At 38.9% G+C, this 127449-nt stretch overlaps 2 protein-coding genes across 5 annotated transcripts; one reads left to right on the top strand and one right to left on the bottom strand.

Annotated features, from left to right (window-relative positions):
* The first annotated feature begins 8031 nt into the window (after window positions 1-8031).
* On the top strand, window positions 8032-101338 carry SNX24 (sorting nexin 24). 4 transcript variants are annotated; one of them, XM_057433276.1, is made up of 8 exons: window positions 8032-8181; window positions 27128-27266; window positions 55603-55686; window positions 63066-63170; window positions 93860-93954; window positions 95052-95084; window positions 95874-95938; window positions 100805-101338. In XM_057433276.1, exons 3-8 carry the CDS (start codon window positions 55624-55626, stop codon window positions 100873-100875), a joined length of 432 nt encoding a protein of 143 aa, XP_057289259.1. In that variant the 5' UTR covers window positions 8032-8181; window positions 27128-27266; window positions 55603-55623; the 3' UTR covers window positions 100876-101338. The 4 variants fall into 4 exon arrangements, with proteins under 4 accessions (XP_057289259.1, XP_057289258.1, XP_057289263.1 ...); XM_057433275.1 differs by lacking the exon at window positions 27128-27266; XM_057433279.1 differs by lacking the exons at window positions 8032-8181; window positions 27128-27266 and adding an exon at window positions 55213-55334.
* A 3112-nt stretch (window positions 101339-104450) lies between these two features.
* On the bottom strand, window positions 104451-111632 carry PPIC (peptidylprolyl isomerase C). Its single transcript, XM_057433304.1, has 5 exons — window positions 111484-111632; window positions 108185-108298; window positions 107624-107717; window positions 105821-106005; window positions 104451-104626 (listed from the first exon to the last, which is right to left on the bottom strand). The coding sequence occupies exons 1-5, from the start codon at window positions 111589-111591 to the stop codon at window positions 104498-104500; spliced, it is 630 nt and encodes a 209-aa protein (XP_057289287.1). The 5' UTR covers window positions 111592-111632; the 3' UTR covers window positions 104451-104497.
* Between the last annotated feature and the right edge of the window lie 15817 nt (window positions 111633-127449).

Here is a 127449-nt window from a genome sequence, read left to right as displayed (position 1 = left end):
GTTTCAAACCCCCTGCCATGGGCAGGGACACCGTCCACTAGAGCAGGTCTCACTCCAAGCCCCTGTGTCCAACCTGGCCTTGAACCCTGCCAGGGATGGAGCATTCACAACTACCTTGGGCAACCCATTACAGTTCCTCACCACCCTCACAGTAACGAACTTCTTCCCTATACCCAATCTAAACTTCCACTGTTTAAGTTTGAACCCGTTACCCCTTGTCCTATCGCTACAGTCCCTAATAAGAGTCCCTTCCCAGCATCCTTGCAAGCCCACTTCAGGTACTGGAAGGCTGCTATGAGGTCTCCATGAAGCCTTCTCTTCTCCAGCCTGAACAGCCCCAACTTTCTCAGCCTATCTTCATATGGGAGGTGCTCCAGCCCCCTGATCATCCTCGTGGCCCTCCTCTGGACTTGTTCCAACAGTTCCATGTCCTTATGTTGAGGACACCAGAACTGTACACGATACTCTAAGTGAGGTCTCAAGAGAGCAGAGTAGAGGGGCAGGATCACCTTCATCGACCTGCTGGTCACACTCCTTTTGATGCAGCCCAGGATACAGCTGGCATTCTGGGCTAAGAGCACACACTGAAGCCGGCTCATGTTCATTTTCTCATCAGCCAACACCCCAAAGTCCTTCTCCACAGGGCTGCTCTGAATCTCTTCTCTGCCCAGCCTGTAGCTGTGCCTGGGATTGCCCCAGCCCAGGTGTAGGACCTTGCACTTGGCTTGGTTGAGCTTCATGAGGCTGGCATAGGCCCACTTCACAAGCATGTCAAGGTCCCTCTGGATGGCTTCCCTTCCCTCCAGCACATCAACTGAACCACACAGCTTGGTGTCATTGGCAAACTTGCTGAGGCTGCATCAATCCCACTGTCCCAACACTGACCCCTGAGGGACACCACTCATTACTGTTTTCCAACTGGACATTGAGCCATTGACCACAACTCTTTGTGTGTGGCCATCCAGCCAGTTCTTTATCCACCAAGTGGTCCATCTATCAAATTGATGTCTCTCCAATTTAGAGACAAGGATATCATGTGGGACAGTATTGAATGCTTTGCACAAGCCCAGGTAGATGATATCAACTGCTCTACCCCTGTCCATCAGTTCCATAGGCCCATCGTAGAAGGCCACCAAATTGGGTCAGGCAGGATTTCCCCTTAGTGAAGCCATGCTGGCTGTCACCAACCACCATGTTGTTTTTCATGTGCCTTAGCATGCCATCCAGGAGAATCTGCTCCAAGATTTTGCCAGGCACAGAGGTGAGACTGACAGGTCTGTAATTCCCTGGGTCATCCATTTTCCCCTTCTTGAAAATGGGGGTTATATTTCCCTTTTTCCAGTCATCAGGAACTTCCCCTGACTGCCATGATTTTTCAAGTATGATGGCCAGTGGCTGAGCAACTTCATTCGCCAGCTTCTTCAGGGCCCGCAGATGGATTTCATCAGGACCCATGGACTTGTGCACGTTCATGTTCTTAAGATGGTCTTGAACCCAGCTTTCCTCTTCCAGTTAAAAACCGTTCCCCCTTGTCTTCTTGTTGCAAGCCCTTGTAAAAAGTCCCTCTCCAGATTTCTTGTGGGTCCCCTTTAGACTGTTAAAAGGTCTCCCGTGAGCCTTCTCTCCAGGCTGAACAAGCCCAGCTGTCTCAGCCTGTCTTTATAGGAAAGGTGCTTGCTCCAGTCCTCTGATCATCTTTGTGGTCTCATCTGGACACGGTCAGCCAGGTCCACATCCCTCTTGTGTGGGGCCCGAGCTGAATATGGTGTTCAAGCTAGGGTCTCATGAGAGTGGAGTAGAGGGGCAGAATCACCTCCCTTGACCTGCTGGTCACATTCCTTTTGATGCAGCCCAGCACATGGGTGGTTTCTGGGCTGCAAATGCACACTGAAGCTGACTCATGTTCAGTTTCTCACCAGCCAAGACCCCAAGTCCTCCTAAGGACTGCTCCCAATCCAGTCTCTGCCCAGCCTGTGTTTATGCTTGGGATTGCTTCAACTCATATGCAGGACCTCAAACTTTGCTTTGTTGAACTTCATGAGGTTGGCATTGGCCCACATCTCAAGCATGTCAAGCTTCCTCTGGTTGGTATTCCTTTCCTCCAGCGTATCAACAGAATCACACAGATTTGTGTCATCGGCAAACTTGCTGAGGGTGCACTCAATCCCACTGTCCGTGTCACTGACAAAGATGTTGAACAGTGCTCGTCCCAGTTACTGACCTACAAGGAATACCACTTGTCACTGATCTCCACTTGGACATCGAGCTGTTGACCACAACTCTCCAAGTGCAATCATCCAGCCAATTCTTTATCAAGCAGGTGGTCCCTCCATCAAATCCATGCTTCTTCCATTTAGAGACAAGGATGCTGTGCAGGACAGTGTCAAATGCCCTGCACAAGTCCAGGTAGACAATGTCAGTCACTCTTTCCTTATCCACCAATGCTGCGGTGGCCATAGAAGGCCACCAAATTTGTCAAGCACAGTTTGTCCTTAGTGAAGCTACATTGGCTGTCACCAATCACTCCTTATTGCCCATGTGCCTTAACATAGTTTTCCAGGAGGATCTGCTCCATCACCTTGCCAGGCACTGAAGTGAGACTGATTGGTCTCTTGTTCCCCAGGTCTTCTTTTTTTAACTTTTTAAAAATGGGGGTTATATTCCCTTTTCCCAGTCACCAGGAACTTCACCAGACTGCCATGACTTCTCAAATATGATGGATAATGGCTTGGCAACTTCATCTGCCAGTTCCCTGAGGACCTGTGGACACTGGATGTTTGTGGTCAAGCACAAACACAAACACCCAATACTGTTTCTAAACAGAATGGAAACCTAAATTCAGCTGGAAGATCATACACTCCAATTTATGCAATGAAATTAGTGTAAACTTTCCAGATTAGAACCTTCTGTGGTGAAATGCTGAAACTTTAAGCTTGTAACACCTTGTGCGTCAGTGTTCAGCTTATAACTGCTTCTTGCAAAGATCAAGTATGCAACAGGTTTATGATTAAACAACTGATTAGGCCTAACACTCAACTAAGCACTATGATATTCTTGACTTTAGCTTGCTTGGTGCTAATGAAAACTGACCAACAACATTAAACTTCAGATTTGTGCCAGTGAGGCTGAGGGTGGGTACTTCCAGAATTAAAGCCTCAATTTGAACATTCAGTGCTCAAAATGGGTAAACATATACTTTCGTGACCTTTTCTTTAGGTGTTTTTATTGAGCTTTCTTAGCTTTTTTTTTTTTTTTCTTCTATCAGTACTAAAATTCAGTCGAATTATGGATCAGATTTCTTCTCTCTGTGATGAAAGACTGAGAAATAGCTTTCACATTAGTCTTTTAGCAGGGATTAACATGACTTTCTTTTTCTACACTAGTCAACTGAAAATGAGAGTTGAGTTGTGTAGGGTTTTTTTCTTTGTGAATTAAAAATATATGACATGATATGGCTCAAACTGAACACAGTTACCTCTTCCTTAAACTGATGTTCAGTCCACAGTAAGTCTCTGATTCTTTAGACACTGTCTCTTTTAAAATGGAATATTCTGCTTCATTATCAATTATTCCTTTTTTTACCTCTCCTAAGGTAATACTTTGAATCTCTGGCAAAACATGAATCCATTACAACAACAACAACAAAAGTTCAATATTAAAACATGTAAGGACCTGAAGTTTCACGTTGTTCAGAATGTTACTGGTTACCTGCTAAGGGGATTCTTCTTTATTTAAAAAAATTTTGTCCTCTATAGTTGAATGAGCTTGCTAACAAGTAAAATAATTTTTTACTTGATTGCTAAAACACTACATCTGTTTTCTGTCATTAAGAAAATATGTCCTTAAGAAAGAGAGTCTCAGAAGAGTATGGAAGGCAGCTTAGGCAGAATCCTTCTTGCAGGGTATTTGAAAACTAAAATAAAAGAAATATGCAATGAAAATGGGAGAGCAAGGATAGATGAAATAAACCAAGTGGTTTAGAGAAATCAAGATAAGGAAAGCACAAGGAAGAAAGCGCAAATCATGAGAGAGGAAATGCTTTATCTTGGCCTCACATCTGATGTGGAACTTCTCTGGGAGGTCTTAGCAACATAGAGGAGCACTGCTCCATATAAAAACCTGTGGTTACCTTATGTTGTACTAACACAATGGCTTCCCCCCCTTGCCCCAGCCACCTAAGTACTCACACGCTTGAGCTGTTCAGAAAACTACCTACTTACCGGGTCCAAATAGTGTGGCGGTTAGAAGTACTGAGTTCTGTATTTGATTCTGTGAACTCCTGTAGAAAACTGACTGGCCTGTCTGAAGTTATGATTCTGCCTGTCTTCTTTCCAGGTGGTCTAGTTTGTACTCACTAGCTGATTAAAGTGCTGTGTGATGTTTTAGAAAGAACTACACCTCTTTTAGAAAAAAAGCCATCTAAATCTTTAAGGGAATAAAGAGATTTAAATGGCTTTTTTTCTAAAAGAGAATAGAGAAAATGCTGTTTTACTCAAAGTTTTATCAAGTATGCTCAATCTTGCTAGAATTTACTTAGGAGACCAGTATCTGTAGGCATACAGTGAGATACAAGTTTACTTAAAACCAGTCTTTCTGGTAGCAACTGAAAAATTGGCAAACTGAGCTTGTGATCTAACAAACTTATTAAGGACTATCTCTTATTTTAATCTGGCCTCTTGTCATTACTTATCACTTTGATTAGAATTGTTATGTGCATTTCTTTGCCTACTCCTATTCTGGAAATTAGCCATTCAGAAAGTCCTTGAATCATGAGGATTAGTGGAAACTGATCTTTCAAAGTTGACTGTGTTCATTCCATTTTTTGCTCCCATGAATCATTACAGCATGATGGATGCTGAATTCATCCCCTATTCCCCCTGTCGGAGGAATTGCACAGTAACAATTTTGGAAAAAAGAAACACGTAAGTGGCCAACAAAGAGAGGAGGGTTTTTTGCTTTCTAAAATACATTTCATTTTTAGATAATCTGAAAGTTTGATTGTGAAAATGCCACATTCTTATTTAAATTCAATAAATTATTAAACATACAATTTTTCAGTGTGGCATACTTCACTGATTGGACCTTATTCTAAACAGTGACGATGTTTCTGTAATCATGGAAGGTTAAGATGGAGTCTAATGAGAGGCAATGGTTAAAACTGGAGTACAGTTTTAAAACCATGTTGGATGGGCCTTTGAGCAACCTGCTCTAGTGGAAGATGTCCCTGCCCACAGCAGCGGGGTTGGAACTTGATGACCTTTAAGGTCCCTTCCAACCCAAACCATTCTATGATTCTGTGATTCTATGATATTAATTTATTTTACATTCTGGATCAAGTTAACTTAAGAATATAACCCAAGATACTGATACGTGTAACAAAAACCAGCATTGAAGACCAACACCTGCAGTTTGTATCTTCTGGGTCCTGCTCAACAGCTGAATTTGAAGGCAGCCTATGTAATTGTTGCCAGTAGAGCTCAACCCTTTTACAGTTTTGCTTTTAATAAAGGAGTTTATACATTACACTGGTTCAAATCAAGCTACATTTAAAATATATACTCCTTGCTTTGTTGCTTGTAGGAATCATTGTATTATTTGTGCAATTAACTTTCAAAACCAAGAATCCTGGATGGTTTTCAGCACACACTGATAGCATTTTGTGAATGAATGTTTCTTAGATTCTTGATCCTTGATATATGAGACAGAAAGACAATCCTTGGCCAGTCAGCCATGTGGAGAAATCCTATCTTTTCTTCAGCTGTAACTTTAAAGATTAGCCTACTAATGATGATGTATTGTGTAAATTAAGTATTTAACATTCCAAAACATATTGACGTGTTTGAATTCAGCTCACCATGTAATCTTCCTTGTTCCTCTTGGCTGACGCACAGTCAAAAGTTCCATTATGTACTATTGGATTTGAAACCAGATTAATGTCTCAAACTTTTCTCTGTTAATAAGTTACATGGCATTAGGGAGAAAAGTAGTTTTTTCTGGAAATAATTGGTTATTAGATTGAAAACAACCATAAATAGTGCTCTGTGAAATTCTTCTACTGATTTCTCATCAGCATAAATGTGTTACAGGAGAAATGGTGTAATTAGAATTGTACATACACTTTGTATTAGGAGAAGAACAGAAACTAAGCTTGAAGACTGGAGTCTTAACCAGAAACTAACAATAATGATAGCATGGTAATTATTCTGTAGCGTGCCCACATTTACAAGACCGATTAGACTATTATTATATGGCTAGTCTATCTTTGGAATGATTGTAATGTACTTACCAGTCATGCTTTGGGGGAAAATGGGATTTCCTATTGACTCCCTTCAGTCATCATTGTGTTCCAAGGACGTGATTCCTACAGAGGAAGTACTGGTCACCAGCAGCTGAGGACACTGGCTCAGCAGCAGTGTTCTGCAGAAACAAATGCCTCAGGACCATCTTACTTTGAATTCAGGTAATTTTTTGTATGTATGGTTGTTACTTTGTATTAACAAAAGTTTAGCAAAGACAGCTAGTGTTAGTTTGCTTTAGTTATCTTGGTTTTAGTCAAAATCCTTCTATTTTGTATTGAATTCTTCAGGTCACAGCTCTTTGCTTAGAGCACAATATAATTAAATTTAACTGGTAGTCAAACAATGAGAAATTGAGAGCTTGTAACATTTTTCCTCCTGATGCTACTAGTCTAGCAGGAAGCAAATTAGTTTTCAGATGTTTCAAAAGCTGATCTTAGAAGCACTGAGATAGCATAACCACAGAGGTTAGATGAAAGTAATCATCTGGTTTCTGTCCATTTTTGAGGTATGTCTTTCTACTTCACTCTGCTTCTGCAAAATCAAACCCTGCATGCACATAAATTTGTAATGGTAGCTACTTCTTACAAGATCAGTGGGAAATGGTGATGTTGAACATCTTAACCATTTAGTCTCTGAGACTCTCCAGCATTCATAAAACTTTACAAGGTGAGTTCCAAGGTGCTGCATTTAGTACAGCTGTGGTTTGCTATCGAGTGCTTCCAAATGGTTTGGAACTTGGGGTTAGCAAACTTGCAAATGTGAGGTGGGAGTGCTACCCTGTACAACATCCCTGCCTACTAAATGAATCTAGTATTCTATCTCCTGCTTTTTCCTCCATTACTTCTTAAATCATCAACACAGCTGCTTATTTGGGGGAGGAAGTTTAATTTAATTTGCCCAATGACTAGAAACCATCTGTACTTCTTTAAAATGGTTTAGTTTCGTAGAATCATTGACTGATTTGGATTGGAAGGGACCTTAAAGCTCATCCAGTTCCAGCCCCCTGCCCTTGGCAAGGTCACCTTCTACAAGACCAGGTTTCTCAAAGCCCCATCCAACCTGGCCTTGAACATTGCCAGGGATGGGGCATTTACTCTGTTAAATAATGAAGTAAGAGGCTGCTTCTGAGGACTAGCCACAACACGGGAAACTCCTCAGCATTCATCTTCTCCCCTTTCCCATCACTTCATGCACCAGTTCACAACTGGCATTATGAAAGGCGCTGTGTTTGCACAGCTCCCGAGGGTCGGTTGCCCAAGAAGGCACAGGAAGTAGCTTGAGCCGTGGTGTGGATTTAGGACTGGATAAACGCATCCTTTTTCTATTTTCTCCTCGTTTTATTGTGCTTCAAAGCAACGCAGCTGCCCTGTCACGTTAAAGCCAGTGCTTTCAAACCTTGTGTTAAAGAGCACCGGTTTTAGAGGAACCTGCGGTCTTTTCACCTCACACCTCTCCCACCGGAGCTGGCTACCTCTGCCCTTCCCCCACGGTGCCATAGCGGTTCTGCTGCCCGGCGAACACCGCCGCAACGGAAAGCTCCCCCCTTCGCCCTGCGGTCATCGGTTCCTAGCACACCTTTACGGCGGGCCGGCAGCCTGCCCCTCCCGCCGTTTGGTAGCTGCCCCGTGCCTTCAACCCTGAGGAGTGAAGCAAAAGAAACGGCTGCAGCACCCGAGGACCAAAAGCCATGCCGCGCGCCCCGCCCCGTCCCGCGTCATATGCGCGGCGTCACGTGCTGTGTGTAGATGGCTGTGGCGGACCCGCTCGCCGGGAGCTGTCGGCCCTGACGGGGAGCCGGTGACCCTGGCCCGGCCCGGCCGCCATGGAGGTGTACATCCCCTCCTTCCGTTACGAGGAGAGTGAGCTGGAGCGGGGATACACGGTGAGCGGCGGGACTGCGATGCGGCCGGGGCCCCGCCGGGGGCCAGGCCGCCGCGCAGGTGCTGGCCTGAGGGGCCGCGGGGCAAGGCCGCCCTGACGTGCTCTGGCGTGTCGTGCCCTGACCCCTGATGCGCAGGACGGGGGGCTCGGCCTGTCCGGGCTTCTGCTGCCCCACGCGAGCGTCGCACTGTGGAGTGGCAGCAGTGGCTGATGCGGAGTAGCCAGCGGGCGGAGAAAGGTGGTGGCTCCTTGCCGCCCGGCCCCGCTAAGAGGCTCGTGTGGGTGCTGAGGCCAGGTCAGGCTTAGGGGCTTGCGAGTTGCGAGCCCAGTGCGGAGCCAAACGCGATGAGGGGGCTGGAGCACTTCTTGCGTGAGGAGAGGCTGAAACTGCTGGGACTGGTCAGCCTGGAGAAGTCTCGGGGGATCTCAGCGCTGTGTACAAATAATCTGGATGGAAGGAATAAAGGAGGAGGAGCCAGGCTCTTCTTGGTGCTCAGTGACAGACACCAATGGGCACGCATCACAATTCATGGAATACCATTTAAAGATAAGATGAAACCTTTTTGTTAGCGTGAGGGTAGTCAAGCACTGGCACATGTTGCCCAGAGGACTGTGAAGTCTTCAGCCTTGGATATTCTCAAAACCTGGCTGCACATGGGTGTGGGCAGGCTGATCTACCAGACCCTGCTTGACCAGAGGAGTTAGTTTGCACTATTTTCAGAGATCCTTTTGACCTCAGTGGTTTTCTCATCCCATGGAGCTGTTGGGCTTTAACACTTTTCCACCTGTTGCTGGGTGAACCAAAGCCCAAGGCGTTTGACTGAAGATGGATATTCAAAGCTAGCTTCTTCTACTAATCTACTCATTCAGTAGTTCCAACCTATTGAAAAATACTAGGGAAAAAAAGTCTAATTCTGTAGAATTGCCAGAAGATTGATCCATGTAGGCATAGTTGGGTGAAGCAAGTGCATCTACCTGATGCTAATGATGTTTATTCTTTGGCAAGTATTTGTAAGCCTTGTAAACCAGTTTAGATGTGTTAATATAGGAGTGTAACCGCATTAATATTTCTGTTTAGCTGAACTTAAATGTAGTTGGTTCCCTACAACATGTCTGCATGATTCTTGGGAATGAAACCAGCTTTAAAACATTCCAGCTGAGTCTGATTCCAGCATGTCCTGGTTGGGCAGGATAGTTGAAGTGACAGAATTATTTCTAAGATGTGCTTATCACACAAGTAGGATTTTTTGTATCAATATAAATTTTTAGTCTGTTTTAGTGGTTTGGGTTTTTTTTTTATTTCTTTAATAGTAATTCTGTCAGTGAATCCTGCTATCCAGAGAATTTGGTTTTTTTAAAATCCTATAAATGTTAAGCTGTGTAAGCTTCAAGCAAAACTTTTGAAACACATTTAAAAAAAAAAATTGTTTTTCTAGAAGTCTTTCAAGAAAATGAACTTGAAAGTGAACATGTTTGATTATTGCAGCACTGTTCATTATTATAGCACTGTTCCTCTCAGTTCACTGGTGCTGAGTCAGACTCATGGATCTGAAACTTCCTTTAGCTTAGTAGTTTGGTAGTTGTTCCTGCATGATTATTTTGCCTCTTCAGTCAGGTGAGGGAGTTCTATACCACATCCCATACAAAAATTATCGTGCTTTATGCTATCAAGTGCATTAGTTCAGGGATTTCCCTGGCCATGAATCTGTTCTAGAAGTCATATCTCTGGGTGAGGCGTGCTGGTGGGAGAGGATATGGAAGTTTGTTCTGAAAGTAACGTGATATATTTCCTTTATGTTTTGAAGAGCTTTTGGGTTATGCATGAGCAACGCTTATTGTAATGTAATTGTCAGTTTGTTACATTGCTAAATAGTTTATGTAGGTATTGTTCCAAGCATAAAAATTGACAACTGATGCAAATGGGTACGCTATAAATCTTCCCTCCAGCAAAACTGAAGTTACTGAGAGCTTACCCTTGTGCTATACTAGCTTGAAAGATACTGTGTAGGCAGAAATATTAACCTAAGAAAAAACAGTAATATAGGAATTATTTTGCATTGAGCAAAAGGGTGATTTCACTCAGATGGTTAGAGCCTGTGAATGTTTCTGTGTCCAGACCACATCAGCTGTCATTCTTACAGACATCATTATGTGGGTGTTAACAGTCAGAAGCTGTGTGTTTGGTAGGTATTGCTGTAGAATATGGGGATTGTAGGGTGTTGAAGTCTTCGTGATTAAGTAGATGTGTCACCCGTTCTGTGCTACCTGAATCTGATGAGTTACAAAAGTTGAGAAAAGTGGAGGAAGTGGAACTATAAAGTATTTAGTCTCTTTGAAATGTAACCTTCAAATTAAAGGGATTGGTGCAGTCCTGGACTAGTGCAGGAGTGTATATGTACATGAGTGAAATATGTTTTTTTCTATGAAATTATAGGTAATTTCTATGAAATTGTAATTCAATATAACTTCTTGTACACCATCAGTATATAGTATTAACATCTAAACCAGTATGCTGATGAAGGTCAAAGAAATTGTGTCCCCCTGATGAACACAACTGTCAAACTGGTAACTTACAAGGAGAGGGCTGAGGTGCTTAACTTTTTTGCCTTAGTCTTCACTGGCAGTCTCTCCTCCCACACCTCTCGAGTGGATGGACCTCAGGGCAGGGACTGGGGGAGCAAAGTCCCTCCCACTGTAAGAAAAGATCAGATTTGAGAGTAACTGAGGAACATGACCATATATACATCTATGGGACCTGATGAGATGTATCCCAAAGTCCTGGTCCTGAGAGAGCTGGCTGATGCAGTTCCCAAGCCACTTTCCATGGTATTTGAAAAGTCGTGACAGTCAGGTAAAGTCCCTAGGGGATGGAGAAAGGGAAACATTATACCTGTTTTTAAAACTGGTAGAAAGGAGGACCTTGGGAACTACCAGACTGTCACCATCAACTCTGTGCCTGGGAAGATCATGGAACAGATCCTCCTAGAAGATATGTTAAGGTACAGCAAGGGCAGGGAAGTGTTTCAAGACAGCCAGCACAGTTTTACCAAGGACAGGTCTTGCCGGACCAACCTAATGGCCTTCTAGGATGGACTGACTACCTCAGTGGAATTGCTACAGATGTTGTCTGTCTGGACTTCTGTAAGGCCTTTGACATGATCCCCCACAACATCCTTCTCTCTGAATTGTGGAGATATGGATTTGATGGGTGGACTGTTTGGTGAATGAGGAGTTGGCTGGATGGTCGGATCCAGAAGTTAGTTGTCAATGGCTCAGTGTCCAGATAGAGATCACTGATGAGTGGCATCCCTCAGGAGTCTATATTAGGACCAGTACTGTTTAGTATCATCATCAAGGGCATAGACAGTGGGATTGAGTTCACCCTCAGCAAATTTGCAGATGACACCCATCTGAGTAGTGCAGTTCATTCACTAGAGGGAAGGGATGCTGTTCAGAGGGACCTTAAGAGGCTTGAGGAGTGCGTTTGTGTGAGCATAGTAAAGTTCAACAAAGTCCAAGTACAAGGTCCTGTACCTAGGTCAGGGCCATCTCCTGTCAGTACAGAGTATGGGATAAAGGGGTTGAGACCAACAGTGTGGAGAAGGACTTGGACGTACTGGTGGATGAAAGGCTGGACGCAAGCTCATAATTAGAAAACCAACCATATCCTGGACTGCATCAGAAGAAACGTGGCCAGCAGGTCAAGGGAGGTGATTCCACCCCTCTACTTTGCTTTGGCAAGCCCCACCTGGAGGATGGCGTCTAACTCTGGTGTCCTCAGCACAGGAAAGACATGGACCTGTTGGAGCAGGATCAGAGGAAGGCCACAAAATGGCCAGAGGGATGGGACACCTCTATTAAGAGGAAAGGCTGAGAGAGTTAGCATTGTGCAGCCTGGGGAAGAGAAGGTTAGAGGGAGATTTTATTGCAGCCTTTCAATACTTAAAGGGGGCTTATAAGAAAAATTGAGACTTTTTACAAAGTCCTGTTGAGACAGGACAAGGGGGAACTTAAACTGAAAAGATGGGAGATTTAGTTAGGACAAAGGAAGAAATTTTCTATGGTGAAGGTGGTGAAACATTGGAATAGGTTGCCGAGAGAGATGGTAGATACCCCATCCCATGAAACATTAAAGGTCAGGTTGTATGGGGCTCTGAACAACTTCATATAGTTGAAGATGTCCCTGCCCATGTTAGGAGGTGTTGGATTAGATGATTTTTAAAGGTTCCCTCCTACCCAAACCATTCTATGATTCTGTGATCACAGGAGTACTACTTTGCACAGTTGATCTTTTACTGTTCCCTTTCCCACAACTGCTAACTTGCTTAGAATTAAAATGTATTTTTGGAGTAGCTGAAACAAGGAGCTATCAGATTACATGATTAATAGCAGGAAAGGCTGATGGAACTTGGGGCAGATAGATTATTGGTCATGTGCTGGCTCCCCACCAGTGCAGTAGCGTGCCAGGGGGTTGCAGAGGATGCCTTCTGCACTGTGACTGTCAGAAGCCACTGCAGAGAAATAGGGCTGAAAGATGGGGGTTTGAGAAGTGTGGCCATCAGGTCATCCTGGTTTCTTTGCTAGAAACAATAACGGTCGTGACCTCCTGCATTATTTAGAGACTGCAGGAAGACCCCTTCCTCTCTGTGGTGGCTCTGCATGGCTACCAAAACATGCTTTCCTGATATCTCTCTGTTTCTGCTTCCTTATCTATAGCAGAACAGAATCCAGTTCCTCTCGGATTCAGCTTGCCACTGTGTATTTTCACTTCCTGGAAAGTCACAAGAAAGAGTGTTAGTCCTTTCCTTTAAAGAAGCTTATTACCAATTTTAGTGGTTTGTTTTTCAGCTTGCTTTCCCTGAAACCTGTTTTCAGATGATTTTCTCCTTGGTATAGCTAGGCAACACTGGGAAAGTGGAATGAATAGAGACCCCTCAGCCACTGTCTAGCCTTAAAAGCAGAATGTAGAATGCAGTTCTGGAGAGAGCACAGAAGCGACTTGCCACAGAAACTGAAAACTTCTCTCTAGCTTCAAAGGGAAAACTACAGAGAAATTAAGAAGTAGAAAGGGTGGGGTCTGGACCAATGAAAGATTGGTTTGAGGAAAGAAAAGATTAGAAAGAAAATGAGGAAGACGTGTTTAATGCAACACTTGAGATAGGGATCTGTCAACAAAGTAATGGGAAATGCCCTCCTTTCAGTCTTTGTTTCAGGAGCTCAGCTTTACTAAAGCACACTTCCTATGGTATAGAACCTTTTAACCACCACCACCTTCCTCCCCCTGTGCAGATCGCACACATGCTCCCCTACCCCTCCCCCCCCCCCCAAAAAAAAAATAGAAACAACAACCCTCAAACAAAACAAAAACCCCCAGAGTAAATTTGCACTTGTTCCAGTTCTGTTTGGGGTATACATAACATGATGAAACATAAGAGGAAGGAAAATGCCCGTTTTCCATGTGGACAATTAGATTTCATTGTCAGTTTAAATTGATGACACTAGCTTCCAAACTATTGAGCCTGTGCTAATAAATGCAACAGTTGTTCATAATTTGGCAGTGAATGACCTTTAAATGTAGATGTTTACTAAGGATGTCCCTAGGGAACAATTCAACTTCAAAATGACACCCATGTGTTCTTGTTATCATTTAAATATGCTCCCTTTGTGAATATCAGAATAATAAATACTGGTCAGATTTCTAATGTTGATTCAGATGCTGGGAAACTTACTGAATAAATTAGTGTATGTTTGATTTATATTGACCAAAAAAAATTTACAGGCCAAGTGGTATATTACAGGCCAAGGTGACATACATTTAAATATGTTGTAGAGCAGAGGGCATATTTGACTGACACATGTGCTTACTACGTTTAATTAACACTCCCAATACTACTCCCCAAATTGCTTCTGCAGTTGCAAATGTTGTGGAAGTAAGATATGATATGTAAAATCCTGAAGTATTGTGGATTTTTTAAAGTCCACAGACTTTACATCCATCGAAGAAGCAGTTTAAATATTAGGCTATACTCTTGTTTCTGGAAGTATAAAAAACTACAAGGACTTAGAGTTTGGTATACCTTATATATACCCTTCACTGAGTCTCTGAACTCTGTGAGTTTGGTAGTTTTAAAAAATCTGAGCAGGCTCTGTGTGCCTTGGTTATGAAATCTGCCAGCATGGACATTTCTTGCTTACCAGTCTGGCTTGTGCAAACTCACCACTTACTACCTCATGTCACAGGTCCTGTTGAAATCACTGACAGACCAGTTACTCTAAGTTCAAGGAAGTTAAAAGAAATACTAGTTCTGTTAGATCAATTTGGCTTTTTTTTTCTTTTTTTATTGTCCTAGTGTCTTCGTAGAGAATTTTGTGGTTACTCCACAGGGGAGTCAGAGTAGGTCAGTATGGATACTTTCCTGCATGGGGCGATGAAGAGGATAAAGACAATTTGATGGATGGTAATGATTCTGTAGTGTCAGAAAAATGCTCTTTTTACCATTTTTTTTTTTTCAGTTCCAATGGAAGAGCAGGTGTTAGTGGGAGAAACAGACTTGTTAGCTTAGGTCAAACATTGCTGTTACTGAAAATACTTTTGTGTGTTCATGTTAACTTGTGCATTTGTCAGCAGTGATGATTAAATTTGTTTCATTCAGTCAGTTTTCCTGTTGACAGACTAAGTCAGTGACATGAAACTGACCACTTGGTGCACAGTGGGGAGCTTAAAGAGTATGAAGTAAGACACAGCGAATTTTGCACTGCAGATGAAAGCAGCTAAGGCAGAAACTGGAAAAAGGTAAAAGCAAAATGTAAAATTGACTGAATGTATACATAACAATCATTTAAAATTGTTTCCTTTTTGTGTGTGTTTAATCTGCTTTGGGGTGTAGACAGATTAGGCAGTCATACAGCTCCAGTGATCTCTACTTCTTGCGCAACTGCTCAACCACAACCCTTTTCCTTCCCCTGATTCACAGTCATGAATCCTGATGGAAATGGCCGTGCAAGATTTCGCTGCACAAGAAATCTTTTTTTCTGTGTTCCTGAAGGGGGGTCAGCAGTAGGATAAAAAAGCAGCAGCTTGATTGCCTGTATCAATTTACCATCTGATAGACCAAAAGTTGACACATTCTGTCAGTAAAACATAACTGCAAAACACAAGTTACCCAGTTCTCTCCCAAGACCTACTGATTTGTAGTTTTGACGAGGAAGTTACATTTTCAGGAAGATAGGAAGTCGCAGAACATTCAAACATGCATCACAATGAAGATATATTTGAATTCCATTGACTTTTTGAGAGGTAGTGGCAAATCTTTGTTAATAATATAATGCTACCAATGGAATTATTTAATCAGAGGATCCACACAAATCCACATCAGCTCTTGCTGATGGTTTATGTCCGTATAGCATCAATTTGCGATACTTGTAAAATCTTGTCAAAGGTAGCATTAAGCACATGCACATTTTTCACTTCCCGGGAGAAAGGACACACAAGGCTTTAAAACACAAAATGGGGGAAGATGTATAGTAGATGTCTCTTTCTTTTTTTTTTTTGTTACTGCAACACACATTTTAATTGGTTATTAAACTTTTTAATGCCTAGTGTAATTCATTCCAGGTTTAAATGATGAAGTCATTTTGGAATTTCAATATGGGATACAATTTTTATGTTAGGTGACTGGTGATTCCTGAAGAAGCTGAAGATGTGTTTTTCATCTACAGAACTACCTAGGCTATTAAATTAATTAAGTTAATATTGCAGTAGCAGTTTTAGAAAGCTATCTTTTTAATAATAGGTGTTTATTTTTAGAGTAACTGGAACCTTTACATGAAAATTCTTCAAACCATTGCAATTGAAAATTATTCATTGGAAAATACCATGAGATATCCACCCACTTATAGATTTTAATTTTTGCAGTCTTTGTGAAGAATGTTGTCTATGCTGCTAATTTACATGGATTCCTCTTGGACTTAGCTATCTCTCTTTTTAAGTTCCTTTGTGAAATTTTTATATGGAGGAATTTAAAGGACTGGTTGTATGGAGGTTGAATATGTGTAAATCTTAGTGGGTTTTGTAATGATTAACTTTGAATTCATAATGATTATCTATTATTATCTTTGAATTCCCAAGAAATAGGAAAGAGATCGGTGGGACTTTATATGGCAGCTTAATGACTTAACTCTGTTTCTTACTTAATAGGTTAGTGAGGACAAAGTTTAGTCAGTCTTGACCCAGCTGCTAAGATGAAGAAAGGTCTTCCTGGCACCCTGGCAATGAGGAGATTATTGAGAAGACAGGCTCTTGTCAGAGCGCTTGCTGATAGAACTTCAGTGCTATGTTTGGGTACAGTGGAAGTACTTATATTGGGTATGCACATGGAAATGTGCTAGTGAAGGCCTTCCAGCTACTACATTTTGAATACTCTTATTGTGAGCAACCATTATTTCTCCATTCTCCATTATACAAGAACTGTTTAAGGACTTGTATCAGCTTTTCCTTTTCTGTTTCCTATAAGCTTGTCTGTGGCTTGGGGAAGGCTGAAACAGCATTTTTGTAGAGCATTCTGGAAGGCAACATTGTTGACAAAGCAGAAGTGTCATCATTCCCTTTGAAAGTGGCATTGTATTTTTAATGAAAAATGAAAGAAGCACCCTGAAGATGTCCTGATGATAAAGATCCTGTAGATAGAACATGTATACTTTCTTCCCAGTAACTGTCTTTTTTTTTAATTATTATTTCAATCTATATATCATGTTCTAAACATTTCACATTTCTTAAACAAATAAATACTGTGTGGTTATGAGTGTTTTTGTTTGTTTAGTTTTGGGTTTGTTTTTTTTAATAAGGTATTTGGGCACAACACTAAATGCTTGCATACTTTTAGGCATTGCAGTAAGTCAGGGCACAAAGAGCATGAGAAAGGAGCAGCATCTTCATTCCATGTTCTAATTAAAATATGTTTCCTCTCATTCCTCTGCTGCTGGTGCAATGAGAGCTCCACCTCCTGTTCAAAACAACGTTCAGTTCTATGAGTGTATAAATAGGAAATCTGAGAAAATGCTTTTGGATATTGAAGCTGCCATCAGTGAGCTACAGTAAGTAATTTATAAGAAATGACTGCCAAGCCTCCACTACATCTTCCATTTACTATATTATTTATTTGTATGTCACAGTGTTTGTGGATCTCAGTTAAGACCGGGGATCTCAGTTAAGACCAGGGATCTCAGTTAAGACCAGGGGCTGTAGGTGACATTTGTTGAATTGTGTACCATGGTACAGAGAGTTTCAAAACTCACTCTTGAAGGAGTTGCTTGCATTCGATAATGGTGTTTTCCTGATGAGATGCTGTGAAAAGTTATGTCTATCCAAAACGTTACTGTTTTGACTACTGAAATCTTTAATGTAGTGAAAATGGTATAAGACTTCTGTGAGTCTTTTCTCCGACTAGTCTACCTTGAAAGCTGTGAGAAAATTTCTCCTATAATTGAGTCACTTTTTAAAAATTGATTCCTTTTTTATACTAGGGCAGAATTTGTTTATATACTAGCACATTCATGTGCTGCAAGTATCTCCAGATTGGAAAATAATGAAATCTAAAGCTTTCATATCATCTCTTACATAAGGACAAATAAAGAATCTTGATTACGTGGTGAAACAATCAGTTGTTCAGCAGCAAGTTTGTATTGATTACAGTGAACTGCTTTTATGAAAAGAGACCATATGTACTTCAGCTAACCACCTTTATTTCTGGTCTGGCATAGGGCACTTGTTTCTTTGCATACAGATTCCCTCCTGTACTCTTTACATAGTATGCAAGTGCTCTCCAGGAGTAGGACTTCCTACTTCTGCAGTTGAGATGGTAATTACTGTCTTAACTTCCTTGTTCTTTTGAGATGTAGACATAAGGAGTGTATGTTCAGTTTAATCATAGATTAATGGACTAACAGATTTATAGTAATGTCAAGGAATGTTATATTTACTTTGCTTGAAACGTGAAGAAATGGATATTGAGGGAAAAAATACAAGCGAAATTTGGAGTTGAATGCTATGCCGTTATAGATGAAGAAACTAGTGTTAGCTTACCGCTTTTCTGGTTTTATTACAAATTCTAAGAAAAAATATGTCCCATGATGACGTACTCTAAAGGAAACTCCAAACCACTCAACGCTTAAAAGCAAGTTAGAAACTGTTTAAAAGCTAGGTTTTAATTAAAGATCCATTCTCCCTCTGAAAGCCAAAGACCTAGCTTCCATTTTCACATTGCAGTGAGGGAGCATAAAAAGGCAGAAAATACTGACAACATCTGTTTTTGGTATTGAACAGAAAATGCCAGAGGCATTTTGCTGAGCACTGAGAATGTGGATGTGTGATTGGTAGCGGTACAATCTTTGCACTATTTCCTCTGCATGTTTTAAAAATTCCTGTTTGACACAGAGATTACAAAGCTCAAGCAGATTCTGAAGTATGGCTGAGTATGTTTTTTTTTTAGTTTCCTTTCCATATTTATCCTCTATATCAAAATCTGTTCATTTGGGCATTTTGGTTTACCTCCCTTTGATGAAAATGTTATGATGTCAGACTTCCAGATTTAGCCATAAATTCTTAGTGCCTGTTGGTAAGAGGGAAAGAATATTTTTAGATGTATTTTAAAACAATTTGGTAAGAACTTCTTAGGAATGTTACTGAGGTTAGTAATTGTATCCTCTCAAATTAGACAATCCTTAGGCTGGCCTGGATTAGAGACAAAGTTGAAGAACATACCCTAAACTCAGTACTTGTAGCTAAGTTGTTTAAGTTTCTCTTTACTTTTTGATGCCTACTTGCTGCTACATATTTATCAGAAACATAAGGAAAGTACATTAATGGAATTGGAAACAGTTTTAAGGTACTTGGTAGAATCAATTTTTTGTCTATGTGCATTTAGTCTTCATATTTGATTTTTTTTTTCCCTTACTGCTAAATGGTTTGGATCTAATTGTAGCTTTAGAAAAAATCTTAAGTACATTTTCAAGGCTGAAAAAACCTGGTACCGTCTGGTTTGTAATACAGACCTCTCAATTAGAAGCCTGATTTTTGCCTAGACCATGGAAGAAAGAAGGGGATTTCTCCTGGAAGACAAGTTTGTTCTGTAAGCTAAGAAGACATGACTAGAAGTTAGTTTCTTAAACTTAAAGCCACTGTTTTTGTTGTGGGTTTTTTTACACACACACACACACACACACACACGCACACACTTTTTTTTTTTTTTTTTGTGTGTGTGTGTGTGTGTGTGTGTGTGTGTGTGTGTGTGAATGTTATTGATATCATTACTCTCCCTAAATTCAGTGGACAGGATAATGCTACAACACAAAACTTTCCTACCTGCTTAGGTGTTTAAATCATACATTTTGTGAACTGGTACAGAAAATATAGTTACTTTCGTTTTGAAGGGTATTTGTTGTCTGGGAAAGAACTGGCAACATGCTGCACATTCAAAACTCTTTGTTGCTACTCACCAACTAAATTGTCAAAAATTGCTGATTTGGAAGGGGGTAAAAACCTGCTTAAAGGAATTGCAGATACAACTGTTATCTGTTATGGGCTAAGAACCTAATGCCTCATTTCTCAAATGACTTTTTACAATAACGAGATAGTGAAAAGTGAAAAGCTCATGAACTTGCCTGCATGGTTATTTCCAACCTCAACTCTTTTGACAAGCTCCCAAAGTTGCTGTTGCTTATAGAAGTGGAAAATAGGCCTGATAAAAATGTTTAGCCTGCAGGGCTGTGTTTTATTTATCATATCACAAAAGAACGATGTTTTGTTGCATCACGGTCAAAATAGAAGCGACCTTGCTTGCTCATGAGTGCTCAAAGCCTAGAGATAAGAGGCAAAATAATAGAGTACAATAGAAAGAGTGTAGTGTAATTACTTGTGGCTTGTCAAGTGAAGCCCTCTCAGGCCCCAAGTGATTCAAATCTGGGAACTCTGCACAATTCTGTACAGTAACTGTAGCCAGCATCAGAGAAATCTCACCCAGCTTCTCCGACAGTACTGAAATTGCATCAGTTTGTCATACACTGAGCATGCCAGCTTCACACAATATCATTTGCTTGCAAATGGGCCTGGCCTCAATGCCCTGAGATGCATTCTTTGGTATCTGACTCTTGGCCTGTGATTTGTCATGTCTCTAGTGCTATCGGCGTAAAGTAGTGTTAATAGATTCTGATGGTTTGCTTGTGGAAGGTAAAGAATGCACTACAGATTGTGTCAGGCAGCTTTCTGTGGCATGTAGCATGTTAGAGGCCCTCATGATGGTAATAGCCAAACAAAGGGTATGGAGAAATGAGAACCCTATTTTGAGTGGTATTTAATGCTCCCCTTCTCAGCACCCTGCTGTGGACATCGTTGCTAACTCAGCAGGTGCAAGATCTTAGCAGCCCAACAAAGCAGTGTTATTTGTGCTTAAGGTTTGTTTACAGATGGAACATGCAGCAAAAAATCAGTGGCTTTGTTTCTCCCTATTAAAAAATTATAGTGTGTAAAATGTGTAAAAATGTCAGTGAGTTTCCAGGGCCTAAACTGTGCATATATTTATCTCTATGTTTAACTCTGTATTGTTTGGAGTTTTAGTACTCTAAATAAAATCGCTGTATTTTTTTAACGAGTATGTTCTTTAATACTGTAAAATAAAACCAAAACAAAGCTTGTACAATTTATCCTGAAATATATATTGTATAAAATAACACCAGTATGATCTAAAGTGTAGATTCCTGAAGAATTTCTTCATAGATTTTAATTGCAATAGTTGTTTGACAATTAATTGGATTACTAAATCTTTGCTTGGAGTAGTTTTCTTGCATTATGAAGTAAATGTATGGAATTTTTTCACTCTTCCTTTGACACCACTGAGATTATTTTGCCATTGACAGCTCTGATCTTTGTATCATTTTTTTTTCAGCTGACTTCCTTAATTGATTACAACTTTGGTGCAGGAGCCTGCAGCATAGCTCTCCAGAGTTCTGTTGACATTAATCGATTGATGTGAAGGTGTTAGTTAGTAATTTCATCTAAGAAACATTCAAAACTGTGTCAGTAATCTGTTCTTAAATACTGCCAGACCATTGAATCTTGTTATTTTGAACGTGTTAGTTTGGGTTAATGAGGATTTTTCTGGAGGGAAAAAAAAAGAAAAAAGTGAATCCTATGGGAAGAGCAGATTTGTATTTTATTGTTTTACTTTAGCATACATGCACATGCTTTAATATTTAACAGATTGTTTTTAAGTATATTATTAATATTTATGGTATCTCTAAGAAACTTACAAAAATGCTTGAGCAAGACCTATTTCTTCTTAGCTTTACCTAGGGAATTTCTGACAACAGTGTAACTTTGAGCACCCTGCTAGCATGTCTGTGCAGGTCTGACACTTTCTTTCCTACTGTAGCTTCCACATTTGCTTAGCAGCTTTGCATAGCTCAGCAAAACTTTTAAATGAGCATGCATTTTTTTGTTCTAAATATATTCAGAAAAGTATTCTTGTGTCATACAGTACCTTGGAGAAATTCTGTGTTAGGATTGGAACTCTTCAGTATTACATATAAAAAGAAAGGAGAGTTTCTTTTTAAGCTTAACACAGACCAACTTTTGGAAGTATGTTTTGCTTTTATTTCTTGGTGGAGGTCTTTGGTAGGGCATTAGCTAGCGTATGTGAATGTTAGCTGTGTGTTAGTAAAACAGCTGTGCCCTATTTCCCAGTGAAAAAATGTGGTTGGTTGCAGAAAGCAGAAGTTAGTTAAATTCAGTAAGCATGCTTTTAGCACAAGGTTGGTTTGTACTAAAGACAATCTGAATCAGTTGCCACTAAGCAAACATTAAAAGCAGTAGAGTACTGTGTTCACTGCAGTCTCCTTAGATTCAGATAGGGGCAGAACATAGATGTGCATACACACGTGTTTGAATGTATGTGGGTGCAGGTCTACAAAAGCACAGGCATATGTCAAAAATGGAAGGTTGTATTGCAGAGCAGCCTGGTTGAGATCTTGGATGAGTCAATGTTTTAATGACCCAGATGATAGAGTGTCCTTATTTAAATTTGCTGTCAACACCAAGGTGGAAGTGACTGTAAGCATATTGGGGAACAAGAATAGAATTAAAAATAATTTTGGTGAATTGGGAAGATTTCTTAAGAAAGGAAGATGGGGAGCTAATTCAATAGGAACTGGGTACCAAGTGCTGTATTTATCAAAAATAATCAGCAGCACAGAGTAAGGTCCAACAGATTATTAGGTAACAGAAATTCCTAAAAGGATGTGGGTCTCATTGTACATTGCAAGACGGCCATGTCACTGACATCATGCTGTTTCAGAAAAAGCAATTGCATGTTAGAGTTTCAAAGGATACATATAAAAAAACCCATCGGTACTGAGAACTGTATACTAAGCGTGGACTACCGTATCCAATTTTAGATACTGAACTCTAAGAAATATGTGAGTCTATGGGAAAGAGTGTCCACAGGCAAAGGCACTGTAGGAGGAAATATGCTGTGTTACACTGCTTTCTGGATCTTTGATCACTGTGAAGAATGAAATATACCAGGGGTGGTTTAGGTCAAAAAGAAAACATTGAGCAGGAACTTCATAACAATCTCAGTAAGAGGAAAGGCTGTTGAAAAAAGAAAGGAGGCAATCAGTCTGTGGACTGGAGATCCTGTGCTCCTGTGCCGTGCAATTCCTGTTCTACCCACCAGAAATAAAAAAAAGTAATTACAAAGTGGTGCCGAATAATAAAGATTCTGCAGCACCAGAACACACTTCAGGAGTAGGGTATGGAAGCTTCATCTGTATGAGGCTTAGATGTTTCTGTCAAAAGTATAGTTAGTCCTGGCTGGAGGCAGCAGGGTGAGCTGATAACTCCCAGAAATACAGAGCCAAAATAGACATGAGGTCTTTCAGAACTGGGAGATAATATGCCGAAGACCCATGTAAGCAAATTGTGTGGACGTTCTGAAGCTCATGTAGGCATCTCCCGGCAAAGTCTTCCTCAAGCTTCTTTTTGTGAGCCTCCCTTGATACTTGGCAATTGTCCTTTGCATTATTTCAAAAATGGCTTTCTAAAACCCCGGAGAACTCACCCAAAGTAGCTTGCTGTTATTCTCTTTTCTGGGGAATGGTAGGAGTATCTCATAGTGGAACAGTAACTGAAACAATCATGAGCTTCTCTATGCAGAAGAAACATAGTTAGTTTGCTCAAGAGAGCCTTTGGCATGGTCTTCCTGGGAGGAGGTAATTCTTTTCTGCTCCCAGCTTTCAATTTTGAAGTAACAACTGTACACTTGTCAAACCAGATTTTTCTCCCCTTTCTTAAACATTGCAAATGCTATTCAGTAAAGCATTTATGTTCAGTATGCATCTTGTTTAGTACTTCAGAATTGGACCACTTACATTTGTTTCTGTCACTGTAAATGTACATAGCTCTGTAAGCTACTCAAGAAACTGCAAAAATTCAGTGTCACTCTTAACCTCAGTACACCTGTTCCTGTATTTAATGTCTGCCATAAAATGAAAGCATTCTAAATGTTTAAATTGCTGGATGGGTAGCTTATTAAGAGGTGGCTAGATTGGTGGCTTAGTTGTGAAGCAGAAAACAGCACAAGAGTAACAGGAGTCCTTATCAGAGCTCTGGGTCTCCAACATAAATCAATCCCTTTGTCCTCATCTGTCTGTTAAAACAGGAGACATTTTTATAGGAGGGGAAAGCCATGCAGGAGCCGTTCCCACAGTTAACACCTGAAGAGCACAGGCATCTTCTGCCTCAATCCTGTCCCATGTGAGGAGTCATGAAGATAAACTCTACAAGTTTGTAAAGCTAGAAGGATCTTCAGGTTTGCTAATGAGTGAGATAACAGAACAAAAACACAGCAGTCTGTGCCACTTACTCCCAAGTATTTTCCAGAGCTGATCAAAGAATTGTGTTTTTAAAAAGAGAATTTCAGGGACATTTGTAGGGCAACCTTTGTTATATACCTTTATTTGCAGAACTTACTGTAGGTGTCACCTGATCTTGAATTAATGAATTAGTCAAGCATGTATTTTTAACTTTGTGGGATGAGCTGCTGCTTGTCAGTGTGTGCTTTAGTGCTCAAAAATCAGCATCATCTCCTTTTCCCGATGTTTTCTTGCAGCTCACTGGTAATGCAAACCTTGTCTCTGATGCAAGAGGCATTATGTGGTGACTCTGTAAAGTTCTTATGTGCTTGTTCCCATGTGCCTTCACAGACCATGTACTTTGCCAGAAGTCACTGGCAGAGTAAGACAATACAGCAGTGCTCTGCCACCTGCCACTGTAGTCCTCTTGCTTCTCTTAGAGACATCCACAGATGGTTTAGCTTCACTTGATTCTTGATGTATGTAACTCATTTGTTGTTCACGTTTAGATGTAGCTTTTTGTCCTTAACACCAAGATAGTGATCAAAGAATCTTCTGCAGCTTATGCAAGGATAATACCTTAAAACAGAAGGCTTGGTGCAAAATACTGGATGTGCAGCAGTATGGTGATGTGCCTCTGTCCCAAACACTAAATATAAACCAGTTGTATTTCACTGTTGTCATTAACAGGATGTTTGAAGCTATACAATTTAAGAATCACTAGTATGCAAGAATCATGGTCACTAACAAGGAATATGATTACAGTAAAAAGTTCTTATCCTCATGGCTCAGGCATTTTTTTTTTTTAAGGTAGCAGTGTCAGGTTATGATGGGCATTGTGGTAAGTAGGCAACATGAGTCAACATTCATGCATTCCCCAGTTACCCATTTTTACCACCTGCATTACAGCAGTTTATAGATGGTGAAACAATATTCCATTTACAAATCATGAGTAGACTTGCAGAAGAGCATTGGGGACCAATTTACCATTCTCTGGAATTTACATTACCTGTGGAACACAAGTTAGTAGCCAGGTAACCCATGTGATGGCCAACATATATTGACTGCCAGCCTTTTGGAGGCCTCAATGCCAGATCACTCAAGCACTGGAGACAGAAGATATAACTTTGATTACTAACATCCCAATGGGTGGTTTTATCCTGAGTGTTCAGTGTGTGCATGGAGTGGCCAGTGGGGGGTGGGTTGGGGTGGGGCTTGGGTGGGAAAAGTCAAGGTACCCTGAGAGAATACTCTGAGAAGGAGCAGAGTGGAAATCCCCCAGTCAACCAGATGTGCTCTTACACCCATGCAGTCACAGTGTGGCTTTGCACTGCTGTATTTTATCTGCATTACAGAAAGTAATGCAGATAAAAAGCCGTGGTTTGATCAGAGCAGCCTACTGATGTAGTAGTGCATCTGTAGCTGTCTAGAACTGATGCTAGCTAGGCAACAGCTTTGGCACTGTGTTACTTCCTCCTACCACAGGTTGGGAATCAGGGTTTCTATTAGACTTAGGGCCCTTCTTTTGGTGTGGACAGCTTGGAAACGTAAAAAGTCCCCTTTCGTAGAATCATAGAATGGTTTGGGTTGGAAGGAGCCTTTAAAAATTGTGTAGTCCAACCTCTGACATGGGCAGGGACATCTTCCAATAGGCTGAGTTGCTGATCAGTTCCTTTGGCACTTCCAGTGATGGTGTATCTGTAACTTCTCTAGGTGACCTGTTTCAGTGTCTCACTCACCATGTTCAATGTAAAAAAAAAAAAAAAAATACAGAATTCTTCCTTATGTCCTAACTCTCCCATCTTTCACTTTAAAACTGTTGGCCCTTGTCCTGTCTCAACAGGACTTTGCAAAAAGTCTCTCTAAATTTTTCTTATAAGCCCCCTTTAAGTATTGAAAGGCTGCAATAAAATCTCCCTCTAACCTTCTCTTCCCCAGGCTGAACAGTGCCAACTCTCTCAGCCTTTCCTCATAACAAAGGTGTCCCATCCCTCTGACCATTTTTGTGGCCCTCCTCTGATCCTGCTCCAACAGGTCCATGTCTTTCCTGTGCTGAGAGCACTGAAGTTGGAAGCCATACTCCAGGTGGGGTCTTACCAGAGCAGAGTAGAGGGGTGGAATCACCTCCCTTGATTGCTGGCCACAGTTCTTCTGATGCAGTCCAGGGTATGATTGGTTTCTGGGCTGCAAGTGTGCATTGCCAGCTCATGTTGGGCTTTTCATCCACCAGTACTGCCAAATCCTCCACAGCACTGCTCTCAGTCCCTTTATCCCCCAGTATGTATTGATGGTGGGGATGGGCCTGACCCAGATAAAGGACGTTGCACTTGGACTTTGTAGGGATTTCTGATGCTGAAATTTATTACATAGGCCCAGTCCTCAATCCTGTTGAAGTCCCTCTGAATGGTGTCCTTTCCCTCTAGTGAATGAACTGCACTACTCAGCTTGGTGTCTGCTTCAGTACAGTGTTTAGATGGCTCTTAGTAGCCATAATGTGCAAGACCCACCACAATAATGGTTGAACACTTACTGGATAGTGCTAAGATCTTAAGAAATAAGTTTTTAATTATGTCTCGAGGCATTAAGACTGAAGAGGTTGATTAAGTTATACATGCATAGCATTATTTCTTGAATTTGTTGTCTTTGGGGTGCTTGACTTTTAACTTCAGTGTTCTTTTTTTGTATTTTTTTTTTAGACACAAAAATATCTAAATTTATACATCTACAGTGGATGTTGTAGTACTTGGTATTTCAGTGAAAACAATAGCAAAGTTCACTGCATAGTTTTGGAAGAAAAAAAGCTACAACAAAATAGACTTGCAGTCTTCTTAAATGTTTTATAGCATGTCACTGTTCTTTCTCTTTTTATATTTTTCTTATATTCTTCTTTGTCTAACATTGTAAATATTTAAATATGGCTCCCAAAAATAAAAACTCTAGAAAATGTTGAGCTCCTGTTGAAGTCTCTAGGGATTTTGTGTGGTAAGTTAGAACTGGTTCAGTGCATTTTAAGAATATCTTTTTACTGTAATTGTTTGTTCCAGCAACCATAACTAGTGGTCAGAAGTAAGAAGCAGAATGCAGGCCAGCCTGCTGGTGACCCCTTGGAAGCCCTGAGGTTCTGCCTCTGGGTTCCAGCTACTCCTGAGCAACTGCGATGAGGACGTCTTCTATAAGTTCCTGGTATGAGCACGTATTGAGCAACACTGGAGTGACTTGGTTTAGATGCAGTGGAAACTTGCAGTCCTCACAATATTCTGTTCCTTTTAATTTGCAGGGATTCTGAAGCAGAGAGAGTAGATTTCTATTACTTAAGCTTTCCAAGCAAAGGTTTCCTTCCAGAATGGGAAATAGCACTGCTTTCTTTTGCTAGATTCTTGGAATTAATCCTGGCTGAAATGGAGTCAGAGGCAAATGTTTATTTTGTTTCGTCAATCTCCCATGCATTTTATGTTGTAATCACATGTGTGTAATTTAAAAGCCCAGTGGTGAAAGAAATGCATTTGGAATTCACACTTAGCTAAGCTTCTTTGTTTTCTAGTTGTTGTTGATTCTAGTTGGATACTGATTTCAGACATAAATGTGTGTATATCTAATATATACATATATATTTATAAAAAATCATAGAACATTTAGCACTTCTGCTAAACACCATAATCTTATTAAACTGTGAGTGTATTCATCTTAGTGTTAAGATCTTGAACTGATCCTCCTACAACATGAATTTCTGAAATTAATAAGATAGTGCATTAGGTGATAAAGTATGTGTATTACACAGCACACTACTGGTTACCTAACTTATTATTTAGTTGTATATTAAAGCAGAAAGTATTTAGACAAATAACTGGATACTTTTGTGACCTTATTTTCTATGTATAAAACAGTAGCAAGCACAGTCTGATTCATGGGGGCTTATTTTCATAATTGCTATTCATGTTTAATTGGAAAAGTACAGGAAGTATACATTTCTGTCATGTAAAACCTTTAGTTGACTGAAGTTTGTTTCTCCTGTTTTTTTCTAAGAAAATTTTTGGAAAAAAATTGAAACTCTTCATGATGATGTGGCTTTTGGCTATAGATACTGGTATATGGTATACTTTACAAGCCATTTATTTGATTATTTTATTTTGAATAATAATAAGAGTGTGTGTTTAAAAGTCCTTAAGAAGCACTGGAATATTTTTGCCTCTATGGAGTTAATAGTACTAGTCATTCTGTAACTTGAATAAAGTATAGATGCTTTTTATGTGAGGATTGTCCTTGTAAGCTAGCTGAGGTACACTTCTTGGAGGGATTGATGGGTTTTGTCACTTGGTGTCTTTGAGAGGGTGTCTAGCAGACCAGTAGGGGTCACTGTATGCATTGAATTTAGGAAATACATAAGTCATTTTAATTACTTTATTGTGTATGCTAGCACACTTGGAAATAGCGAATCATAGACAATAATTTATTGTTTGTCATAGCATTTTATTGTCTTTGAGTTGGGAGTATCTATGCAAAACACATAATAGCATTTTATAAGGTAAGTGCAAAGCGTGGATATGACAAAGACTGGATGTCTAATGATAGGTTTCAGGAGGATCTGACTTTGAAAGGGTCTTCACAGCTTGCTGAAAATAGGTGTGTGCTGAGAAGAATGTGTTTCTGGCTGGAGCTGCTGTATTTTCTTATCCTAACACAATAAAAGAGACTGGAAAGTGTGATGAGGCAGGTTGATGTGCCACAAAAATGCTTTAGTAATGTTTGCTTGAATTTCATTCAAAAACTAAACTTTAAATCATTTTAACAAGTCTGGCAGAAAGATATACCAACCGTATTTTTCCTTCTAAAATGTGCATTTGAAATAGATGGCTGATAATACCCAGCTCTTCTAAGTGAGGCAGTTAATCATGCAACTAGTTCATAATCAACGTGGTCACTTCGAACCAATGTATAAGATCCATCTGTTTCTAGTTTTTCTGTAGTGGCGATGCTGTGAAATACTTCTTTCCTTTCTGCCCTCTCCTGAAATCTGTATCTTGGGATTTTAAATGTTTCTGTCTAAGGCTGAAGAAAGATGAAAGCACATAAGCATTTTAATCCTTTCTTAAATGGGACACTTATCCAGTTTTAACTTAAATGTGAAGAATGAGAATTCTTGTTTATAATACTTCCATTACTGAGATTTCTTAATGAGGGAAGCATTGCACATAATTAGATGGAGTTGGCTATGCTGTTTATTTTCATATCCTTCCCATGACCTCCTCTTCCACAGTTGTTATACTACTTTTTGTATGTGTGTTATTCTTGCCACAGCTGTGCCTTCAGGAACTCATATAGAGATCTTGAGCTTTATTTCAAAATGTTTTGAAGCCATTGAGAATCTTCAGTGTAAGTGGCCTGTGGAAAAAACTCTTTTTTCCAGGAAAAACCACCCAGGTTGGTGCCCTAGCTGAGATCCAAGACCTGAGAATTCAGTTTTTGATTCAGGCAAGTGGAAGTGGCCTGGTAGTTTGCTGCAGAAAAGCATGCCTGCTGAGATTTGCTTAATTTGATTGATGAGCTGTATTTGAAAGCTTGTGCTGATCGCTGTTGCACGCATTTCTCTCTGACAAGAGAGCCAAAGATTTGCTCAAGTGTGTGTCTTTCTTCCTTTTTGTTTTTTTTTCAGTGAATTGGTTGAAATTCTAGTTCTATTGGAAATTTTTGCATTATAATAAAGAATATCTTTGTTTCTTCCTTTAAATAATTGTCATCTCTTCATGAAGAGTTTTATAGCATGGGAGAGAGGGAACGGTGGAGAAATAAGTGACGGAAAAGAGTATTAATCTTTTCCTTATATTCTTATTTTATAAAATTGACATTTTGCTTGATTAAGTAGTCTAAAAAGTGATATCTTAAAAGCAGAGAAGTGCCTTCAAATGATGATACATTTTGATTGAAACAGAATAACAAATTTAGTAATCCAGTGAGAAAAAGCAAACGTTTTCAGCAAATGTTCCTTGAATTAACAAAATTACTTCAGCTTCACTACTTGTTTTTCATTTTTCTGCATTTTTATTTTTCTCTGCATCTCCAGTGCAGTCATTGTAGCTGAAATGAATCACAGCTTTTCTGGATTCTCTTTGCTCCCAGGTATACTAATTGTTCCAGTCATCTAAGCTTAATATATTCTAACACTTTTATATGTAGTGTTTGTTTCTTCAGAAGCTGATCTTTGAAACAAAAGCTTCCTCTCCTTTTAATTTCAAATACATTATGATTTTCTATTATATCAATACTTTAAAAGATTGAACGTGAATATTTCCACCTCTTCAGTTGATGAGTACGCGGCAAAATTCTGCAGTAGTTCAAGTTAATGTTATGTTGCTAACATGATAGCAACTGAGATTATTAGTTTTAGTTCAGTAATACAGATTAACTATAGCACTTACTACTTAGCATGACCTATGTATGATTTATTATAATGGTTACTGATAAATGAGTAGTAAAAATTGGGAGAGTATAGTATGTTGGCATTTTTTAAAGGGAATATTTGATTAGGGCAAATGATTGCTATATTACTCACTGACTAATTGTATTACCTTTTTTTGCAATTATTTTTTTCTTCAGAAAAGCTATCTATTCCAAGGTAGGCGGAAATAAAACTTTCCAGGAGGGTTCAGGGGGTTGATGTGGATTAGGAATATGACAAAATGTCAGCATACTGTACTATAACTTCAGACAGCAGCTTGGTAAATGAGACTGGGGGGAAGGGGAAGAAATCCTTTTGTTTCTTCATCTATGGGGAAAACATAGACTTGTCTTTCTTCAAAATACATCCAAAGATTAGTTTTAGAAGTATGTTGACAAGTTCACTAGATTTCTATGGAAACATATAGGAAACAGGTTCCTATATCTAGTCTGAACATACAGGAAACAGGATCTGAGAAGATAAAAATATTTTGTCACTTTATTGACTGAAACAGTGCTTCTGTGGTTTTAAATTAATGTGTGATTCTATCTTTATGTACTGAATTGCTGTAGATACATTTTAAATTTAGATTCTATTTGTAGGCTTTGTATTTCGTAAATCACAGATGTAGCTATTTACTTTTTTTTTAACTCTGTCTCATTTTCAGGTATACTTTTACTTAACATAAAACCTTTAAAAAGGTAAAAATATCAGTAAAGTATAATAATTATTTTTTAAAAAACTAGTTTACAAATAGTAACATAAGTGAGAGTTGATAACTGTCAAGCCACCTCATCAGGGTGAAAAGACTTACTACATTGTACAGTAGTGAATGTTGCACTGATTTTTGAAGTTACTGCTCGTACATGTATTTCATGCAGAACATAGATCGGTCATTTTGCCAAGGAGCAGAGTAAGAAGACTGAGGCTAAAAGAGGGAGCAAAAAATGACATGGAAGCGCACTGCAGAAATTGTCATAAGATCCTCAGTGTGGGACCCTTTGATAACATGCTTTTAGTGCAAAAGATGAACCTGTGCTCAAAGGAGCTCTCTTAAGTGATGTGTTTTCCAATGGAAAGATCTGATTATGTGATGCAGGTTGTAGTGTCTCATGCTTTGGGATTCAAGATAGCAGAACTATAATTTACTGCAAATTAGTAAACATGGTTTTTGTTTTTCTTAGTCTTTCAGGATTCCTTTTAAAAGTGTTAGTTTCTTGATTTATTGTAAATATTTTATAGAACAACAGCCTATGGCACTAAAATCTATACTTATCCACTAACAAAGAAAGATTAACTCTAATGCATAAGGAATACAAATACTAGTTTTTCTTTTGACTTTGACTTAAACTTCATTGAGTTTAACTAGGAAAAACAGAAAAGTCATTGCTTCAGCTTAGTGTGCCTATGTAGAAAAAAGTGGTGATACCCCTACAGGCATGCTTTGAGCAATGGCTTGGGCATTTACCCAGTTCATATATCCCTGTCATAAAGAGTCAGTTTCTGTTCTTTTGAAGTCAGATGCAGTGATGTAGCCTTTTTCTGAATTATTCACACGGAAGAAAAAGTCTTCTGTCTCTTCTAAAACAGAAATAGCTGTGATGTATTTTGTCATAATGAGATAAAGGAATATTAAAATAATGTCCTAAATATGAACAACTAGTTTAGATTATTGCATGCTGCAATTAGCATCTGCTTTACAAAAATAAAATCCAAATCTAAAAGTAATTAAGAAGTAACATCAGATGTGAAATTTGTTTTATGTTATGTAAAGATTGAAAGAGCAAAGTGTGTATGTTATAATTCACATTCAAGTTTTGCATGTCCTCTATGTATCCATATGTCAGCAGCCTGTCTTACAGTCTGTTTCCAGTCCTTCCAGCTACTGTTCTTTTAGAGTGGAAATGTATGGCTTCTTGCTTTTTTGTGAGAGAACTCATTCCAAGGTATGTCCAGAAAAATTTGGAAATGATTAATACTGTGTTGTGTATGTTTGATTTTCAGGGTCACTCAAAATTGATTAATTTCTTTGAATTAAGAGAGGTGTTTCTTGTGCTTTGGACTTAAAGCAAACAGTTCTAGATCCGGGGTTAATTTAAAAGTAGGGTCACTTGGGTATTTTTGTTTGGGTTGGTTTTTGGGGTTTTGTTTTTTTTTTCATAATTGGCTATGAACTCTTGCCATCATCAGTATCACTATCAAGGCTCTGAGCCCAGATATTCATGCATATCAGACAACTGAGATGAAGAGAATTGCATGTTTTCTATATAAGCACAAAGTACAAGAACCAGACTTGGGAAGGACAAAATGTAATTTGTCTGCAACTTCTTGTCTAAAGATATTCTGGATAATTTTGAGTTCCTATGAATAAAACCTTATGCAGTAAAGAGTTTTATGGCAGAATGTGGAGCACTTCTTTGTCCTTTCTTTTTATTTCTATTTTGTTAAAAAAAAAAAAAGGCCAGTGCTAAAATAAGTTTCTTAAATATACATAAAATAGCATCCTATCTATACTGTCTATTGTCTGGAGTACTTCCTCTTCTCTTCCCACTAACTGAGAAGATTACAGAGAGTTTGCTTTTCAGACATTTGACATCACATACGTTGAATATGTGACTGTTTCTTTCCCTTCCTTTTTCCCCTTAGTTCTGTACATGTTAAATATGCATGGCTTTGTCTATGTGCAAACAAATACAGACAGCTAACGATAGTGTCTGAGATGACACAGTTTTTATTAGATATACCCAGGCTGCTTGGTAAGATTAAGTCCTTCATTTTATTTTTCTGAATCATTTTTAAGTATTGGGGTCTGGACTGAAATCTTCCATCACAAGTAATCAGTACGCATTGAAAGTCTTCTTAAATTTCAGAAAAAAAAAACACAACAAAAAAAACAAAACCAAAAAAAACAGCCAACCACAAAAACAAAGGGAAAAGAAATGTTTTGCCAGGGCTAATAAAATAAATTCAGTCTTGTAACTGTTGTGCTGCTGCTATTTTTTTTTACCTCTTCCCGCCTCCCCCCCCCCCCCCCTTTTTTTTTTCTGTACAGTAGACATTGGAAGTTTTATTACAGTGAGATACTGTAAGACTGGGAAAAATAATTGCTGTATACCTGAAACTTGATCCAAACTTAGCCAGATAACCTAGGAAAATCTCTGTTTATCCCAAGGTTTTTTCCATCCTGAAAGCAAAATTCTTCTACACTTTTCTTTTCAGCAAGTATGTTACAAGAACACCAAGGAAAGAACAAGACACACTTCTAAGTTACTCTTTTTGTCTGAAAGAAGTTTCAGTGATACAACTGAACTGAAAATAGCAAGACTGCTGTCATCTTTTTCTGTTGTTGTTAATAAGTCACATATAGGATAGGCCATGTTGTTTCTACTGAGAAATAGCAGAGTACGTACTCTGTTTAAGACATGATTCACTTGCATTTCTCTGTTACTTTTAAAGCTTGGATTTCTCTAGTTGTGTAGGGCTTGGATTTAGCCAATTTATAGTCTCATGCTACTTGTTTAAGTTAAGTGATAGGAAATGCCTTCTTTGAGACCTTTTTATCTCCATCCCCTTGAAGCTGAAATAATTTTCTAAGTGTCTGAGGTGTCCAGTAATTTTGGTTTGAATTTGAAAACTCTTTTCAAGTTCAAGTAGTTAATCTGAATGCAAGGCTTAACTTAAGAAAGGCTGAGCAACACTCACCCATTGTGAAGAGTGACTTTTGGAGCTTCAGCATCTTTTTCCCCCTCTGTATTTTTTATTTTGAAATAAAAACCTACTGCTGTTATCTACTGTAAGATATGAAATGGAAATCAAGTTCTTCTGAGGTTTGTGCTGTAATCAGTGTACCTCTAGAAGTTTCATGATTGCAAGTTATTCCAGTAACATACTGGCTTTTTGAATCACTTGGGTTTACTTTATGTTAAAACTGCTTTAAATTTTCCAGTTACACTGCTAATGCAAACATAGATTCTGTAAAGAATGGTTGTATACTGTAATGATATCCTTATAAGTTACTCTGTGGAAAATATGTTTACATTGGATGTGGCTTTCTACTCAACAAAAAGAAGAAAGTAATAAAAATAATATTTTAGCTGCAGCACAGTTTGTATGGAGAGCTTCTGCCCAAGAACTCCACAGTGTTGAAATCAATACAGTTTGAAAGACATTCATGCAGCTGATATAATAACCTCTGAAATACTAATGAACAGTTATCACTTCCATTGGGAAACTGTATGAGTCCCAAGCATAAAAATGGTCATTTAAAATGTCTTTACTAAGCACCACACAATTCTGCAGAACTAAATCTCAAGTAGATCTTGCTCCCTAAATGGTAATTCTGTCTTTTTTTTAAAGGTCAGCTCAATTAGATTTTGGCAAGATTGAGTCTTCAGTGTCTCTTAGTGTATTCATCAGAACACATTGGCTGGTAGTTTGCAAGTCTTCATGAGCAATAGTAATACATTGGTACCAGTACAGATAGATTGTCCTCATCACCGCATAGACAAACTCTCATGAGAACTGTTTAATTCTTTAAGCACTAGTGGCATCATCTAATGAAGTTGTATTCCGTTAAGCACTTGTATACAAGGGAGCAAAATGTCATCACCTGAGTGTGGTTTCATTTCTGTGATACAACCTCATCTGTTCCATCAACTAGTTTTGCTCTGATCAATAAGCAGTTTTCTGTGGCCTTTCACTACTGTCAGATGTCATTGAATGATGTAAATACGTGTCAGAACTAGAAACTTGACAGCTCCCCTAGACTAAAAGAAGTGTAGGAGGGGATGTACTGCTCTGATAGGATAGACAGAAATGACAGCTGATCTCTGCTGTGTATAAATGATTTGATATTGCTACATACAAGATTTTTCATTTTCCATGAGCATGCAACAAAATGACTGCGGCTTGTACAAGTCAAATCATTCAAAAAGACTGAAGAGAAAAAGGAGGCTTTTTGTATTACAGGGCAGCACTGACCACAGTTTTTGAGTGGCCTGCTTAGAAGTTACCTCTTACTTTATTTTTGTCTTTTGATACTAAATCTTCAGTCCTACTTGCTGTTAAAATGAAGGAAGATTAAATAAATATAGAAAATGTTCTCCTAGGCAGCATACAATAGGTAATATGTTATTTATGCTAACATACTCTTTCAAAGCTCCAGATAGTTAATTTCTTCAATATTTCACCACAGAATTGAAAAATGGAGGGCTTTTGGTTGATTGGGGAAACTTAAAGAACCTCAGAATTGACAGCAGGGGAATGAAGAACAAAATAGTTGCATTGTGTAGTGGGGAATTGTAGCTGAAATGTGCAATATTTTTCTCATTTGAATTTTTTTTTGTCATAGTTCGTGATTCCAGTGAGGATCAACTGCCTTAGGAAATAGTACAAAGAGGAGAGAGATTAGTACTATACAGTATTTCATTTATAGCTGGCTGTATTACGGGTCTTACACTATGGAACAGACTCTAGCTCCAATTTTACCATAAGAAGTTTACAATGCAAGTTCCATAGCACAGTCTCCTGGGAGGAGAGGAACTTTCTATAATAGATGGTTGGAGCTAGATAAACATTTAAGCTGTTATGACAGGAGCATGGCATTTGGCTTTTTGTCTTGAGGGTTGGTTTAGTCCTTCCTATGCAGCATAGATATCTTATCTTTACCAGGTTTGCTACTGCACAAGAAGGAAAACATGGAAATTGTGAGTTTGAAGAGAAACTGAATATATGAATAAAATGAAATGTTTTTCTAAAAAAATAATGATTTTAGTATCTAAAGTGACACCTGCTAATGCTCTAATAAACTGCTCTGTAGCCTACCTACCTGTAATAGCAGTCTCACTGAGCTCACCCTCCACCCTGCTCTCCTGGCCACTGGCAAAACTGCTGAGAAGATAGGGGTGTGATCTTTATGTGATGTTGCGTACATGTTTATACAGGTGTGTAATTATGTAGCAGTTTACCATAGCCAGTTGAGTATTTGATACCTTAATTATGCTATCATACTTTAGTATTCTTATCCATTATACTGAAGTGTGATTTGTATGAAGAAAAGCTCGAGAGCCCTGAGATTTGGTACTGTGCTTCCACTGTGAGAGACTTGGGCATGTGCCATGTGGACAGTGCTTATTTACTGGGGATTTGGTTTTCACCGGTCACTCACCATGCTGCTCATGTGTACGAGAATGTCTCAGCTGAAACACCTGGTTTCAGAGCAGGAAGCGTGATTCCCATCGACTTCTGGAGTCCTCAGTTTGGCCTCTCAGGTTACCATCACCTGAGGGGGTTTCTGCAAGGCTTTCAAACAATAATTGTCCTCAGCTGGAAAACTTAGACCAGGTTTCTTGAGAGGGGCATGAATCTTAGTTAAACTAAACCAGTCAAAATTAACTGTATTCCCTGTTTTTTCAGACATCAGCTCTTCTGCCTTTCCTTTATATTGTTAATTATTTGATACGAATTACCTTTGTGTTGTATACAAAGAGTGGCTAGGTGCTCTTCTGATGTTACACATTTGTACCAGTGGAAAGTGATGCCAAGTTACTAATTGCTACTCTGCTAGCATACTTTAATTAATTTATTGCATATGATGAACTATTGTGGTGAAAGAGAGGCTGTTGGAAAGCTCTGTGTGGGTTGATGTTTATTTTAAATCAGAAAACTATTTTTAGTCAGTTTCTATTTTGTTATTTCTCTGTTTGGCTTATGAACTAAATCAGAGCCAGTATTTTTTGCCTTGCAAATGATAAATATTGTCATTCCTTCTGATACATAAAATGACCGAAATGATTTTACAGCAACCCGTAGTGTGTGTAGAATAATTGTCAGAAAACCAGAGTAGTATCAAGGTGTACCTGTTAAGTGGAACTTCTATTAACTGCCTTCATTGCGGATATTACCCACTTCTTTGTGGGAGAGAAAGGGAAATGAAATCATTACCCAGAAGGAAAATATTCCAGCTGCAGTCTTGTGTGTCTGGACTCAACCATCTTGAGAACAGCTATTGAAATTCTCTAAAAACTAACAACAGGGTTCTGCTACAACCTAGTGCCTTCCTGTGCTTTAGGACATTTCTTGGTTTAAAAGAATTACTGCATATTTTCTACCCATTACATTTTTTACATAATCACCCTTACTTTACTTTGAATACTTGGTTGCTAGAACTGACAAGTGAGATTAGGTATCTCATAGTCCAGTATAACCCCTCCAAATACAGTAACCTCCTGAATACATTGAAAATCCTCAAATGAAGAAGGAGAAATTACACTTTACCATTATTCACAATCCCACTTTTGATATTTTAAAATCTCTTTCTAGAGCTGTTTCTGCAGCAGTGCTGAAATATACTTTCAATTCCAATATACTGCACAGCAATATAAAGATTAAAACGCATTTGTAATAACAGGGAGTTGTGTGGTTGCCCCAAACATATACTGATCATAGCAATTTTATATATCATTCTGATTTTTCTCTTTGTATATTGTATATTAAAGTAAACACCTAGGCAGGTTTGGGGTTTTGGTTTAGTTTTGGGGTTTTGTTCCTTTTTATTTTTTTATTTACAGATTTTGCCATGTTTCTGTCACTTGAGCTCCTTGTTCCTTATTAAGACTTCAGAGATACAAACCAGTAGCTCAGTAATTGCTTTCTTGAATCTGCCTTTAATAATTACATTTAGTAAAGCTGTATCGAAAATTAGAAAGGCAGAGACTAATGGAAAACTAGATTTTTCACTGAATTAGAAAGCAAGACAATCCATATATTGACAACATTTCAAGTTGAAACAGATCAGGAAAACTGTTTTGGACTGTGTGCAAAGAGGCAAACATAGGCCTGATGTGCAGTTGCATCTGCATTTTATACAGGCAGAGAAACTATAAGAGATTTCATGTAAATAGGTGTCTTGAGAGGGGACAGTACAAATCTGATTTGGAAGCAAGTCACTTGAGGTTTTTTTCAGACAGAGAGAACCTCTTTTTTCTTTGCATTAACAAAAAGTCTAGAAAGTACAACTTTTCACTGATTAAAATACCTTGAAATGGGAGGTGAGGAGAAGAGGAAACATTTTAAATTCTTATTTTAAACTGGATCATAATCTGCAGAATAATGTTTGTTGGGGTTGGTATGAAGTCATTGTAAGCCAGCTTGTGTGAAGGGGGTAGAATAAAGAATGAATAGGTTCATTGTTTAGTCATTACTGGGACTTTTAACCAAAAACTTAAGACATTTGAGTTCCCATTTTAAGAATAAGCAAAACCATGAAAAATATTTTCAGACTTCTATTCCTGATATATTGAATATTTTAAATGCCTCTAACTATAAGCAGGCAATGTGTTTATTTATCAAGCACAGTGTGTTCATTAATAAATGGATGCTTTGTGGTAACTTAAAAGTAATACAAAAAAAACCACAAACAAAAATAACCGAACAAAACAAACCAAACAACTTTAAAAAGTATAAAGATCTTGCAGTGTAAACAGATGATCTCTCAGTTATGTATTGTTAGTTGGATCTAAAAGTTTATGCTTACAAAATTTGTATTTTAAACCAGGTTTATTTACTGTTCTGTTTCCACATGCTTTCCCTTTTCATGTAGGAACTGAGCTGTTTTGTTGATAAATGTAATTTGTGTATTTTTGAGGTTCTATAGTGTTTTGAGATTGGGATTTACTTCAGTTATCTGCTGAATAGGCGCTGTGCCTAACAAAGGTTATTTTACTATTGTCAGCATTTTTGGAGACCCTTATTTTTACCCAACAGTACAGTCACACTTACTTGCTACGCATTTAATAATAGTTCGCTTTGACTGCATAATGCTTTCTTCTGCTGCTTTTTAGGACATTAACAAAATTGGGCATATGTCTTGCCCCAAATCTTTGCAGTGTGCATCAGCAGAGTGTAGATCCTGTGATTTTATGGCACCCTGGAGCAATTAAAATAAACATGGAAAAAGAAAGTTTTGCTCATGTAAATGTATACAGTTTGTTTATTGGCTATTCATTTTACTGTAAATTGCTGCTGAATTTTCAATTTACAGTATGTTTGATTGAACATAGGTTGATGGTTTGAAGGCTTCTGAACATAGAAAGGCATTGATCTTCTCTTACTAGAAACTTCACCTTTAATCCTAATCACATAAGATGTAATGTAAATAATAACTTTTGTTGTGTTATATACACATCAATAAGTATGTAGTCTCAAGTGTATGATTAAGTGATCTGATAAGCTTTTTCATTAATCCATCAACTTTTATGATATACTGAGATCTCTAGCTGTTGCTAGTTACCATTTGAACCTTTGTTGAGGAAGTATGCTGTATTGTTCTGTAACAACAGCAAGTATTCACAGTTAGATCACCAGCAGTCTGAGAAATATCACTCTTCTTTGTAGAACCCATAAAAGCTAATATTAGCCTTATTTGGAATAGCAATAATGAATGTGTAAGAAAGCTCTGCTGAAGTCACAGAGGAAATGGAGAGAACCACAAAGGTGACGCCAGCTTGAGATTCCCTCCTGGCTCCTCTGTGATTGCTGTTTGAGCAAACAAGCATTATTTGTAGTTTAGGAAGGATTTTGTCTGTGGTGAATAAATTACTGTTTGAATGATGACTTGTCGACCTGACTTTTTTCCCCTGTATCTGGTGGGAAAGATGAAAGGCTCTTAAGAAGATAAATACTGTGAAGCTAATGGGAATATCTACTGTCTTCCATCCCACCCATCTTCTTCAAAATATTGCAACAGGATCTTCACAGAAACAACAAATTCAGGATATCATATAATATCCTAAATCAGAATAAATTTAATCCTTCAAGTTAGTTACTCCACAAAGCAGAAGGGCAAATTGTTGCCCAGTAACACAAATCTACAAATCTGTGACAGAGTAAAAGCTGGGAGTACATAACCGGGTCTTCAGACTGTCAGCCAAAAAACGAGCACAGAAAAGCAGATATTTTTGTCTTTTTACTTTTCCTCCTGAGTTAAAAGGAGTATTTCATAGGATCACAGAGTCATTTAGATTAGTAGGGGCCCATGGAGATGTAGGCACCCCTCACCTCACCCCTGCTCAAACAGGGCCAACATAGGTCAGATTGCACAGGGTCTTGACCTGTCATGTTTCGACTTTCTCCATCACCACTTCAGGCCCCAGCTGCAGTGTTTATCCAGTGAAAATTTTCTGATGAAACTATTAAATAGTCCAGATTTGGCGCTAGATCTGTCATGCTCTTACTTTCCTAAAAAAAAATGAGTTTTGCATGAAGTAATTTCCCATTGGTTCTTTTTAAAAAAAGAAAACTAAGGGGAAAAAAAAAAATGTTGTTTTCAGTACAAAGATCTGGGAATGGGATTATACATTTTACATTGTTTATTTCTGATGGGTAGCATTTTACAAGCTATTTATTTATTTCACAGTTGGATGTCATGACACATGCTGGGGGAAGACTTTTTTGAAACCCAGCATGTTAGGTAACATGTAGATAAAGCAACAACTGTCCAAAAGCATTCAAGTGCTAGGGTTTTTTTCTGAAATTATTTTAGTTGTATTATCTTGTCACAGTAAACTGCAGTAATAATTAATATCTTCCTGTAAGACCATTATAAATACTATCAGTCTTTACAGTCAGCAATCTTATGTTCAGTTTTAGTAGGGCATTACAATTTCATGTAGAAATGATGATCAAGATCTTAGAAAGCTAACGTGATACAGGAATAAGAAAATGTGAGTCTTCTAACCCTAACAGTTTTTTACCTACACATTTAAATGAACTGGTTTGCTCTTTTTTTCTGTGATCTTAGAGAAATTAGAGGAGTTTGTTCTACTTTAAAATCCTCCATTGGTTTCATTATTTGTTAGCAATTGCAGTGATTAAGAAGTTTGAGGAAAAATAACTTCTTTTCCTTTTATGTATTTCAAGAATACTAGAAGTATTTTTCAGTTATGTAGTGTCAACGTATGCCAAAAACGCTGTCTAGAGCAAAATTTTGCAGTGCTTCATGGTTTCGCAGGTTAATGTCTTTTTTGAGACTTCTCTTACAAGGTAGAGGAGCAAGGAGTTATTTTTCCCTGAGACTCTCTTTCCTCAGGTTGGAAAATCAATACTGTATTTTCTGGAATAGGTTTTCTGTTTCCTTCTCTAATTCTTTAGTATACCCTGGAAGGAGGAGTTGAGATATGTTGGATCTGTGTGTAGAGTGGTCCGTGCAAGGATACAGCTTCTCATGTTATAATAGCTAGATAGCAGTGCACGTAGGAGGTGACTTCAGGAGGCATTTGAGTTTGTGTGTGCGCTTGCCAGGTTTGATGGTGGGCTTTTGGTTTTCTGTTGTTCTTGTTCTTCCCCCTGCATTTTACATGCAATCCTTACTGAAAAGCCTTCTTGACAAAATCAGGAAGAAGCGAGTAAGTGCCAGAGTTAGTTTCTCATGTCCTGAAATCAACACCTGAAGAACAGTATGTGAGGTGAAATATGTTTGTTGTCTGCATAGGTGTAAACATATACATCTTTGCTCTGCATCCACTGGGTCTCTGAAGGCTTGGCATTTTAACCTAGGAAAAAGCATGAAATAAATTGTTCAGTGTTGCAGAAGTACTTGGACTATAGATCTAAAGTTTCCAAAGTGACTGTGATGTTACCGTTTGCCTTATTCTTGAGGCCATACTTTCCATACATACGGTTTTTCTGCCTTTTTAAGTGTTTTTTTTTAATTCTTACATTGAAAGAGCCCTAAGGACATCATCTCGGGGGCTCATTTTTTCCCATGACACTGTCAATCCTGCATACTGAGCTGAAAACGCTCTCACTAGGGAAAAGTAGCATGAAACTGACCACTGCAAGTAAGTACGTGGAGTGAGACTGGGTTGCATTGTGTGAATAGTTTAAATGACACTTTGAGTACTTAAGTTCACAACTAGTGTTTCTTAACAGTTTCTGCTTTTTCTACCCCATAGCAGGTGACTGGTAATAAAGGGAAGGGAGTACGTCATTTGGATATGTACTGCCCCAGACATTGCATGTGGAGCCTTTAGGTCCCTAGTACAGGCCTCTAGACTAAAAAGTGTTTGGTATTTTTTTATCTACCATCTACCAGCAGTGGAGGGAGGAAGAGGAATACTGTGTGTTACCAGTGGGTTCTCACAGTGAGCAGATCCAGTGACATACTTTTCTGATTCATACTTGACGAAATCATGCATTCCCTTCAAGGTTACAGGAGCTGGACTACTTCAGACTAAAAGGCCCTTCTGGTCTTCCTTGGCCTGCTTTTTTTATGGTAACACTGTATGGTCTTTTCTGGTGGTGGTCCCTGTGCCATAGTGTAGATTCCTGTCCAGCATCTCTTTCTCACAAAAACTAAAAAGCATTGTCCAATCTTTTTTCTGCTCCCTAATATCATAGTGGCTTCTGAACCATAGAAAAATACTCTGTAGGCCGGAAACTTAGCCGAGCTTTGTGGAGATGCCATAAACATGCAGTCAGTAGGGATGCACTGTAAAAATAACAGAGCACCAGGACTGCTGGTGGAAGACATGCATTGTGCACATACTTTGTGCGAAGTTTTTGTTAAGAGTTTGTTCCAGAAGTTTATGGGTTAGCCAGTTTTGCCTCCCAGCTGTCTTACTGGTTTTCTCATCCTAGTCCTGAAGGAATTTGTGTGAAATGGCATGGGCTTTCCTTTGAGTTGGGTTTGGAGGTTTTGATTTGTTCTTTTGGCATGTGTCAAGTAAAATATATTTTTCTTTGTGTTTGGACTGTCTCAGCTGTAACTTTCTAAAGATATTTTCTGTCTGAATCACATACCTGTTATGAAAAAATCTAAGCTCAAAAATTGAAGGTTGGCAAAACTATATGTAACTGAGAACAGTCTTATAACTGAAAATATTAGATTATTATAATTATTCCTAGTGCTGCCATTAACTTATATGTTTTATTAAATTAACTCCATCTCAGGTCCTCTTCAAATGTTATTAAGATGTTAATTAAAAATAGTAGTGTGTATAAGCTGAAGTATGAAAAAGGAAGGCTATAAGATAAATGTCCCTTAGTTACCCATTTATATTTCTTACCTGTGAAAATGTATGTGGGTGAAAGAAAAGTAGGGACAGAGGCTGTACAGAAGGAAGAGCAACTGCTGAGGCAGTTGAAGATAAGATGACACCTTACACAAATACAGGATAAGTCAAGTTGCATGTTTTCTGCACTGTAAATAGAGAAGTGGCACTTTCTATAAATACATAAAAGAATAAACTTTCACTGCAACTAAGAAATGAAAGTAAAGTGAAGTTTACATTCTTTCGGCAGGGAGGCACTGGAGACTCACAATAATAGAGCCTCTGTAACAAAAAAGCCCATTTGAATAAGTTATTTATGGCAATGTTTTTGTGAATAGAAAGGACAAAAGTTTTATATGCATTACAGAAGGTTAGAACCAAGAAAATGCTGAGATTTGGTGAGGCTTGCATAGGGAAGTGGGGTTTCCAGTAAGTTCATAATAAGGCAAAAAGAAAGTTTGAAGCCTCAGAATGAGGGAAGGGGTGATATCTGTGACAGTATTGCATTGTGTCTGTAGCAACTTACTATTATTATTTTTGATAGTACTTTTGAATTTGTCCAGTTGAATATAGAGGTTTTGTCGTGGTTTAAACCCAGTCAGGTAATTCGTTCGCTCACTTCCCCCCCTTTCTTGCCCTCCCCCTGCTCTCGGAGGGATGGAGAGGAGAATCAAAAGAATGCAACTCCCACGGGTTGAGATAAGAACAGGTATAACACAAATCACTACTGCTACCACCAATGATAATAATGATAAAGGAAATAACAAGGGAAGAGAATACAACACCTCAGCACCAGCTGACCGATAACTCGGCCCCCAAGCCCGACCAAGCTCCGACCGATACCTCCTCCAACCCTGCAGTCTCCCAGCCCTTCCGGCTAACTCCCAGTTACATCCTGGGCATGACGTGCTGTGGTATGGAATACCTCTTTGGTCAGTTTGGGTCAGGTGTCCTGTCTCTGCTTCCTCACGGCCTCCCCTCCTCCCTGGCAGAGCATGAGGCTCACAAAGTCCTTGGCCAAACCAAAACATCCTTGTTATCAGCTCTGTTCCCGAGCTGAAAGTCAAAACACTGCACTGCACCAGCTACCAAGAAGGAGAAAAAATGACTGCTACTGCTGAACCCAGGACAGGTTTAAATGGGGGAATTGTTTGTTATCTGCAGGTGATGAACATCCAGAGTTTTCTAGTAGAGTTAATAAAGATTTATTTTTCAACCAAGAACCAGGATATGAAATGTGACTCTCAAATTCCAGCTGAAAATTAGTATATGGATATTATTTCTTCATTGTGTTGTATTTAGGAATCTGTAAGCTTTTTTGGACAGTGGGATTGAGTGCGCCCTCAGCAAGTTTGCCAATGACACCAAGCCGTGTGGTTCGGTTGATACACTGGAGGGAAAAATGCCGTCCAGAGGGACCTCGACACGCTTGTGAGGTGGGCTGATGCCAACCCCATGAAGTTTAACAATGCCAAGTGCAAGAAGGTCCTACACCTGGGTTGGAGCAATCCCAGGCACAGCTACAGGTTGGGCAGAGAAGAGATTCAGAGCAGCCCTGTGGAGAAGGACTTGGGGGTGCTGGTCGATGAGAAAATGAACATGAGCTGGCTTCAGTGTGTGCTTGCAGTCCAGAAAGCCAACCATATCCTGGGATGCATCAAAAGGAGCGTGACCAGCAGGTTGAAAGAGGTGATCCTGCCCCTTTACTCTGCTCTTGTGAGACCTCACCTGGAGTATTGTGTGCAGTTCTGGTGTCCTCAACATAAAAAGGACATGGAACTGTTGGAAAAAGTCCAGAGAAGGGCCACGAGGATGATCAGGGGACTGGAGCACCTCCTGTATGAAGACAGGCTGAGAAAGTTGGGGCTGTTCAGCCTGGAGAAGAGAAGGCTTCATGGAGACCTCATAGCAGCCTTCCAGTATCTGAAGGGGGCCTGTAGTGATGCTGGGGAGGGACTCTTATTAGGGACTGCAGTGACAGGACAAGGGGTAACGTGTTAAAACTTAAACAGGGGAAGTTTAGATTGGATATAAGGAGGAAATTCTTTCCTGTTAGGGTGGTGAGGCACTGGAATAGGTTGCTTAAGGTAGTTGTGAATGCTCCATCCCTGGCAGTGTTCAAGGCCAGGTTGGACAAAGCCTTGGGTGAGATGGTTTAGTGTGAGGTGTCCCTGCCCCTGGCAAGGGGGTTGGAACTAGATACTCTTAAGGTCCTTTCCAACCCTAACTATTCTATGATTCTATGAGTTACTGAAGTATTCAAGCCAGGTTAGTTCTTCAGCAGCCTGTGCTTGGCTGTTTCTAAATTTTTCTCCTTTGAGGAAAAAACAGTCACAGATTTTTAGACTTGTCAATGCTAATTTTTTGACTCTGATGCTTCTAGTTAACATTTGAAGAGATTGGCACAATGGATTGTCTTCAGTTCAAGTGACAGGAATTAAACAGCACAATTTTCAATCATCTGTTGCTGTCACTTTGTTTGCAGTATGCATGCTTTCGTCTTCACGTTGCCATCATCAGACTCGATTCATAACTTATTTAAAATCTTTCTGAAATGTGTTGGATACGCAATACTTTATCTGCCTGAATACATCTGCAGGCATGTAATTACTTGATATTTGCCTCTCTGTCTTCCAAGTGATTGAGAGGCTAGTTGCAAATTAACGTAATTCTCATTTAATTAATTTTAATTGTCTTTGAAATGGTAAATATTTAATTGTACAACCAGTTCTGATAGGTTATTCAATCTCGTATCACAAAGTTGTTAACAGGATACTTTATATATTAGCCTGGATATTGGTTTATGTTAGTATTTCTACTGCCTTTGAACCTATGCATATGTTGATGTAGTCTCCGTAAGTGGTTTAGATGTTGCCTTTTCTCAGATACGTGTGTTTGAGTCAAATTCTGTGCTGCCTTAGCTCTTCCACTAAAGCCAATGCAGTTCTCCTTAAAACTCTGCAATTCAGCTACTTGTGTTTTATTAAGTAACTCTAAGAAAAGAAAATTATGAAATATCTTTTCTCTTCCCCCAGTATGTTGTGCTCAGGTCAAATCTGAACCCTGCATTCCTCTGAACTTCACACTCACTCTTGCTTCTTTTTGTGGGACACCTGTGCTTCACTGACTGCAGCTCATAGATACACCTGGTTAGAGCCAGGCTGGCTCCATTGTCACTGACCATTGTCTGGCCTTTGACACAAGTTTTGCATCTTATGCTAGCCACCCTGCTGCTACTGCTATACTGTCAGCAGTACCTGAAATAGTTTAAATCTGGTTTAGGAATATCTGCATTCACTGTGGCCACTAAGCCAACTAATCCCAATGCTTAAATGAATGATCTTTGCTAAGCTGCACAGATTTTTAGACAGGCAACATCTTTGACTACTTTGACTGCCACTCTTGAAAAATGGTTCAGATGAACTACTTACGTTGACAGGTAAAGTGGAGCAGAGACTTCTCAAGTGGGTTACTGCAGAGACCCTAATAAGAAAAGATGCAAGCTGGGTATGTGGTATTTCTTACCCCCAGTATTTACTCACTATGAAAAATACGGAGCTGATTTTAATAGCTTGTGTATAATGTAATGTGGCTAAATACTGTTGTGTTTCGTGTTCATACATGTTTAGTTAGTCACTAGCAGAGAAAAAAAGCTGAATTCACATACCACGGTAGACATACCATGGAATATAAGACATGCCAGCTCCTTTGGCATACAATGCCAGGTCCTTTGAAGTGTAGTGCTTATCACGCTGCTGTGTGTATACTATTTTAATGTGTTCTTTGACACATATTTGACATTTTTGTTTCTAAACAAAACATCTGTGCTTTGGAAGTCTGAGGTGACCCAGGTGTTCTCCAGACAGCAAACACAAGTGTAAGCAAAGTAATACAGTCTTAATCTTTCCAGAAATAAACTTGGTCTTGGGTCTAGTGTCTCAATAAAAGGAGTTTTTTTGGAGCTATTTTGCTGCAAGTGGGGGTACTTTCATTGTCATTGGGAATTGCACCCTGCCTTGGGAAGTGGGAGGACTCTATAGAATCCAAATAAATGGCAAAAGATTTTGTGACAAAATAGAAGAGTCCTTATGTTTCATCAGACTTAGACATTTCATGTAAATATACTTTCACTATCAGTTATTTTTTTTGCAATATTCAGGTGTTTTATCCCAATATACTATTTCTATTGGAAAGTTAATCTTTGCATGGTTATTCTATTAGTAGAACACTTCTGATAAGAAACATTGAGATGATCCAGGTGAACAAATAGAGCAAAGCAGGCTGATTTTTTTGTTTGTGTGACTGTAGGCATTATCATTTGTTAGGAACTTTCTCCTTATTCAGTAAAAGATAGACACATTTTTCCTCGAGTTTGATTCTAAGGATGTTACCCAAATAGGAGACCACAGTGCCAATGAAGTTTTAAAGGGGTGTCACCCATGTAACAGTTGTGCTCTTCAGGGCTAATAAAGAAAACTGTCAAAAGCAAGTCAGATCTTGTAGCTTCTTGGTTAGGTTACAAATTATAGTAAGTGTCTCTGGCAAGGGAGAGGCTTGGAAAGCCAAGTTATTTTTCAGGAAATGGCAGAGAAGTTCCTAGGGGATTTTATGAATCATGTGTTTGGAAAAGATTGGTTTAAAGAGAGTTGAAAAAATCAGAAAACTACTTAGTCTTATATGTCAGCTATTCTTTCATTCAACAGTGACAGCTCCGTAGAAGCCTCCCTCAAGCTTCCCATGTTGTAGGAATTACAAAACTGTCCCTCTGGGTTGCAGTATAATTTGTTTTACTACCTCTTCCTCTAAACCCTAAGAAATATGATATACACTTCTCAAAGGCCATCTTCAGAAAGAATACCCCCAAGTCCTATGCATGCCTTTTGCATGTAGTTCCTACCAACACTGTGCCATTTTATGAACGGAGGAGGCCCATGCTGCAAAAGTGCGTAGGAGAAGGAGTATCCTTGATTATTTTGTAGTATTGCTGGGAAAGATAAACTTCATGCTGAAAGGTTCTTAAAGAGACTGTAGTCTTGTTTAGATAGCTGCTTAGCTGCTGGTACAAGTAACACTGGTGTTAGTGAAGAGCCAGCTTTTTCAGTAAATAAATGGCTGAAGGTTACATAAAATTAGTAAAGAGGCATCTTAATAACGAATATCCAAGTTAGATTGCAGTAACATGAGATTTAACAGAAGTTAGTGAAACAGCATATTTGTCCTCTCAATGGGTTTATATCACAGTAGAAAATCTATTTATTATAATACAAAAATAGTAGGGCTGCTTCTAGGCGGGGTCAGGTACCTGCTTCACACATGCTACAGCTGTTGGGAATACCCTCTAGAAATCCTGTAGTGAACATTTCACTTCTCTGACATGGTCTCCTTCTCAGACCTGAGAAAGCAGATCATAATTGCATAGTGCTAAACCTAAACCTTGATTTCCATAGTTAATAATGGAATTCTTCTGTGTAACTTAATATTGTAGATCTGTAATTGGGACTAAGTGAAACAGTCTGATTTCGTATAACAGACATGACACAGCTTGGGCTGGGGGAGGGGGCCATTTGTGGGTCTTAACCAAATTTTGAGTTGGCTTCAGGTAAGGTAAGTACATCTTGCAATGGGTAATGTAATGGATATGAATTTCTTAGGGGCCCTTCTGTAAAAGTGAAAAGAAACACTTGTTCTGAGTAGAGCTGTCCTGTTGCAGGTCAAAGCACAGGCACAAGCAGTTGCCCAGGCCAGCTGGGAGGTGGAGGTGGCTGTGGACCCACTGCCTGCCTGTGAGGACCAGTGCTCCAAATGACTGGTAGCCACGTTGCCCCTCTGCAGCTCCTGCTTTCTGCCTCCTCTTGTGGCCATCAGGAAGAGCGGTTCAGCACGTGTGAGAGCTGCTGCTAGGGGGAGAATGGATGACTGTCGGCTCTGATCGTCAGCTCTGATCTTGTTCAGCCTCCCCCCCATCCAGCCCTCTGATTACTTTCAGTTTCTAATACCCGATGTTTCACTTTTCCTTTGCTGTCTCTTACAGCCATTTTTCATCCCTCCTTAGGGCCTCAGCAAAGCCGAATGGAGCAAACAGGGGTCTTGAGAGGTGTTCTGCATATTTCTTTACTGTGCCCCTAGTTCCATAGCAGGAAGGGGACATTTTCCTTATGGGAAGACCATGCAGGGTCTTGTGTAGGGGCTGCTCCTGTAGAGTGGGGAGATCAATTGCTATAGAGAGGAGGCAGAGATGTGACTACAAGCAGTTTACCTATGGCACAGAAGGCCTTAAGTCTCAGCAAGGGGTCATGGTCGCAATTAATTCAAAGTAGAATGGGGGAGATGTCCGAAAGTAAACAGCAGATGCAAGACAGGGAAGTGCCAGAGCTTGGGAGAATGTGGTTTGAGAGAAAAAGGGAGGTTTCCCTCACTTCATGCCTCCATGATCCATGTCAGCCTGTCTCTGCACCCTTGAGCTGCCCTATGCCCACTAGAGAACTAAGTTTTGCTACTCCCTCTTCCAAAGTATGAAGTCAGAATAAGTTAATTTGTTTTCATTTGGGGGATAGCGAGATTAAGTTTTATCAAGGCTCCTCTGAAGTTTGAGTTGGCTCCAAATGCTGTCCTTGTCTCCACCTCTGCTGTGGAGGGCAGAAGTATGGAGCATTGCCAAGAGCAGCCCTGCGGAGAAGGACTTGGGGGTGCTGGTCAATGAGAAAATGAACATGAGCCGGCTTCAGTGTGCGCTTTCAGCCCAGAAAGCTAACCGTATCCTGGGCTGCATCAAAAGGAGCGTGACTAGCAGGTCGAAGGAGGTGATCCTGCCTGTCTGCTCTCAGGAGACCTCACCTGGAGTACTGTGTGCAGTTCTGGTGTCCTCAACATAAAAAGGACATGGAACTGTTGGAACAAGTTCAGAGGAGGGCCATGAGGATGATCAGGGGACTGGAGCACCTCCTGTATGAAGATAGGCTGAGAAAGTTGGGGCTGTTCAACCTGGAGAAGAGAAGGCTTCATGGAGACCTCATAGCAGCCTTCCAGTATCTGAAGGGGGCCTATAGGGATGCTGGGGAGGGACTCTTCATTAGGGACTGCAGTGATAGGACAAGGAGTAACAGGTTAAAACTTAAACAGTGGAAGTTTAGATTGGATATAAGGAGGAAATTCTTTCCTGTTAGGGTGCTGAGGCACTGGAATGGGTTGCCTAGGGAGGTTGTGAATGCTCCATCCCTGGCAGTGTTCAAGGCCACGTTGGACGAGACCTTGGGTGGCATGGTTTAGTGTGCGGTGTCCCTGCCCACGGCAGGGGGGTTGGAACTTGATGATCTTAAGGTCCTTTCCAACCCTAACTATTCTATGATTCTATGAGGCACACCGCTGATATACCGCATTGCTGCTATAACTACATGCAGCTCTGGTTACCACCACCCCCCAAGTTCTCTTACCGATTCTGTGGAATAATATTTTCCCCTGGATCAGTTGGGTGGGAATAGGTTTAAAGTCATATTTTGATCTCTACTATATGCCATAGTCTTGTTCCAGTTATACAACAACTGAGACAGAAAATGTGCCATTGTCTGTACAGTAATGAAACACTGAACACATGGAAATCTGATTAGTGTTTCATGGACTGTAGCTGTCATTTCATTTGCTCTGGAATTCCTTTCATATGGCCATGGCAAAGGTTTAAGGGTGAGTTTCTTGACACTTTGAATGCATTAGCTGTTCCTCAGACAAAAGCCTGTCAACCATACTGAAGCATCTAAAGGGATGTATTTATTTCTGAGAGTAATATTTTAAATAAAACTAGTGTTATTAATCTTGGTCTTGAGAGAGAAAAGCACTGTACTAGAATTTTGTGGGGTTTTATTTCCTGATGAATGTTAGGCTAGTGTGTCTGGTTTTTGTAAGTTTCTCTTTTTCTGCTTCTGGTTTTTGTTTTTCCCCATTCTAAAAAAGGCTGCCCATTTCTCAACTGTGATTTTTCAGAAATTGATGTATTTTGGAGTTAATTTTTCCATGTATAAATATACACAATATGGTATTAATTTACCATAATTGTAAACTGTGTAGTTAATGTATTTTCCGTGAGTGAATATAAAAGTGCGATCCGTGTATTTCTTATATAATAGAAAACCAAACTGAGAAGTTACTGTTCTTGTTAAGTTTTCTCCCTACTCCTGGTCATGTTTGTCGTTCTTGTCTGTTTTTTGTTGAACCAGTCATTCTGGGTTTTTTGAGACAAAGTTACTAAAGCTGCCTGTTTTACCATCAAATTAGCAGTTAAGAGATATCCTTTTGTATCTAGTGTAAGCATTTGACATAGGTAAGAGCTGAAGGAGGGCAGTATCAGAGTTATTTAAGGAACTGAAGGAGGGCAGTTATCAATGTTATTTACCACAGAGTTCTTGAAGTACACTTAAGACATTGGTGGGCTTACAGGAAAGCATGGGTAGTTTTTAAATGTAAATTCATATAAATATGTCATACTGGTTCCTGTTTTGTTCCATTTGTGCTTTTTGTCTTGGAAATTCAAAGTAATAGAATACCAATTGTTTGCCCACACGTAATCCAAAGTAGTTACTACATTGTACTGTCCAGTTTCTGCAGCGAGAAACATAAGTATTCTTGTAAATACTGAAAAAGGATCATTAAGAGGTTTGCTAATGATCAAAAGCCAATAAATTTGAAAAAATGGTAAAATCAGGCATACTTGCTAACAACAGCAAATGAAGAAAATAGTTTCCAATATCTGAACAGAATCTGTATCATTGGAACAAAGTGGAAGCAAAGAAGTAAGACAAAAAAAATTGGTGTTTCATACTGGACTTTTTAAAAATCATGTGTAAATCTGTTTTGTAGTTGGACCTGAAAGTTTTTACCATAGGAATTCTTCTTGAAGAGTTTCCTTCACAGGTTTGATGGTTATGAATTACAGTGGCAAATCTGCAATTCCGCTAGGCAAAATGTCAACATTATTCATATTGATATCCAAAGGTGTTTGTCCCATACTTCATTTACATGGGTTAAACTCTGTTGGGAGAATGCTTTTAATGGATAATGATCTTCTGGCATTGTGCAGATATCTTCAGTAACTGTTCTGGCAGGAACCAAGAAGGGTGAGACATTTCTGCTTTAACAGTACTCATAAAGAGTTTTTTAGTTGGTGCCTTTATATCTATGGTCCCTTGTATCCAAGTCAGAATGAACTGCAAATCTTTCAGTGTAGTGTAATTTCTGGTATTTCAGTGACTATTGGAAAAGCATTTTACCTGTCTTATTCGGTGATTAATTGTTGCATTTTTCGTTTAACTGTCACTCATAAAGTCATATGTCTTTTCAGAGTTATCTGTTCATAGAACATGAACATTTTTACAAGAAAAGTAATTTCCTTGCAGTGTTGCATTTTTTTCCCCATAGTTCTTCCGTCTTTATTTTGGCACTTTCATCTGTGTTCACCAGTTTCCTTACATTGTTTTTCTGTCAAGGCCTGCAATTGCTCAGTTAAATTTGTGTGAGATTTGTCTATAGCTATTTTGAATCCATGAAGAGATCCTGTCTCTCTCATAAACTAATGTATGTTTCTATCTTTCACACAAAGCCATATTATATAAAATAGTGACACAGAAACTCACTTCTGTGCTTTTAGTTTGGTCTTGTGAATTGTGATCTGGTAAATAGGAGGAAAACCTAGAATTTATGCTGTCTGAATAAAGTAATAATATGAAGTTCATAAACACAATATGTGTTATCTCACTTACTTGCATTTCTGGGTTTTAAGTTGCTTTATAAATCAATTCAATGTTTAGATTTGCATTAAATGAAAATATTTACAGAATGTCCACTTATATTTCTGAAACATAGGTGCCACAGTAAGTAGAAGTGCCATCTGCAGGGTTTTGTTTTCAGACAGTAATTTTCAACTTCAGGCATAGCAGATCTGTTGTCTAGCTTTGTAAATTTTAGATGGCTGCTAAAGCTGGATCCAAGAGCTTTGGATGGTAGGAGGCAAACTTAAAGCTTCTCTATTGTCACAGGCATTTGAGGGTGTAAAGATACCAGATTTGTGGTTTTGGAAATTATGCTACTGTGATGCGTGAGAAACTGTGGTTCTCTTTTCTCGTGTCTTCTGTGAAAGTGACTGCCAAATACATTCTTTAGTGTCATGTTGTTAGCAAAAATTACAAAACAGTAATTAAAACTTTTCTACGATGAAAAAGGAGAATGAATAAAGGCTGCGTATTTTTTTCAGTGTTCTAGAGCCAATTCTGTAAGTCCTTAATCAATGATGAAACACAGAACAGAACAGATACGTGCTTTGAAAAGAAGGTCCACAGAGAGATTTGTATTTAATTTCTTCCCCATATCCAGCTATTCTTCTTTAAAAAAATGTCAGGTTTATAGTCTTCAGAGAGAGAGACTTTTCTCTGAAGTTGCACATATATGACTAAAATCAAAATGGGACTGTGCAAGCCAAGCCATGATTCACAAGAAAGTTACCTGTCAAGGGAGTGCTTATAGCTGAGGCAGGAGCCCCTTGCAGTTCCCCAGATTGTTTGGCAAACCCTGTAGCCAACAGAAGTGCTAAACCAACAGTGGTGTAGTGGCTTTTAGCTGACCTAGTTGTAAGAATTACGAGTTGCTCGTAATTCCTGGAGATTTAATATCAAGTTAATTCAGAATTGCTGTAACACCTTAACTAGTGACTCATTGTCACTTCTAATGTAACTGGTTTTATATTCTGTCATCCATTCTTCCCACCAAGATAACCTGAAACTCCCTCAACGCAGTAGCTTTCATGTGCAATCCAAAGCATTTTGTTCCTTGCAGAACTATTTTTTTTTTTATACGGCATGTAGAATATAAGATGTAAATCATGTTTTCCTCTCATATAATTAGGATTAAGTCTCAACTGAAGAAAAACGTCTACATTGATTTTTCTTTGCATGTGATTCTCTCTACAACTCAGAACTTACAACATATTCCTTAGGGTCCCTTGGAGTTTATTCATGTGTAGAGGAAAATTGTTTAATAGCCAATAGCTATTCTCCCAAAATAGGCTAAATAGATTAACAGAAAGGCAGGGGAAACAGTGCCCCCAAATAAGGTCATCTGTCACAGTGATTAGGACACAGAAGTAATCCTTTTCAAAGAGGTAGAAGGTAGAACAAATTATTACAAGCATCTGAACTAATTTTAGTAATGTAAACATTGGTGTGAAATCAGTCCTGTCCTTACTGCATTCAAACAAAAGTAGATGCATTTCAGACTGGATTTAATAAAATGCTGTCTGTTTCTAATGTGGTTTGGCTAGCCAGTGAAAACCATAGGATTTTGACCTGTTTGAAAGGTTCTAGTGGACAATACAAAGTGTTTATCCAGCTGGGCATGTTGTGACAGAAACAGGCATAAACACTGCTTGCAAATTCATTTCAAACAATTTTTTATTTGGCCAGAGTTTTGAGTCTTGATGTAATCATGTGTCCTGAACATTGTCTCTAATTGGCCTGTAAATAATTATTTCCAGCATTTTCTGAGCAAAACTGAGAAGTCCTAGTAGACCAGGCACCTTTGCTGTATTGCTTTTCTGCCGATTTTGCCTTTATTTAATAGACCGTGTTTTCTTGAGCACTTCAAAATATTTCACATCACTTGCCCTCAGAACTGACCCAGTGACCTGAGAATCAAGAAAATGTCATGTTAGTGACTACTAATTAGTGGAACCAGAGAGGATCTTCTCCTGGCCTTTCAACCTTCCGGAGGCAGCAACAAAAGCTGTCACATGTATCATACAAAGAAAACAAGCATTTGCCCTGTTTGGGAGTTATGTTTTTTTTTTCCCTATGGTGTAGGTGGTAGCACAAGCTCTTTTGAGGCTGTAGATGAATATGTTAGGAGCAAATAAACCAACAGTAGAGCATCTGCATTTATTTCTCCTTTTCCATGCTTAACCTGCTTCTGTTCATACTTAACCTACTTCTGTTAACCAGTTCTTACTGAACATGTGTGTGCAAGTAACATTAATCTCTGTTTTATTGCTTATAATTTTCAGGTCTTTAAAATAGAGGTCCTTATGAGCGGAAGGAAACATTTTGTGGAGAAGAGGTATAGTGAATTCCATGCACTTCATAAAAAGGTAGTAATTTTCTTTTTAAGATGTAACTTTGTTTTGCCTTGGTTGTGATGTTTTCCTTTCTCAAAATTATTACTATATATGGTTTATCGTAAATACATCTTGTGATTCCTGTATCTGGAAATGAGTTCCCAACTAACTTGGTTTCTTCTTTTTGTGGAGGGGAGTGATATCTTCTCACATGTTACTAGCTCACCCTTTTATTACTGTTTACATGTCGTATTGCTAAAATGCTGTCTGTAGTATGTGTTTTTTTTTTTCTTGTAATGTCACAAAATAAGACACATTCCTATATCAAATAAATATGTTACTTGGTTTGATTCATTTAGGCAAATAACTTGTTAGTTCTTTAAATTATGTTGCTAACCTGCTATATATAAAGCTGAAAAAACAACTCATATACACCAGAAACTAGACATGAAAAAGACTGAGCATCTCACTCTGCTGTTCTTCATATAATGAATGTGTTATAAGATACAAGATATCTGATAACTTTGTCTCCTTAATCATTGCAATAATGTGTAAGGAGGAACTTAGCACTTTCAAGTCTGGTTATCCACTAATTGTTCAGCTGAAATGTTAATGGAGGCCAAGTGTTGTGAAGGAAAATTGTGGAAAAGAATTACAGCCTATTGCCAGAGATGGACTGCAATGAAGAGCTTCAGTCCTTCATTCCTAGGACCTGGGTCAGCCAGACATCTTTTGGTTTATAGCTCTCAGTAGCAGTGGGGTTGTGCACACTCAACTGCTTTGACGGATACTGCTTGCCTTAATTATGGAAAAGCTTCTCTGCAAGTGACAGATGAATGATCTCATTCAGGGAAGAAACATTATACTGGTGGAAGACAGGATGGCTTTACCAGCCATATATGGGTTATGGGTATAAGCAAGCTCATGTCAACAAAAGGCAACTATTAAACCATCAGTTTGGCGGCCCTCAAAAGTCCAAAGGTATATTTTGCTTATCTGAACTGTAATTAAGATGTGCAAGTATTTCTTGTCTTTTTGCTTCTTGGCCCGGTTAATGTATCAGCTGCCACTTTTTAATATTTCCTTGTTTATTGTTTTAATTCAGATGTGTCTCAGATGTTTTCCCCTTGTATTTACATTGAATATGATACCTCACGAGCAACAGTGTCAAAATCAGTGGTACAGCTTGCCCACCAGCAAGCCTTGCAATACACGTGTGCTTTATTTTACATTTGAGACTAATGCTGCAATTGAAAGTGAAGCCGGTGAGCAGAGATTATACAACTAAGTTAGGAAGCATTTTGAGAGGAAAATCAGGATTTATATGCTTAAAATGCACCCTGCCCATGATTAGAATAGAATGTTTTCAGTTGCCAGGGACCTACAAGGATCATATAGTCCAACTGTCTGACCCCTTCAGGGCTGACCAAAAGTTAACACATGTTATGAAGGGCGTATGAGTCCAAATCAGTCTAAAACACTGCTACACTGATATATCAACTACCTCTCCAGGAAGCCTGTTCCTCTGTTTCACCACCCTCTCATTAAAGAAGTGCTGCCTAATGTCCAGTCTGAACCTTCCCTAACGCAGCTTTGAGCCATTCCCACATGTCCTGGCACTGGGTACTAGGGGTCAGAGCTCAGCACCTCCCTCTCCACTTCCCTCCTCAGGAGGCTGTGGAGAGCAGTGAGGTTGCCCCTTAGCCTCCTTGTCTCCAAACAAGCCCAGAGCCCCCAGCCACTCCTCACAGGACGTGCCTTCCATCCCCTTCACCAGCTTTGTTGCCTTTCTCTGGACACATTCAAGGACCACATCCTTCAGCTGTGGGGAAAGAGCTGCACACATTACTCAGGGTGAGGCTGCACCATCACTGAATCAGAACTTGGCTATTGGATTAAAAAGTTATTGAAGGATGAACAAGGAGACTGGATATATTGTGTGGCTCCGTAAGTTTACCCTTCACAATGAAAATGTCTAAAAATAAAACTTCATATATTTTTTTTACATATTTTTATGTAAAAAATAAAATTGGGAATTAAAATTGCAGGAGCAATTGGAACTGGAATGGAGTATTTCTCCCCCCCCACACTTTATTATGGCAGGCAGTGTAAATTATAAACGATGAGCTATAAAGCACAAGGTGAGAAACAAGGAGTGTTTGTGTTTGTATAGCACATGTTAAATGTTAAAGCATTTAAAAAGACTTAAATAAGTTTGTCAATCTCCCCACATGGAAAAAGCATTTCTTTCTTGTATTACTGTGAGTGATAAGACATGATCTAGTTTTCAAGGCCAGGTTGGACAACGCTTTGAGCAACCTGGTCTAGTGGAAGGTGGCCCTGCCCATGGCAGGGGGGTGGAACTGGATGAGCTTTAAAGTCTCTTCCAGCCCAAACATTCTGTGATTCTGTGAATACAGCAGGATAATCACCTATTTTGATGAGTTGGCCGTGCTGTGTGTGATGCGCTCCAGAATGGGGTTTGCCCTCTTGGCTGTCAGGGCACAGTGCTGACTGACACTGAGCTGCTGTCAACCAGCTCCCCAGATCCCTTCCTGCAAGGTTGCTCCACAACTGCTCCTCTCCCAGTTTATACTTGTACCCGTTATTACTCCATTCCAGGTGCAGATTCTGGCATTTAGACTTGTTAAATTTCATCCCATCAATCATTGCCGAGGACTCAAATTTTACTAGATCCCACTGTAAGACCTGTTGTCCCTCGAGAGTCAACAGCACCTCCCAGTTTGCCATCATCAGCAAACTTGCTAATGGTGAATTCCAATCCTGCATCCAGATCATTGATAAAAATATTGAACAGAACTGTTCCCAGAATTGAGCCCTGGAGAACACTGCTGGTGATCAGCTGTCAGCCAGATGTAGCCCCATTTGGTACAAATCTTTGAGCTCTTCACTTCAGCTGGTTCTTCACCCAATATATTGTAAATCTGCTCATTTCACAGCTAGACAACTTGTCCAGAAGGATGCTGTGAGGGGACAGTATCAAAAACCTAACTAATACCAGAAAAGCTACATACACTGCCTTCCTTTCATCTGCCAGGTCGATGACCTTATCAGAGTTGGGCTTGTGCAGCCTGAAGAAAAGACTCTGGGGAGACCTTATAGGAGCCTTCCAGCACCTTAAGGGGGCCTGCAAGAAGGAGGACTTTTTACAAGAGCATGTAGTGACAAGAAAAGGGGGAATGGCTTTAAGCTGACAGAGGGGAAAGTTAGATTAGACATTAGGAAGAAATTCTTCCCTGTGAGGGTGGTGAGACACTGGCACAGGTTGCTCAGGGAAGCTGTGGCTGCCCCATCCCTGGCAGTGTTCAAGGCCAGGCTGGATGGGGCTTGGAGCATCCTGGTCCATCAGGCCGCAGGGACTTGTGAGCATTCAGCTGATACAGCTGGTCCCTTATAATTTCAGCATTCACAAATGGAAAGTCACTCTTCCCATGCTTGTGGTCTTCCAACTCCAGGGACTGGGCAGCCCAAGGTCTGTCAGTATTCATAAAGACTGAGGCAAAAAAAAAAAAAAAAAACAAAACGTATTGAATGCTTCTGCTTTTTCTTTTTCTTCTTCCCTTTGAAGTCTCATTTCACTGTAATTTCTGGAGTTGCACAGTTACTCCACATGGAAGTCACAAATGATTGCAGTCTCACTCTCAGATTTGTCTCCTTGTACCCTGATTCCATTGCAGTAGCTTCCTTTGCGGATTTCTCCTTAAAACACTAGAAAAAACATAAATGATGTTCACTTTATCTCCAGAAACAGCAGCAAAATAAACAGCAAAATAAACAAACTTGAAAACCAGTTATTCTAACTAGACACTTTGCACCGCTCTTCAGTTTGTTCCATCTTACTCTTCATCTTCTTGTTGTCTGTTTATATTACTCTGCAAACTTGATAGTGACTTTTCTTTATTTGTTCCGTGTCCCTGGCAAAGCACCCAGTGTATTTTGCAACAATATACCTCTTTTCTTAAGTCTTACTATGTGAAACAGGAGTAAAATTTCAGTAAACATATTTGAACAGCTCATGCTCTGAACCTTTCTTAGTGCTTTCAGTGTTACAGAAATACTGGAAAAAGCATTTTGTGGTAATACAGTATGTGATTTCACCCTTCTCTGTTTTGTGTTAGAGCAGAAAATCTCAATGCTCTTAAAAAAGTAAGGTGTGTATTTGAACAGTTTTTATTGGAGAAGAATATTTTGCACTTGTATCTTGATTGTTCTTTGTGAACAATTTGTTCACATCTCATGACACTATTTATAATCAGGTCCAAATACCAGTTTGTTTTCAGCATGCTAATAAGGTATTTATTTTTTCTTCCTGTCTTACTCATTAATTTAAAATGTAAGTTTCACTCCAAACTGCTGTGAGTACATGGTAGTTGGAAAGGTATCTTTGGACTTGCTGCATGTTCAAGATATCCTTAGTGCTGGAGATACCTGTAGTGAGCTGGAGAAACAAAGCTTCCGTAGAGAACAGCCATGATAGCAAATGGGAATAAAGGCTGAAGGGGAGATTTTACCTTTCGCCAGGGAAGGACGTGCTCATCTGGCATTGTTTTAAGGAAGGAGGACTCCAATGCTCATTTAAGAGATTACTTATTCATCAGAATGCCAATTAATGTTTTTATTTTTATTTTTTTTAAAACAAAGCCATTTCCAAGAACACAGGTGAATATTTCTCTTTCCTGGGTTCAACATTCTTTACATTCCAGTTGTGTAAAAAAAAATAAAGCACCGCTTCTTCTGCTATCTGGCTGTAGTGGAAGAGGTTTAAAATCTTTCCAAGACTACACCAGGACTACAGATTCTTTCCTTGACTATCCACTGCTGTTGTTTTTTTGAAATAGTTTTGCATAGACTTTTACGCTTTGCACTGGTTATGAAAGGCAAACTGGGCCTTTCAACCTGTGCACCATTCACATTACAATATTATATTGAAGTCTGATCAAAAGTTTTAGTATTCTCTTATGGAGAGCTTTTTAGAAATAATTAAATTCTTTCTATATGTATAGAATAGTTAAAAATACAACCATTTATTGCTTAATTATTTTTTGTACTCTTCTTCCTTTACATTTTTTAATATTGGTAGTTCTTTTTAAGCACCAGAATGCTAGAAGGTGACAGCATTACAGCTGCAGATTTCATGTCAGTGAAATCTCTGAAAATCTTAAGCTCTTTGTATCCTGTCTTGCAAGTTACTTATAATTTTAGAATAATTAGTGTACGTTATAAATCATATTGACTTCACAGCTGGACAGATAATTCTTTACTTGGTAATTTGTGCCATCGTTTAGTCTTGCAGGAAACAGAGACTACAGTATGAAGGTTTCATAGAATCACAGAATCATAGAATAGTTAGGGTTGGAAAGGACCTTAAGATCATCTAGTTCCAACCCCCCTGCCATGGGCAGGGATACCTTACACTAAACCATGTCACCCAAGGTCTCGTCCAACCTGGCCTTGAACCCTGCCAGGGATTGAGCATTCACAGCTTCCCTTGGCAACCCATTCCAGTGCCTCACCACCCTAACAGTAAAGAACTTTTTCCTTAAATCCAATCTAAACTTCCACTGTTTAATTTTTAACCCATTACCCCTTGGTCTATCACTACAGGCCCTAGTGAAGAGTCCCTCTCCAGCATCCCTATAGGCCCCCTTCAGATACTGGAAGGCTGCTATGAGGTCTCCATGCAGCCTTCTCTTCTCCAGGCTGAACAGCCCCAACTTCCTCAGCCTATCTTCATAATGGGAGGTGCTCCAGTCCCCTGATCATCTTCATGGGGTTTTTTGTAGGCACAGGTCTAAAGAAATACAGCTAACGCATACATAGAGTTGCTTAATATTCTTTGACATTGTAGTAATTATTTGTTGCAATATATTATTTCAAGCATAAGAAAGGGGGCTTATTTACTTCTACATCTGTAGAACACATACTTTATACCTATACGTAGTACCTGTACTTGCATATTTATGCAAATGGGGCTTGGATGCTTTATGTCAGAGGACCACAGAGCACAAAATGATTGTTAATCATCATCTGGTGGCACCAGCCACAGACCATTTACCGTGAAAGCAGCTAGGCTTTGGTGGACCCTTGTTTTGTTTCAGATTTGTCTCCTCTTATCTGGAGTGTTCTGCTTATTTGTTACTCCCGTGCAGGTGCTGTCATAGTTCGCAACAGCTGTGACCATAGTTTCTTCAACATTCTCAACCAAATTAGATGAAAAACTGGGGTTCATTTTCTGGCTTTAAGATCAGGCAGTAAAAGTACATGGATTTGGGGTTTTGCTTTGGTGGGTTGTTTTCTCACTTCATGTTTAATTGTAATTTAGCACTGTTAAGAAATAAGCAAGTGGCAAAATGTTTCCAGAGCAATTGAGGTTTCCTTGCAGTAGCTTTGTTACTTGTGATTGTAGAGACATTGATATGTTGGCACTGCTTTTTCCTATAGTGACATCTCAGCAAGCTCAAAAATGAAATGTAAATTCTCAATCTCCCATGGGCATGCATGTCAAAGTCAATTTTTAGTTTCTTTCCATGCATCCTTTGCCTCGGATTTACTCAGGCAATATCCAACAGAAAGAATATCTAATGTCACCTTCTATTAAAATGTAATGAAGTCTATTTCAGTTATCATTTTTGAGCTGTAGTTTTAAGAAAAACATTAATATTTTTGTGTTTCGAAAAAATATGTTGCTCCAGCAAGTGGATTCTTAGTGTTCTCAGAATTCATGTTTGTGTCCATCTGTATGCAGCCATGTATTCATAGACACGTTTCTGTATGTATCTATAAAACTTTCCTATGCAAATCTTTAGAGGAATAATTATGGAGAATTACTGGAAATACGTTCAGTGGCAATCTTTCTATTTCTCAGTATAAGATATTAAACACAACTGTCGATCTGTTGGTGCAATTTGAGAACATGGATATTTTTCTCTCTTGATTGCCAGCTCTCCAAAGAAATGGTTAGCTCTCCTGTCTGTACTTCTTCCACCTGTTCATCATTCCCTAAATCCAGAGTTTCATATTGTCACCATTTTTCGTCAGTGGACTTAGCAAAGTAATACCTAGGTGTGCCGCAGTGACATTGTGAGGTATCATCCCCGGTTGACTAATGGGGAATTCATTTCAAGTATTCTCATGTAGCAGTTTTTTTAATGCAGTTAGTCACACCAAACTGTTAGTAGGGTTCCCCTTCACCATCCAGGGCAGCATGGAGATTTGTCATGGCAACATGTAGGTATGAAGTCTTCTGTTACTTCAGTGAGCTGATGGTACTTTCATTGCTATGCTGTTGTACTTTATGCATTATTATTTTATCTGTTCTGTTTCATCTCTAACAGAAATCTTTTGTTTACTCTTATACTTTCTTTCTTGTCTGCATTTCTTTTCATTTGCAGCTCAAAAAATTCATGAGAACTCCAGAGATGCCTTCAAAGCATGTGAGAAACTGGGTCCCCAAAGTCCTGGAGCAGCGACGGCAAGGCTTGGAGTTATACTTGCAGGTGAGTCTCCTCTCAGCACTGTGAAAGTAAAATCAACATCCATTTTCAAAGTGGTGGTGTCCAAAACATTTGAAGGTATGAAGTGGGATGTTTTTCTGACAGGCAATTTTAGAGGTGGGAAATGGATACAGCAATGATGATTAGCCAGCCTAGCAGCTAGAAATCCAGACAGGCATTTTTGTCCCAAATTCATGCAAAAGCTGCTGACTGACTTTAGTGTACTTACTAGTACCTTGTTTTCCTGTGCCTAAAATGGGGAAAATAATGTTATTGTTCTGACTGTACCAATCAAAAGTGTTGCAGAAGAGGCTTTATTTAACTTAGCTCTATTTAGACAGAGTAGGGAAGTATCAGCTCATCAAATTTATATCTCTCTATTGTCATACCTGTATCTGAATTGTTCATCTAGTTGACATAGGCACCTGTCATCCTGTATTCATCTCAGTTTGTTTGCAAACTTGCATTTAAAGTCCCAGGTTCTACCTATTTGGGTTCTGATTTTCCTACAGACTGTAAAAGGATTCTTCAGGAATGACTTAGACATACAGACATCTAAATATACCAGCGATAAGTAACAGCCTTTTCTAATAAATGGAATTTCTACTCTCACCATGGTTGCTTTAAAAATCCCCTATGGTGTAGTTTCACAGCTATTTCTTTGGTGACAAAGTCAGATTAAGGTGGTCCCCTAGACATGTTCCTAGTTTACTGGACATTCAGTACTGGACATAATGCAAGTGCTGTTTTATTGAGAGGGATCATAGAGATTACCTTAATCAGAAAATAATTTTTGGAGGAAGACTGAGAATATTCTATTTTTACTCGTATCTGAGTAGGAAAAATAGTAAAAATTTCATAGATCTGATTTATGACATCATCTACAATTGCAGTGGCACATACGGAAGAATGGTGAAATGTAACACAATGGACAGTGAGTTTCATTCATAGAAAATGGATGGTAGCCTGCACTGCTCAGGAACGCCCCTGATTTTCAAAGAAGGTTTGTGAAAGAAAACCGTTTAAGGAAGAGAGTATTGGGACAGAATTACTTCTGGCATTAAAATTTTAAAAGTAATTTGGAAATAAGGAGGAAAACACAGCTCAGATTTTGTTCTGAGACACAGGGAGCAATTCAGGCAACATAGTTTATTTTGTATTTTTAAATATTTAATTAGTATTGTTAAATGCAAAAATTTAATCATTTTTTTCCTTCTTCCTCTGGGGTATTTATAGCATCTTTGACATCTAAAAATTATATCTATTGTGTGAGTGAAAAACCATTGCTGTTGGAGAGACTTTGGTTTTGAAAAGGAATAGGGCCTTTTTGGTTTTTTGATGGCTGTCAGCACAGCTTTCTCCATCATCAGTATGTTTTTCTGTTACAGCTGTTTTCTGTGATTTTTTTTTTTTTCCTGATTTTCATACAACTGTGTTTTGGAGCATATTGCCACTAAGGCACAGATTTCTGTTATGAGGTTGATTTTCTTAAAAAGATACAGGGGTAAATCAGTTAGCACTTTATAATTGCCGATAAACTTTAACAGAACATCTCCCCCTACTGGAAGAGTCGATCGACTCTGGGTCTTTTACAGTCTGGTACATTCAGTTAACTTTTTCCTCTTCTATCACCATTGGCTAGCATAGAAACATGCAGTGTTTTTTGTTGGAAGGGATTGATGGACATCATTTGATTAAAACATGACAAGCCTCTAAGTTATATCTATACTCATGTGCATGCTAAATTAAAAGAACAAAAGTCATTGAATTCTTGGCAAAGTCACTAATTTCTGATTCTGCTAACAGAAAGCAGAACTAATCATCAGTGAAATTTTCACTTGTAAGATAATGAAGAACCTGATTTTAGACAGAAGTTCACACTTGATAGTGCCTAGCATTTTCTAAGACACAATGTAGAAACATGGTACAATTTCAGAAGACATGATCATTTTTTAACATAACAATATGTATATAAAATATTGCAAACATATTTTCAGGTGATACTAATGAGAGTTGATCTGTAAGAGCAGTTTGGCTACTACCATCACTAGTCAGTTGTGGTACTAGAGGCCAGCCATTTGTGCTACTTGTAAACTATTACGGAGTCACAGTAGTCACTTTTTAAAAAAAACAGTCAGAATGTCATGGAGAGGTTAAGCATTTGCACGGATGTTACACTGAGATATTTTTTTCTTATGTAATATGCATTCATTTCTCATAATTGCACTTTGCACCTTGAAAATCTGTACAGGCAAGAAGCAGCATGCCACAAAGATTGTAGTCAAATACAGAGCTGTGTCTGACATGGTCTAATCATACTGGGTTCTTAATTTATTTTTGATAAAGTAGTCTTCTATAGTTAAATGTAGACAAAAATTATATGAAATTAGAATAGTAAAATCAGTCTGTATCAAGTAATAAAGAGAGCAGGGAACTCCCCTGTTTGAGCTGCAGGGTGCTGCAGTTGCAAGTACCTTGTTAGCTCTTTGTGACTTTTTCATGATGAAGTCTTCCTCTTAAATCCTTATAGCACAGGTGGTGTGTTTCTTGGAGTGGAAAGACAGGAGCTCAGAAACATTTAACTATGTCTTTCTGAGGAATACCAAAATTGTGAATAAGTAAAATATTAAACTGTGAGATAAAAATAGCAATTTTCTTGAATTTATCGGTATACACTGCTGTGTCATCAGACAGCTTACTTCTGTTCTCAAAAAGTTGAGTGGGAAATTTTTGTGTTGTAATAGACCAGTTTTCATTGAATTGTGAAAGAATGATTTAGCTATATTATTTTTAAGTTACTTTCATGTTTTACAAGTTTGACCAGAATTTACAACTTTTGGTTTTAATACTGTGAAACAGTTGACTAGTAAACACTAATATGCGTAGTAATTCAACTTTACATGTAACAATAATAATGGGCCCTTGTGCATACTGAGAACAATCAACTGACAAGAAGAAAGATGATTATGTTTAATTTATTAATGAAGAAACAGATGCAAAGATAAGTGAATGTCAGAGTGCAGCCCGAAACATTCGAGCAGATTAGTATGAAGCAGTAAACTATTGCTTCTCTGCTGATCTGTGGTAGGTGTCTCTGTCCATGATCTTAGCCGACAGCACAGAGGGCTTGAGCTGGTTTAGTCTTTGCTGAATAAAAAAATGCCTGTTACTGACAGTGGAAGCGGACTAAGCCGGTTCTCATTACCTTGTGGTGGCTATCAACTAAGAGTTAATAAATTAACTGGTGTGTGTTATAAATCCTAATTTAATAGTTACTTACTTGAATATCTGAGCTTGTAGCTTGTAATACAGCAGAGATCCAGGTGATTTTGATGTAAAATATGTATCAATCACTGGATTATACTATTGCTGACAAAAATATTATTGATAGTAGTATTAGACTGCAGCAAGATTTAAACTTAGCTATGACTTTTTTGTAGATACAAAATACGTATTATCAATATGTTTCCTGTAGAGTTTGGTGTTAAGAAAAAGTGGAAGATACAGATTTGAGGAAGCTGGTTGTGTAGGGAGGAGCCCTTAATTTGAGAAGGGCTGCCAGCAGGACTGCACTGAAAGTCTGTGATTCCTGATAGTATGTTTGTGAGCCTGGAGAAATATATTTGCTTGAAAGTACGAGAAGATGAAGGTAAGTGTGGAAGATGATAGGACAGAATGTCAATCAGCATTGTAGCTTCTTGGTGGCAGCTATTTGAGTTTTGTTTTGTTGTTTTTTTTTTAATCCACTGTCTAATCTTGTACTCACGGTGTATCACAAAGCAATACAGAAATATAGTCTGCTCTGGAAGCATATTTAAAGGAGGCATAGATCACTTGAAATGCTCCCACTTGCACAATTATTATTGTGTATGACTTCAGTAAGTCGTCTTGTGAACGGACCAACTGAAGAGGTAGATGGGGTTTCATTTTGGACATTGAAGATGTTGGGATTCCTAAGGGCAGGACTGAAGGACGTTATCTAAATGGTTATCAAAGCAGCTGCGTTGTCAATCTGATCAGTATTTGTTAATAGATTTTATATAATGTACTCTTGGAGGAGGACTTTTTATGGAGCATATTTCCAGTGAATTGATAATGGGGTAGAATTTGATCTAGCCACCTGCTCTCTACTGATTTGGAGTTAGGTCATATCCTTGTCCCAGTAAGCTGACACTGGATGTTATTGTTATCCAGTCTCTCTGCCCCAAGGACTTGCCATTTGATAGATCTGGCTTTTATTAAAGTTCAATGGAATAGATATTTTCTAACCCCCTTGGGCAAAGAAATCTCATCATTTGCTGATATCATCAGTCCAACAAAGTAACAGGCATCATTAACAGAATTTACTGTGAAGTGGCACCCATACCTCAGCATGACACTGTGTAGCTGCTGCTAGTTGTCACAGAAATGTTTTGGGTATGGAGAAAGATTTTGGAAGAGGCACATCTTTTTGATGAGTTTTGGGATACTAACTCGTTTCTTCTGGTCCTCGTGACCTGAAGAAATTCTTCTTGTGACTGGCAAGATTCTAATATAAAACAGAGGGCTGTAAACCTTCTGAACTGCTCTGCATGTATGTAAGGTCTGTATGCACATATGTCTCTAACCAGAGTTAATATGTATAGCTAAATATTTCTGTCTTAGCTGTGGTCAAGAAAACATATTTGGCTTTTATTTACTCTTGAACTTTTTACAAAGAGAACAGTCCTGATTGCTGGAGATAAGATTGGTTAAAGTGCTGCTTGGCTGTGAGACTTGAAGATTTTATGAAGTTCAGCATTCCAGCAGTTTCAGGAATCCAAATCTTAAAAATGAGTTATGGAGTTTATGGAACTGGACTAGAGATTTGTTTTCCATTTAAGGAAATAATCTGAATATTTGAGAAGCACTTTGTCCTATATTTCATTATTCTTGAAAATGCAGTTGTCTTTAAAAATCTTTTAACTACCTGTCTTTCCTGAAAAATATAAATAAACCCATACATGTTACGATTTTGCTCTTAAGAAAGTAAAATCCAGCCCTATACTCCTTAGCTGTCTTAGTTTCCAGCAGACTGGAGTTAGGAAAACAGTGGATGGAGTGTTGAATAATGTGTAGTTGCTTTATAAGTAAGTTAATCAGAAATATAAAGCAGAAAATCACACATTATAATGCATTTTTTTACTCTTTTGAGGGAACAGTTGAACAGCAGCCGAGAGGAAAAAAAAAAACAAACCAAAAACCAGCAAATGAGCTATTTGTGCAGCTAGTGACTGCAGAAGGAAAACTATCTTACAGAATATTTGGCCCAAAGTGTTGTTTCTTTGTGGGCCATGATGATTTTCTTTAATTACTCCAGTAAGTGTTCATAAATTCCTTGTGGTAAAGTTTAAATAAATAAATACCCTTTTCTGACAGGGCAGTGGGTATGAACAAATCAGTAAATCCGAATGGAAGCATTAAATAACCTTCACTATCCCCAGAAAACCCTCTGATTTTAGTCATCAATCCAAATTATATTCTAAAACTTTTGAATTTAAGTTGATTTAGTTATGTGCTGTTGCTTTAGATTCAAAGTTTTAGATTCAAATTAAAAAACTAAAATGCTGAAAGGATCTTTTTGTTGATTTGGAAGCTCTGTTGTAGAGCATTTTAGACTTAATAGAGCATTTCATATTGCAACTGAGGATAAAAATCTACTTTCTTTGAGTGTCGCTCATTGCCCCTTTTCACTATCATTTTGGGGAATGAGATAATTTATTTTCTTATGGGATTTTTTATCAAATTGTGAAGAAAAAGAGTTTTCCATCACCTAGTGGGAAGTTTCATTAGTTCTTGACTGCTTAATTGATTGCATTTCTGTTGGCATCTTGCAGTTCTAATAAGAAGGAATGCAAACTCAGCCATTTATAACCTCATCCATCCTCAAGAAGACTGAGAGTTCCCTGCTCTAAGAAGAGCCGTCTAGACTCCTGACTCCAGTCTGCAAGTTCTCCACATAGTGCATTGGCTAAACCTTTGCATTTCAATAGCCAGATACTCCTCTACAGCTGTAGCTGAAATACTGCTTCAGAGCTATCGTGACTAGAGTAGGATTAGAAAGTGAGGAAAACAAATCTTTGGTGGTGCACTGGATTTTTCAGGTTTTTTCTTCTGTTTGTAAAGTGAAGATAAAAATATCCCATGGTAGCACATAAAAGTCAGCTTTTGCTCTTCTAGGTGGAACAAAAGCTAGGATTTCATATAAAGACAAGGAGATCTTGGTTGTGAGTTTGTTGAAGCTGGCATAGTTCTCTAGAATCATAAGCAATATGTAAGCGCTTTCTAAATGGAACAGTTCTTTATGTTCCATTATCAATATTAAAGAAGAATAAATAATATCTGTAGAGGTAGATAGTTTTGAACCAGTGCTGTTAGAGCTGTTTGGAAATATTGAGATCTGTATGTGTGATGCATGAATTTTTATGAGATGTTTGTTTGCCTTTCCCCAGTAAAATCAAGTTGGTTACTATTTAATTCTGGAAATGTAACAGCAAAATGATCTTAGAACTATTTAATGATCATTCAGCTATTCAGATTTTATTTCTGTGCAGTTCACATTCATCACATTTATCCATTCTGTCAATGTTCATATTCCTTACAATTGTTCTTCTTTTATATTCTCATAAATCCATTCTGTGTCAAGCAGTTTGTTATTCCTGTATTCCTATGTGTCTTTTCCCGAGGGTGTCATGAATGCAAAACTTTAAATTGGCTCCATGGAAGATTGGAAAGGTTTATGGAAGAATAGTTTATATCAAGCATAGAAAGTCCTCATGTCTTTCAAGGCTGTTAGAGTATTGAAAAAAAGTTACTTATATGTTAGTCTTGTTCATTTATACTCTTCCTTGGTATCCATTTTAGCCATTTTTGGAGATAGGATACATACAAATGGACCTTTGGTCTGACCCATTATGTTTCTTCGTATATAGCCCTTGAAGTAATTAAACACATACTTGTGCTTCAGCTTTCATTAGATCTGATTGAACATTAATGTGTTTTCATGAACTGAGCCCTGTGTTTATCACAAACACTATTCTTAAAGAAAAGAGATTGAATCATATGGCTGAGAAGACATGATAGAATCATATTGATATAATGAAGAGGTACACAGGTCAGATGCCACTGTGCAAAGCATTAGTAAAGGCCTTTTAAGACCAAATACTTTACATGTGGGAGGTAATTGGCTTAATTGGCTGTATACTTAAAAGCTGAACTTGGAGGAAGAAATTTTAAGCTATAAAACTTTTGTGCAAAATGTGAGCCTATTTTTGTTGTTTTCCACCTTATCCTGTTCATTTCTGACCTGTTGGTTTTCTCCCACTAGACTTATGTTTAAGCATTCCCCATATTTAAGAGCAGGAGCTGCGTAGAAATCACTTCGACTTCCTTGTCTCATTCATTAACCACCACAAAGATTTCTGCAAAGGCAATACTTGCCTTTGTCCTGTGTACACATTCACTGTTGGGATTTACTTCTAACTAATTTAAGACTAAATTGGCTTCTTTTCAGGAAAAAAAAAATAATCTCATGAAGTCTAGAACAGATGCTTATCTTTCTGATTGTTGCTTCTGGAAATCAGTTGTTTTAAATGCTGATAAATACATTGCAAAGAATCAGTCTAGCATTAGGAAGTTGCAAATAAAAGTTGGATTCAGTGAAATAAGATTTAACTGATGTTTTGCTGGCAAGTCTGTCAAATCACACACATCTATTAATCACATTGAAAATTCTCTCCATTATCCAAAATTATTCAATGTCTTCCTTTTCTAACTCCATTTAGTCTGCAGTAATCAAGGTTGAACTGTACCTGTAAGGAGCTCTAAAAGCAATGGTATGATAAGTGTAAAAAGACAAAATGTTCTTTGTCCTCATTAAAGATTGTGAGCAGAGTGTTAAATAATATTAATGGCTGGGATTGTCAGTAGTTAACAGTACTTTCCTAGTACAAGTGATTTTATTGATCGATACAGTCTCAATGTAACAGGGCAGATTATTCTACTGATTTTATCGAAACCTTAACTAAGTTTGTTAGTGTACCACATATCTTTAAATAGATCTAGATGATGATGTAGATTAAGAAAAGCAGACCACCATCCATCTTTTTTTGATCAGTTAATAACTTAAATCCATCATTGCTGTGACCAGGTATTTTAAGATGCTGTTGTGCATGTTTCTTGGGTGGTACAGTTACATAGCTGGTTTTAGATGGCTGTGGATTTTAAAGAAGTGTGCTTAATACATGCAGGACTGTATTTTTGTTAAGACAAGGCAGAAAGCAAAGGAAAACGAGAGAGCAGAATAATTCTGTAGATAATTTCAAGGAGAGCCATTTATTGACAGTGTCAGCAGAGGTGTTTACTGCAAGCATTTTTCAAACATGCTTAGGAAGATTACCTGGTTTATGTTTTAAGAGATACATCTTTTGCTTTTCAAGTGGTACTACGTTGTGGTTTATGATTCATATTTTTTCCTTCATCTACAATAATCTGTTTGGTTTTGCTGTATAGAATTGTGCTGCATGAAAACTCTCATTTCACTCTTACATGTTAGAGCAGATCAAAATAAATTTTACTCAGCTAAAAGCAGAGTTTACATTAGAAGTCATAAAAGGTTTAGAAATAATGTCTAAATGCTTGTTCTCTTTTCATTATACTGTATATCATACCACTGTTGTGTCACATACTTTCACCCAAGTTAAGATGAACATCAAACTATACTAATTATGCATTTCTGTACAGTGAGAAATGGTCTCTGTCATGACCTGCATATGCTCAGGGTAACTGTAAGATATTTTAAAGGGAAAGAAATCAAGTTCTTTGCCTGAGATTTCACAACCTGATAAAGCAGAACTAGCGATATTAAAACTTGAGTGCTGGTGCACTGCTGTATTCACTGTAGTCTACTGATGGCCAATTGTTCTATAGCCATGATTGCTTCTGGAGCAGTAGAAGGCTTGAGATACTTACTTCATTTAGCCATGATGATAGAAAAAATGGTCACCTTCCTTATCCTGAAGGCAGCCCCTCATTTGACATGTAGGCATTAAAGTTTCTTTTTCCTTAATAAATATTTTATGTATTTGCTTGAGCATCTTTGGAGGGAAAAAAAAAGTCAAAACAATTTTGTATATTGTAATAAAGAGATGAAGGAGGGAGCTGTAATTCCTGCAAGGAGTCCTTATAATCACCACTTGAAGTATGACAGACAGTTTCCTTCACCCTTTTAATCGATCTACAGCATTTTAAATGCATTTTCATTTCCTACTCTGTGTTGGTTTGCATAAGCTAATACTTTGTGGTGTACAAGTGAGTACCCCTTTTTTTAATTGGACTTTTAAGGCAAGTTAAGTCTTAAGGGCTTTTTCTTCAAAATTAATCTGTAAAGCTACTTAATGAATTGCCAGTGAGTTCATGAAGAAGTGAATAATTCCATATTCAAAGCAGGATTTGAATTTGCAAGTAAGGCATAGGCCATGTTTGGAGGTGAGAGGAAGAAAACAAATTAAATGTATGCTGAATAACTGAATATCATCCATTCTGTGCTTTGTATGAAGAACTGATTCTGGAGGGCAAAAGTAGTATGGGATCATACTGCATATGTAAGCAACAGTAAATAAATCCTTACACATAAGGAAGTAGAATAAAAGTTTGATTGATAAAACTAACCTGGCAATTCTTGACTTTGAAGTGTACCATAATAATGTTTAATGTATTTATCTAACAAATTATCATCATAGGGTTTTACCAGAAAGATATTGAATTTATTTAACTCAGAATTCTCGAGCTTCTGCTTATAAGAGTCATTGCAAACAAAGAGCACAGGTCAGAAAAATCCTTTACAAGAAGAGTTGCTTAAGCAAGAAGCTATACCGTCAGTAGCTAGGGAGGTGAGAGGAGGACGAGATGAGTAGTCTTCCTCATATAGGTTGTGCGAAAGTAGTCATTGCACCTTCTCCTTTGGTCTTGCAGTAAATTGGACTCCTGCATTAGATATAATTCCTTTGTATGTCTTTCCTTTTCTTGGCTTCTGTGCAATCTTTTCTAAAGGATATGTTGAAGGATTTCAAGAGTGAACTGAGGGAACAAGGTCCTGTGCTCATGGGTAGGTTGTTATCTTCTGCTAACGCTTTCTCCACACACGTCAGTGTTGCTTGCCTTTATTTCTCTTTTCACCTCTTATTGTCTCTGTAATCTGAATATAATATGAATTCAGTTAAGTGTGAAAAAGTTAATTTTACTGAAACTGTTGATTCTAGAATGTCTTCACTGTGGGTACGTTTACAAACATTTAAAAACATCACTGATGTCTAAACTTACAAGTCTCATAGGGATTCTTCATGTTGACTTTAAAACCATGAACATTAAGAAACTTTTGTAGAGTTGCTTATCATCAATACTATGAATTATATATAAAAAAATCTTCAAGAAGTATTGACAGGAAAATTGTTGATGCAGTTTCTTTTTAATTTCTCATAACTATTATTGTCTTTAATATAATTTTTCTTCTGTAAGTGAAAAAGTTTGCAGAAACAAAGCATGAAGTAGAAGTAGAACCTTTAATTTCATTAGGCATGTTGTAACTGGTGAAGATTAATGTATATATCTCTTGCTAATTCTTTTCAATTACTCAGTTCATATAAATTCCCAAACCTTGTTAATTATGCTGAAGTCAAGTGGTAATTTTTAACAGTATTTCCACAGCTAGGGAATTTTCCTGGTCTAACCTTGCCCTCCTGTAGAAACTCTCAGCAGATTAGGTATTCTGACTCTAGTCCATTCATTTCCAGCACAAGCCTAATTGCTGACGACTGCCTGCCACAGGTACCCTGGTTATCGTACATTTAAGGGATGCAGGTTCTTCTGAGAACAAATAAGGAAAGATTAATTGTTTGTTTTGTTTCATCCCAAGAGAAATGTAGGAGCTTAATCAAGAAAAATAATTTCTTCTGTTGATTTGGCTTATTTGTGGAAAGGGATAATTGTATAGAGGCAGGCATAGAGCTATGCATTTTGAAAGAAATTTTGCAATTTACCTTCGTGGGAGGCAAAGATAGAGCAAAATGAATGTAACACAGCATTGGAATTGATGGGGATGGTTCACATTTCTCATAGTAAGTAATTTGGCTGCTGGCTTTTATTTGAACCAATATTGCTAGTTGGTATTGTCATTTGTTTTGTCTGCTACTTTGGATATCTAATCAAGGACACGATAGTAGGGGGAAAAATGCTTTTCCAAATTGTCCTCAATTGTTAGAGCACGAAGTGAGCTAAACACTCTGGTATTTCCAATTAAAGAACTTGTTTCCAGCAAGTACCATTAAATCTATCTTTCCTAATCTGATAAATAAGCTATCAAAGAGTGGAACACATTAATTGAGAGCAATTAGTTCAGAGCTCAGTATAACAGTCAGAGTAAACCAGTGTTATCAATGAATCCAAATTTTACATAAAGCAGTAAGAAGCAGTGGTGGAAAAAAAAATAGAGTTGCAAGTAACCACTAAGAACAAAGGAAAATTTTATCTGTGATATAGGAGTAAGTCTTGTTTGTTTCTCCTCACAACAGAAGCACTAAAAGCCTTTTCTTTTCAAGACCTCATTTGTGGGAGTCAAATTGTATTTGACACCTCTGCTGTGTACATTTCTCCTTGAACATTGTGCAGGAAATAACACACATGGGAAAATCTCAGATCCTACAATTCAGAGCCGGTCACAAGATTCATTCCAATTACTTCTAAAGCTCAAGAAAGCCCTGCTTACACTATGTTTGTGGTTTTTACTGTCTACATACGATAATCTGTTAAGTGTCTGCTTCTGTTAATAACCAGTAACCCATGTGCCTGATAGAGACTTAAACCTAGCATGTTGGATTTTGATTCCTCTTTAATACAGGTGGGTGTCCCCAAAGACATTTTTGATGGGTGTTCTTTTCTTTCAGCTGTCCATGCACACCAAGTAGTATTGACCCATGTGGTACAAGCATCATTCTGCACGTGGGTCCCCTAGATATTTCTCTTAATGACAGATGACACCTAGATGATCCTCTTATGTCCCAGCCTCTTGCCTTTTGAGAATGAGTGCATCAGCATGAGGAGAAAGCCTCTCTGTCACTTAAATATCAAAATAGATATATAGGCTTTGAGTATTAGTATATATTTGTTGTGTATATAAGGCTTTGGAGTAATGTGCTCCATCAAGAAGAAGGCAGGAGAGGATACACATAGTCAATTACACACTAAACAGGCTTATTTGTATATCGAATTTTACAGAACTATGTTGGTTAGGTAAGTCATATTGCTGATGTTGGCATCACTCATGTAAACTGACAGCACAAATACACCAGCTGCCGCAGCTTTTAAAACTGCTGTCTTGGAACAGCAGGTTTTGTGGTGTGTCCATGGCCTTTACAGCAGCAAAGTGGCTGGAGTCTGCTTTTGTAGAATTACAGTTTTAAAATGGTTAGATACAAATCTTATTTCTTATGCTGTTGCAACCCACTGGCTGTGTCTATTCTAGGAAAATGAAAAGGTCAGTGGTAACTTTCCCAATAAAATGTTCTTAGAAAATGTCATTCCAGTTATGTGTGTCTGGCTGGGGGAGTTCATCCTCCATTTTTTAGTGTCTTATCTTTTTTTATTTCCAGAATATCATTATCAGTAGGGAAATCCAGCATTCATAGCTGTGCTAGTATGGTATCATATCAGCTCATGAACTGATGATAACAGACATGCTACAAAAGACATAGCACTTTGAACACAGATCATTTACAGTATTTTTCTTTAAATCCTTCCTGCCAAGTCATTGGGAGATAACAGTTGCATACTGTGGTAACTGTGGTTTTCTAAGCAGTTTCCCTGTAATGTTTGCTTCTCAAAAATGTTCCGAACATCCCCAAGAAATCAAGAGGAAGTTAGCCAGGTGAAACCTCTTCCAATTTTGCCAGCAGTCCAAGTGGACTTTTCAGCATGGGATCCAGACCACACACCTAAGTTCAGTGGGGAAGATTCCTAATGTAATGTTTCAAAAGCACTCTTAAAGTAACAGGAGATTACAGAGGAGCAAAGACCTTGCACAGGATTCATAATCACAGCCACAGCACTTAAGCAGCTGTGTCTACATTATCCAGTCAGATGGTTCTCTGTCTGTTTGGACTCAGTCAAGGTCATGCAGTGATACATGCTAATAGTTTTGAACAGCAGCAGTCATATAACTTCAGGGTTAGGAAGCAGTTTGCTTTTTTGTAATAACATTGTATTTATATGCCATAAACTAGTGTTTACCTGCTTTACAGGTGGATTTTTTTTATAATTAATCAAATTCAGGTAAGTTTAATTATGTGACCTTAATTAATTATCCAACTTTAAAAGCTGGAACGATGAGGACAGGTTCTGTAAGAGTAATTTACCATAGGATATTGAGGTCTTTTTGTAGTATTGGAAATAAATGTTAGTAGGTTTTGTGATGCATTTGTGCTCTAATGATGCAGGAGGCTGTTGTTGTGGTCCAGTGCAGGTGCTCAGGAGCAGTGTGATTAGTATAAAAGTACAGACAGCACTTCAGTGCTCTGATAGCCAGCCTTGGAATCTGAAAAAAAATTAAAAAATGGATGTGGGGAAAAAAAAAAAAAAAAAAGAAATAAAAAAGAAAATCCCAATTGCTTGAGATTGGCCAATTATTTTAGCCCAATTTTACAAAATGGTGATGTTCACCCAAGAAGTAAGACGGAAGTCCACCACTGACCATTCTGACCATTGACTGACGCATTGACATATTGGGCAGATGGCGGACCTGGGTTTGTTAATGTGTGGATGGACAGGGCACTAATCCATCATCACAAGTACATTGTGTTCACAATCTGAATTATTTTTCCTGTAGTATATTTACCAGTTATAACCAGCATGTTATCATATCTATATTTGTATATTATCTCAACCACTACTTTTTTATATTTACAGCAGATTCTTTCGACTTCATATGTCAATACCCATCTTCCCACCTTTTCTTGTTTTGCTGGTTTTTCCCTGAAATTTCATTTTGTCCCCTTGACTGGTTTATTCAGTCTACATATCATTCATAATGGTGTCTTCTAATGATCATGTGTTGAAGGATACCTCTGTGTCCAGTCAACAAAGAATGCAAGGAGTTTTGTAGACTTCAGTTCAACTATAGATCCTTTCTGAACCCTTATACTATATCCACATATGCTTTGATTTCAGGGTGCAAATTCTCCAAGTGTACTTTCACTGGTGGCATAGAATCATAGAATAGTTAGTGTTGGAAAGGACCTTAAGATCAGCTAGTTCCAATCCCTCTGCCATGGGCAGGGACACCTCCCACTAAACCATGTCACCCAAGGCTCTGTCCATCCCAGCCTTGAACACTGCCAGGGATGGAGCATTCACAACTTCCTTGGGCAATCCATTCCAGTGCTTCACCACCCTCACAATAAAGAACTTCCTCCTTATATCCAATCTAAACTTCCCCTGTTTTAAACTGTTACCCCTTGTCCTATCACTACAGTCCCTAATGAAGAGTCCTTCCTCAGCATCCTTATAGGCCCCCTTCAGATACTCTTATTTGCTTATCATGGAGCCTAGAGTCTGATTAAGCTGTCTGTGCCACAGTAGTATTGTTCTGTCCTTGCACTGAGGCACCAAGAATTGTGACAAAATAACAATTTAAGGTTAGTTTCAGATGCCAAGGCTTATTTGCAGGGTAAACAAGACCCTCTCGGGCCAGAATACCTGTGCAGCACAGTCTTTTTGCTAATTCTTCTGGCATCGGAAGCCCAGAGACCAAATACTGATGTCAGAAAACAACAATATAACTAAGGAAGACTGCTGTCTAAAAATGCCAGAGTATATGATTCGGGAATTCTTGATTCTCAGTCCACTTTACTGGCCAAAATTAAGTAGCTCTCTAATTGCTGAGTAAGGGACATCAAGCAATTGCTATGTGTGGAAACAGCATTAAAACCATGAAATTTTAGAGAGCAGTTTGACATTTTTGCAGTACTTTCATGTTATATTATTTTTTAACAGAAATCCAGGCAGCTATGTTACTTCTGTTAGCGAGCTAACTTGCAATCTTGTTTCTCCTTTCCAGAGAAGTCATCCTGTTTTCAATAACAAGGATGTGGAGAGTTTTAGCCAAATCAGAACATTGCAAAATTACTATGCTGTGATAAATGCAGCCCTCTGACTGCTGCTGCTTTTCTGCCATCAGCACAGCAGAAGTAAATAAGAATTTGCTGACCAAGTTAGGATGATTTCTTCTCACAAGGAATTGCATTGTTCCTCACCTTTATCAAGGACTCCCTTGCTAGTGAGTTTTGGGAGGGACAAGTGTCAAGGAACAGAACTATAATGAAGTACCTGTGATTTAGCAAGTATTACATTGTTCCGTCAATTCTGTAAAAACTTGTCAGTTTGCCACCCAAATAAATACCTAGCGTGCGTAAAACATGGAGTAGAGTGACCTCTGGAAGAAAAATCAATGGCAATTCATATTTCATATGTCTGTAATTGCTTATGAGAGCATGGCAGCAGTTTGTTTATAGAGCAGCTTGTTCTACCAGGGGTTGTCTCCTGACTTTTTCTTCTTTGCTGTGGTGATGCCTGTCGGGGACTGTGAATCACAGCCAGATGCAGCAATAGACAAGTTTTATTGGTGGTGATTTTTTATTATTGTTTTCACATTACTGTCTTCAGAATTGCTGCACCATGCTCCATTTGAACCTTGGCACTAATCCAGCTGTTTCCTTGGAAGACTTCTGAAGCTGTTTTTTACCTTCTTTTCAGTAGGCAAGGCTTTATCTTCTGTGAAGTTATCCATTTGCTAGTGTTCTAACCATCAAACTGAATCCATTTTGTGGCCTTCATTTTTAACCAATTTGTCAGAGAGTCAAGGAATTCTCAGAGTCTGGTAATTTAAAGACAGAATTTGAAAATATCTTTTTTTTCCCTCTGCTTTGCTTTGGTTTTTTTTTTCATCTTTTTTAAGAAGCTGTTGGAAGATTTGTATCCCCACTGAGGACTGAGATGTCATAGGGATAGAGAAAATGCCGCTCACTTTATGGATTACTGTTAGGTCAAGAAAACTTTGGCAGCATTGATTAACTTGACAGTGAGTACAGCAGTACATTTATCACTTATGGTTGTGCTGTAGAAAATCTAATAAGAGGCAAACAATTCCCTTTAGAGCAGTAACAGGCTCACTGTGGCTAACGGTGCATGCACTGGAAATTTCTGACTTTAAATTATACCCTTGCTGCTAGTTGGGTCATTGACTCAAAGCTACTGTGTTTTCACTACTATGTTCTCTATTATTAATTTGATCAAAATTGTTTTGGCTTCTGTAAATGTGATCAAACTGTATATTGGAGTTCATGTAAACTCATAAGCTTTTTTGAAGAAGACATGCAGAAGGAGCTTGATCCAAGCTTCGTTATGCAGAAGGGACAGCTGTCTGTTATAACTACAGATGTTTGGGGTCTTACAGGGTCTTTTTTTTTTCAAAGAAAAATATTGAACTGTTGCTTACAAATCAGCCTCTAATTCACACATTTAAATAAACCCAAACCCCAAACCTGTCTTACATTTATTAAGTTTCACTGATTGGTCAGAAGGACCTTTTTCATATGTGCAAACATGTGCTTTGTTAATTACCAGTAATTATCTTAAAAATTCTATACAGCTTGATTTATAAATACGTTCTTCCAGTTGTCTTGTTTTTGTGAGAATTACGAGAACCAAACAACAAACAAGAGATTTTCTGTACCTCCTGGGTATAAGCATTGCTGCTTGTCTGTAAGTTAGTGTTTGGTTCTAATCTGATCATGAAATGATATTTTATTCAGCATTGCTTGGCTTCACCTTAATAAATCTTTTCTAGAAGTCCATGACCAGTACATTGGGAAGTGTCTTTGCATTGCAAATCTAGAGAACAGGTTTTTGGTTTTGTTTCTTTAAGTCCTTCTCTTGGTAGTTCTCTTAAATGGAAGCGCTGCAAAAGAGAGTCTTCTACAGAAGTGTACCAAGCTTTTTTTCAGTTCAAATAACCAAAAGTGAGTAAGGGCCACATATCTGAATAATTGTGTTTTCTAGGTACAAGCAGGAAGGAACCATGAAGAAAATGCAGTATTAAATGCAGATCAGAACATAGAGTGTGGAACTACATTTGTGGCTTCATATTTGTGATATAATCTTCAAAATTGCTGTTCGAATAAGAGAGTAGTTTGGGTTTTTTTTTTTTTTATTAGCATATATGGCTCTCTACAGTAGACAGCCTTTGTGAGTAGCAGTTATTTCAAGTATTTTGTGTTATTTTAGGGAGTTGTTTGAATTGGAGGTTTTGTTCTGCAGTATCTGTAAAAATGTCGTTTTCTTTGTTGGGAGAGGAGTATTCTACTTGAATCAATTGTCAGGAGGCTTAATGTAATAAGGCAGTTTGTGGTCTGACTAAGAGAAACACTGTGCAAAAGAAATTCCCATAGCAGTTTGTTTTTAACAGAAAAACTGAATTCACCTGAAGCATAAATACATTGAAAGCCAAGACTTAATAAGGTAGAGCAGCTTTAGAAGGAAACAGAGTGGGTTGCTGTCCAAAGTATGTCTTGTAATGGCTACAATGGTATCTCTGCTAATGATAGTAGACCACCATCAACAGCATAACAGCAGATTCTTTGCAACAAATTATCAGGGAGGCTGACATAAGGACACTCTGTACAGGGAGGGGGAAAAATACAATTGAAATAGTGCTTCCAGTTTCAATATTTTTTATTTTTATTTTTTTTAACTTGCAGCATAAAGTTTTGTTTCTCGTACTGTATTTTTAAAGGCAAGAAGACACATTTCCACACTTTTTTCTGGGTTCATACAATAAGGGAGTTACCCTACTGCCTGCCTTACTGAACAGAGACCTGATATTGATTAACTATCACACTGGCATCAGAACTACTCTTAGGATTCAATTTTTTTGTTGTTTTGCATATTTTATTGATCAAAAGTGGTAAATGAGCATCAAGCGTGCAAGAAGACGACGAATTGTTTACTTGCATAAAATAGCCTTTCAATAAGGGAAGATGCATTGCTCACACTTTTGGTGCTGTTCTGCTGCCCGAAGCAGATGGCATTCAGCTGCTATTGATTTGCTCCTATAGTTACAGAGCAGCATGTAACAAGAGATGCTCATTTCTCTGAGAGGTAAGGTTTTGGCCAGGGTGTCGGGATTGAAAAAGGAGGGACAAGGCATTTTGAGGATTGTTTGGGGTTGCTTTTTTTGGCAAGAAATAAAAGGGAAAACTTGCAACTTCTGTTAGCAGTTCTGCACAGACAAAAAGCGGGGTTTGTGTACTTGCAGAGAAAGGGAGTTACTTTGCCTGGTTCTAGCACTTCTGTAGCATTAATTCTCACTGTAGATTGAATCCATGAGCAAGCAAGTACTTAAGCGTGTAAAGAGCATCCAGAATTTAGGATCAGAGACTCTACACCACACTTTTTAGCTGCTGTATCTTTTATTTATACTTTTTTTCCCTCCTGCTTGTTTAGACATTGTCTATTCCTTAGCAAGACAAAGTCATGCTGCAGTATGCTGGGCTTCATTCTGCAAACAGTTCATTTCACTGATGAGTAAAGAATTTAATAATTTGCTGTTGGATCTCTCCTGTAATGGGTGTAAGTGGGAAGAGGGACAAAGAGAGCTTTTTCTGAAAATTTGCAAGGGTATTTAATGTAAAATTTTGACATGAACAAAGTCTTTATTTGACAGATTTTAATGAAAAAATGCATGATAAAGGAAGGTTTCAGTAAATAAGGCATAGGAATTACTGTTTTAAGACATTTTAGATGATTGAAAGTCTCATTTCTGGAGGAGTAGTATGGTGGGTGGTGCAAAGAAGCAGGGTGCAGTCCCCAGTCAATCTGGTTTAACACAGAAGTAACACATCTGTCAAGGTCCACATGTGTGTTAGTACAAGAATTAACAAACTCAGCCTATTGATGACAAAACTGGACCAGTTAAATATTCTGACAACACATATTAAAGTCTTCCTTGCCCACATGACTGTTCTGCAGTGGCTGTTACCGCTGGAAGTGCTTACTGTTGATTTTTGAACAGTCTTGAGCATCTTCCTGCTCTGATGTTGTTTGGCAAAATAATTTACTCTGTTATGACCGCCCTGTTATTGTCCAAGTCATTTATATTGTCTTCCTTTTTAATGAAAATAATCCATGAGTTATAACCCCTGACAAAACATTCTTACAGCATAGTAGTTATTAATCAAGAATTTAATTTAAACGTACATATTAGTGTCTGTTAAAAAATGTCCTACTTCATCTGTTCAAGCTTCTGTTCTCTGACATTGATTCCAACTTGCCTGTGTAATTTATGAAATGCTCTCTAAGCTTTTTTGATATCCATATGGTTAGATATCACTACATCTTGACCATTTCTTATGCTGCTTCTGTAGCATAAGTAGGCAAGAAGAGATTGTCTGAACCTTTGACTTTAACCTATTGGTTTCCGTGCAGAGTAGAAATTTCCTACAAATGTTTTCCAAAGAGAGCAAACCTTGTTGAATTTCTCAGAAAACTGATGCTTTTGAGTCAATGGCTAATGCTGTCAGCACAGCATCTACTGCATTGTTCTAAGTTGATTGTGTCTTGGTCTCCTGTGGTGCTAGGGAAATGTTTAAAACATAAGAATTATTACAAACAGAAGGTAATTCAATATGATCTGAAAAAGGGGATGTTTTAAAACAGATTTTTCTTTGCTACAGTGGTTCTACAAGAAAGCCAGTTGTTTTCACAAACTAGAACAAAGACATTTATACTATTGTCCTATTCCTGTGGTATCTATATACACTGTTAAGACTGACTCATTTTCCTCAGCCCCCAAGTCTCATTTCTGAGTTTGTTAGTGATCAAAACTTTGTGCTTCTCTGCCCTAGTGTGAACAACAACCTCATTAACTACACAATTAGGATATCGGAGTAAGTTGTTAGTATGTTAATAATTTGGGGGAACAAAACAAAACAAAAGGAAAAAAACCTACAGACTTTTACCTCACTTTTGCTGTTAAAAGTAAGTAAATGTCTTGCAACTGCAGATTGTATTTTCTTATTAAGTTGATTAAAATGTAATGGAAGCTTCAGAGTTCTTAAAATTAAGCTTACCAGTTTCCTTGCAGTGACACTTCCAACACTGTAAAATAGCCTGGAGTCCTTATTCAACACCACATTTTGTGCTGAAAGAGCTACCAACATACAAAACTAAAAAAGAAGAAATCCCCCCAAAAAAACTCACCATATAAATCTAAACATGTGTGGTCAGCTAAGTTACCCCTTGTTACCTCTGCAAAAATGGCACTGTGAGCTTACTAACCCCTGGTGCAGCGAATTCCCTGTGCTTTCTACATCTCTTGTTTGGACTTTGGATTGGGTACCTGCTGCTTAGTCTAATTAGTTTCAAAGGGAATGTCGAATCATTTCTCAGGAGTTCACTATGAGTCAAAACCTCTGACAAGAAAATATCAAGGAGATATAACAAAATAAGTTATTGTAGACTTGAATAGCATTTTTGTTACCGTACCTTGTGGAAACAATGCAGATGGGGAAGTCATCCCTCAATGATTTCTAGATTTTTGATACAACATTTACATGTAATTAACCTTCTTGTGGGAGAGTAAGACTTAGAGACTTGGTTTTAATAGGTAATTTCCTCAGTCTTCATCACATACCTGGCTCTTTCCTTGTTCCCAGCAAAACCAGCAAAATTGGAGCTGTGGGATGCTTTTTTTCTCAAACGAAAAAAGTGAAAATGCTATTTCAAGGCTATTCTTAAAGGTTTCAGTATTGTTCTGGGCTTTTTCAGTTCTTGCAAGCTGCTTTACTTGACCAAAACCACATTATCCAACAAAAAAATCAAGATCCAATTCAACGTAAGTGTTTTAACAGAATAGTCTGTGACATTATCCAGAGACTGGAGGCCTGGGGAGATGAAGAGAAAGATGGTCATGCTGCAGAACTATGCCTCTGTTTCTCTGACTGTTGAGGTAATATTGTCACACTTGGCTCTGAAGAATGGAGAACAGCTTAGTTCTTTAATTGCTCACAGTTTTTCTTCTTATAAGGGACTTCTTACAAGCATAGTAAATACAGCAGTTAGAAAAGACAGCAGTGCAGGAAAAATAGTAAACACTCTGTGAAGAGATAAGTGACAATTTTCTTCAAGCTCCTCTTTGAAATAACGTAATAAAAGGAGAAAAAATATTTTTATATATATTTTAGTATGTCTAGAAAGTAAGCATGAAAATACAAAACTGCAGCCATTCTGCAGCCAAAACTGTATTCTGTGTCAAGCAGCATTTTTTATGAAATATGAATTAATATATCTCACAGTGTGACTACATAAAACATCTAGCAAATTGAAATAACAGTAATTTCACTTCCATTTTACAATAGAAATGTATTTTCTCTCAGATAATTTGTATTCAGTACAGGTAAACCAAGACAAACAGTACCTGGTTCCAGGTAACATCTGAAAGTTTTCTGAAAATATTTGTTGTGTTCCTTTAACTCTTTCCTGTTTTACCTTTGTTTTGTCCTAAAATTATTTTGCTTTGCAAATCTTTAAAGAATGCGCATATTTCTAAAATAGAACTCCTCAGAGTTGACAGCAGGGAAGAGGTGTTGGATTATCATCCCTGCATAACCCCTTTGTCTTCACTGCCTGCAAGTTGGGATGTTGGCCAGCACCACCGGGTTAGCCACCAGCTCTATCCTCTGTCCCTGGCAGTCCTTCACATAAGGATCCACTGAGCAGAACAGAGCTCTCATGTCTCTACTGCTGAGAGAGGAAGGAGGTAGAGGGGCTCTGAGTGCATGGAAGCCAACAATTTACCTTTCATCATGGAGTTTTGCTGATGAGAACTGGCAGGTGGGAGCAGCCTCTCCCAGTCACCTAAATGGCACAGAGGACGAGGGATATGAAGAGATGAGAGAGTGAGTTGGCCATCTTCCTTCTCTGGGAGAGCCATCTGCTACTCTGGACTAGCACAGTTAACCCTGTAAGTCACCTGGCATACTGTAAAATAATATTTGGAGCAGATTAGACCAGAGGTTTCTCTGGGAGAATAGCCTGCATCTGATAGGGCTCAAAAGCAGGTACATGAGGGAGAACAGAGAGAACATGCCTTGATAATTCTTTCTGAATACACTCTGTATTGCCATGTGTTTTCAGTTCAATGAATTCCTCTTCCATCATTCTGTGCAGTCTCTCCTTTAAACACATTTTTTAGCGTTGGCAATGTCCTGTGACCCATGATTCAGCTACCTGTTCCATAAAGAAGTGTCTTGTTATCTCTAAATTCTTTCCTTTTCCATAATATTAGCAACATATAATTATTACTTCTAATGAGTTCTTGATTTCTAATAATTTCTAATAAGTTTATGATCTGTTTTTTTTAAGTTGCTGCTAGATAACAAGCTTGTCCTTTGAGGGATACATCGTAGCCCCCAGTATCTCACTTCTCTGATTACTAATGGTCAGTCTAAAGCCCATCATTGTTACGTTTTCCAATATGCACCACTGTGGGCTGCATTCTCCTATCCTTTGTTTCAGGACCTGTAACTGCTTATGTTTGCAAGATCATGTCTGTTTAGTTTACATCCATGTCTTTGGTGGGGGTCTTTTTCAAAAGCTTTTTGGAAATGAAAGTATGCTTAAACAACAGGGCCATATTTATCCATGCTTCTTGATCCTGTCAGGGATTGCAGTAAGTTTTGAAACAGGGCCTCCTTTAACAGCAGCTCTGTGATCCGTTTCTATCCAGATGTGTTTATCCACGCAGTACTTACTGCAGTTGTTGCTAACTTCCCTGCAACAGGTGTACCAGTTTATAAATCCCCAGTTCTCTTATAGGACTTTCTTTTTTTTTAAAAACATTTTTAACATTTTTTTAGTCTTCCTGTTCTAAAGCAGCTGTAGATAATATGGTATAGACCAGGGGCAAATCAGAGAATTAATCAATGAGTTTCCTTAGGCAAGATAATGTGTGAGCCTGCTGATTTGTTACTGTAACTGTACGCAAATATACTTCTCTGTGGTTTATGGCCTCAATTAGAGACATCCTTTGATGAGGAGACCGAGGGAAAAAAAAAAAAAGGAAGGAAACATCTGCTCATGGCTTGGACAAGCATACTCTTTACCGAGTGAAAACTGGATGGCCAGGCTCATGGAGTTAAATCCAGTTGGTGGCTGGTCACAAGTGGTGTTCCACAGGGCACAGTACTGGGGCCAGTTCTGTTTAATATCTTTATGTGGGTGAGAGGATCCATTGCACCCTCAGTCGGTTTGCACATGACACCATTTGGGCAGGAGTGTTGATCTGCTGGAGGATAGAAAGGCTCTGCAGAGGAATCTGGACAGGCTGGATCAATGAGCTGTGGCCAGTGGTGTGAGATTCAACAAGGCAAAGTGCCGGGTCCTGCCCTTGGGCCACAAGAACCACATGCAAAAAAGAGTAGCCCCTTTCCAACCTCCCTTGTCTCCTAGGTCAGTTCTATCTGCCTGATGGCGAGAAGGTCATGGCGAGGGGATCCTGAAGGTCCTTTGTTTTGGGTAGCTGGCTTGCTATGCTTCCCATTCAACGCCCCAGGCTTGGGGCAGAGTGACTGGAAAGCTGCTCAGTGGAAAAGGACCTGTGGGTGCTGATTGACGGAGCTGAACATAAGCCAGCATGTACCCACAAGAAGGCTAACAGCATCTTGGCCTGTATCAGCAATAGTGTGGCCAGCAGGGCCAGGGCAGTGATCATCCCCCTGTACTGCACTGGTGAGGCTGCACCTCGAATCCTGTGTTCAGTTCTGGGCCCCTCACTACAAGGGGGACATTGAGGTGCTGGAGTGGGTCCAAGAGAAGGGCAAGGAAGCTAGTGAAGGGTCTGGAGCACAAATCTGACTAGGAATGGCTGAGGGAACCAGGATGTTCACTCTGGAGAAGAAGAGGCTCAGGGGGGACCTTATCACTCTAAACAACTGAAAGGAGGTTGTAGTGAGGTGGGTGTTGGTGTCTTCTCCCAAGTACCCAGTGATAGGATGAGAAGAAGTGGCCTCAAGTTGTACCGGGGGAGGTTTAGATTGACATTAGGAGCATTTTGTCACAGAACGTGTTGTTAAGCATTGGAACAGGCTGCCCAGGGAACTGGTGAAGTCACTATCCCTGAAGGTGTTTGAAGAATGTGTAGACGTGTGCTTAGGGACATAGTTAAATGGTAGACTTGGAAGTGCTAGGTTAATTGTTGTACTTGATGATCTTAAAGGTCTTTTCCAGCCTAAATGATCCTGTAATTCTAAGGAGTTATCTCATACTAAGAAGACAAGAACATGCACTAAATCCCAGTATTTAGAGAAGCATTCTTAGGACTTAAGTAACACTTGCAAATTTGGAAAACCTGAAACTCACATTTCAGTACTGGCTTTATTTGCCTTCAAGTATGTATTTGTGGTAGTCTTTAATTACCTGATCTGATACCATTGCGGGTTTTTGCTGCTTTATCCCATCTGACCTCCTCCTCAGTGTGCAAAAGCATATAAGGACGGCAGCATCTGACTATGAGGAGCCAAAAAAACTTCCAGTTGCCAGACTTTCCAGGTGTTTTAGTTTGAAACCTGAATGTTGGAGGGGATGTGGTAATTTACAGTGTATTTTTATTTAGTTCCTTTAAGATTTCAGAAAACAGTAGCTCAAGTGTTAACCTATTCTGCTTTGTCTTTTGTGTAGTGTATTGTAAATGTGTTTGCTTTTTTTTCAAATCTTCTTCCCCTGTACTTCGAGGAGACTTCCAAGCATAGCTATCCAATTTCTTTACCATCCTGGAATGTGTATTTTCTAGATCTACTGATTGATATATATGTATGTTATTGTCTAAGGTAGTCCTGCACCTTTTTGTTACCAGTAGCATTATTGACAGGGTCTTAATTACTTGTTATATGTCCATTGTCTTAGGGGTCCATTGACTTTTAAGAAACACTTCAATTAAGCTGTTTTAAAATCAACATTTATTTTGGTGTCTTTTTTGTCATTAAGGGATCTGTTTACTCTTTGCAATACTTATTTTTAAAAGCCTTTCTTGTTCCTACTAACTTTTTTTTTTTTTTGATATCGTTAGCTCATCCTGCCCTTCTGCTTCTTTTCCTTTTGCTCTGTTGATTTCTTCATTTCTCAGTGAGCTTTGTCCTAACCTCCAGTCCTTTGAGCAGTCTCTCAGGAAATTATATTGACTGCTTCCTTTCATTTTTATTTTTCAAAGGAACCGTAGTCTGTTGCACTTTGTTTCTAATCTTTCAAAGGTTAGTCTCCTATTTTGCTGCAGAGATATTCACTGTTTGCTCCTACTACATTCCCAGTTTTCAAAAAAAAATTCAGTGTTGTATTTTTCACAACAAATGGCTTATGTTTGTGCACATAGCCTCAAGTCAATTTGTTCTGCACTTAGTAGTTAAATACTAGTTGGGACTGCAAATGCATAATTAACTAGCTTTCTAACTGAAGTACTGACTACCTTAAAACTTAGTGGGTAGTAATTTTAGTGAAAATTATTAAAGTGCTTTAAATTTAGGTTAAGTAAGGCTTAAATAGAAGTGTTAATAGCTTATAGATGCTGTCATAAATTTGCGTACATATTTTCAATGATGATCCAGCAGTCATATAACTCACATGACTTCATTTCTATCCAGTTCACTTACCCTCCATGTACTTTGAGAATGCTGTGATAGATGGATTTGTCACTCAGGAGATAACCTTGCAAGTTTTAAGCTCAATGGAAGTATAACGAATCTGAAAGTTGGTACAGGATTTTTTACTCTCCAGTCTTGCGGTTCACAGGGGCAATTCCCCTCTGTGCCTTTTTTTACGGTTGACCCCCCCTTTGATATGCAGCCTAGGAGTGTTAGCTAGCTGGTACTTTGCATGGAGCATCACTTCTGTATTGTTATATGCATGTTTGCATGTTTCTTGTATCTTTATACAGGGTTTTAAGCATGTTTGATAACCTCCTGTCTTGAAAAACATGTTTTTAGTAATAATGAAAAGTGGCAATTCCTTAGTAAAGCTTAAGTGACAACTTATTTAGAAATAATTCTATAACAACATTCTTACTGAAGAAGGAAGTGGTTTCTTCATAGTTCTTCACAATGGGTAATATAAAACATTATTGTATCTGCTGTGACTTTAAAAAAAGAAAAGCTGGCTCTTAGAAGTCTGGTTCCTTTGTCTAGTTGGTTTTTAGTTAATGTGTTCTTTTGGTAACTTTTTTATCATTTCATGGGACTGTATAAAGCACTTCACAAAAAGGAGGTTAGTGGAAGAATGTAGACTGTAAAGTGTTCTAAAAGATGTGGGTTTTGGTCCCAGTGGAGACTGACACTCCAGCCTACTTACTGTAGCTGGAATGTATTGATTTTCTTCTCCCACATTTTAGCTGCACCACTGAATTAGGTATTGTGAAGTATCTCTGCCTGTGAAGAGAAGAAAAACTGTCATGAACTTTTTCATCCAAACAGTACAGCATTTCAGACTAAACCTGATTGAATGGAAAAGTCTGTAAGGACTCGTAAAAACCTTGTAAATCAGCTCCCCTCTCGCATTTTTTGCTCTCCAACAACTGTTCCAGTAACCTTGAGAAAATATGATAGGTGATATTAAGATATTGATTTTTAAATCTTTTTGCATTAAAATAAAAAAATAATTATTATTAATAATAATTTTTAAAAAATAATAAATACCTGAAAACTATGCATTCCTGTGGCATGATCTCCTAAGGTTATCAAAGTAGTCTTGTTCAGGTTTTGAGCAGGATGTTCAGTTACTCTTATAATTGGCTGATGAGTAGGTTTGGACCTAACTAAAATGCCAGTGTTCGATTTTGCAGTGTCCTCTGTGAAGATAAGTCACCGTTTACCCTGTCTTTAGAGACAATTTTCTAAAAAGGAAACTCGTGGGAAATCATTATGCTGTTTGTGTGTCTCCCTTGTTGGAGAGCATTATCCTGTGATATTTTAGCGCTGTTTTCCACTGCATGATGGCATCTAGGTAACGTTAAGGCAGAACAAGTCCCTTCGCAATTTTATGACTATATTCTACTTGCTGTAGGAGAAAAGATAACCAACAATTAAGTATTTCAGATGTCACTGTAAGAACTAATCAATTAAATCAACTAATCAATTAAATCTGGAGGAAACATGATTTTATAAAACTGATAAGGTAGAAAAATTGGGATTTTTGTGATTTGTGTTACATAATAATTGCATCTTTTTGATGAAAAAGACATTTCTGCTGATGTAAGTACCAGGCTTTCCCTTGTGTCTGTTGTTTTGTTTTTCTTCCTAAAACATACAGTAGTTCATTAAAGTGTGACAGTAACAGATAAACACCCTTTACGATTTTTTAAGAATATATGGCGTCTATACTCTTAGTTTAGCTGAAATCAATGAGTTTGAAAAATGTGTTTCTGGAGTCACTTCCCAATCACTTGCCAGAGGTTTTGGAAGTTTTTATTTATTTTAGGTTTTGGTTTTTTTTTTCTTAAGTTAGTCTACTTAGCACTCTGGGGCCCATAATTGAAACTCATTGCTATGGTCTTGATACAGTTAAGATTAACTGAAAATTCACATTACAAACAAGCTAATTGTGAGACTATTTCTTTGAAAATATCTACTACGTTTCGGATTGCAGAGCAAACAGGTAATAATCATATTTACAAGCTAATGACATAATGACTTGAACAAAGGCTACAGTTGAGCATATCACATCATAAATTATTGACAGTAGTGTAGAGACTTTACCTTCTGGTACCTTTTATAATCAGCTATTATTTAAAGATCATCAAGTTTGCAAAATGTATGTCACAAGTTTTCAGTTAGACGTTAAAAGTCAGTTCTGTTATGGGTTGCCCCACTTAAATTAAGCCGATTATGTTAACATTTATTTCTGATTTAAGAGTATTTTTTTGAACAACTTAAATAGGAAGCTAAGCATGCTTACGTTTTTCTCTGGACATCCACTTTGGGCCACCAGCAGATGTAGGAAATGCAGCTACACAGGCACACCTGATCTAGTAGGGCTGGTTTTTTTTTGTTGTTGTTGTTCCCAAGGTTTTTTTCTCTTTTCCTTTGGTTTCTACCATGTATATCAAGTGGATGGATTATACACTGGCCCTTTTTTATACCAAAGCAAATGAAGTTAAGCCAGAAGGTAATTTCCCCCTTATCAGTATAATTAACTTGTACGTCCATTTATTTTTTAATTCCTTAAAATGCATGTCGCATTACATCCGTTGAAAAAATCCTCATTTGTTCAGTGCAGTCATTCCTGCCTTCATAAAGTTCTGGAAATGACAGAATTCCCAGTCAACAGAGGCAACATCCAAGATAGAGCACAGTGCAAATTGCCTTTGCTTCTCTGCAAATTCTACATTTTCAAGTTTATTGATCACCAAAGCAGAGTTATTGACAGTTAACAAACTATATGGGTTAGCACAATAAACCAGATGCTATTTCCTTACATATTTTTCTGAAATACATTTGGTCAGGGCAGGGTTAGCAGCTCTTGGGTTGACTTGATGCATGTCATATAAAAAAAAAAAAAAGAGAAACAGGATAAGATATTAATCTGGAGTGAGTGGAAGTAGAAACGAGTAAGAGGTGTTGGGAGCTTTCGTTTTATACAGTCATGTATCCTTGTCTTCCCTGACAGTCACTCTTCTGTTGAGCAGCCTCAGCAGGCAGCTCAACTTTTGGAAGAAGCTGTCAGTAGTGTAAGTATGAGGTTGCATGTAAGTATTGTATGCCCTTAAATATCTTTATATAACTTTTTGCAGTTCTTCATTGCATATAATTATTAAGATTATTTATTTGAGCAAACAACATGCATTGTTATGCAATTCACACACCTTCTGAGTATGCACTCACCTACACCCCTCCTTCTGTGCATAACCTGAATGCAGAAGAGGATAAATTCTGCAGCAGCAGAGTGCTGACTTTTCAGAATGCAAATGAAATGGCATTTTTTTAATGCAGCATGTTCATACGGAGGTGAACTGAAAGGCTTAACACTTGCCAACATTTCAGACCTCCCTGTTTGTTACATCCACCAAAATCTAGAACAGGAGATTTCAAAAGCTGCCTTTTTCCTGTTGGTTTGGGTTTTTTTTTCAGACTTGTTAGTGATGTCTGCAGCTGTTGAAGAACTGTAGATTCTGAATTCAGATTTGCAAATGTAACATAAAAAAAGAAGCAGTTCTCAAATATCTTTGTTTTCAAATGGTTTCTCTCTTTTAAGTCTATGCACATCTTCCTGAATTTTAATATTAACTGGGTTTTCATTACACAAATAATCAAACCATTCCCTATAAAACCTACTGTAAAATCTAGAGGAACTTCTAAATGTCTCTTCCAACCTATTTTTTTTTTTGTAATCTTGTTATTCTCTACATCCTGTTGTGTCTCCGCAGTGCTAATTATAATGTAAAAGAATATACACACAGGAGTAAGTTACCTCCTGAATGTAAGAAGAGTAATGTTTCTTCCCACTGCCAGTCTTGTTTCTTCTCTAGGTTTGTTTCTTCTAACATAGGGTGTGAAAATGATCAGGATGGATGTGGATAGCTTTACTTGCACAAGTTGTTTGATTTATAAATCTAGTGAAGTTTCTTCCGTGCATACATCCTCTCTGGATCAGGACTTTATGAAGGAAGGAAGGCTTTTTTAGGAAAGAGCTTGTGGCTTTCATTTGCATGTGATGTGTATTATCAGAATATATGGCAGTATGAACAGTAAATAAATAAGGGCTTACTCTTTCAGGTGAGACATTGGTTGAATTTATGAACTATTCTGTTTGCCCCATGAAAATGATCAATGATTATTTTTGGTCTGCTTCTTTGAAACTGTCAGAGATCTACTTTTTTCTTTAAGAGTCATTGTTTCATGATGAACAGGCACTTGAGAATCTCATTTATTTGCTACATATTTTTAAGAATACTTGTAATTAATTTACTGAAAATTGTAAATCATCTAATCAATGGAAAACAAAGGAGAGTGGAGTCCAGTCTTCACGTCATTGCTCTGGAAGAATGTGGCATGTCTAGCCAGCAGCATTTGGTCAGAGCTCTGTCATTAGGAGTCCCAGTGCAGATAGGAGTATGTTGTAAGCTCATCTGTCAAGCTAAGCAAAGAGTTTCTTTCGCTTGTTGGCATTTACCAAGGCATGTATTAATAAAATTGCACCAAATGGAGACTTCAGTTTTCCATTGGTGTGGCAGACAGGTGAACATAAAAGCACTGTGTTATAGCTGATTTATGCTTTAAATAAACAGGATTTTATTCACAAATCAGTGTGCCAGTAACTTAGTTCCAGATGTCTCTGCTTGAGAGACATCTAGCTTAGCACTAGTGATGGCAGGTGAAAAACAATGTAGTGGCATGAACTGAATGTATTTATATGTGATTCATTAAGAACTGTGGTTTTCCTACTGAAATGAAGTACTCCAAAATGGGTGTAAGAATTGAAAAGTGTTGCAAATGGGAAATGTTTTGGTAGCTTGAATAAAAATGTCTGATAATTAAGATACTAAAAGATCTTGGGTATTTATTGTGCCTTTTCTCTTTATTTTTTTACAGACAGTTGTTTTAGAAAATGAAGAGCTCCCTAAAATATTTCTTGATTTCCTGAATGTTCGCCATGTACCTAGCTTGCCAAAAGCAGAAAGCTGTGGGTAAGCTCTCATTTACTGAAAAATACATGGAGACCAAGAGGCCCATATTCACTCAGTGCTGACGCAATTCCATTGACTTAAAATGGTCTTTCTGCCAACTCTAACACTGTAAAATAAATGGGCATAACGTTCAGTTAAGAATGTTTATATCCCCAAAATGTGGTAAAATAAATCCAGACTGTTCAAAGACACAAGTGAGGTTTCATGTAATATTCTTAGGAAAGGAGAGTTTAGATGGGGAAAAACATGATTTTCTCATAGATCTTGAAGTATCTACTGAAATGTACAATACTCATAAACACTCACTAAAGTTGCATAGAAAACCTATGGACATAGTAACTGCACAAAATAGAAGTTCATTCTATGCTCCTTCTATGATCTCCCTCTGTGTGTTTGAAAATGGGGTCTTTCACCTTTCTGATGACATCAACCCAAATGGCCCCATTGCCTTTCCATTGGGAAGGGTTCTTGATCAGGGTGGGAGAAGGGAATCTTTGTATGGTCAATGTAATGACTACAGAAACACCCCAAACAGTGTAACTGGAAGCTCTGTTACCATCTGCAGCTGTAAGCTTTGTAGGGAAAGTAATTTCTTTTGCCATGCAGGCTGAGAGTTGATAGTCCAGCAGAACTTGCTCCCCAGAAAGCTATGTGGCTCTTTCCCACTTCAGGGGAAGCTCTGTGGATCTGCAGTGGAGAGGAGGCCAGGTGAAAAAAGTGGAAATAATTTTGAGGCCCTCTATACACTGGGAAGCATCTGGCCCAGGGCAGTCTCCAGAGGGACTTGGAAGCTTACAGACTTGTACTTTCACTTGCAGTGAATAACGTCAGGCAATACCTTCAGTGGGACTGTACCCCAGTGCTTCATAGACAAAGAGATGTGCTTGTGAATCTATTTCAGTAAAATAGATGCTGTCATTTCCAAGTAGAGGTTGTCATAAAAAGATACGATCTCCCACAGTTATTCCATCGCATGACATTACACAACTACTGACTATTAAAAGATTCCTCCCTTTGATGGTTCTTAAAGGATTTGTTTGCTTTTTCTTTTTAGTGTAATTTTGTTTAACCAAAGTTTCCTCTCACTTTACTTGCAGCTCTTTTGATGAAACAGAATCTGAAGAATCAAGGTAAGCTTGATGCCTACTCTTTCTAGGACACCAGATTAATAAACTACTTGAAATTATTGGTGTTTACTATATTTGTTCAGTGCAGTTGACAAAATGGCAGTAGTATAGTATTAAAATTAGATGTGTTTATAATCATGGCTAGTTTCATCAGCTGTGGTAGATCCATCCATTTGTAGTGTGAATTGAGGATCCTTGTATTGAGAAATTCTTTGCAAAACCCTAATAGAGTACTGCTAGCTCTGAAATAAATTTCTGGGAATGTTTTTACCCATTAAAGTATATTTTAGGTAGCAGGAAGATTTGCCAGAAGGAAATGGAGGTTTGGGTTCTCCACTATGTGTTTTGACAGGTCGTTGTATGTACCTGGTTGAACTACTTGGCACATGCATGTACAGAGCAGAGGAAAGAGGGCTGGTGAGGGATGTCTGTACTGTGGCCAGGATGCGAAACAGCCCTGCGAAGGGCTACCAAGGCCTGTGGTTGTAGGTGATCTTGCAGCCTGCATTACATGAGGTATCAGGGAGGTCTCAAAGCCAGCTACCAGCTGCTCCTCCTGACACACAGCCCCTTCACCTCAGCTTCACATTGGCAATTTTGCTGTGCAGCTGAGGGGCGGTGAGCTTTGCTCCCAGGAGATGAAGCCTGCTCTTTCTGGGCAGCACTGATGTGCAGAAGCACACGGGCCACGGCTACTGCATGGCTCAGCCACCTCACTTTATCAAAGCTAGTTTGTACAATATTCTGTTTGCTGTCCCTTGATACTGACATCTCTGTTCTTGACCTTTCCAGCAAACTGTCCCACCAGCCTGTGCTGCTGTTCCTGAGGGATCCATATGTCTTGCCTAAAGCCAATGGTAATCAAACCTGTCATCTGTTAACAGTGCTTTACTGCTCTGACCCTGCACTGCATAAATCACATTATTATTATTAATATCAGCCTAGTCAGATGACACTGGTCCAAAATCTAATAACCTGCCAATAAAACGATAGTTCTTGTGTAAGAAACCATTAAAACACTAAGTGGGGTGGACGATTTATAAAAGGGTGGAATTTTCTCCCCCAGTTCTTCTCTCAGACATATCTACTGAGAATTCAGGTCAAAAGAAAAAAAAACATTGCCTTTCTTTTCTTCTTGTTGACCCTTTGGGCTGTTTTGCCTGAAGGATTTGAACTTAGAGGCACAGTCCTTTGTAAGTGCTTTTTCCCTAAACACCAGTCTATCTCCTGTGAGCATGTTTGTATTTCCATTTGGATTATTACTATTTCTTATCATTTATAACCTCTAGTGCTCTTTTGGGGGAGTGGGGAGGGAGAAGAAGAATGTACAGTTTGATGTATTTCACAGGAAATTTGTGTTAACCTTCATTTCTTTTTTGAACCATATGTGGTTCAAAAAAGTGTCTGAAAGAGCTTTAAATAAACCCTTTTTTCTTTTTGCCTTTTTTTTTATACAAAAGTTCTTTGCATTATTAGTTCAGAGAACTTACCTTCTGTCTTAAATGTGTGCAAGTAAAACAAAAAAAAATCATTTTTAATACTGCGTTCCTCGTTGTTTTATCATTTTACTTGTTTGAACTGATACTTCTACTAAATCTTGTATTAAAAATGTAATTGTCCTTTCAAGGGAGAATTTTCTCCCAGAGCTGCAAAGTAAGGGAGAAATTGTTTCATTTGTTGAATTGTTGAATTATTTGTTTCATAGAAAATACCGTATTGAAATCAAAAGGGAGGTTCTTTAGCTGCCTTGAACATCATAAAATTTTTAAGAGTAAATTTAGGAAAGAACACTGTTTGCTTGAAGTTCCTTAGCCAGCGAAGTGTACTTCATTCACATCTTCTCAAGATGTATATAAATACCTGAAGGAAGGGTGTAAAAAGACAAAGCCAGGCTCTTTTCAGTAGTGCCCAGTGGAAACACCCTCACTGTGAGGGTGACTGAGCCCTGGCACAGGTCACCAGAGCGGAGGTGGAGTTTCCAACCTTAGAGATCCTGAAGAGCTCTCTGGAAATGGTCCTGGACAACTGGCTCTGGGTGTCCTTACTTGAGCAGGGGGTTGGAGCAGATCACCTCTGGAGGTCTCTTCCAGTTGCAGTCATTCTGTGATTCTGTTGTTTTTTTCAGGCTGTTTTTCAAAACCATAGGGACCAGGCTCACTTATTTTGAGAGGTTTAAATAGTCTCCCTGACTGGCAATGTCCACTGTAGCTAGTGGTGTGGCCCAATGGTATTGACCCTATAGTGTCTTACTGAACTTGAAGTTGGTAGTTCTAGAATGAAACAGTGGAGAGATCTTGTGTGACCAAGGTCCACATCAGAAGACACATTAAAAGGTCGTTTAGTTTTTAGTCATTTAGACTTGACTTAGGACTGGTATGATCACCTGGGCTGAATGCACATCTGAGGCTCCAGCACACATCAGAAAATCAATACACCAAAGCACAGGTCATGGTGAGATTGTCACTTTACAAGATCACTCCTCACCCAAGTGACAACGCAGTGCAGAAGGACTTGCAGAAATACCTCTGTCTAAAAGTTGGTCCAGATGCTACCTATACTGGTATTTAGAGTGGATCACAACTGCATGTTTTAATCTTACTGTTTAATGCTCCTCTTAATTGCAAACTTGGATTGCTCGAGAGCAATGTGTAAATTATGAACATAATCTAATTCCATATCATTCATGAGAGAGAAAATGGATTTCATAGTCAGTTACTCTGAAAATGCAGACAGCACTTCTTAATGTTTTCAGCTAACATGTAAGGTTTTGCTGTAAGACTTCTATTCAGGATTTTGCAGTTCTGTGATGGTCTTCCTTCCTTAATATATGACTAAGGCTGAGTTCCCTTTTCTTGAAATCATTAGGAACTTCATAATGAATTTTGTAACTACTCCATTAAGTAGTCCCTTACTTGGATTAAGATAAAGGCCTCTTCTAATGCATGCCATGTTTAAATATTAAGTAGGCCTCATTAATGACATCTGAAACAAAAGACTTCTACGGCTTTTGCCAAGTCATTTTCTGGCCTTGATACACAGTATTTAGATTTCATGTGGCACATGAATATTCTTTGTATTTGAAGACCCTAAAGCATCAAATTCATTTGCAAGTTACTCTTTAATTTGAATTAAAAAACAAATTAGAATGTGAGTTGTAGTTTAAAAAGGGAAGAAAACCAAGTCTTAAGTCTAGAGGCCCTACTAGTTAAGTCTAGTTGGAAAGAAACAAAAGTTTTTACGGCTTTTACACACTACCTTTAATTCTTTCATTTTCAGTTTGCAGCACAGAGAAAATATAGATGAGCATTCTAAAATTGTCTTTCAGATCAGTTCTGACTTTGATAGACTCTGATTCATTTGTAAAAAAACAGCAAAGGTTGTTCAGATTGTGACCAAAAGTGTCCAAATGAATAATTATTCATTTTGTGTACTCTTTGAAGATGATCTGTGAGAGTTGTCTGGCTCAGAAGTGTTCAGGAGTTATTCCTCCCTGGATACAGGAAGGGCTGTGTTCCCACAAAAAAAAAGGAGATTGTGTATTTATGGGTTTGTTCTTTTTTTAATGAAATAAACAGTTCTTTCTGCAAGATAATACTTGGAGAACACCTTTTTCCCCCCTTCATTGCACTGTTACTTGTCTTCATAAACTATCATCTTCCTATTATTCTACTGACTGAACTTAAGCATTTTTGAGTTGCAAGGCAACTTTGCAAAAATAAGACTCACAACCCTCATTGATTTTTCACACTCGCTTTTTCATGATGTTTCTGAGTGCATGAGCACATCACCTTTTGTGTAAGGTGGCCACTCTATTTTTAGGGGTGGGGAAAAAAAAACAACATGTACTATTTTGAAGAAAAATTAATTAAAAATATAAAATGCTGCAAATTTAAAATGATGCCTCAGAAGCTAAAAAATGGAATCTCAGATTTATTGTCACTTGTTCAAAAACTGCTCTGATGATTATTTAAGCTGTGTCAGTATCACAGATTTGCAAGACTGTGCTTAGTGTATTTATACAATCAACTGAAATTAACATACTCGAATTTTTTTAAGCAGCAAAGCCTCACAGTAAATTTGATAAAGTTGCATAATTTTTTAAATCAATACTCATTTTCCTGTATATTCTGTATGTTATAGAAGAACCAGTAAAAACTGGTTTCTGGAACTGCAGCATTTAATTTGGAAGGAAAGCATCAGATTGCCCTTACAAGTGTACTTTTAATAACATTAATGACAACAGCATAGGGTTATTCTGCCAGGGTGTCTGGGGATAGCTGAGCTTGCAGGACTTGAGGAATCATTATTGGATTCAAATTATTAACAAGTAATTTATGACTTACTATGAGAAGTTGGGAGAATTATTCATGTATTGTTCACAGTGGATGTTGCAGTTTTTTAGAACTTCCTAAAATATCTGTTTGTAACATCTTTAATACATTGGAATCACCTTATTAATGCCAATAAGATAACACTTAGCTAGTAAGGACTTTTTTTTTCCTTACCAAGTCCAAATGTACTTTTTGCTCAGTATTTTTATCTCCAGAAATATTTTAATGAAAGAATAAGGGGCAACATCCCACCCATATTTGGTGACCTAATTTACCAAGTATCTAATGGTTTTTATAAAAGTTACATCTCCTCATTTTGAATAGCCCGTGGGCTGATAGGTGAAGGAAAGATCTGATTAGTGTGGAAAGTTCTGTATCAGAACAGGTTGCCCAAAGAAGTGATAAATGCTCCATGCCTGGCAGTGTTCAAGGCCGAGGTAGACAGAGCCTTGGCTGACATGGTCTAGTTTGAGGTGCCCCTGCCCATGGCAGGAGCTTTGAAACTAGATGATCTTAAGGTCCTTTCCAACTGTACCCAGTCTGTGAGTCTATGGTTCTATAAACAGTCTGTTCTTGTAGGCCAGTCCATCTCCTAGTGTAGCAGCAATCATAAGAGGTGATCAGAAAATCTTACTTTTAATGCCCAGTGATTTAAGTGAACCCTCCATTACAAACGCAGGAGTTGGTGCATTTGAAAAATAGTTTCACTTCAGTAATGTACATTCTCACATTCCCCTGCATGGAACTATTACTGTGTTCTACTGGGTAATTCCTTCATGCTAAATCTAACGTGAAAATTCAGTGCCAGTTGCCTCTACATTTGTGGTAAGAACATAGTGGGGTTTTTTTAACTTCAGATATTAATAGGATGACTTTTTGTAACACATGATGTTTTATGTTGATTAGACAGGCTGAAATTTTCCTACCTCATATAATCATCTCTGACTGTACAGGAATCCTCAAGTCTTCTCAGTCTAAACATTTCTGTAAACCACAATGGAAAAACAGCTTTGAAGTATTCCCAGTAGCAATCTTGGAATTTCTTCAAGTATATTGAGATTTTGTTAGAAATTGAATTGCCAGTGTAATCCATCCTTCTTGTGAGAAAAGATTCAGATAAAGAGCTGGAGCCTAGCAGCATTAGGTATTAGAACATCCCTTTAAATCAATAAGCTACAAATCTGGCAGCGCATTCATGCAATGCCCAGTGCTACACTAAAGTGGCTTTAATGCTGAAACAGCATTACTAATGGCACATCCCCAGCACGGATAAACAATGGAGTGATGCAGTAACCCACATTATATGAGGCCTTACCTAGTTAAGTCTCACAAAAACATTTATATTGTGCTGGCATAGGTAAGAAAGCAAAGTTCTTTCTTTTTTCTTTTCAGATGACTTTCCAAACATAGTTATAGAAGGCATTCTACATGGAATATTTTATCCTCATTTACTGCCCAGGTAGAAGTAATGTGTGGCTAGAAGAAGCTGAAGCAAGTCTCCGAGTCATGTGTAATGGAATTAACAGGAATAAGTATCTGAGACGTGAATATTATGCTCAGAAGGGAAAGGCACAACCTCAGGTTAGGTTCAAGCATTCGATCTTTCTAAATAAAATCAGTGTCACTACAATTGCTGCTTTAAAAAAGATATGGAAGCAACAGTATTGAAATTATTTATACCTTTATATGTTGACATGCTCTAACTATTTAACACTAAAACCTGAAAGTCTTACACTGAATTACACTAACCTTTGAAAAGAACTGTAAGCTTTACTAATTATTACTGTAATTTCTATCCTAAATTACACTAAGCATTTTTACAACAGGATTTTTCCCAGCATATTACCCATTGCTGCCACTGGATAGATTAAAAAGTGCTGGCACTTAAGAGACTGTGTGAGAAATTGCACCAAAAAAAAAATAGAGACAGAAAGCAACTTTCAAAATTTAGTTAATTTCTCTTATTTTGAATCTGCTTCTTAGCATCAGGTTGGAAAAGAGCCAGTGCAGCTGTATGGAGTTCCTATTGGAAAACATTGCTTCCATGTTTTGGAATACATAGCTCGCTCTCAGGAAATTTTGCAGATTTCAGCTGAAATGACTTTATGTACCAGGGGATTTTCAATGGCATTTATGCATCTCCATTCAGTTATGACATCTAATCTGTGTGTGTTTACTCTTCACATCAACTTGCAGACTGTAATCCATATCTTAACATTTTGTAAGTCACAGGGCACACAGCTCTGTGGTAAGCTAAAGCAAGAATATGATTAAGTAGTAAATTAATAAAACTAAAAATTATAGATGTATAATTATATATATGTATTTGTTCAGATTTTACTGGAAATTTGTATGTGTGCTACTTGACTTTACAAAATAAAGTACTAGATGAATGTACTGCTTCAGTGTGTTTTCTTTGCATTTCTACTCAGACATTTCTATTCAGAGACTTGTGTCTCAGAGATGGTCTCACAGATACCTCCACATGAAGCACAAGAAAATGCCTGGTTGTCTGCTCATTTAAGACTCTCAGCAGTATGCTATGTGAGCATGATAGGCTCATAAAAGTGCATGTTTTGGGGGAAAAAAAAGTCATCATAATTTCAGAGCCAGTAAGTCACTGGGCTCAGAAAAAGGAAGCGTTGCAGAAAAGCCAGCTGGCAAAGCTAGGCAGGTACAGCAGTCTGGTCCTGGCAGCACATGGGTTTAGAAACTGGCTGGAGTGATGAAAATGTGGGCCTGTGACCGCAGCACTTGCTCAGTCACCAGAACCCTCTACATTGTCTGCAGATCAGCCGCCAGAAAAGCTTTTAGCTACCTGCAAAAATTGAGCTATTTTAGGGAGTCTGAGGCTCTCTCTCTCTTACTGCCCAACACTTCCCAGAGAATTTTACTTGAAGTCCTAGAAATAAAAATTAACAGTGGTTAAGATGGGAAGCCTGATTGCGTAGTACTAGGCACATTCAAAGACCCTCCTCTAGCTTTGTTTAAAGAGGACAGTAATCCTTTCTCATGTCTCTAAAAAAAAGTGTCAGTATTTACCCTTATGAGAGGCCCCAGGGCTGCAAATGGTGAATCAGCAGAAGCACCCCCTTGAGCTGCAAGTGACCTGTCACAAGGAGCAGAGGAAAATCCCTGCCCACAGTGTTTTCCTGTTCCCTTACAACAGGGCTGCGGGTAAGTACCTGCAAGCTCTGTGCTGTCCCAGTTCACACTCTCCCCTGCACCACAATCTGGATACCTCACGTGGGCATCAGAACACCCTTCAGGAAACCCATCACCACAAAGGTTAAGTGGTTGTCCTGGGTTCAGCAGTAGCAGTCATGTTTCTCCTTTGTGGTAGCTGGTGCAGTGCTGTGTTTTGACTTCCAGCCTGGGAACAGTGCTGGTGATACCGATGTTTTCGGTTGTTGCTAAGTGATGTTTACCCTGACCAAGGACTTTGTGAGGCTCATGTTCTGCCAGGGAGGAGGGGAAGCCATGAGGAAGCAGAGACGGGGCGCCTGACCCAGGCTAGCCAAGGAGGCATTCCATACCACAGCACGTCATGGCCGGGGTGGGGGGTAACTGGGAGTTACCCGGAAGGACACGGGCTTCCGGGTGGGACTCGTTTCTTGGCTGGTGGTATTGTATTCTCTTCCCTTGTTATTTTCTCTTATCATTGTTGTCGTTGGTGGTAGCGGTGGTGATTTGTGTTGTACATTGGTTGCTGGACTGTTCTTGTCTCAACCCGTGGGAGTTGCACTCTTTCGATCCTCCTCCCCGTTCCTCTGGGAGTGGGGAAGGGGAGAGCCCTGGGTTGGGGCAGGGGGGGGGGCTCGATTGTTGTCAGCCTGGCACCACTCACTGGGAGTGAGTGAACAAGTTGCCTGACTGGGTTTAAACGACGACAGTGGTGTACTGTAAACTGTGCAGGTGGGTGCATCTTTCTTCAGATCCTGGCATCAGTTCTTGTATCCTGAGTTTTGAAACACTGGAAACTCAAGAAAAAAATCCACATCTCTCTCATTAAAGAACCTAACAAACTCAGGTGTCTCTAAGTGTTACCTTATGCTGACCTTGTTTCAAAGCTACCAGTTAAGCTGTCAACTTGAGTTATTCAGAAGCATTACAAAAACAGTGAACCTGAAGTTGCATCTCTGACCTAGAGCAAAACTGCAAAAAATCATAACTAACTTTAGCTAGGAGTTACAAAATTCACTGTGCTGTAAAGCAAGGACTCTTCTGTTTTAATCAGTTTTTAACTGATTATCATAGAATCATAGAACAATTAGGGTTGGAAAGGACCTTAAGATCATCTAGTTCCAACCTCCCTGCCATGGGCAGGGACACCTTACGCTAAATCATATCACCCAAGGCCTCGTCCAACCTGGTCTTGAACACTGCCAGGGACGGAGCATTCACAACCTCCTTCGGCAACCTATTCCAGTGCCTCACCACCCTAACAGGTAGGCAGAGCTGCTCTTTCTTGATTACAGGATTGCACATGAATACTGTTACTTTTTAGAAAGACAGCAGGGATTTTGACATACTAGAGAAATTCACCGTCCCTGCTTTAATCTTACCACCTCATTTCCTGAGAAGCAGCACCTCCTGCACGCTTTGCAGAATCAAATAAGGTGATAAAAGAGGCCAGAGGCACAGATGGAAAGGGTATAGAAAAAGCTCTTCATTAAGTGTTTATTTGAAATCAAAGTTTATTTATTCAAACAACATTTTTTTTTCAATTTTAAAAATGCTGAAAGTGTTACAGAAAATAATATATTCAGTTGAAAAGGTGGAAACCCTGCAAAAATCTCCAAAAATGACAAATTGACTGTATTTCAGACCTTGAAAAAATAAAAATACATCTAAAATTTTTCATTAAAGACTTTTTCTGCAATTTAGTGAGATATGTCATGACCTTCAAGGAGTGACAGCTCCATAAAATTGTTACAGAAATGCTCGTATTTTTTATGTATCTGGCAAATAATAAGTACTATCCAAATACAGCCTGATGTATTTTGAGGAGAAAACTCAATAGTTGAGATCAGCAAGCCTTAAAAAGAAAGTGGCAAGTTTTACTTTCCATTCTGACTGTTGGTCTCACCAGTCACCTACTTCAACTACAAATGGCTCTTTTACAGCTATTTTGCCACTGTTCACAATCACACAGTCTTGAAGGGGCCGGTCATGTTCATCTGTCTGCTGGAGTTCTATCGAGTGTACCACAGACTGTTAACAAAAAGAGGAGACAGTTCAGTTTATTCAAGGAAACTGCAATGGCTCAAGACTGGGACCACCACATGAACAACTAAGTGCTCCAAGCATTACTACATACTAAGCAACTTTAAAGACCTTTACCCTGCGGAGTTCTCACATGCCTTTTTTTTCCCCACATAAACAGTCATGCCACTATACAACCCAAACACAGCTTACAAAGGAAGGTTGTTTGCCCTTCCATAAAAACCTTAACCTAACAAAAATATTATGAAGGGGTAACTCGAAATATCCTTTCAGCTGGCTGACCCTAGCACATTCAGGGTCTGCCTGTAGCCTATGATCAAAAAGGGTAATCCAGAGATCGTAAAGGATGAGAAGTACTTGTTTTTCTAATTGTAACAGCACAACTGGGCTTCAAGAAATCTGATGCATTAATCTAAACTAAAAATTAGTCTGAGTTGCTCCTCAAAAATTTTCAGCTACTACTGTAGCTCATGAGAATCAAATTCAATATGAATGTGGAAGCGGGGGCAAGTGTTCTGATGAAGTTTTCAAACCCCTCAAAGAACTGGTCAGTGCAGCACTTCAGGTTTCCCCCATTCATTCAAAAACACAGATGAAACAGAATGACTTAAAAGGAAAACCAGGCTACTATGAGTACAATCAGCTGGAAGTACATTTTTCAATTTAAATTCTATTTGGCGTTTGATCAGTTTTGCAGCTGTGCAGAGCTGGAGGGAATGGGCTAGATTTTTTTTCTTTTTTAAACAGACCTGAATATACCTGTTTGTATACTTTACATTCACATGATTCTAAAAAGCCTAACAGTGAAAGTGTCATCCTTAACTAATACATGCTACAGAAGCAGACTTTAGCTTGTAGAAAAATACAATTATTTCATGGCTAACAGCATTAGCGACAGGGGAACCTGAACCTTCTGCATTTGTAATCTGCAAAGATATCAGTGTTGATTTCGGTGGTTAGTGGCCTAAACAAAAGCTGTGAAAGCCAGAGGCTTTCTGCAGTCACCATTTGTACTTCCAAATCATCCAGCTTCAGGCTCTATGTATGTTTTCTATTACATACATACTAAATAACATTCAACTGTTTTGAACTACAGTGGTGTAAATTACACTAACGCAAATAAAACATGGCAGAACTTGCCCAGATTTTCTTGGATAAATCTTGCCACTACTTTTAGCTTACCATTCCATCAAGGACTTTGCCAAACACTACATGTTTTCCATCTAACCAGGAAGGCTTTGTCACACTGATGAAGAACTGGGATCCATTGGTGTCTGGACCAGAATTAGCCATGCTAACCCATCCTATTCCATAGTGTTTAAGTTTGAAGTTCTCATCTGGAAATTTTTCCCCATAGATGCTTCTTCCTGTGACAAAAAAATCAGAAACAAACTTAAAAAAAAAAATCTGAACCAAACCAAACCCTTTTAGTTCAAAAATGGGAAAAACAAAGTATATATTCAGGACTTGAAGATTCATTGTTTGATTAAACACAGCAACATCATAGTTCCGTTGTCAGTGATTCCACAACTAAAAGCATTTTGGTGTAAAGAAAAAGATAATATAAAACATCGCATGTAAGGAGAGAGTATTTAAAGCTGATGATGCGTTATCCTTTGAATTTAACAAGCTGAGTACCTTCAAAGGTCCTTCTTACATATACCACTGAACAACTGTACTTCACCCTAATTTAACAAATTTAAATTATGTATCTATGGCCACTAAAAATTAGGTTGCCATGTTTTGTGACGATTTTAATCTTTCCCAACCTTTCCTCCTAATAAGAAAACACTTTAGACATGTCTAGAAATATATGAAGATCAAATGGAGGTTAGCCTAAAAGGTTTGTTGTGAACTTGTACCATCCGTATTACATACAGATTTTGATGTTTCTAAGATAGTTCAGAAAACATTTGAGTCATGTTTAAACCACCATCACTTCAAAAAGAGAAGGCTGTCTGTCTCATTCTTTATTTGTACAGTGCCTAGCACAGTGGTCACACTGTTCCCAACACCACCAGCTACTATCCCAATAAATGGTATTAGTAGGCAAAAAACACTGCCTACCTTTAATGCTAAAACTGTGTCTTTCGTATTTTAGCCTTCCCCATTGTTCACTGCAAGGAAAAGGAATGTGTGTTTTCTGTTCTGTCCCAGTGGGGAAATCGCTAACACTATATGCAGGCAGTTCAAATCCTAGCACATGAAGCGTGCATGTGTAAAGGAAGTGATCAGAAGCCACAATGCAAGAGAAGGACTGCCCTCCTTAGTGGACTACACTGCCCTTCTGGAGGCTCATGAGTGAGCGAAACAGCCAAAATTCACACCATCGCTAGGTTTATGGGTTTAGAGTTAAGTATGGGGAAAAAAGGGGAGAGGACATGACCCTCATTTTCTAATTTTGCTACCCATTTTGAAATTCCCTCCCATAGCATGTTTCTGAAGTTTCCACAGAACTGGCTGAGTTCCTTCCCTACCTGCCTTCCTTCTCTCTACACAACTACACTATTTCATCACACATTAGTTTTCTGCTGGATGACTTGAACTGGTTCACGTATACATGCAATCACTGAGTGCCTCAAGGGAGGAGCACTGTCCCAAAGCCAGGGCAGGGCAAGGCTGGAGACATCCATCTTTTGGAGATGGTATGTTGTAGTAGCAGCAGCTCAGTTAGTTGCATGGCTCCAACCCACCACACAAAGCCATGCTTCTTGAACAGGGGACAAGTCACAGACAGAAAAGAGCTATGCAAAAGCTGAAGACAAATGAAGCTCTACACATACTTAAAATCAAGTAATTCAAATAATTGCAGCTCATGTTCCAAGATGCCTGGAAAAGTGCTAGATGGTCTAAAACCTTTTTCTTTCTTTTTTTTTTCATTTATTTCATTTATGAGCTGAAAGACTGAGGGAATTACATGGTTTTGCCTATCATTTCAGCAGGGATTCAAAGGAAAGGGAACCTGGAAGACAGTAAACATGTTACCTCCTGATCCATCTCCAGCTGTAAAGTCTCCCCCTTGAATCATGAAGTCTTTGATCACACGATGAAATTTACTTCCTTTGTATCCATATCCTCTCTAAGAAAATGAAATAATTATTTAAATGAATGTAACATCCAGTTCTATACAGTCACATGGAAACACATATGGGTGAATAACCAGATTTCACAGATATACCACCACCAGATACAACACTGGCAAGAACATTAAACTGAGATGCAGGTGAATGTAGCTGAATGTTTTGCCACAAAGCAGGTTATCAAAGCCACAGCCTTTATTTGACTGATATCCTACCACTACATGTCAGATCTGCATGGCAAGTACAGTCTGATGTATCAATATCCAGCATCTCATAATTACATCTTGAGAACCAAGTCCCAAGGACCTGAGAAGTCACACACCAGTGCACCACCTTGGGAACGGCACTCTTGCACAGGTTCCACTGAATTAAGATTGACAGTTCACAACTGAAACAGCTTTAAACAAATATTTACTTCCCAAACCAAACTTTGCTACACTTAAGTGGAAGAAAACTGCAAACATACTTCTCCGGTTGCCAGCGTAATGAAGTTCTCCACGGTTTTGGGGACAACTTTTCCAAACAATCCAATTACAATTCTGCCAATATCTTTGCCTCCAATCTTCACATCAAAGAACACCTGAACATTTTTGTGAGTAGAACAAAAATGATACAAACATGAGCGCAACAATAAGGCCAAGCTTTTGAAAGTACAAGGTATTAAGAAACTGCTTCTGGCTGGTCTATATTAATAGTAGCTCTCAGTTCCTGAGTGTGCTGTTTGAGAAAAATACTTCCAGAGCTATCAAAATCAGATTATGCAGAAAAATGTTTGAGAACTGGTGAATTAACTTTTTGTTTCTTAGTGCTTTTAATGGCTCAGTGAGACTGCTCTATCACACATTTGAAGGCAGTGTTCAAGAACACTTTTCCCTGACATGCATGTCTTTAAAGCTGTACAGAAAAGACGAATCATGAAAGTAGGAAAGAACTCCAGTGTGGTGAACAATAACAAGGAAGTATAGTACTGACAATCCCCACAAATGATAGTTTGAAATCCACTCATAACCTTCACTGTTCTAAGCATTACTATGCATGTGATTAAGTACAGGCTAAAGCCTAAATGCCATTAAATTGACGAACAGTAGGAAAAAAATCCTACAGCTCAAGCAGGGAGTTGCCTTCCTAAATATGGATTCAAACCTGGTGGAGAAAGGACCAGGCTATGCTATTCAGCTAAGAAGCTTGAAGCCTAGAAGCTTGAATGTAAACATTGTTAGAATGCAACTTCAAAAATGTGAATGAGTTATAAAGCATTTGAATATAGTTCAGAATATATGAATACGTACTTGAACGTGCAAAAATGTTCCAAAAATTACTGAAAATAGAAACAGCTGTCAGGAAAAAAGACATTTTAGGGTTCTGTTAAAGAACATAAAGACTATTACAACTTCTAGGAAACAGTAACGTGTATTCCTATGATGTGGTTTTTGCTGTTCCTTGTGGTGCTCAACCACATATTACTTGTCTGCAATGCTAAGAAATTAGTCCAGTAATGATACTAAATGACCACAGTCTCTTCAATGTGAATGCCTCTTTCACGCTCTCCTACTAAACATTTCTCCCATTTCTTGATCTTCCATGTGGTTTTGACTATTGAACTTTTTTGGCTAACTCTATAAAAGCTCTATAAAGAAAATAAAATCCCTTTTGATACACCTCATTCATTTCCTTGGCACTAAATAACATAAAATTCTTACATGTGTGGCTCCCAAAGTTTTAGCAGCACACTTTAACCAACTTTTTAACATTTTCATAAACATACCTCTCCGAATTTTGCCACCAGGGTTATCTAGGTAAGGGGTACTGCCTGCCTACAAACACACCTTATTTTACCTGGAAATTTTCTCCTAGTAGAAGGACTGCCTGAAATATATAACCACATGTAAGTAACACAACTGAGGCTGCCAAACAGTGACCCCAGATAGCAGTAACATTAAACACTTTCACAGATCACACAGAGTAAAGTCCATCACATACTGTAAAACTAACCCAACCAGAAGGCTTCACCCATGGCAAAGCTACTCTCCTAAGCAACAAACCCAGTACTTCCAAAACATCAGCTAATTCTGTGAACAGCAGTGAGTTAGTTCCTGGCTTCCTGCTAGCATGCCACATACCTGTGCTACCTGCCTGGTGATTTTCAGAAAGCTCTGCACTTCCAAAGAATGCACCACAGAACAAGTTTGTGCATATTTCTGGCAAGGAAATCAAACACAGAAATATTCAGTAGCCATAGGTACTGTTTTTGCATAGAGAAGCCCTGTTCTCTTAAGCATATTTCCTCAAGTTCTCTGGAAAGTCAATAAGCATACAGGCACTAGTGAGCTGGTCAACGCAGCCTCAAATCTCAAAAAACATTTGGCCAGATTCTTTACCAAAAAGTCTTAAAGAAAATAAATATTATACATTTTCAGTCTTACCAATATTTACATACAATCTTATTTACAATTTGCAGTATTTCAAGACTGAAAAAAAAAAAAAAAAAGGTGCACCAGTAAGACTGGCTGGTTCCCATCAATATATTAATGTATAATTTGCACAAGATGGTGTATATGAAATTAAAAAATGGCCAATTACTTGGGGCTGGGAGAAAGGAACTGACTGTGAAACAAAGATTTCCTGATTCCTACAGACCAGGTAATACAATGACAAATAAACTCGCAGTAAATCCAAATAGTGCCAATGGAAGAGGACTACACAGCCACAGCAACGGGTCCTAAATCAGCTACCACTCAGAAAAGACATCTGGAGTCACCATGAGCAGTTTGATAAAAAGTTTGGCTCTGAGCTTGTGAAGATCAGAGAAGAAAACTGAATTTTTGTAATAGTTAGACATGGGTAAGGACAAGAGATAAGCATAATTATGTCTTGTATACATTTGCACTATGCATTCACAGCCTGAGTGCTTTATGTAATTCTATCTTCTCTGTTGCAGAATGATAAAACCCATCTAAAGAAAATAAAGGGCAGCACAGATGCTCAAAGATCTGGAACACCTTTTATATGAAGAGAGATTAAATAAAACTATGCAGGCTGGAACAGAGAACCGTAGTGATATGATGAGCTAAGTAAAGTTATAACTGGCCTGCACAAGGAAGAAGAGCAGGTCCAATTATCTATGTCCCACAGCGGAAGGATCAGGAAAGCGCATAAAATGAAATCCCAGGCAGAAGGTCTGAAAAACCTAAGTACTTTATGCACAATTGAACTGCACTATATTGCCAGAAGATGATTCAGAAGCCAGCTTATAAGACTTAACCTCAAAAAAAGAATCAAACCCACGTCAGCAGAGACCCTGCAGCAGCGAGGTTTAATTTTTGAAGTTACAGTTTCTGTAAGGGAGAGGCAGGCTTCGCTGACGCAAAGTTTAAGTGTGCCAGCGCCAACAGAAAGTGAGCAAGCGGTTAAGAAATTCCAAAATCAAAACACTTACAAAATAGGATAGCGAAGACATCAGTCCAAGCCCTTCCCGTAGCCAGCGTGCAGGGGCCTCCCTCCCGCCCGGCATCCGGCCCGGGAAACAGCGAGCCGGCGAGGGACCGGCGTTACGCTTATAGGACCGGGGTGAGAGGAGGCCCGCACCCCTCCAGAACCCGCCGACAACGGGCGCGGAGCTGGCAGGAAAACTACCCCCTGCGGGGCCCGCTGAGGAGCCGGCGCGGCCTCCCTCACGACAGACCCACCCATCCCGGCTCTCCTCAGGCCGGCGCCCTGGGCGACTTTCCGCTCGGTGGAGCCGCCGCAGCCGCGGGCGAGAGTCACCTTGGCTGTCACGCTGGGTCCTCTCTTCTTGAAGCTCTCGGCTGCCGGGGCCACGAAGCAAAGGCAAGCGATAGCGCCAAGCACCGCCGCTGGTGCCCCGCGGGCCATGGCGCGGAAGTGAGCGCTGCGGCGCCTGCGCCCGCCGCCGGCCGGCTTCTCCTGCACCTTGTGGCGGGGGGGGGGGGGCGTTTCACCCACCCAACCGAGCTGCGGCCAGTGCGGCCCCATAGAGGGCGTGTGAAGAGGCGAGGGGTGGAGGGCATGTGGTGAGCGCGGACGTCGGGACCGCTGTATGTGCTGAGGTGGGCGCTGGCGGGGTGTGGTATAGCCGCCTGTCCTCAGGCCCTTCTCTCCTCCGGGCCGGGCTCTATACTTGGTGGGTAGTGGGGCTGTCAGGGTGAGCCCTGGTCCCCGGCTGTGTTTGCGGTGGTTATAGATGTCGCGGTGCCCGCTCCTTGCGGGGAACGGGAAGAAGTATGGTCTCCTGGGACACAGCTTCGCCGAGCAGGAGCGGGAGTTACCCGTGAGGGGCTAAGAAGCCGTGCTTTGGGCTTCAGCTGTTCGCACTCGGGCGTTCCCCGAAGAGCCCGCTTTTGGGTGAGGTAGCCAAAACAGTAGATGTTCAGGGGATCTTGAAAGTGGATCATCTCTGGTGCTAAGGTGCTGAGTAGAAACGCGACCCTCTAAGGCCTTTGTAATACTCCTCATTTCCTTATGTTAGCAGTGGAGGTGACTGGCACTCATATCAGCAGCCCCGGCTGTGAACAGTAACAAGCTGCTCCAGATTAATTCATCAAACGCAAATGTCTTTCCCAACCCATTGCCTATGCAGTCAGAGAGAAGGGTTCCCAGTCTATGGAATTATTTTACCTTTGACACTGACCTGTAGCCTGTACTGTTTGATTCATGTGCATTCAGAAATAAATGGTGTTGGTACTACAGCCCTTGGAGAATATACAGCTTGTGACACATAATGGAATTTGTGGCTTACAAGTGCCAGCATATCAAAGAAAAATGTTTATCAGGTACTGATATACTGAAGCAGGAAGCTGACAGTGGCTTATGCAAACACACTTAGTGTTAAACTCAGCAGTACTATGTTCATGGGTGTATGGCATTGCACTTCTGCAGAGAGTTTGATGCTGGTTGCAAAACCAGCCCAGAGCTCATATGACTGAGGAAGAATAGGCTCTGCACTGCCACACATACATTGGCATTGCTGCTGAGCCTCTCAGGTTGAGACTGCCTCTGCTACGAAGTAGTAGATATAATAGTTATAAAATCATTGAATCATTTAGGTTGGAAAAGATCCTGAAAATCAAGTTCAGCCATTAACCTAGCACTGCCAAATCTGCCAGTAAACTATGTCACTAAGTGCTATGTCTACATGTCTTTTGAATACTTCCAGGGATGGTGACTGTACCACTTCCCCGGGCAGCCTGTTCCAAGGCTTGACAACCTGTTCCATGAAGAAATTTTTTCTAATGTCCAATCTGAACCTTCCCTGGCACAACTTGAGGCCTTTTCCTCTTGTCCTATCACTTCTGAGGAGACAGTGACGCTCACCTCTCTACATTCTCCTTTCAGGTAGTTGTAGACAGCGATAAGGTTCCTCCTGAGCTTTCTCTTCTCCAGACTAAACACCCCTAGTTCCCTCAGCCATTCCTCATCAGATTTGTGCTTCAGACCCTTCACCAGTGCCATTGCCCTTCTCTGGACCCACTTCAGCACCTCAGTGTCTCTCTTGTAGTGAGGGGCCCAGAACTGAACACAGGATTCGAGGTGCGGCCTCACCAGTGCCCAGAACAGGGAGATGATCTGGCCTGGCCCTGCTGGCCATGCTATTGCTGATACAAGTCAGGATGCTGTTGGCCTTCTTGGCTGCCTGGGCACAAGCTGGCTCACATTCAGCCAGCTGATTACCAACATTCCCAGGTCCTTTTCCACTGAGCAGCTTTCTAGCCACTCTTCCCGCAGCCTGTAGCGTTGCATGGGGCTGTTGTGGTCCAAGTTCCAGACCTGACACTTTGCCTTGGCCACAGCCCATTAACCCAGCCTGTCCAAATCCCTCTGCAGAGCCTTCCTATCCTTCAGCACTTTCAGCCAGCATGGTGTCATCTGCAGGTTTACTGAGGGTGCACTCAATCACCTCCTCTGAACCACTGCTAAAGATATTAAACAGAACTGGCCCTACTGAGCCCTGGGGAACACCACTTGTGACCAGCTGCCAGCTGGATTTAACCACTCTTTGGGCCAGGCCATCCATCCAGTTTTTACTCAGCAAAGAATACGCCTGTCCAAGCCACAGGCAGAAGTTTTCTGTCCTGTGTGCCTTTCAGGTGGCCTGTCTGGTTGACCAGATACCTCCTAGCAGTTGAGTGTTGGGCATCCTTATGGAACACTTCTGGTTTAGTTTCATCTGACAGGAATCTAGTTTGTGTGTAGCAAGACCTCTACAGTGAGAGCCAAAGCACAGTAAGTGGGGGTGTTGGAAATACCTGCTTCAAAAGTGCACTCCTGATCCAAACTAAAAAGAACCACAGATATACCCTGATTCACACCTTTGACTATAGGTTGATCATAGACTGGTTTTCATTGGGGGTGTCACTTTTCTGCTGTTTTCTGTTCTGCCCCATGTGCTGCCTATACTAGTGCATCCAGGTGTAGTAAGATTTCTCATCAGGACACTTTAGTAAAAACTCATTTCCCAGGCACAGCAAAGTGGTGATTACTTGATTCCATGCTACATAGCACATGAGCAGAATCACTGAATGATCATCTTGCTGAATTGGTGACGGACATGAACAGATCCCCTTTCCTTAAGAGGTGTGAAGCATCTGAAGTTGTGTTGTCTCAGTCAAAGAACCACCTGGACTAATGTAGGGCTTAACTCTGGCACCTGGCCCATGTGTTGGCATTCTGTAAAACTGAAGGCTTTACTGCCAGTGTCAGCACTGGGGCTTCAGGGCATGGTTCAAGACATTTGCCTGGTTTTCCCTGTAGCTAATTAGATCCATTCATTTTACTGCTGAAACAAAACTAGTCCATGTGTGTGTAGGTGGTTAAAGTACTTCTGTGATCCTGTGGTTGCTGTATTCAAACTCACATTCTTATTTAAATAACAAAGCAGGCCCAAAACTTTACTATCTCTTTTGCTAGATTCTTTGTTATGTCAGTGCACTTTCAATGAGTATGTGAGTAGGAGAGTTTACTCAGAGTTATCTAAGTATGTATTTATTTTCTCTGCCAGTTTGATAAGATACAGAAAATTTAAAATTATGATTCTGCTGCCTTCCTTGAATTGCATCACCACATAATAATGGTGGTAAACTAGCTCTGGAGTTAAGATTTACTGCAGAAATACAACAAAATCCAAAATTTTACTGATTTGTTGCAGTAGTTGTGTATAAATTTTGAAGAGACTGTACTTTGTACAAATCTGTTAGAAAATAGGAATTTTAACTAAATACACACAGCAGCCCACATATTTACTTCATCACATAAATTTTGATAGTTAAAAATCCAGAAGATGAGAACTTACCATTTCCAGTCTCTTTATCACTATAATATACCTTTGTTACACCAAATGTCTGCTCAGGCATTACAATTACACTAAACAAGAAATGGTACAGACTTTGGAATGTGATGAAAATGGAAAAAAGTTTGTCATGGAGCATGTAAGGGGACACGTTAAAATTCTTCAGCACTCTGAAGGTAATATTTTTAGGTTTGCAGTGAGTGGTACAGAGAATTTTTGATACTCCAGATCTATGTGAGTCACAAGGTGGAAGTTGACAAAAATATGGGAAAAGGTGGTGTCCTGGGTTCAGCAGTAGCAGTCATTATTCTCCTTCTTAGTAGCTGGTGCAGTGCTGTGGTTTTGACTTTCAGCCTGGGAACAACGCTGATAACACCAGTGTTTTTAGTTGTTGCTAAGTAATGTTTACTCTGACCAAGGCCTTTCCAGTCTCATGCTCTGCCAGGGAGGAGGAGAAGCCAGAAGGAAGCAGAGACAGGACACCTGACCCGAAGTAACCAAAGAGGTATCACCACAGCCCATCATGCCCAGTACATAAACTGGGGGCAGTTGCCCAGAAGGGCTAGATCACTGCTCAGGTCGGGCTGGGAACCAGTCGGCGAGTAGTGAGCAATTGTATTCTCTTCCCTTGTTATTTCCCTTATCATTATTATTATTGGTGGTAGCAGCAGTGGTTTTGTGTTATACCTTAGTTACTGGACTGTTCTTATCTCAACCCGTGGGAGTTACATTCTTTTGATTCTCCTCCCCATGCCTCTGGGTGCGGGGGGAAGAAGAAGGGGGTAGTGAGCGAGCAGCTGCATGGTTCTGAGTTACTGGCTGGACTTAAACCACGACAGGTGGACCCATAGCTAATTCTAAGCTTGAATCTGAAAGAAGACAAATACTGGCTGATGAGACTGTATTTTCTCAGAGCAGTTCAGTCAAAGTACTACACTGGTTCAAATCATGAGCTGCAAAGGATCAAGCAATGTGCTGGAAAGACAAGAAAAGATGATCTGCCTGGGCAACTCCTGAATTTAATACTCCTTAATATTCATTCAGTGTAGGTATGCTACCTACTAGTATATCTATACCTGCTAGTATACACATACCTACGAGTATACTACCTGCTGGTGTGGGTAGGCCTATTCAGTGTAGGAATGCTGAACAATACTATCCCAGAGTTTCCTTTCACTATCCGTAAAAATGTTGGTGTTTGCAAGGATGACTTCCCTGTTTACTGAAGTGTAAATATGTTTCATCCATGTACAAGATGGCAGTATGAGGCAGGAAGAATGAAGGAGCACTGAAGAAGTTTAAAAACAGCAACATGAGACAGGATCTGGATTACATTATCTTGGAAAGTTTATCCACTTTGTTGATGCTGCTAAATAATTTCTGGAAGAAGATAAAACAATGTTTAAAGAGGAAATCTTGAAGAGGCAGAAACTTAATATATTCAATGAAAACTCAATTTTACACAGAAAATCTCTTCCTGACACTGAAATAAGTACATGTTCTTTTTGTAAGAATTTGATGTCATGACCATCAAACTGAAAATACACAAAAGCCAGCAAACAGTGGGCTTCACACTAACTGTGAAAAGACAGAAATCATTACAGTAAAACTAAGGAGTAATATGTAAATATCTGTTATGACTTCTTTTTTTTTTTTTTTTGCTTTAATTATAAATGTCTTGAAGTTTTGGGAGGTCTCTGCAATCTCTTTACACAGACAAACTGATTCCAGTCTGCTGAGGACTACACTGAATTCACTGTGGCTTTGCGCAGCGACAGTTTCTCTATATTAAAAAAAAAGTGCAAAATCAGGAGAGGGTCTACTGCAGAAGACCATTTTCTCCTGTTCCATCTTCCCAAGCCATGAACAATTTATTCCCCTCTTCAGAGCAGCTGATTTGAAGACTGTTATTGTTTCTCCCCCCAGTTTTCTTTTCCATAGACTAAACAACCTCAGTGCTTTCAGTCTTTCCACATGGGTGAAGTATTGGAGCAGGCGTCATCTGGCTGTGTAGTTTTTAGTTGAAATGTTACTTTTATCCTTAAGTATGAGTAGAAGTTGCAGACAAGCACATTTTGTGATTCCTTGCCTTCTTTTTTTTCATTTTTTAAAATTGATCGAGTGACATGAGGTTATTGTGACAAAAATTACGTAGCCCATTCAAAGAATATGTTCAAACTATTTTGTGTTTGTATGGTGCACAGGACATTTTGAGTTTTAGAGCTAGCACACGTGCGTTATTTTGGTGCTTGCTGTTTCTGAAGTAATTAAGCCTTTAAAAGAATAATTTACTACTGTTTGACAGTCTTCAATTTAAGTAATAGTATCTGTAATGATGTGTTTCATTGCTTCTGATGGGTTCTTTACAATTTAAAATGATGGGTACAGAAGAAAGATTTATTAAACATATAGCATCTGACAGATTTTGATTTCTAGAAGTATCAGCATTGGCAGTAATTGTAGCACTTCCTTTCAGCACTATGGTGTTTTAGTAAGCTATGATTTACCGTAGTGATAGAGAATTATCTCATATCCAAATTGCTCTAGTATATCATGTTATACAGGTAAAAAGAATTCTGGGCATGAAATGCATAATAATAATGCTTTACGGTTCTGTGGGCACTTTCATCAATGTTAACTGCTTGACAGCTGCCAAGACAAAACTTGGAGTAAGCACTGTGTTCCGTGAGGCTGCTGTAACTGTGCCTTTATTTTAGTTTCCTCACTTTGAAATAGGTTTTTGATTCTCAAACATGAGTCACTGAAAGTGTCATATTTCCCAGGCCTGATGTTTCTCCATATTCTTTCACAATGCCATCACCACATTACTTGTCTTGGGTTTTTAATGTATCACTAGCAGAGTATCGTCATATGTTAAAAGCAAAACTTTAATTCTGTAAAGACTATGAAACTACACCACTTCATCTTATACACTGTCTGAATTATAAGATTGTTAAAGTTATAAAATACTAGGGCCATTGTAATTGCATAGAATTCTAAGAGACCATGGTTAAAATAGCCAACTTAAGGTCAACAAATTATAAGTCAGTATATGTGGCCTTCATGAATAACGAAGAAAGAGGTTTATGAGGAGTTTTGTGGTTTTTTTTGTCTTTTCCTTTATGTGACTTCAGAAAGATGGAGTATATCATATCTGCTGTCACTTCTATTAAATCACTTGGAAAATGGCTTAGACTTCTCCTGTCATCTGGTGCACTTATGCAAAATAAATGTGTCCTATGCTTCAGATAAGTGTCTTCCTTTTGGTGAATAGTTCTTAAGGTTTTTAGATTTTGTATCCAAACACAATTTGAAGTGCCACTGTTTCCACTCTAATGGGCAAAGCATTTATTTAGGTGATACAGCAATGTGTTTTCAGAATAGTGCAGCTGGAGTGAGAACTGTTTTTTGCTTTGAGCACATATGTTTACAGGATATCAGAACTATTTGTAATTGCACATCTTACTGCAGTGAGCATTTAGCACGCAGTCATTCATTTGGATCCTGTTTTTCATAATGTCTGCAGTTGCATAAGATTCCTTATGTGAGAAGAAAAGATCTAGCAGTAGAGGCTAGGTGTAAGGAAGTATACAGTCAGATTTATTTGTTTTCAAGGCAAAAAAGCTAAAACTTAGCTAAAAAAGATAAAACTTCATCACATCTTATAATTGTGTTGGGGTTGGGTTTTGATTTTTTTTTTTGCCTCTTATTATTACCTATGATAAAGATTCTAGTTCTCCAAACACTTTTGCACATCCCTTTACTATGTCTGTGGTCTCTTTTCCATGGAACTACTTACACCTAAAGGTAAGTACGTAAGTGTTTGAAAAGCATGCCTATGTCAATATCTCTAAATTTCAGTGATTGATACTTCTAGCCTGATAATGCCCAGAAGTGCAAATCATGATATACAGCCTGTGGCTCTGGGCTCTTAAGGCAAAAGAGGGGAAAATTGCTTCATTAAAAAGGCAAATGAGAAGATTAAAGAGTTGTGAAGCAGCATCTTGTCATGTGTGTATGGTGAAAAATTAATCCAGCTTTGTTCTTTTCTTGTGAGGTTTTTCATTATTATTAATATAGTTACTGGGGGGGAGGGGGGCGTGACAAGGAGAAGGCGGGGGAAGAAGGAAACAGGAAGAGTGAAATAGAGAAAGTTTGCTAATAGTTTAGGAGGTAAATAGCAACTCAGTAAGTAACACTCGGAAAACAACTAACCTAGTCATCATTGAGAATGAGTGTACATGGGATTGGTCCCCACCTTCAAAATACCAGAGAAGATTGTTAATAGTCAAGAGAAGAAGTGGGGCTTGCAACCGTTGAAGAAGACAGTGATAATGACAAGTACAAGAGTTTTTCCTTTACAAGTCATAATGAAAGCAGTCAGATGTTAGAGAGCTTATGTATGAAAAGGGATAAGTTTAGAAAAAAAAACTGACTATCTTGAACCAGGGAGAAGGCTGCTTTGAGGATGGTTTTAAGTGGACAAAAATATGTTGGTGGTTTGTTTCAAGGTGAGGAAAAATGATATTTCTCTCTTCAACTCACTCTGGAGCCTGCTGTGCTGACAGACATACAAAGTTAGCTTCATAGAAGTACAGCTTAAAAGATCCAGAGAAAAGAGATGTGTATAATTTCAGTGTCCCTGAAGTTCAGTGTTGTTATTCCCATGCTAATCACAGTGTCTGATCAGAGACCTCATCTATCTAGTAGGTTTCTAATCAGTGAGATGGAGTGTTATTGAACAGATGAATTAATTTACTATATTACAGTGCACTCTACATAAGAAAGTTTTTTTTTTGTTAAGAGTTGTAATATTCTTCTTGGAGATGTTGCAAGTTAGATACCAAATTTCTGAGAAATACATGCCATGATCCTTTATCTATATGAAATAATTTTGTCTGGATTTTCAGAACTTAAACCTGTGCAGTAGCTAAAGGAACTCTGCCAGTATTTTATAAGAAAAGGCCACTAGTGCTGCTTTCAAGATAGTAAGTGCTCAGGCAAGTATATATAGTTGGTGCTTTTCCCTTTGTATCTTTTGTTTGAACAGTGTTACAGTCAGTCATTTATAAACTTCTGTACAGTGATCCTCGTTAAGAATTTCTGTGTCACAATATCTAGGAAAGTTAGATGGTTTCTAGCACTTGAAAAAGAAAAGCAGTATCTTGACTAGTATGATACAATAATTCTGCATACATTGACGTATTACGGGTGTTTCCATGGGTATTGTCAACATTCAAATGAATGCCATTGATGCTATCTTCTTTCTCTCTCTGTTATCTTATTTGAAGTTGATTCTTCGTATTCCAAGTGATATGTTTTATAAAAATCCTACTCTGGAGTGCTTCATACATTCTACATGTTGTGTCCAGCAACTGGTTACAGAAATCACCCTTATAATTTTTCACTGGTTTTTGGTTTTGTTTTTATTTTTGTTTTTTAATGCTGGTAATGAATGGTAATATAAGTGTGTTGTTTTTGATAAAGGAATTCTAGATAATTTGGAAATAATTCTGGTTCTCAGTTTTGGAGAGCTGCGCTGATGGCAGTGGGACTCCTTTGCGCTGGGTTGGCCTTGGCTGGACACCTCGTGCCCTCCACCCTGCTCTATCACTCACCTCCTCAGCAGGATGGGAGAAAATAAGATAAATAAAAAAAACAGTGGGTCCAGATAAAGGCAGTTTGATACATCAAAAACAGAAGTGAAGGGAAAAAAAGATTTATTCTCTGCTTCCCATAAGTAGGCAGTGTCCAGTCACTTCCTGGGAAGTAAGGCTCCAGTATGTATAGCAGTTGCTCTGGAAGACAAACATTGTAATAACAAATGCCCTCCCTTCTTCCTCCTTAGGCTTATTGCTGACCAGATGGTCTGGAATATCCCTTTAGTCAGTTTCAGTCAGCTCTCCTGGCTGTGTCCCCTCTCAGTCTCTTGCCCACCCCCAGCCCACTGAGTGAGGATGAGGATATTGGAGAGACAACCCTTACACTATGCAAGCACTGCTCAGCAGTAGCAAAAGCACTTGTGTGTTGTCAGCACTGTTCTAGCCACAAATATAAAGTGCTGCACTATGAGGGATGCTGTGAGGAAAATTAGCTAACCCAGCCAGACTCAGTACACCTTTACATTGCCAAGTCAGATGTTGAGTTGCCTGAATGGTCTCGACACTGAATTGCCATTATTGAAAGAGGAACCAAGAAACCTGACATGAAAACCTGGGGATTTTCAACCCTTTGTGGAAAACTTCTCAGCTTTCTGTTGCTGGAAGGGAGCTTTCAGCATTAGGCAACCTTTCAGTATTGTTTTTAGACCTCACAGTGTTAAGCTAGTGGAAATGAGTAGTGTTTTAAGTGTCAGCAACCCCCTAAGCCCTGAAGACTACACAAAGCATTTTAAAACAAGAACTTCTTACAAAATGCATAGAATATACATAATGCATGGAAATGCAACTGTCTGGAATGACAATTTGCTCATACTGCTGTCAGTTCTCAGTATTTAATTCATCAGAAACTGATGCTGATGACATGCCTTCCACTTGCCATTTGTGTTCTCTGTATTTCCTGTGAAGCAAGACCTGCTAAGTCTTAACTGTAAGTATTTTGTTCTTAGTACAATGCCATTAAATGTTTTACTGGGTTTTGGTTTTATCGCCCATTGATACTAAGCAGTGTAACATGTCAAAAAAAGTAGAAACAGTCTGGGAGATTTAAATTGGTCTGAATTAGCAGAGCAGGTCTCTGAGCAACCTGATGTAGCTGAAGACTTCCATGCTCATTGCAAGGGGGTTGGACTAGATGACCTCTAAAGTTCCCTTCCAACCCAAACCATTCTAGGATTCTATAAAAAGGAATCAAATTTGTGATTGTGAGCAAAGTGGTATAAATAGCTCAAGGACCAGATGTGTTAGTATCATTTTCCTGGGAAATGCTTTCAGAAATATGACTTCACATTGTGTTTTAGATTTTGAAATGTTTAGTGTAATTTTAGCATGCTGAAACTTTTGTTATTTCTTCAGTCTTTAGATTGCTTATACTTTGCTGGATGCCGTATTTTCTCTATGTCTGGAAGCATACCTTAATTACATAATGTTTTGGATGGCACATTTCACAGTATTTTGGTTGACAAAGTAATGATTTGGAATGTGAAACAGATTACAGAATCCCATTTATATTATTTCACCCATTAAGTTATAGATAATTCTCATTAAAAGCCTAAAAGCCTTACATTCATTATTGTTTTTCAGTTCAAAATAGGCTTTGGTGGATTTGGATCAAATCCCACAAATGCTACCTGGAATCTGCTTTATTTTTGTGTCAATTTTTACATATCTTAAAATGTAGCCCTGGTTTGTAGCAGAAGCAGCAGAGTAGAAACAGAGCAGATGTTTCTCTGATTGTATCTAGGGATGTGTTGATGGTATTCTTAGAAAGAAATTTTGGCTTGGCAAACTCTGGTGGCATTTTTCTGCTCATTAAAACATCAGAGTGATAAAGTCCATGTACTGCTCTGTTCCAAAATGTTCAGGCTTCTTTAAACATTAGCATTCTTATGATTTAATTGGTACTGCAGGCTTCTAAGGAACTCACTTTTTACAGATCTCTTCCTTCACATCTTTCCTTCCATCAACCTGACAAGTGAGAAAAAAAATCACCCCGAAGACTGTCAATTGTGGCTGCTGCTGAAGCCAAGGGATTACAGTGAATATTCAAAATTCTGTTCCAGGAAAGCTTTTTCCATTCTGGGCCTATGCCCCGTCTCTCTCCCAGTTGACAGAAAAGCCAGCACTTCCTTAGATTTAGCAGTGTTTTGTGTCAAAATTTTCTAACTTCAGGCAGCGTAGCCAGGGAAGTGATAGCTTTGTATGCATCCCTTTGTAGAAGACCTCAGTAGTGTTTAAATCCGGAGTTTATTCACAATTGTTGTGCTCATATATTGCTATAAAAGCAGACTGATATATCATGTGACATGCAAACTACTGTTTTCACACTTGGGATACCAGTCTGTAAATTTGAGCTAGTAAATCTTCTTGAATGTGAAGACAAAATTGGTACTCCTTTCATAAACACATTGGCTATGTATATTATGTCTAATGGAGCGAATATTCCCCTAGAGGATAAACAGTGTCATCCACAGCTAAAGTGTTGTCTTTTAATGACATGGTTCATTAATTATAATGTCATTAGGAAATTAGATTCAAATGGTTTAGAAAAGCAGAATAAGTGTTTGAAATTTAAGTTAGAACTTGGATCTTTTTTTCTGCCTCTTAGTATCAATGTAAACTCAGTTCTTACAAAGTGGTGTTTGCCTCTGTCAAAGCAGGATATAGAAGAGCACATGAATAGCACATGAGCGCCGTGTTGGTGAAGCCTTCCAGCAGGGGTGTCCTTGTTGGCTGACCTTCTCTCTGTCTTCTGTCTGTGATGCTTCCCCATTAATTGCTTTTTCTGTCTGAGTAGGATTTTTACATTTGGTAGTGCAGAATTTGTACATTTGGCAGCCTGTAAGGTTCAACTTGGCTAAGTTTTTCTAGTGAGACTGAGTGTCCACACATAGTCTTTTCTGCCAGAAGGTATGAGTGGTAGAAGAGACATTTCACAGTCATGATCTGCTTAAATGAAGCTTATCTGTAGCTGTAACTGTACCTCTTACAAAGTCAAAGATAGAGGCATGATTCATGCTCCTTCTTTCAGATCTAATATAGGTCTGTATGGCTACAGACATTATCACAAGTCATATTTCAGCCATGATCTGGATGACCAAAATTTTCAGGGGTCCCAGTCCTGGTTTCTAGAGATAGATAAGATGACCATGGCTTTCAGATCAGTTTATTATAAAGAACTTCTCTCTGAAACCTGGGACAAGAGCAGGTCATCTGTAAGGGACAGCTAAGAAGACAGGTGCAAGTTCATACTGTGGCAAGCTGGGATAAACCTGAAGTTAAGGTTTCAGCTTTCCTTTCCTTCCTTTCCCTTCCCTTCCCACTGTCTCTTTCAAAGATTTACAAAAAGTTTTAGCTCATCAGTGACTTATATCACTACCTCATTGCTATGCAGAGATCAGTGGCTCAGTTGCAGGCCCCATCTGTGTTTTTCACAGGTTAGCATTGGGAAAGTAAGTGACAAGTCCTCACTGGAACAGCTTCCAGCAGTATAATGACAACTGTGTACCTTCCACTATTAAAACATCAGTATGCTGACAAGAAATCAAGTGCAACTAGCTCATTCTAAATCACAGCAAGGTCAAAATCATGCTGAGAGATGATGCTTTGATACCTATCTGAGATACAGTTTCCAGCAGTATACAGACCTCTGCCATCACTCTTTGTAGGCTTGGCATCCTATCTGAAATTGGATAATTGGGTAGCATCAGTATCTACAATTGCCTTATTTAACATTTTATTTCCTGGAAACTTTGACTCTCCCTGCTGTGCAAGGACCTGGTTATCAGCAACCAGTGGATTTTGTTGAAATCTTGAACAAATCTCAGGTGCTGCAGTTGAAGCTGGCCAGCTAACGCTGTTAAGAGCCCTTCAGTCACTGAGCTCCTATTCACCTTTGCATCTGCTTTTCCAGCAGGATCACCTTCAAAGTTGTGAATTGTTTGAGTTGAATGAAAGCAATTGTCCTTCCCTAGATCTGTGCTTTGTCACCTACTAATAATGCCTTTCTGTATCTACCTAGCAGTAATGTCAGCAAATTTAATAGAAAGTAGTAGGAAGTATATTTTCAAAGGGTCTTCCCCTGTATTCGCAGCTACACGAGTTAAAATGATGCCTTGAGGATTAAAAAAAAAAAAAAAAAGAAAAAGGCAAGCTTCTGGCATGAGTAATGCCAGCTGCTGTCAGTAATATCATATGCTGTTGGAAGTATCAAGCAGGTAATGGCTGTAGGACTGAGTGCATGCCCATGATTCTGGATAAAAAGTTGAAATTAGTTTAATTACTTGCTTGATTCCAAAACTGTAGTCCACTAACCAGTTAAAAATTATCTGTAGTTTGTTTTCTGAATAACAGATGTGTTTGAAAGGCATCGTATTTCAGAATAATAGAATTGTTTTCAACAGAACTCAGGGCTTTCCCAAGGAAGTGTTTTCCAAAATTTTTTGGGGGAGGGAAGAAGAGGTCTTTTAGATATAGATACTCCAGTGTCTTTCCAAAGAATGTGATTCAGGAAATGAGAAACAATCTTATCTGATTGTAGATAGCTATAGATCATGAGGTATTTGCTGTTCTCTTAAGAACATTTTCCCTACAAACTTCTAAGGATAGCAGACCCTAGTTATTGGGAGCTGCCAGTCCTGCAGCAGAAGAAATTAGTATAATCTATGCAAGAGGACTCTGTGACTGAGGAGCAGGAAGAATGCTTCACATACTGTTATATCCATCTCTGACCCAGACCCAGCTACTTATAGAAGCTGAGAAGCTGCAGTGGCAGTTCCATTTCCCTCATAAAAACATTGGTACGTCTAAAACCAGGGTTTTGATATTTTGATATTTTGATAATTTGGTTTTCAGAACAGCCTCAGCCTACAAAGTGCTGTAAGAAACTCCAAAAGAAATTGCCTGAAATAAGTAGCCAGAAAATGCACATGGGAGTAGGGTGAGTGGGCTAACAGACATGGTGAATGCTTGGTTTGATTTCAGGTGTCATCAAAGCTGCCATTGACTTCAAGAGGCCTTAAATCAGGAGTAATAGTCTGATGTTAAGAGCTGCATGGCAGCCTAGTTCTAGACCATCACCAGGAAAGACTGTACTCAACTGCATCAAATCTTGTGTACTTAGAGAATACATATCAGTTTTAGCTCCATCTCATGATCAGTGTGCTAAATTCAATAGGACTTGAAGAACAGACATACTCTAGCTTATCCTGGAAATAAGTGTATAATTATAAAGAGAAGAATCAGTGAAAAGACAAGCAGTTCATACTTATTCTGGCTGCTTTTTTTCCCCCAGAAGCACAAAAAAGATAGACTGAAGAAAGTAGTAAGAGCAAGACCAAATTATACTCAGAAACACATATTTTTACTCCTGCCTTCTGTTTCTTTCACTTGAAGGCAAAAGAAAAGGGTTATTAAAGTTTGCCAGCGAGAACACATAGCCCTAACGGCTAATACCATTGACTCTGAAAGAAGTAAGGATCAGAAAGGATAACATCAAATGTCATCTTTACGCAAATTCCAGTTGATGGGATACAGCTGAGGTAGTTTGTTTTAGGAAGAAAGCGGTTCAAAAATCCTCAAGCATGAATTATTTTTATTTTCAAGAATTATTGGTATGAATCGTGTATGCCTAACCTTTTTTGTGATTGTAGTTAGAGATTGTGTATTTCTGTTATTTTAATTTTTATTTAATTCCATTTTCCTGCCTTGGTTCAACCACATAGGAAATTGGAGTAGCAGTATTAGACTTTGAGAAAAATCAAGAGAAACAGGGAGAAAAAATCACTTTGCTTACACTGGAATACTCTTTGGGGACCAAAGGATTTTTTTTCTGCAGGACTGAAGTAGATGTTTCAGAATTTGCTAGTCAAGAGACACCTGAAAACTAAGAACTATCCTGCTCTTCTCTCAGCATGACAGAAGAGTAGCTTGAGAGTTGAGTACTGTAGGGAGCTGGTTTTGAAGTTCAGCTGCTTTTACTGACACTTTTTTCCTTTTCTCAGTGTAACGTCTAGAGGCCAAGAACCATGAGAGGCAAGGAGTTACGAAGTTTTCATTATTGATTTAGTCAGCCCAACATATAACTTTAACATATCTGCAGTTCTGAGGCTGTTATTATAGAAATATATACAAAGGCCATCAAAGGAGCATTTCCCATTGAATTTCAAGGGAAGAAGCATTGGATCAAGACGGTTTGTGTTTACTCATAGTTTACTCAGAAAACGTTTTAGCAGAAGACCTCTGCAATAGGTCAAATTGGAGCAGAAAAGGTAACAAGTCTGATTAATTACTCACAAATGATAATACCAGTCCCCCATTTTACATTAGGCCCCTGCATGTTTCTGTATGTTATTGAGAATAATGCTGATGAGAAGATTATCCTCTTTCTCTGTAAGTGGAGCTACACATTATTTTTCATTGTTTCAAGGCCTACACCCCCTAATCTTGCTTTTTTAACTCAGAACTATTCCCTGTAGCATCACTGAAAGTTACACTGTTAATTTCTGTTATTAACTACCATACCAAATCAGGAAAGTCAGCTACTATTTGGTATCATTTTCATTTTAAAAGTTTTTACTTCATGCAGTTTTAATGCTGGAGTTGATGGTTGGACCGCAGTTCAGGAATCCCCAGTACAACAGCCATGGACATACTTGACTTGAGTCCAGTGAAGGGCCATGAAGACGATGAAGGGACTGAAGCATCTCTCCTATGAATAAAGCTGAAACAGCTGGGACTGTTAAGGCCGGAGAAGAGAAGGCTCCAGGGGAT

The sequence above is a fragment of the Pezoporus wallicus genome, unplaced genomic scaffold (assembly GCF_028554395.1).
Source record: "Pezoporus wallicus isolate ANWC-B61680 ecotype Strahan unplaced genomic scaffold, APGP_CSIRO_Pwel_v1 contig_4055, whole genome shotgun sequence".
Classification (NCBI taxonomy): domain Eukaryota; kingdom Metazoa; phylum Chordata; class Aves; order Psittaciformes; family Psittacidae; genus Pezoporus; species Pezoporus wallicus.
This window is presented reverse-complemented; position numbering and strand designations above follow the sequence as displayed.

Bases quoted from the DNA above. Each gene is read 5' to 3' on its own strand.
- SNX24 (XM_057433275.1), top strand. From the start codon at position 8,122: ATGGAGGTGTACATCCCCTCCTTCCGTTACGAGGAGAGTGAGCTGGAG. The intron at 63,171-93,859 runs GTGAGTCTCCTC...ATTTTTTTACAG, and splicing joins GCTTGGAGTTATACTTGCAG to ACAGTTGTTTTAGAAAATGA. The intron at 95,939-100,804 runs GTAATCAAACCT...TTTTCTTTTCAG, and splicing joins TGTCTTGCCTAAAGCCAATG to ATGACTTTCCAAACATAGTT.
- PPIC (XM_057433304.1), bottom strand. From the start codon at position 111,591: ATGGCCCGCGGGGCACCAGCGGCGGTGCTTGGCGCTATCGCTTGCCTT. The intron at 108,299-111,483 runs GTGACTCTCGCC...AAAAATGTTCAG, and splicing joins GACCCAGCGTGACAGCCAAG to GTGTTCTTTGATGTGAAGAT. The intron at 106,006-107,623 runs GTAACATGTTTA...TTTTTGTCACAG, and splicing joins AGCTGGAGATGGATCAGGAG to GAAGAAGCATCTATGGGGAA.